Consider the following 115,809-nt stretch of genomic DNA (forward strand, 5'->3'; position numbering starts at 1 on the left):
AACTTAACCAATCTGTAAAGTATTTTGGGGTGAGCCTAAACTCAGTAAATGAAAAGCTTTAGGTCTAAAGTAAGAGATTTACTTACCACTTGACTCTGGAGCACAACATCATAGTAACAATTAATAGATAATATCACATATCATTTTGGGTCACTATAAATTTAAAAACTACCAATCACTCATTTATTTGCGGTATTTCTTAGTTATTTATATATTCATAATAAAATAGTTCAATCACTCGAGGAACACATCATATATTCTACATGATTTGTAATCTAATCCCAATTTTCCGACTAAAAAAAATCTAATCCCAATTTAACATGTTAACTAATTCATCTATTGAAAGCACGCATCATGACATAGATTTACAAGCATATAAAAAATCCACATACTCATAAAGACAGTCATAAACACTACCAACCATGTCAATTTTCCTTCAACGCTTGCCCACTACAATAGTAAGGAGATCAATATATTCAAAACAACGAGTGTTTGCATACACTTGCAAAACATATTATTTAAGTTTGTTCGAGATAATGTAATACATACGTTATGACAATAATCATGTGTGCAATGAATAAAATAGATCCTATGAGCTAACCTTTAGTTCAACACTCAAATGCACACAGATGAACGTATCAATCTCATGATGCGCAAATACCACATAGTAACTTATCGATATACGCGAGTGAGTAACTATTTCCAACTCGTTATTGATCAAGACTCATCTCGACTCACGAGACATCCCAAATACTACCAGGGTATCTTCACACACGAGCACCGTCACCACCAATTCATGAGGGACGAAATCATAAATACCTTTTGGCCACGCCACACAGCTCATTCATCACAAGCATTTTCTACATTAATGAGGATAAATATGCCACTATGCAACCGCATGATGATGGTCAACTTAAGCTACACAAGTCAATTCATATTTCATAGTCTTTCACGCATACTCATACAAATGAATACGCTCTCTAGCGAATAGGCCGTTGCAAAAGTCTTCATCACATGGCATCATTCACATACAATTCATTGAAACATAACAATTGCTATGTATATCTAGATATCAATGTTCATAAACGATATCATACTAGCATCATGATATTTTTCCGTATCAACAATGGTATTAACATCGATTTATTATTATTTGCACACCCACTCACAAAACAATTGCATTTGGTACATAACATTATCTTAGACTATTCATCACTACAATACAACTGCCACTCACTTATCAATAATCACATTCACATCAATTATATAATATTTTAGCTTAACAAAATTACAATATTAACCAACACTAATTTCTCATTTCATGTTTTATCGCAATTTTCTCTTAATCTAGCTCTACTAGTCAAATCATTTGGCTAAGGCCATTCATTTTCTTATTGAGCCAAATTGTGGAGTGGATCATGAAAGCCCATCGGAAAGGGACCTTTCCTCCAAATTGGCTTTCGAACCCCCAAACCCTTTGGGATTTGTCACATTTAGAAACTGTCAGTTATGTAGTGTTGCTTTCTAATGAGAAGTGATTTTTTTCGACTAGAAAAAATGCACAACTCCCAGATTTTGTATTATTACCAAAACAACCACATTTTCAAAATATTTATTCAATAAGTCAAAATTTTGACTAGTTGGATAAATTGTCTAGATTAGACAATTAATTGTAAAGCTAATTAAAAACCTACCATCATAACCATCCTTAACATGCAATTAGCCCAAAATTTTTTCCAATGTTATAAAATGAGACCTCTAGCTTTTTGAAATTACAATTTAGCCCAAATTCCACACTACTTAGATTTTTTACCCGATTTCATTTCCTTTAATTAATCTATCAAAATCACTAAATAATACTCATTTTAACTAATAAAAACCACAATACACAGAAGATATACATGCTGTGAATTTATATTTTTGCCCTTGTAATATTATTCATACCTTAAGCTAAACTCAAACAAGGATCAAGAGTACTAAGAGCATTAGATCAATTTAGCCCATAGAGTTTCACTTGGCTAAGGTCCAAGAACATGATTATTGAAAAATCCCAGCTATTAATCCCTTAATCCAAGCTATCTTAAAGAAGATATCTTCATTTTTTTTTTTGCTTCCTCTTAGACTGAGCCTATGACAACCCCCTCCCCCCCCTTCCTCGCTCTGTCTCTTTCTCATCTGTCGTCCCCTTCCTTAGAGCCCCCTTCCTTGTTTTGCAAGGCTTTTATTTTATTAGCCAATTAAGTGCACGATTGAGGATTCAAGCTTATCAAAAGCATTAATGAACTAAAGTTAAAAGAGATGATGCAATGCATGATGTCATTCGTTAGACTAAGTTCAATGCCACTGACTGAGAGCATGTGGGTTATTTATATGGTGACAAGTGGCTTAATTTAGATAACTAAATGAAGATAATGACCGGAAAGAGCATAAAATCACCTAATTAGATGCATGAATAAAAATCATTATATGATTGGTGCTTATCGAGAGATGTCAAAAACGATGTCATATTAGGGGTAGATTCAATGGCACAAATAAGAGTACGTGGGTTAAAATACCTGGTGGAAAATGAAGAGAGGTGTTTAAGTAGAAAAGCTACAAGTGGCTAATAAAATATAGTTATGAGAGAGGGACAGAATCATGTGATTATTAAAGCCATATGGATAAATATGACTCTTATCTCTATATAACAAAATATTACTAACATATTAGATAGAATGGAAAATTTAGAATGTCACACTAAGTATTGCACTCACCAGAGCAAGTGACGTCCATCGCTTGCATGGACGCAATGGTGCTTGCTAAGCGACGTCGCTAAAAGTCAAGGTCGAATCGGGTAGATTGTTAGGGTCAGGATTTGATCGAATGGAGAAGGGAGCTCGTACCTAGACATGTGGAAGAAGGCCGTGGAATGCGAGCAGACGGTGATCAAGTTCCACAAGATCGTGGAGAGGCGCGATGATGGTAGTGTGTAGGCCCTTGCCAAGTGGCCAGCAAGGGTCACTGGCCATTGTCGAGGCGGGCGGTGCGGGCCTTCCGAGAAGATGAATGGTGGAAAAGAAAAGAAAAGAAAAGAAGGTTTAGAAAAGAAAAATAACAAAATAATAAAAATTTAGAAATTTAAGAATAAAATTGTAAAAATCATCAACGTTAGTATCGATTGTGTCATGTAGGACGACTGACAGTCATGTTCGCCATTTGCTGATAAAATTGATCAAATGGACTACATTAGATAATCGTCAAAAGGTTTAGGATTGAATTGGCCAAATTAAAAAGTTTATATTTGAATTGATCATCGTGAATATGTTAAAGACTTTTAAGACGATTTTTCCAAAAATTTTACCATGCTTCCTCATAGCTCCCACAACCCGTTCAATGATAAGGTCTATTTGGCAACAATTCAACCTAGTCATTCTTCGATTTCTTGTTTGGGCTGCTGAGTTTGATTGTAAACAACACTACAACAGTTCGTCTAGTGGCGCAAGACTCGTAAGGCTTACTCCCAACATCTTTGGGATCCCTAACTCGGGTTTGAAACTTAATTAGTCATTCTACCTATTTCAATGATTTTATCATGAAATTTAAAATGATAGTTAATTAGATATAGGCTTAGGTTCCGTTTGTTTCATAAAAAATGAATAATTTTAAATAATATTTTTTAAAAAGTGATCATTTATATCATTTATAAAAATTGAATGAACGAAAAATGTTTTAATGGCCTTACCAAAAAAAAAATGTTTTAATGGAGTGAAAGAGAAAGGGTATAGCGAAAAGCGAGGGAAATTAATGAGGTGGTTGAGAGAGTAATGGAAAAAGTGGAGGTAGTTGAGCATGAGTATTTTACCATAATAACATTTTCCTAGATTTTAGAGCTCTTTTGATAAAATTGAAAATAATTAGAAAAAATTTAAACATTAAATTTTAAGTGTTGAAAACAGAAACAGAGTTGTTTAATAATAACTGAAAATTGATTACTGATGACTATTAATCTTTTACCGCACAGAGAATTGTGATAATTATTGGTATGTGTAGAAATATAATTGTTAATATCCTAATTGTCATCAATTGCTTTTTCTATTTAATGAATTGAGTAATCTCTTCTTTACCTAATTCACTAAATGAAACTTTTAAGATATTATTAGTGATGGCTTTCAAATAAACATAATCTCGTTAAGTGCTATTTTAAAAAAAAAAATTCATAAAAATAAGTAACAAAGCTTTCAAGACAGATTCGATAAGCGGAATTCGCCATTTGTATTTTACTACGGAATAAAGATAAGCCAACAATCAAAACATAAAGGAGTACCAATTATCGATACCCGACTTTATATAAACATAAAACATAAAGCGGTTACCGATAATGGCCCGATTAAAATGAGCTTCATGAGATGGAGGCAAAGAAATGTAATATTCCATAAAAAATGAATGATTTTAAATAATATTTTTTAAAAAGTGATCATTTATAAAAATTGAATGAACGAAAAATGTTTTAATGGCCTTACCAAAAAAAAAATGTTTTAATGGAGTGAAAGAGAAAGGGTATAGCGAAAAGCGAGGGAAATTAATGAGGTGGTTGAGAGAGTAATGGAAAAAGTGGAGGTAGTTGAGCATGAGTATTTTACCATAATAACATTTTCCTAGATTTTAGAGCTCTTTTGATAAAATTGAAAATAATTAGAAAAAATTTAAACATTACATTTTAAGTGTTGAAAACAGAAACAGAGTTGTTTAATAATAACTGAAAATTGATTACTGATGACTATTAATCTTTTACCGCACAGAGAATTGTGATAATTATTGGTATGTGTAGAAATATAATTGTTAATATCCTAATTGTCATCGATTCCTTTTTCTATTTAATGAATTGAGTAATCTCTTCTTTACCTAATTCACTAAATGAAACTTTTAAGATATTATTAATGATGGCTTTCAAATAAACATAATCTCGTTAAGTGCTATTTTTTAAAAAAAAATTTCATAAAAATAAGTAACAAAGCTTTCAAGACAGATTCGATAACCGGAATTCGCCATTTGTATTTTACTACAGAATAAAGATAAGCCAACAATCAAAACATAAAGGAGTACCAATAATTATCCCGACTTTATATAAACATAAAACATAAAGCGGTTACCAATAATGGCCCGATAATTAAAATGAGCTTCATGAGATGGAGGCAAAGAAATGTAATAATCCAATCGGAAGAAACAAAATATTTGTTGTTATTAATACAAAACTCCAAATTGTTTATATTTTATTTTAACTTTTACCCTAAACTAATTTTTTGATTACCAAAAACTCCAAATTTTTGTTATTAATAATATTTACCAAATTGTTTATTTTTTTTTTTTCTCACAAAACCTTCAACTAGTATATTTGTGACAAATTTACCCTTCATTAGTTCTCGCTAAAGTAGATTAATGATGACGCCCGTACGACCTGGGTTGTGGTCTGCGTCGCCGGCCGCCGGTCGCCGGCGGACCGGCCACAACCCAAGAAGAGCAACATAAAAAGAAAAGAAAGAAAAAAAAGAAAAAGAAAGAAAAAATTGATTCTCAAAATTCTTGCGAAATAAAAAAGCTTTTTAAGATATTTTTTGTGATTAAAAATTAATTTTTGATAAATTTATTATGTGCGATCGGTTTGGTGTTTTTCGTTGTACGAGCCTTATTTGTTATACAAAGTGCAAATAAATTCAAAATTAACACACCACCGCCTCCAGGGAAAAAAAATTCCAGAATATGCTTAAAATGAAATAAAAAGCCCACGAAAACTCAATTTCCCAAATAAATAAAAGCTGCGAAAAATTTCAATTCAAACCCCCAAAAAAGCCGTACCGAAAAGAAGTTACCCCCAAAACCGCAAGAACATCCAGAGATTTCGCGATACAAAACTCCCCCGTTCGAATGCGCTCTCCACTTCACAATCGCATGCGCTCGCAATTCGAGTGATGATCGGAGCGGCGACGAGTCAGATCGCTCAGCAGCTCCCGCCCCCGCCGTCGCCGCCCTTTCCGCCGCCGCCCTCGCCGCCGCCGCCGCCGCCGCCGCCGCAGCAGCAGGCCGCGCCCGCCGCCTCGAGCCGGTTCTCCCCCTCCGTCGTCAACGCGTTCAGGGTGGCCGCCGTCGCCCAGCGGCTGTCTCTCTACCTCAGCAGCGGCGCCGACAAGGGCTCTTGCTCGTCGTCGCCCCGCGATACTGCCATGGAGTTCCTGAACTCGTGCCTTTCCCTCGCCAGGTACGTCCCTCGCGTGTCGAAGCGGTTCTTCTGCGAAAGCCTGGGTGGAGGATTCAGCTCTAGCAATCCTTTGTTAGCGTCGAACATCGCGAGTGTCTCTCCTGAAAGTTGTGTCTGTCGTGTAGGATCTAGAGCTTCCGAATTTGTTTGAGCTGTGGGCTTTCTGTTGAAACTTCTTTATCGATGGCTGTTCAGCAACGATCATGTGTAGTTCTGACCCTTTTTAGCGTATCTCTCATAAATGTCAGAAAGAATGGTGTCGTGGTTGTGGTGGATGTTAGTACCAACGTCTTGTGGATTGTTTGTTTCTGACACATTCCTCTGTCGTCCTCCCCCTTTTCGTCCCCCTTCGTCTTTGGGTATTTTCGTTTTGACTCACTGGCTTCATTGTTTTCGAGAATCAGAGGCATTGACTATGCTGTTGCGAACAACGAGGTTCTGCCGAAAGCTCACGAGTTACCCGCATTGTTGAAAAGGGTAAGTTTGGTCGCAAACTGTGGCTGCGAGGACTTTCGTTTTCCACCTTCTTCTTGCAATCTTTCTTTGCTCGCTGTGCTTCGGATAGCGATATCTATTGATTGATTGCTCCATCAAAATAGCATGTGAAGAGGTTGCTTTTGCTAAAGTATATGGGCTTGATTAACATTTTGAATATGTACCTGCTAGTGAGGCGGAACTTAAGCTTAGTTCTTTTGCACACACTCACACACCCGCGCGCCTGCCTTCACATGCTTTGTGCAATTTGTGTTGTTTTGTGGTCGTGTCTATTTAGGTCTTCGATTCAAGAGTATCGCGTTAGGACAATGATTGAATAGGTTGAGGGAGTTGACTGCATGTCTTTGTAGGTCCTTGATCATGCTTTGTGCAATTTGTGTTGAATTCATGCCATGATCATCAATTCTTAGTTTTGTTGCTACGCATTCTGTCAGCAAGATTACACCCTCATGTTGCAGATTGTATCGCTAGCAAAAGTCAAAACATTTTTCTTCTCTGGATGAGATTTGTAGAACCTCTCGAGATGGAGTGCAAATGTGTGCTATTGCTTTTACTTAAGTCCCAGATTACCATAACTATCAAAAGGGTTCACCTCATGCAAGAGGAGAAGGTGTTTTGTATATCGGATACTATCACGTGGCAATGACATGTGTTGAAGCAAGTAAATCAGAGACTAGATGATCTGATTCTAAAATGTTAAACTGGTTGGAATTCCTGTCACAGGACATTGTAATTGGCTTGTTTAGGCTCGTCAGCGAACAATAAGTGAAATATTTTCTCTATGCAAGAGAGAGTTTTATCCATTTTGGATACTGCTCCCCTCCCTCCTTCCCTCCCTCCCCCCCTCCCTCCCTCCCTCCCTCCCTCTCTCTCTATCTCTCTCAAGTGCAATGTTGTGAAATGTACTTAATGTAATGTCTTATCAATTGATACCTGATTTTTTATGATTAAATGTCTGTTCATGCGATCTGCTGATGATTATTCATGCCTCCACCAACAAGACCAATTTTGGTATGAAACAATAATTCTACATAGTATGTGGACATTATAAAGACCTAGATTGATCATTAAAGGGGAATTGATAAGGGGAGGATGACTTGAACATTTTCTGTTGACATTCTTGATTGACTAAGCTGTCTGCATTCACATTTTTATGTGCTCATCCTTTTAGAGTATTACCCTCATGCTCTTTCATTTCCCAACAACAGGGCTGGCTGTTTGCCTGTTTACCGAAGAGCAATTTGTGGCTCCTATATCATATTTCATCCATGGATTGTGGTTATTAAGATGGTTTTCTCATTAAAGTCGACGTATATGCAGCTTACTTTTCTTTGTGGAAATTTCATTTTTCTAGCGGCTTTGATATGAGTATACTGCAGCCTGTTTGGATGGCTTCTTTTTTAACTTGTGGCATATTGGCTTTCATTTGCTTAAAAATGTTGGATAGAACTAGCAACAGTATTACGGGAATATTATATCCTCTTAAGAATGAGAATGTTGAAAGTAGTTCATTTTGACTACATTTATGGTAAACCACGGCTTCTTTAGGAGGAAAACAAGAAAAAAATTTAAGCCCAACCGAGAAAGAAGTCACAAATACCATTCTCTTGATTTTGGCTTTTGGCTTTTGAGTTTTAAACTGTTTGCTTTTTAGTTCTGTGGCTGTGACTATCTGTTAGTGTCTGATGCTATGTCATCTTATCAAAGACTAATCCTATCTTCTTCTGTGTTATCTAGCTCTGCCTTCTTAAAGATGATGGTTTCTATCTTGCAATTATTATGGTTCTGATGATCTCTGTAAAGGTACTTAATTTGATTTGACTCGGAGTATCCTTAAATTTATGTTTCGCAGCCAAACAAGTGGCATTCATGAGTTATTTTCTTAATCTAACTAGAGTCTATTTCTATTTATCTAACGTTGTAGAATGCTTGCAAATTTAAATGGTTCTCAGAGGAGGATTGTCAAGAGCTCCTTGCACTTGTTGATGAAGTAGGCTTTTTTCTGTTCTTAAACCACTTGCTGTTATAATTGTATTACTGGGCTGTTGATTTTGCTAGCAACCGCTTCTATTGCATATAGATTGGGAAAAGCTTTCAAAGTCCAAGAGACACTACTGTTGGAAGTACTGCCTCTTTTTCTCTAGTTTCAACTATTATGGCAAGGTAAAGTCTCTCATGGTTAGTCAGCAATAAGTGCAATTTTTATTTCAAAACCTGAATGATGTCTCAAGTTATATATATTAGATGTTCAGTTGAAGAAACAGTATGAATACATTTGCTTTTCTACTGTACATTTATTGAAAAAGGTTCTTTGTCAGGATTGGGATAAATTATACATTTATTGTAACTATCAGTCGCCACTGAGACATTTAGGTTGATCTTAATTTCTTTACCACTGCTCATGCAAGGCATTGCTTCCTTATCTTTCTCTCTTTATTATATTGTCACAGATTCTATCCACGGCTGAAAATGGGCCAAATTCTTACTTCGTTGGAAGTAGAGGTAGCACTTTTAGCATTTTCTCCTATGATAACTATTGAGGGTCACCATCAGTATAAATTTGCTTTTCGGGTTGGTTTGCAGCCTGGATATGGAGCATTGGTCAGTGATTTTCACATATCTAAGACCGTGGTGCACTCTCCAGAAGAGAAAATAGTAAGTGACCTCTGAATCTACCATTATAGTTATGTAAACTTAACATAGCATATTCAGACAACATGACAATGATTTTTGCTACGCATTGAGGAGCAACTTAAACATGCTGGCATGAGTTATTTGCTAAAAGCGAGATGAATGACTGAGCATTGGTTGCTGCACTGGAGTGTCTAAATATAAGAAATATCATGATTATCTGTTGCATGCAGGAATCTTAACTCTTCACGAAGGGGGAAAAGATGTTTCTGATGATTCTATTTGAAACTTTTCTTAGAAAATGGGAGCGAGCAAATATTTTTCTGTTCAGAAAGACTGAAATGAGAGAATAAAATAGGAAAAAGAATGTAGAGGTAAGGTTAGGATTCAAGTTTTTACTTTGTCCTGATAGGAATTTTCTTTTTGGTGTCTGACTATTTGATGTCGACGTCTTTTCCATTATTTGAGCCAATGAGATTTTTACTCTTCTTTTTGCTAGAAGCTATGAGATTTATAGTCTTCATCCACGGGTAGTCCTGATCTTTTCATTTCCTTTTCTTATCTTGACATAGCAATTGTTTATGATTCAGATATTTGGACTCTATCCAGAGTCATTGGAACTCCAATGGTATAAAGATCTTTTCATCTGCTTCCTTCCATGTGCATGTATAATTTATTGACAGATTTAAATTTTTCATTTGGTTTTGATGTATACATCCATAATTGCCTATATATGTGTTTCCACCCGTGTGGATGATCTTTGTGCTGTGGGCTTGTAATGTTTAAATAATACGACCTGCTTTCTCTTCCTTTTTTTTTTTTGGTAAGGAACTTTCTCTTCCTTCTGTATATTTGAAACTCGACATTAAGTCTTTAAAACAGAGATCTTGGGATAGGAATGACAGAATTTTTGCTGCCAAACTGTCTTTCTTGCAGAGGTTCTTTGTAGCTCAGACAGATAACATAGAGACATCTGCATGTATTATAACTCCTCCACAAGTAAGGTGTGACTTTTCCTGATTCAGTTAACTTCCTAAACGCGATTTGTTTGGAGTTATTTTAATGTCCTGATCTTCTTTGCTTGATTTTGTAGCTTTCTACTAAATGGAAAGGGAGTAGAGAGAAGGACTAATGCTTTTGTGGTTCGTGTCTATCAATGTATTATTGAGGCTGTAAAATTCAGATAAAGAATTCTTTGGTTTCTCTTTTCCTTTAAACTGGAAATGTTATATTTTATTCCCTTGGATGCTGTTAGGATACTGGACCTCAGATGCCTACATATGTCACTCAAATGCTTAAGTATGGCACAAACCTTCTGCAAGCTGTTGGCCAGTTCAATGGTATGCTTGAGTAAATATTTTCGTCCTTCCCCTTTTTGTTTATTTTCTGAAAGAAAGCCTCACTAAGTGACATTTTTAATTTTTGAAAAGGTCATTATGTGATAATCATTGCCTTTATGAGTGTGGCATCGCCACCTGATTCATCAACAATATCAGATTATATTCCAGCAACCATTGCTGCAGCAGATTCAGGTGTGTTGTTCATGAGAAAAGTTTGGTTGATGCAATTTACTTTGCAGTTGCTGTATTTTCTCATTTGATGAGAACAAGATGTTCCACTGCCTAAGAGAATGGTGATTTTTTTGATTTTGTCTCCATATTTCAGACTCCGATATAATAGAGGTGGCATCTCGTATATGTCTCAATTGTCCCATAAGGTATGCATGCTCTATTGTCAACATTGTTACTATGTTATTTTTAGTTCTTTTTTAGTTACCTTTGCTTGGTCTATGCTTGGGCTAGTCATGCACTTAATTTGAAGTACATAGAGAAACATGGGATAGTTTGGTTAAGAATTAGAATTCTGAAAGGATGAGTCACCTTGTGTTTAATTTGAACTAAGTGTTGGACTTTGAGGATGATTTGTATGAAAATAAAAGGTGTAGAACCACGATTCTTTGACAATTTTATTTGGAAGGGGAAATATCCTTTCCTTAGATGCTTTGTAGATGTCGGTGCCACAGGTCATTAGTTGTTGCTTCCTTAGTTATAGCGTGAGATAAAAATTACTCATTTGATTGATATGATCTGGGCTGTTCGTGGGAAAGTGAACTTAGGAGAAAGACATGCCTCTGAAGACTACTGATTATTATGTTTAGAAAGTTAATGTAGAATTCTTCCTGCTTATTAGATATTGATTCTATATTACCTACTGTGAGAGTTACTTGTGGATCGCTAAGTACTTGTCTGTTCCACGATTACTAAACTGTATGATAGTTCATTTGGTTGATTCTGTGAAATTTAGGTTTTTGCTGCCTATGCTGATTTTTTCTTCCTTCTCCTTTGAAATGTGGTTTGATTTATATGCCGACATTGTTCGTCTTAAAGCTTCCTGTGTTGATTCTTTTGAAGCATTTCTATATTTGATAATGCCGTATCCTTTCCATATTAAACAGCCGGACCCGTATCCAAGTACCTGTTAAAGGACATTCCTGCAAACACCATCAGGTGAGTGGTCGTTGCACCATTTGACGATTGTAATGTAAAGCATAGCTTATTGGAAATTTACACTTATATCAATTTTTCTGGAACTTTGGAGAAGTATGATTGGGTGTGTATATGTGCCTCATATTTTTTGGTGTATTTCTAACATCATAAGCTCTTTGAAGGTTTAAATGTTGATTTTTGCTTGCCAAAGCCCTAGTACATTTATGGTACAACTATAAAGCTTTTTGTCATCTCATTGCTTGATTACAAGTTACTGGTTGTTACGAAAAACCTTTCTGTTGTTGTTCATGACCTGAAACTGTTAAAGTTATATGACAATTTCTTGATATGGTAGTTCTGATGAAGTCTGAAAGTTCATGTTGATCTTGGAATTACTTTGGCCTCTTTCCCAGATACTTCAGTAATTTGTGACATGTGCCTTTTTGTAGTGTTTCGATTATAGTAATTTCCTCAGCATAAATTCAAGCAAACCATCTTGGCGCTGCCCTCATTGCAATCGACCTGTCTGCTTTACCGACATCCGTGTTGATCAAAACATTGTGAAGGTAAGTTGGTACTTGTGGTCATCTTCCATATGCTATTTTTGAAGCAATAAGGTGCATCTTTGTGCGCTGTCAATCATGAAGTTCTTATTTTCAGTATTTTCTGTCTGACAGGTCCTGCAAGAAGTGGGCGATGACATTTCTGAGGTAACAATCACTGTTGACGGTTCATGGAAGGCAGTTATGGAGTGCAATGATGATCTATATGAGACTCCCAATGATACCATGAACTGCCTTAAACAAGGGTCCAAGCAGCGAAAATCTACTGTTTCTTTAAATGCCATTCCCAGTGTTTTGGATCTAACAGGGGATGATGATGAAATGGATGGAGTCTTTACTTCTGAACCTGAAGAGAGGAAACCTTTGCAATCTGATTTTTTGATTCGGAGCATTCCCACAAATCCATCTTTGCCATCTACATTAAACAACGGAAGCACTGTAACCCAACTTGCTCCAGGGGGAAATAACTTGCCTGGATTTGTTCAAACTCCTTCAACATCAAATGCTGGGCAGGAGATGCAAATACATGGGGGTCTACCTCAGGCAATCTCTGCGATTGTCACTTCGCCATTGGCTGGTGCCGTCTCTTCAACACCAGCTCAAGATGCTCAATTTCTTGGAAATTTCATAGACTCCATGATGCAAGCTCATTTGTCTGTTCCCAATAATCTACAAATGCAACAGTCACCAGTTGTTAATACAGCTGTTGGACATGAATATGGGAATACGCCCTCCATACCTAGACATGTACCTAGAACTCCCGTAGGAATACAGGCCCTCCCAGCCCGCACCCAGACACCAAGCACATTGCAGCGATCACGGAGTATGATGAATCCTATGATTGCCAGTGGTCCTTCCATGGCTCCACAGCCTACAATGTCTACGACTCAGCCTCTAGAAGGTTTTGGAAGTGTAGGAATGCACGTGGAGAGGCAGCAGCAAATTTCTAGACCTCCTGCAAATCCCCTTCAAGTCTCGAACATCCCTCCATCAGCATTGCTCCGGAGCTCACCAATGCAGGTTTGTTTTTCCCTTGTGTTGCTTGTTCCTAGATTGGGAAGACTCTGGCCAATTATTATCATTAATACGTTTAAAAAAAACAAGAACGGATGGGTTACCTTTGCTTGTCTGATACATTTCACTCAAACTTAATTATCAGGATCGATCATTCTCCACGGGACAATCAGTCCCAATGCCTATGATGCGCCCGTCTCCTGGTCAATTCCAAGGTCGTCCTAGAATATCTGGACTATTCCAGGCATTCCAAAACCAGCACTTACAGCAAGCTCTGAACCCGACAACTTCACCATCCACTACCCATTCTCCAAGCATGGGTAGACCACTTCTTCCTCGATCTGCTCCAGTCAGTCAAACACCTGGTTCATCAAGATTGTGGCCTTCTGCTCAACAACCGGCCATGCCAGTGCAAACTCCGGTGCAGTTGCAGAGTCAACCTTCCAGAATAGGGACTTCTCTACCTGATAGTTTCAGGGCATCGGCAGGTGACCAAAGAGCTAACACTGGGGTACCCTCTCCCTCAGGTGGCGATGGTACTGGGGAGTTGTCAGTGGAGCAAAATTGGCGTCCTACACGTCCAATGCGCGGAAGCATTACTGGACGGTCACACTTGGATAATAATCTTACTGTGATCCGGCCAACCCAACAGGCTCAGGCTACTCCATCCCCATCTGCTGTGGGTTCAGCCTCACCTACGGTTCCACCTCACCTTCGGGTTCCTAATCCTATAATCAATAGCAGAAGTCATCTAGGTTATCCCCGGGGTACCCAGTGACCAAGCTAAGATCATCGTACCGCGATGACCACCCGATTTTGGAGTTAATGGTGGCTGGTAGTTTTGCGCAGCGTTTTCACACCATAGGCACTGGGGTTCATCTGCTGTTGGCGTTTTACTCGGTGTTATGATCGATGTAATCAGTTAGCACTGTAGATGTGTGCGCAGTTTTATCTATAGTTAATTTCATCTTTCTTGCTATCGACAACATTTTAATGTGTTTTCAGACAGTTTCTTCTTGGTTTTGCACGTTTGTTGTACGGTACATTTGTAAAAATTAATTATCACAGGAAAAAAATAAAGATAGAGAGGGCAACGGAGCGGGGAGAGAGAGAGAGAGAGGGGTAACGGAGGGCAGAAAAGAATCTGAAAAGTGGGCCTAATTTGAACACGCGGCACATCAAACCCATCTGATATTTTCTCCTCAGTCACACCCGGTTAGATGCAATTAGACTTGTTAAAATGAGTTATATATCTATTTGAGTTGAGTTTTTATATGGAATAGTTATATTTTAATAAATGAGTTATAAATGAGTTTAAACATAATATGAATATTAAATGTGTCATTAATTAGTTTACAATTTACTTAGATTTAACTATTTAATTCTCCTTTTGTTTTCTCTCATCTTTACTCTCGATGATTCCACTCTCATTCACTTCGCATTCTTACCTTTGGATATGGGTTTTCATAGATTTAGTTAAATATGGAAGTGTTTTAGGAATATGGGTCAGGTCGTTGGGTATGGAGAAAATTATCCAAAAAATCCTAAATCTATTGCATTTTTGTCAATTCATTTATCAAAATTTTAATTGTGCCAATTAAGTCCTAAATCTTCACATTTTACCTACTGAGTTCATTTGGCCAATTTTGACCGGAAATCACTAACATAAACGTCAACCATCTTACGTCTCACCATTAGTGTTGATGTGAATAATTTTAATAATATTTTTAATATTTTAATTATTTTTTTCCTTTTCTTCTTGTTTCCTTTTTTCCTTTTTTTATTTTTTTTATTTTTCTCCTTCCCATTTTCCCTTCATTGGCCTTAGGCAAGGGCAAACCCTCACCCAATCTGATGAAGGGTTGCCCTCGTCAGAGCAGGTGCCCTTGCTAGTGCCCTTACCTAAGGCTAGGGAGGTTGTCGGCCAATGATGAGGCCCTGTAATGGTTGGCGAAGGGAAAAAGGGGAAAAAAAAGAAAAGGAGAAAAAAAGTAAAGAAGGAAAAAAGAAGAAAAGAAATTACTAAAAATATTCAAAAAATATAAAAAATATTATTTAAAATTATCTACATCAATGTCGGCCATGTCACGTAAGATAGTCGATATCTATGTTAACGATTTTCTATCAAAATTGGCCGAATGGACTTAATTTGCAAAACGTGAAATTATTTATGACTCAATTGCTATAATCAGAATGTTTATGACTGAATTGACAAAAATGCAATAAGTTTAAGACTTTTGTGTACTGCATTACATGAAAATGGGTCAAAACAAGTTAAATGAATCTATTTGGTTCGAAATATTTTCGATTCATCCTGACTCACCAGTTTAATAGGTTTAGACGTGGTAGAATCGTCTATCACATGATTCACACCGTTCACGGACACGTGTCCTGAAAGTGAAAGTCAATTTCCCAATGAGAGTAAAAAACAGGAGCCGCTTCTTTTTCCACGTGCCACCCACGTGCCACGCCTATCCCATTAAAAAATTTCTCTCCTATTTAAAGGCTGAGCGCGAATCGCGCCAATTTCCGCCACTTTCGTCTCCCCCAAATTTCCCCACGCTCCGCGATACGACGGCGAGAGTAGGAGTAGCAGCAACAGACAAGGGAAGAGCGGAAATGGACGGCCTCTGCGAATCCTCGCTGACGTTCTTCTCCGATCAGCGGCAGTGCCGCGCCGACGTCCTCCCTCCGGCCGAAGCTCGCGCCAGGATCGAAGTCGCCGTGCTCGGTTTCCTCCGGACCCTGACTTCCCGCGACCCTGCGATCTCGCATCTTCCCCTGGTAGTTTCCGGCGTCTTTTCCTCCCATTCGATCGAGTTCTTAAGTTCGGCTGAGCGAGCGAGGTAGAGAGATTCGCACGTCCGTTTTGAGGTTAGAACGGAGATGTAGCAACTTTTCTGCTGCGGTGTCGAGAACGTTTCTGCTTCTGATCTGATCGCGAGAGCTCGGGCTGATGCGAGAGAGCTTGAAATATGCTTCATCGAGCTCGAGATCGAGACGCATGACCGCTGATTCACTGTGTTTTCTCCGTTCCGGAGAGATGTTGCCGTTTCCAGATTGAAATAAGAGATCGTTCTGATGCAGTAGAAAGTTTTTCAAGTTGTGGAATGCGTGTTAGTAGCAAGCGAGTACGGTGGAGATTTACGTGCCTGAAGCTGGGGTCGGAATCTCGATAGTTATCTGCCGGAGCTTCTTTTTTTTCTTTTGTCGATTCTTTTTTTTTATTTTCTGCCTCTGACATGCGACCGATGAGGATGTGAAGGTTGAATTGCCGACACTCGTCTCTCTGTTCAAGTTCAAGAATTGTGTCCATGGATGTGCAGATTAATAGGACGTCGAGTAATAGCGGAGTGAATCATGGGCTACTTACCGATGTTTCATGGATTTTTCTGTCACACTCGTGCTGCACAAGGTCTTTGATGAGAGCTAATGCCACAAAAGCCTTCATTAGAGGTAGATCAAGATCACCTAGCTTCTTTTACAAAGAGGCAAGCGTAAAAGCGTTTGACATAATTAACACGGGGTTTGAATGTTTTGCAGTCTGGAAGGTCATGGAGATGTGTTATCAGATTTTGCTTCAAGAGAAGAGACTCACTCAGAGGGAGCTTTACTACAAATTGCTTTGTACATCATCGGAGTACTTCACTTCCCAATTGCAAGTTAATAAGGCAATCCAAGGTCAGCATTGATGTCCAAATCGTAAGTTAATGGCGCCATTGATTGCATTTGATGAGTACGGGTTGTAAATGAGCAGATATCGTAGCATTGCTTCGGTGTAGCCGATACAGTCTCGGAATCATGGCCTCTAGCAGAGGACTTGTAGCTGGAAGACTGTTGCTGCAGGTACCTGCTCTCAAGACATTTCAGATTCCCCTGCATTTATTTTGTGATTCAGTGATATCCCAAATAGCTTATTAGCAATACTGTGTTTACTCTTGTGTATAAAAGTTGAATTGGATGATTGGTAGACCATAGCTTCATCGCAAGCCATGGAAGAGATTCTTAATTGCAATCAGAGGAGACCGTTAATGCTAATGTATAATATTCTCATCGATTTGAAATGTCGCTGCACCTAAGCTTAAAGTTCCCTGAGTGGTCAGATGACGAGAACACTTGCTTAAGTTGATGTCGCTTTAGAAAAGGAATGGCTTGAATGTCTATGGTTTCCTTGGGAGGGCTTTTTCTCCTTGTGTTAAACCCATTTAGTTGTTGCAGTCATAGGAGACAAGAAAACTGTCTTTTGTATGTGGATGTGCTCTAGTCTACCTCCATTGCATTTTGATGGGGATAGATATTTCTATTGCCTTCTTTGTCTGCTTACGTTGAGACATGCGCTAGGAGCCAAACAAGGAGACTGTTGATTGCTGTTCATGTGGCTCTTCCGGGTATCCTATATCCGGTGACTTGAATTTGCTGGAGAAGTTGATTATGAAGACTGATGCACGCTATATAATCCTCGTAGAGAAGGTAATTGGTTGATCAATTCATAAATCGATACCTGATAGATTCCCCCTTCACAAATTTATGACATCCTTTGAGGTTATCTTCTTGGCTTAGCATGCAATATTCCAGCGACTGGTAGACGATCATGTGTTCAATCAGATCCCAAGCATACTAATCACAGCCAAAGGTTATCCAGATATTGCAACGAGGTAGCACATTAAGCAGGTCTTTCACTCTTTAGCAAGCCAATCTGAAGCAACTACTTGACCAAAATATATATATATATATATCTGAAGCAACTAGTAGAACTAAGCTGAAATCTAGAAAGGACCGTGCTGCTCGAGTTATGACAATACTCTGCTTTACTAAGTGATACAGGTTTTTTCTCCACCGAATGAGCCAGAATTTTCCAAATTTACCAATTCTGGCATTGGTAGACTGGTAAGGGAAATCTTTTCTCCTTTTTACTGCGTGATGTGATGTATATTCTGGGGTTAATATACCCCTTTTAAATTTCTGCATTCTGACTATGCAAGGAATCCAGCTGGATTGGCAATACTGTGCACTTTTAAATTTGGGAGCATTGGAATGGGTCTTGAAGCTTTTCGATATGGTGCACTCATGAAAGTTTCATTTGGAAATGCATGTTTATGAGCACATCTGTATCCTTTTAAGTAGAATGCAGTTCTTACTACCTCCTCTCTCTCTTTTTTGATATGGCACTATCAGCTTGCAATGTGAAGTGGTTGGGATTGCGAGGGAGTGATCTGGAACTGATACCGGAAGAATCTTTTATTCCCTTCAAGCCAAAAGATATAGGAATAGCAAAAAGCTTGATGTCCTCAAAGCTCTTGCAGGTAAATTCCATGTCACTGCAATGGTGCCTTAGATGATACACGACACGAGGTAAGCCATTGGAACTGCTTTGCTTAATTTAATGGCATGCTGCAGGAAAATTACCAGGGGGAATTGGCATTGATGACTGAGACAGGTCAGAGAGCCGAGATCGAAGCTCTGTACTTCCACGGATATGATTATTTGGGGAAGTACATTGCCAAGAAGATTGTGCAGGTCGATTACATTTGATTAAACAATCATGACTTGAACAGTATAGTGCATGACGAGTATAGCGGGGTGCAAAGGCTCTAGAAATTGCGCAGTGTTATTTACTCACCAAAAAACCCAAAGACGATAGCAAGTAAAGACGCGATTTCGACCGAAGTTGAGTTTCTATTCAAAAGTGGGGAGGTATAGACGGTGCTCCAGTTTCTCCACCATAATGTAATCGAAATAACCTCTCTGAACTAATGCTAGTATGAATGGTCCTCCGTCTATCCTCGAGTAAGTTGTATGAAAAGAGCAACCTCAAATCTCTGTAGGGCAGAATCTCTCTTCTCTTAACCTTCCCATGAGCCTATTATCTTCTTAACCATTCACAATGACTTTGCCTAATCATAGAGGTCTGCGAGAGTAGGATTCACTTTTCAGCAGCCCGTTGTCTTTGTGTGCACCATGCTTAAATTTCTCAGATATAGGGTCTAACTTGTAAATGAGGTTAGGAAGGAGTGCATAGTGACCTCTCATCTGCAATTTTAGAGACTGTAAATTTCTTCGTCAAGAGCAACCGATTATTTTCAATCACCCAAAAAAGTATAAATCATTTGGAATCCATTAGAATTCATATGAACCTTTAAATCTTTTGTATCTCATCAGGTTAAATGGTCTATGTAACTCATATAGCTCCTCCTCAAAACTAAATTCTAATATGATTTTATCCTCGTACACAGTATTTTTCCCGCTCTTTAGCCAAAGATTGTTCATCTCGATTGAATCCGCCAAATCATTTTCAATCCTAACCTAGTAAAGCAATACGACCACAAATGAGGCTTGGTGGTTAGTGAACCAAAACCGATAAATTTTAATTTTTTCTCTCTCCTGATTTCGTGAAATTGGGGGTAACCGTGTTTAGCATGTTATAGCATCTTCACATGGAGCAAAAGACAAAATCCGCCCTGAGCATCTAGCACGAAAGATTCATGGGGGGGTTAAATAGTGGCGCACATTCAAAGCGTGCTTCTCGTCTCCCTCTCCTCCATTACCAGACACTTCGGTACCGACCTGAGCCACAACAGCAGCGAGACCAAACTCAAAGCTCAACCACCACAGACAACCCCCAATTGCCTTGTTCTTCTTCGTCACCTTCCATGGCCGCTCACCTCCACCTCCACGCCGCTTCACTTCCCGCGGGAATCGTCACTGCCCGCAACCGGAAGCCGCTCTCCTTTAACTTTTCTAATAAGAACCCGGGTTTTTTCTTGGCACGACCCGCTTCGGCTCCCGCCCTCAAGGCGACGGTCTTGCCGCCGGTGGTGGTCGCGGTCGTGAGCACGGCCGTGGGTGGAGCCCCGCCGGTGGCCGCCGCGCCTCCCAAGACGTTGCCGTTCAGGGTGGGCCACGGCTTCGATCTCCACAGGCTGGAGCCTGGGTACCCTTTGATCATCGGTGGCATCGATATACCTCACGACAGAGGCTGCGAGGCTCACTCTGATGGTAATCATTTCGTTCTTGTCTCGAGTGAAATACTTTTCTGTTAATGGGTGTTTGACTGATTACCTTGGTTGTTGTTTCATTGGGTTGTTCCTTTGAGGGTGTTCTTTGCGGTTGCTGTTGTTGTTCTTTGGAGTGAAATTAGATTCGTGGGTGTTTGAGTGATTGCTGTTAACCGTTGTTTCACTGGGGCTTTCTTTGTGGTTGCAGGGGATGTGTTGCTTCATTGTGTGGTGGATGCGATTTTGGGAGCTCTGGGGCTTCCGGATATAGGGCAGATATTCCCTGATTCTGATCCCAAGTGGAAGGGTGCACCTTCATCTGTTTTCATCAAGGAAGCTGTGAGTTGACCCGACTGACCCTTCTTTTTCCCAACTCTTGTGTAACGGGGGTTGCTTTATTTGCTGATAATAATTCCGAACGTCGGATGTTTCAGTGCATAAGCATGGTTCTCACTGGAAGGTGATCTGACAAGATAATGGCAGTTGACACTGTGTAATTCATCTACTGAGCATTTCACTGGGGTTTCTTGTTTGCAAATTCCTCCCCTTGCCATCTTGATTGGCCGTGGTTAATTTTATCCCGCTGTTTGCTTGAGGATAAGATATACCAACTGCTGCCTCAGTGTTATGTGTTGTGTATGAATGAGTGAAGCTGAGGAAGATTTATGATGATGCACTTGAGATGAGGTCTGAATTTTGTTGGGCTCTTTGATGGGGGGTTGACCTGAATTCTAATTAAGATTATGTACTTAGGTAATATTAGAGGCATGAATCAGAGGTCAAGATAGTCAAGATAGTTCCACTAGCAAAATCCTCTCCTTTACTGCAAGTAGGAGTGTTTTAGAAGGTCAAACTTATTCTTCGCGTAGGATGATCTTGCTTTTCTTAGTTGGAATTATTCCCAGAATCCTTGTATGAGGACATAAAGGGGCTCTGTGCTGTTTCGTTGTTGCGCCTATATGTAATTGCTGACCTTTGAGTTTGTTAAATACGTCTTCTCCTTATCAAGCGTACGGGGGCTCTCAAGACATTTTTATTGTAGGGATAAGAATTAAGGAAACAGAGACTTTCTAGATGATGATCTTAGAAGTTTGTAGTTTGCCCTGTGGAGGGCTTTATAATGTTGCAGGAACGGCACTAGTCAGTGATGGCAGTTTTTGGGTATTTAGTGCATGCAGCTTTAAGTGTACTGCACAAGTCATGGGTTGAAGATGAAAATTATCATAGTAATCTGCTTGAAGTGAATGTTTCATTCATTACTCATAGTCAACTGGATGTTTTATTCATTGGTACTTGAAGGCTCATCTCTGCAGCTATTATATAGCCAGTGTACTCTATATCCTTGCTTTCAGTCTGTAAATATAAGCAATTTAACCTTGTTGATTTGTGTGATGGTACCTTCAGGTTCGGCTCATGCATGAGGTAGGTTATGAGATTGGAAACTTGGATGCCACCTTGATTCTCCAGAGACCAAAAGTCAGCCCACACAAGGAAGCTATCAGGAAAAACCTATGTGAGTTGCTTGGAGCAGATCCGACCGTTGTTAACCTTAAAGCAAAAACTCACGAGAAGGTCGATAGCCTTGGAGAAAACCGGAGTATAGCAGCTCATACTGTGGTTCTCCTTATGCGGAAGTGAAGGGTATGCGGATATCACATGCCATTAAGCATCTGCAGCTCTTCATTTATGTAGCATCAAAGGGTAAGTGGAGTCTGAGAGAATAGAATGTTAATTACACTTTCCCCAAGTGAGCAATAAAGTCCAATCTTTCCTGAACATGTGCGGTTCACTGATAGTAAGCAATACACGTCTCATCATATCTGCAGCTCATGTCCAAATGTTGTAACTGATGGATAGCAAGTCTTGTGGATTCAGCATATTGTGTTGAACCAGTTACGTACACGATTTGCTGACCATCCCTGTCATAGTGAGCTTGTAGCCATTCTTTCACGCACCCTCTTCATGAACGAATATGTAACTAGGATCTAGATCATCAACCAAAGAAGTATATGTGCATCCACCAAAATTCATCACAGTTGCCTGGTAGATAAGATTATGGTCTTACTGGCTGCTTAGTTATGAACCGGGTGAAGATTGCTAGAAAGAAAGACTTGGAAGATCCACCATTAAGCCTAAGGCTTTTGATTATCGTGGACGCAATACGCAATACGTATACTTCTCTGCCTCTTTCCAATATCTTGGCAGGTACGACTCTCATTAATGACATCCATTGCTGCTAGTTTGGAGAAGATTGAGTGAGGATGATCCACCATTATAAGTTTGTTAACCAGGATGGCATATGCAAGTATACACAATGTCTGAAAAGATGAACAAAAGAGCATCCCGTGATTCATCTTTGGTTCCCTATTTTTCTTCTACTTATAGGGGAATATATGCAGTCAAAGATGAAAGTTATAGCGATGCCGTCAAATACTTCCAAACAACGAAATGAAATGGAAGTTTCATTATTCAGTAAATTAGATAAGAACGGCACCTGGTTAGTTATATGTCCCATCTGTGGTTCGTGCACAACAATCAAACTTAAGCAAATGACATGAAGTTGACCTAGAAAGGCACTGCTATCTTCTCTTGGATTAGTTAAGAAGTTTTCATGAAATTTTAGTGAGTATATCTTGCTTGTTTGCAGCTAGCCTGAAGTCACTTGACCTGACCAGCCACTAGAATTTACCAAACGTCAAAGCAATTACTGATTCAACATGACAAAAGCATGGATCAAATTTAGTATATGAACTTACTCTTTTTTGAGAATCCTATTATTCAACTGAATACCATCTACAAGATTGTGAGGCTAAATTATGACAAGAAGCTTTTAAAGGAATACTAGGTATGTTCAATAGCTAACTGCAATTGCTGCTACGGCCTATGGACATTGGATCACATTGCAATTGCAATGAATAACTTTGATTTTCTTTGCTGATCGATTAATAAATTGAGCAAAAAAATTTAAAACACCCATTGGATTTTCCATTCGCTGGCAACAATCCTTGAGTTGAATTGGAGTACATCATGGCTCTTCCATACCTTGAGTTCCTCAACTGAAAACCAATCTTTTTTAACATTTGGACCCTATGCACGTACAAAAACCGAAAGACACACTAAAAAGCTAATATTCTAAGGAGGGTACTCCACTTGTTCTTATGTTCATAAGGCGTAATCAACCTTCCTTATTCAATCCTCTCCAGTGCACAAACCAAGTCCTGATTTGGTCTGGAAGCACAAAGTATTTTAACATATGACACAATTCGGGGTTTCTTCACGGGGCACATAGTAATATGTATGCGGCGTAGAATGGTATGCTTGATAGGCTTTTATGAGATTGGCGACTTGATCTTCGTCCTTCTTGCCCTCAACTTTCTTGCCCTCGTCTTTCTTGCTGTCGTCTTCCTTGGCTGGTCCAACACTTACAACATCTGCGTGCCAAGATTTCCTCAGTTTGTTCACCACCTTGATCGGGTCGAAATCGCCGGTTACTGTTAGTTTGTTGTCCTTCGTGTCCATACTCAGAGACCCAATCCCTGGAAAGCATATGTGACAAAGGTTAGAGATAAAGCCGAACATTTCAAGCACAAGATGATTACTATTACAGTAACGATTTGAACATTCAGGGGAGAATGAGGGAAAAACAGAGGAGAGAGCCAATACCTCCAAAACCAGAAACCACTTGCATGGCCTTGCTCTTGTCTCTGTCATCATGTAGATCCAATTTCACCACCAACTTCTGCAAAAGTTTGAGAAAATCAAAACCCAGTTAGATTTTGAGTAAATATCAATCTCTTACGACAACTGAACTCTACATCCACAAGTGGTGGGGTAGACTAGCGTTTAAACAAGTTGGCCATATATAATCAACAATGAATAAGAATTCGACGCATCATTTGGTCTTCCTAGCATTATTATTCACATGAACAGATCCACTTATGAAAAACGATTCACAATTACAACAGCAAAGAAAACAAAAGATAACTCATGAAGCTTGAGGCAGAGAGTTACCAAGAAAAATGTCCAAGAAAACCCAGGAGAAAATATCATTAAGAACCCCAACTCCCAGGCATAAGTACACACATGCAGAAAAGAAGACTTGTTGAAGGACAAAAAAGAAATCTCACCTTCATTTCTCTCGGATTTGAAGTACTGAGATTGTGTTTGCTCTGTCTTTTAAACTTGGAAGCTAAAAACACTCGAACGACACTCGGAGCAAGTTAAAACTGAGTGCGTGCACGTATCGTAGACGAAAAGGTTGCTTTATTTATAGGGGCGAGCATGAGAGTGCGTGAGTTGGGAAGTTTCTTGGAGGACACGATGTGTGAACAAAAGGGTAAGTTCATGAACCAGTAGATTCGGGAGACGAAAATCATTCAACATAATATAAGAGTTGACGGAAAGTGCCACACGGTTTCTCAGAAAATGAACGAGCCGAGACGATCAAAAACAACGGCTCGCGACTTTCAAATGAGAGAGAGAGAGAGAGAGAGAGAGAGAGGGACTTTTGAAGTAGTGTTCGCAAGTGACTCAGTCGAGTCGTCCCTCACGACTTGGGAACTTTTGAAGCTGTGAGTCTCGACTGTTTGCAACTGACTCGGCCCATGCAGTTGACTAGTTCAACCTTTTCGTTATAATGTGTCATAAAGATAGCCATAAAATTGTTGGAGCTTCGACAAGAGGTATAAATTATGGGCTAATTAAGATATATCGAGAAGTCCACGTCACATCAATTTCCTAACGTGGGAATTTTTCTAGCCCTTCTGCACTACCTTATCTCTTTTTCTAGCTCAGGCTATCACCGGAACCGTATTGCTACACCACAAATATCATCGCTGCTCGAAAATCGTGTTGGTCACAAGATTCCTTTATTGATATACATATCATACACTGATACATATCGAGAGTGGGCCATCAATCAATCACTGGTTTTGATACCATTTGTTGGGAGCGTAGCAAAAGCCTAAATTGCTATTCGTGGTGGTTAACCTAAATGCTAATTAAGATATATTATCTGCTGCTTGAGTGTCATGTGTTGTGTATCAAGTAATGAAGCCTAGGTAGATTTATGATCATATACTTAGGCTCCGTTTGTTTCATGGAAAACATTTTTCGGAAAAATATTTTCTTCATTTTCCGGGATTTGGCTCGCTTAGGAAAATAAGTCAAAGAAAAACCTATACTTAAATTCAGGAAAATGATTTCCTTCTTGAAAAACCAGAAAACATTTTCCAAAATATTACTAGTATCAACGCTTGGACCCGAAACCCCAGCACGAAAACCCCAACGTTGGTTCTCGGGTCCTTGACATTCAGGATTAGGTCTCTGGCGCCAAGGCCTGGGATCCCAGTGCCTCGACAACCACGCCTAGGTCCATCAAGGTTGGGAGGTTCTCGACGTTTAGGATTAGGTCTCCGGCGCCTAGGCCTGGGTCTGGGTCCATCAAGGCCTAGCCTGGGATCCTGGTGCCCCGGCAACCACGCCTGGGTCCATCAAGATTGGGCCCAAAGCCCTGGTGTCCGTGCCTGAAATCCTGGCGCCTGAGCCCGGGTCCATAAATGTCGTGCTTGGGTCATTGATGCTCAAGCTCTGGTCCCCGACACTTAGGCGCTTGTTTACAAAGGCCGAGCATGGATCCTCGGCACTCGGGCTCGAGGTGCTCGGGCTCGAGTCTTTAGTTAATGAATTACTTGTTCTTATAAAAATATTATTTTAACAAAATCAAAATTTTAATTATTTTTCCCTTTTCTTTTCTTTTTTACTTTTTCTTTTTCCTTCTTCCTCGACTGGTGGTCGGCCATGGCGACAGCCACAAGTGTGGGACGAGCTCGCTAAAGGTCGGCGTGCTCGAGTCTCGCCAGATCGGCGAGTCGCGGCAAGTCGTGGCGAGCTCAACCTCTTTAAGAGTCGCGAGGCCTTGAGCTCGCCAGCCTTGTGTGAGCTCGATTTCATCAGACCTGGTGAGGCTCGGCTTGCCGGCCTTGGCCGAGCTCGTCCTTCGCCTGTGGCAGGTTGTCAGCCTAGGAAAAAGAAAAAGGAAAAAGAAAAAAAATTTAAATTTAAAAATTTGAATTTTTTCGGTGATTTTTCTCAAATAATCAAATCAAATTTTTTATATCAAACGGCGAAAAATATTTTCTAGTTCATTTTCAAATTTCAGCCAAACACCGGAAAATATTATTATTTTCCTAGAAAATGGCTTTCTAGAAAACATTTTCCAGAAATGTCACAGTTTTTGCGGAACAAATAGAGCCTTAGATGAGATCGGAATATATTTTGGGCTCTTTGAGGTGGTTGACCTGAATACTAAGACTATGTACTTAGGTCATTTCAGAGGCATGAATCAGAGGTCAAGATGATCAAGGTAGTTTACCTAATAAAATTCTCTCCTCTACTGCAAGTAAGAGTGTTTTAGAGGGTCAAACTTATACTTGGCATAGTGTGGTCTTGCTCTTCTCAGTTGGTATCCTTTCCAAGTATCCTTGTATGAGGACATAAAGAGGCTCTGTGTTTTTTTCCTTGTTGTGCCAATATGTAACTGCTGACCTTTGAGTTTGTTAAGTACGTCTTCTCCTTATTGAGTGTACTGGAACTTAAGATATTTTTAACATAGAGATAGTAAGAATTAAGAACACGGGGACTTGCTAGATGATGATCTTAAAAGTCTGTTGTCTTGCCCCGCGGAGGGCTTTATAATGTTGTAGAAATGGCACTAGTCAGTGGTGGTAGTTTTTGGTTACTTAGTCGAATTGCAACTTTAAGCTTAATGTACAAGTCCTGGGTTTATGATGAAAATCTTCATAGTTGCCCATAATCTGCTTAAAGCAGATATTTCATTCATTATCCATAATTACCTGTGTCATGTGTATTCGAGCACTCAGCTTTGCAGCTTCTGATAGTATAGTCAGTGTATTCCACCTCCTCGCTTTCAGTTTGTAAAGATTAGCAATTTAACCTCGTCCATTTGTGTGATGATACCGTCAGGTTAAGCTCATGCACGAGGCAGGTTATGAGATTTGAAACTTGGATGCCACATTGATTCTCCAGAGACCATAAGTCAGCCCACACAAGGAAGCTATCAGGAAAAACTTTTGAGTTGCTTGTAGCAGATCCGACCACTGTCAACCTTAAAGCAAAAAACTCACAAGAAGGTCGATAGCCTTGGAGAAAACCGGAGTATAGCAGCTCATACTGTGGTTCTCCTTATGCAGAAGTGAAGGTTATGCGGATATCACTTGCCATTAAACATATGCAGCTCTTCAATTCTGTAGCATCACATGGTAAGTTGAGTCTAAGAGAATATAATGTTAATCACACTTTCCCTAAGTGAGCAATAAAGTACAATCTTTCCTGAACATGTGCGGTTCATTGATAGTAAGTCTGCAATATATGTCTCATCATGTCTGCAGCTCATGTCCAAATGTTGTAACTTACTGATAGCAAGTCATGTGGATTCAGCATCGTGTTGAACCAGTTATGGACACGATTTACTGACCGGCTCTTTGGACAGGCCATAGTGAGCCTGTGGCCATTCTTTCACACACCATCTCCATGAATGAATTTGTAACTAGGATCTAGATCATCAACCAAAGAAGTGAATATGTATCTACCAAAATTCATCAAAGTTACCTGGTATAAGATTATGGTCTTCTTGGCTGTGATCAACGTAAGATTTGCTTGGCTATATAACAGGGTGAAGATTGCTAGTAGGAAAGACTCGAAAGATCCACCATTAAGCTGAAGGCTTTTGATAATCGCGGGCGCAATACGTATACTTATCTGCCTCATCCAATTTCCTGGCAAGTATGACTCATTAATGACATCCATGGCAGTTGGATCCGAGAAGATTGAGTGATAATGATCCACCATTATAAGTTTGTTAACTAGGATGTTATGGTACGCAAGAATATATAACGTCTTCAAAGATAACAAAAGAGCATTCCACGATCCATCCTCAGCCCCTGTGTACGGCACATCAAGTCCGCAATTAATAATCATATAAGCTCCCTTTTTCCCTTCAACTTTAGGGGAATATATATTTGCAATCAATGATGAGGGTGGTAGCGATGTCATCAAATACTTCCAAACAATGGAATGAGACAGAATTTTCTTTTTCTCATTTAATTTCATAAGAACGGTGCTGGTTAGTTTAATAGCTAATTAGTGCTTCACGCAAGTGATCAAATTTAAGAAATCAACACGAGAATGACAATAATTCTTATCTTGGTTTGCTTAAGAAGTTTTCATGAAATTTCAGCGAGTATATCATGCTTGCTTACAGCTTACCTGAAGTCACTTGACTTGACCAGTTACCAGAATTTACCAAAAGCCAAAGCAATTACTAATCCAACATGACGGAAGGATCGATCAAATTTAGTATATTAATTGACTCTTTTTTAAGAATCTTATTTTTCAACAGAATACCCTCCACAAGATTAATAGGCTAAATTATGACAACAAGCTTCTAAAAGAATACCAGGTACGTTCATCAGATAACCGCAATTGCTGCTACAGCCTCTAGACATATTGCATCACATTGCAATTGCAATGAATAAATTTGATTTTCCACGCTAATTATTGAGCAAAAAAGTTTAAAACTCCCATTACATGTTCCAGTCACCGGCAACAATCCTTGATCTGAAATGGAGTACATCATGGCTTTTCCGTACCTTGAGTTCCTCAACTAAAAATCAATCTTTCTACATTCTTATGCACATACAAAAACCGAAAGACACACTAAAAAGCTAATATGCAAAAAAAGGGTACTCCACTTGTTCTTGTGTTCATAAGGCATAATCTGTTGGGATTTTGACATCCAAATTCCATAGAATTGAATGAAAAGTGTGTGGATGAAAGTGTCCCACATTGAATAGAAGAGAGATGAGAGATAGGTTCAAATAGTTGAAATTAGGCGCTCACAAATGGGTTTGGGCCCCAGAGGGTGCCCCACTTATGTGGAAGGGGAGAGGCCTACGCCAAGCTAGGTGGTCACCCCTGACGCGCCTTGGCTGTCTTGGTTTTTATAACTAGACACGTTGTTTAGAAATTATTTATTTATTTATTTTTGGACAAACAAACATGTCTCGTTCGTGAGGTTCGGTTCGCCCGAACGAAAATCGAAGCCCTTCGCGACTGTTCATGAATCGAACCGGCTCAAGTGAACCTTCGCTACTGTTCACGAAAAGCTCGTTAACTCTTCATTTTCGCCACTTCAATATGACCGAATAGTTTAGTTCGGAATAGTGACACTTCGTGACATCGGCATTCCCGTGAGACATTTTCCCGACGCACTCTAGACATTTTTCACTTCATCATTTCGTGCGATTCTTCTGCAAAATTGCGTTCGAAGGGGTCCTCCGAATACGTATCGCTTCGGAGGAACGAGATCCGTTCTATCCCGGGAGACGATTGTCCAATATCCTTGGGTGCGATTGAGAGGCCAAATTCGTCTTAAGGAAACGACGTTACTTCGTTGGGCTCGGATCAACATTCTGTTTATTTATTTGTACTGCTTCCAGGTTAGTTTTCCTAACGTTTGGTTTCAATTTCTGGTATACGAACTTAGTTGAACTACAATCTTAAGACGAATTTTCTTTGGTTCTGTTCGTATATTCTTATGCGTTGTTTTTCCCGTTACAATTTTTCAATTCTGTTTGTGAACAAATTTTTCATTTTTGTTCATATTAAAATTTTCAATTATGTTCGTCAACAAGTTTTTCATTTCTGTTCATATTAAAAATTTTCAATCCTGTTCATGAACAAACGATTCTGTTCGTAGTCATATATTTCCGATTACGTTCGTGAATATGTTCTGTTTTGGAATTTCGAAATGGCTTCGACTTGACTCGGTCAACCCTATTCGAATCACGGAGAAAAGCCAGAAAAGTTCAATGGTATGGATTTCAAGAGATGGCAACAAAAGATGTTGTTCTATCTCACGACCTTGAACTTGGCTAGATTCCTCAATGAGGATGGTCCTAAATTGGACGTTGGAGAGACAAATAAAGAAAAGTTGGCTGCTGTGGATGCATGGAATCATTCTGACTTCCTGTGTCGCAATTATGTCCTCAACGGTATGGACAATACTTTCTATAACGTCTATAGTCCGCTGAAAACGGCTAAGGAGTTATGGGATAGTCTGGACAAGAAATACAAAATCGAAGATGCTGGATTGAAGAAATTCATTGTCGGTAAATTTTTGGACTTCAAGATGGTTGATTCTAAGACCGTCTTAAGTCAGGTTCAAGAGCTTCAAGTGATTATGCATGATATTCATGCTGAAGGAATGACTCTAAGTGAGACATTTCAAGTGGTTGCATTCATTGAAAAACTGCCACCATCCTGGAGAGATTTCAAAAATTATCTCAAACACAAGAGAAAGGAGTTGTCACTTGAAGACTTGATTGTTCGATTGAGGATTGAGGAAGACAATAGGCTGTCTGAGAAGAAAGTTGGGAAGAACCTAGAGGTCTCAAAGGCCAATGTTGTTGAAGAAGGATCGAAACCCAACAAGAAGAGGAAAATGCCTAGCAAGTCCGAGAGGGATTCACCTAAGGCCGAAGAAGTTCGTTGGCAAGTGCTTCAAGCTGTGGCAAGTCCGGACATCGAGCCAAAGACTACGAGCCAAGAAAAGACAAAAAACTCAGGCTAATGTGATAGAAGAGATTTCCAATGGTGTTGATGATATCAATCATTGCTATGATATCCGAGTGTAATATGGTGGGAAACCCCAAGGAGTGGTGGATTGATCTTGGAGCAACTCGTCATATACGTGCAAACAGATCAATGTTCTCGTCTTACACAAGCGTGGGGGTGATGAAAAACTTTATATGGGTAATTCATCAACCTCTAAGGTTGAAGGTGTCGGAAAGATTGCTCTAAAGATGACATCTGGGAAAGTTGTGACACTAAACAATGTGCTACATGTGCCAGACATACGCAAGAATTTAGTGTCAGGATCTCTTCTTAGCAAGAATAGTTTCAAGCTGGTGTTTGTGTCTGATAAGTTTGTACTCTCCAAGAATGAGATGTATGTAGGAAATGGTTACCTTAGTGATGGTCTTTTCAAGTTGAATGTAATGACTATTGTACCCAATGATGTGATGAATAAAGTTGTTTCTGCTTATGTGCTTGAGTCTCCTAATTTATGGCATGCTAGATTAGGACACGTTAACTATAAGTAGATAAAGAAATTAATGAATATGGGACTGTTGCCGAAGTTTGAATGTCCAAGTGAGAAATGCCAAGTGTGTGTTGAATCTAAATTTTCTAAGCCTCCTTTCCATTATGTAGATAATAGAGTTACGGAACCTCTAGATTTAATACACAGAGATATATGCGATATGAAATCAATACCGTCAAGAGGTGGTAATAAGTATTTTATCACATTTATAGATGACTGCTCGAGGTATTGTTATGTTTATTGCTTGGTAGCAAAGATGAGGCTGTGAATGCTTTTAGAACTTATAAGTCCGAAGTTGAAACTCGGTTGAATAAGAAAATTAAAATGATAAGGAGTGACAGAGGAGGTGAATATGAATTTCCTTTTGAGGAAATTTGTACCGAATTTGGTATCGTTCACCAAATGGCTCCTTATACACCACAATCAAATGGTGTGGCGGAAAGAAAAAATCGATCCCTAAAGGAAACAATGAATGCATTGTTGAATAGTTTTGGTTTACCGCAGAATTTGTGGGGGGAAGCTATCTTAACAGCAAATTTTATTTTAAATAGAGTATCCCACAAAAAGACACAACAAACTCCCTATGAGAAATGGAAAGGCAGAATGCCTAACTTGAATTATCTCAAAGTGTGGGGATGTTTGGCTAAGGTTGCGGTTCCTAAGCCTAAAAAGGTTAAGATAGGACCAAAACTGTTGGTTGTGTTTTTATTGGATATGCTCGAATAGCAATGCATATCGTTTTCTTGTTCGCAAGTCGAGAGATCCCGAGATATACATGTTAATACGATTATTGAATCAAGGGACGCTTCGTTCTTTGAAAATATATTTCCGTATAACATAGTATATGAGCCAATTGATAATAATAAGAGGCCTCGAGATACTATATCTAGAAGTGATCCAATGGAGGATGAAACTAGACGTAGTAAAAGACAAAGGACTTCCACGTCTTTTGATTTCTTAACGTATCTGTTAGAGAATGAGCCTCGGACATTCAAAGAAGCTGTGACTTCGCCAAAAGCCCCGTTCTAGAAAGAAGCTATCAATAGTGAAGTTGAATCCATCTTGTCAAACCATACATGGGAATTGGTTGACCTTCCTCCTGGTAATAAACCACTACAATGTAAGTGGATTTTCAAGAGGAAAATGAAAGCGGATGGTGCTATTGATAAATATAAGGCTAGGCTTGTAGTAAAAGGATACAAGCAACGAGAAGGTCTTGATTATTTTGATACTTATTCACTGTTACTAGAATTACATCTATAAGGATGCTAATTGCCAGCTAGCGGTGTATAAGCTTGAAATCCATCAAATGGATGTGAAAACGGCCTTCTTAAACGCGGATTTGGAAGAAGAAATATATTTGGAACAACCCGAAAGGTTCATTGTTCCAGGACAAAAGAAGAAAGTATGTCGGCTTATCAAGTCACTCTATGGATTGAAACAAGCACCAAAACAATGGCATGCTAAATTCGACCAAGTCATGTTGTCGAATGGTTTTAAAATCAATGAGTGTGATAAATGTGTATATGTTAAGAACACTCATAATGGTTTTGCCATTTTGTGCTTATATGTAGACGACATGCTTATAATGGGCAGCGATAGTTGCAGATGTTATTTTAGGAGTTAAAATCCATAAGACATCTGGAGGATTAGCTCTATCACAATCCCATTATATTGAGACGATTCTTGGAAAGTGCAAGAATCTAGATATTGTACTAGTAAAGACTCCGACAGATGTTAATTTACATCTTTCAAAGAATACTGGTGAAAGTAAGGCTCAAAATGAGTATGCTAGTATACTAGGCGAGTTTAATGTATGTCATGAACTATACTAGGCCGGACATAGCTTGTGCGGTTAGCAAGCTAAGTCGATTTGATTAGTCCAAATGAAAATCATTGGAAAGCTATGAAACGTTTATTGGGCTACTTAAAGCATACTCAAGATTATGCCTTGCATTACACGGAATATCAGTGGTACTTGAAGGATACTATGATGCAAATTGGATAACCGGCACTAAAGACACAAAATCGACAAGTGGATATGTATTCACACTTGGTGGGGCGGCAGTGTCTTGGAAATCATCCAAACAAACTTGTATTACTAGATCCACTATGGAATCAGAATTTATTGCTTTGGATAAAGCCGGTGAAGAAGCGAGTGGCTTCGAAATTTCTTGGAAGATATTCCTAATTGGCTAAACCGAGTGCCGCATTGTTTGTATACATTGTGATAGTCAAGCGGCAATAGGAAGGGCAAGGAATGTCATGTACAACGGTAAGTCTCGACACATACGTCGAAGACATGACACAATAAGACAATTTCTTTCTAGTGGAATTATCACCATTGACTATGTGAAGTCAAAAGATAATGTTGCGGATCCATTGACAAAAGGCCTAACTAGAGAAATGGTTGCGAAAACATCAAGGGGAATGGGTTTAAGGCCTATAAACAAGTCATCATAGCGGAAACCCTACCTAGTTGACTGGAGATCCCAAGATCTAGGTTCAAAAGGACAACTAAGTTATGAAGACAATGTAAAGTACTGTCAAATTGTTTACTCATTCCCGGATGAAGACAGTACTAATATGAGAAGGTTAAGCAAAAGCTTTTAATGATTCTGAATTGAGTATGTGATATACTATATGTTCAGAAATCATCTATGTGAGTGTGAAGTGAGGGCCGCTTCGTGAGAATTGAAAAGGCCGAATTCTCTAAAACACTCATGAGACCAGGCGTTGTTCATGGCTAAACGAACACAACGGTGAGAACCAATTTTGTTCGAGAAACAGGTTGTGTGATTTCTATTGTCTAGGCTTACACCAAAGGTCGACAGGTTCAAAGACATCAAGTCTCGATTGACGAGAAAGTCCGATAGGTTTCATTAAGGAAAGTTCAAAGTCTCGGACTACTTATCCCGATGCAACGTTTTCTCATGGAATAATCGCACTTTGCATCTCATGCATACACGAAGAGTCATGATATCGAACTTTTCATTCATGTGGGGATTGTTGGGATTTTGGCATCCAAATTCCATAGAATTGAATGAAAAGTGTGTGGATGAAAGTGTCCTACATTGAATAGAAGAGAGATGGGAGATAGGTTCAAATGGTTGAGCCTCACAAATAGGTTTGGCCCCAAGGGGTACCCCACTTTTGTGGAAGGGAGAGGACCTACGCCAAGCTAGGTCGGTCACCCCCCGTGCGCGCCGCCGCCGCCGCCCTCCGGTCTTCGGTTTTTATAACAGACACGTTGTTTAGAAATTATTTATTTATTTATTTTTGGACAAACAAACATGTCTGTTCGTGGGAAGAAAATCAAAGCCCTTCGCGACTGTTCACGAACCGAACCGGTTCAAGTGAACTTTCGCTACTGTTCATGAAAAGCTCATAACTCTTCATTTTCGCCACTTCAATATGACCGAACAGTTTAGTTCGGAATAGTGACACTTCGTGACATCGGCATTCCCGCGAGACATTTTCCTGACGCACTCTAGACATTTTTCACTTCATCATTTCGTGCGATTCTTCTGCAAAATTGCGTTCGAAGGGGTCCTCCGAATACGTACCGCTTCGGAGGAACGAGATCCGTTCTATCCTGGGAGACGATTGTCCAATATCCTCGGGTACTGATTGAGGGGCCAAATTTGTCTTAAGGAAACGACGTTACTTCGTTAGGCTCGGATCAACATTTTGTTTATTTATTTGTACTTCTTCCAGGTTAGTTTTCCTAACGTTTGGTTTCAATTTCTGGTATACGAACTTAGCCGAACTACATAATCAACCTTACTTATTCAATCCTATGCAGTGCACAAACCAAGTCCTGATTTGGTCTGGAAGCACAAAGTGTTTTAACATATGACACAATTTGGGGTTTCCTCGTAGGGCACATAGTGATATGTAAGCGGCCTAGAATAGTATGCTTGATAGGCTTTTGCGAGATTGGCGATTTGATCTTCGTCTTTCTTGCCCTCGTCTTTCTTGCCTTCATCTTTCTTGCCATCTTCTTCCTTGGTTGGTCCAACACTCACGATATCTGTGTGCCAAGATTTCCTCAGTTTATTCACCACCTTGACCGGGTCGAAATCGCCGGAAACTGTTAGTTTGTTGTCCTTCGTGTCCATATTCAGAGACCCAATCCCTGGAAAGCATTAGGTGACAAAGGTTAGTGGTAAAGCCGAACATTTCAAGCACAAGATGATTACTATTACAGTGACGATTTGGCCATTCGGTGGGAGAATGAAGGAAAAAAACAGAGAGAGAGCCCATACCTCCAAAACCAGAAACTACTTGCATGGCCTTGCTCGTCTCTGTCATCATGGAGATCCAATTTCACCACCAACTTCTGCAATAGTTTGAGAAAATCAAAACCCAGTTAGATTTTGAATAAATATCAATCTCTTACGATGACCGAATTCAAAATTCACTAGTGTTGTGATAGACTAGCGTTTAAGCAAGTTGGTCATATATAATCAACAATGAACAAGAATTCGACACATCATTTGGTCTTCCTTGCGTTCTTATTCACATGAACAGTTCCACTTCATGAAAAACGATTCACAATTACAACAGCAAAGAAAAACAAAAGATAACTCATGAAGCTTGAGGCAGAGAGTTACCAAGAGAAATGTTCAAGAAAACCCAGGAGAAAATACCATCAAGAACCCCATCTCGCAGAAATGCATAGGTACAAACATGCAGAAAAGAAAACTATGCTGAAGGACAAAAGGAAATCTCACCTTCATTTTGTTGGAGTTGAAGAATATTTCAAGGACCCTTGTTTCTCAAACCAAGCATGCCCATGTGAGTTTAGAGAAACTAAAGTATGAACCGACGACATATGACCCCTACGCACGGAATGTCGAGGGTCCCGCTGCATGGACAACGGATGGGGGTTCCGCTCCCCGGTGAGCGGACGGGGGCTCGGGGGCAGCGCTTCCGAAACAACATCAGGTTTCTTGGCCGTTTGTTGTGGGATCAAAGGGATTTAGATAGGCTTGAGGCTTTGGGCCCATTTAAGTCTTATATATATTATACTCATATGAGAGATAATTGTAACGAATAACTGTGATTAAAACCATAAATATCATAGTGGAATCCCTTTGCAGAGCGTAGCCCTATTTTATAATGAACCTGGGTAAACTTGTGTGTCAAATTTTTTATTATTTGTATGATTGTTCTGATTCTATTCCGGATATAACTCATCACATTTCTCGAGGATTTGAAGTACTGAGATTGTGTCTGCTCTGACTTTTAATTTGGAAGCTAAAAACACTCGAATGACACTCAGAGCAAGCAAAAACTGAGTGTGTGCACGCATCGTAGACGAAAAGGGTTGCTTCATATATTGTGGCGAGCATGGAGTGCGTGAATTGGGAAGTTTCTTGGAGGACACCGTGCGTGAACAAAAGGGATAAGCTCTTGAACCAGCAGATTCGGGAGACGAAAATCAAAGTCAATAAAATGACGAGCTGAGGGAAAGAGCCACACGGTTTCTCAGAAACTTAACGAGTCGAGACGATCGAAAACAGTGGCTTGCGACTTTAAAATGAGAGGGAGAGAGACTTTTGATGTACTGTTTGCAGCTTTGGACTTTATAATGACGATCGAAAACAGTCGAGTCGTACCTCACGACGCGACTGAGAATTGGGGACTTTTGAAGCTTTTGCAACTGACTCAACCCTCAGTTGACTGGTTCAATCTTTTCTTTATAATGTGCCATGAAGATAGCCATAAAATTGTTGGGCAGGACACTAGAAACGGGCCTAAAACCCTAAAAAATCTCCAATTTTTGCTCGTCTCAATTTTATTTTTCATCTTATAATAAACCTCCTACTTTAGGTCCCGTCTAAATTCTACCCTAAACTTTTTTTTGTCCCATAAAAAACTCCCTAATTTAGGTACAATCCAATTATACCCTAAATTTTTTTTGTCTCATAAAAAACCCTCAACTTTAGGTTCGGTACCAATTCTACCATATACTTTTTTTTATCTCATAAAAAAATCCCAGCTTAGGTCCAATTTCAATTTCACTTTAATTATTTTGTCTCATAAAAGATCACCAACTTTTAATTAGTCCTAAATTTGCTCTTTATTAACCCTCCATCACAATCGCCCTTAGTGATTTTGCGCTTGTCGATCTCTCGTGCTTGGGAATGTTCCATATTTCGTAGTCGGAGAGCTCGCGTTCGGGATATTCGATCAGCTCATGCTCGAGAGTTTTTTATCTCTCGGTTATTAACAAGAAATTTTGGACGAAGGGTTTATGGGGGCAGATTTGTTATTCAAGTAAAAGTTTGTGATTTTTTATGGAATTGTAAAAATTTTAGGGTAAAATTAAAACTGTATGGTAAAATTGAGACAAAATCTAAAGTTGGTTGTTTTTCATAGGATAAAAAAAAATTTAGAGTAGAATTGAGACATGACCTAAAGTTAAAGTTTTTTTTATAGGACTGTTGACACCTGAAATTAATTAGAGATTTCGTCGTGAGGATATACGAATAAAACGACAAGAGATGACATCACCTGTACTAAAATGATAGCTGGTAGGTACGGACAGTCATAAGCGGAAAATTTGAAATTCAGATAGAGGGGGATAAAAAATGCTGAAGGTATTTTCGTCGAAGATATCGACAAGGAGAAGACGGAGAAAAGCTATAAAAGATTCGATGAAAGCCTTTGCTCTAGAAAAGACAGATGTCCAAGTGCTAAAAGTGCTTCTCATCGATGAAATCGATGAAAAGATGATGGATGTTAAGTTAGAAAAGCTCGATGAAGGTCCTTATCTCTGTTGAACAAGTGCCGGACGGAGAAAAGCTATAAAAGATTCGATGAAAGCCTTTGCTCCAGAAAAGACAGATATCCAAGTGCTAAAGGTGCTTTTCATCGATGAAATCGATGAAAAGGAAGAACGACTTTTAAAGTCAGAAAGGCTCGACGAAGGTCCTCATTTCCAGTGGACAGGTGTCAAACGGAGGAAAGTTTAATGATGGTTACTGTCTTAAGAGGCAGGTGTCAAACAGAGAAAAGGTTCGATGACGGTTATCATCCCAAGAGACATGTGTCAAACGAAAGAGAGGTTCGATGACGGTTATCATCCCGAGAGACAGGTGTCAAACGGAGAAAATGTTCGATGATGGTTATCATCCCAAGAGACAGATATCAAACGGAAGAGAGGTTCGATGACGGTTATCATCCCAAGAAACAGGTGTCAAACGGAGGAAAGGCTCGATGACAGTTATCATCCCGAAAGACAGGTGTCAAACGGAGAAAAGGCTCGATGACGGTTGTCATCCCGAAAGACAGGTGTTAAACGGAGAAAAGTTCGATGACGGTTGTTGCCTTAGAGAACCAATGGGCTCGATGATGGTTGTCGTTTCAGAGACTAAATGGGCTCAAAAGCGATTATCATTTCATACAGAAGATAAGATCAATAACAGTTGATAAACAGGTGTCATTACATGAACGGTAAAGATGAAATCAACGGTAGAGACCGGATACAACACCAAGAACGGTTACCAAGTCTGTGCTATAAATAGCGTCCGATTATCAATAAAGGACCCCCCGACACATGAACAAAACAAATGTTGTCTTTTATCTTTACTTCCAAGTTTCGCACTTTCAGCTTCCATAGTTATAGTCTTTACTCTCCAGTTCGCACTTTCAGTTTCCTTAGCTGTAGTTGCTCAGGTCTGTGTAAACTTCGGACGCCACCAGCAATTGGATGGATTGGTCTGGATTTTCTATACAAATCAAGTTCCTTATTCACGCCTGGATTGCTCCTGTCCGGAATTAGATCTAGAACTCAGTCTCCTCTCATTAAGAGCCGAAGAATGACTTTTGGTGAATTATATTTCGTCATGAGGACATTTCCGACGAAACAAGGACAAAAAAAGTTGATTGCTTCGTAGAGGAAGGCGAGTGAGACCAAGACCGAGAGATGCCGCTGAGTGCTGGCTTTTTACGCTTGCGAGAAGGATTGAGAATGCTGTGGTTCTTCGTCATTCAATGCGATGAAATTGAATAATAAAAAGGAATAAATGAAGAAAAAAATCCATGCTGTTAAGTGGGAATTAAAAAAAATGCGACCTAGGACTTTTTTTTTAATAAAAAAGCCACATGTGAATTATCATTTAATTAAAAAAGCTATATCAGAATTTTGGTCAGAATTTTTCGCCGAAAGCATTCAAGTAATCGTTTTTTTTTCCGATTTGGTACTTAAATGAGTTAACAAAAACTTTTGGCACTTCTAATTTGCTTCTCCTAAAATTGTTGGGAGCATCGACAAGTGGAACAAATTATGAGACAATTAAAATATATTAGCAAGTCTATATCACACCAAGTTTTCAATGTGGGACATTTTCTACCCCTTCCTCACTAACATGTCTCAATTTGAATCTTTAACGCCCACCTTCATTCCTATCTCTCTTTCTAGACCAGGCTGCCAGTAGAACTGCATAGTTATGCCACAACCACCACTGCTGCTTGGAAATCGCATTAATAAAAAACCCTTCCTTGATATACATGCCAAACATCGAAACACATTGAGAGTAGGCCACCAATCAACCATCGGTTCTGACACCAATTGTTATGAGTGCGCAGCAGAAGCCCAAATTGCTCTTTGTGGTGGTTGACCTGAATAATAATAAAGATATATTGTCTGTTGCTTGAGTGTCATGTGTTGTGTACGAAGCAATGAAGCTTAGGTAGATTTATGATCATGCGCTTTAGATGAGGTCCGAATATATTTTGGGCTCTTTGAGGTGGTTGACCTGAATACTAGCTAAGATTATGTACTTAGGTCATTTCAGAGGCATGAATCAGAGGTCAAGATGATCAAGATAGTTTCACTGATAACATTCTCTCCTCCCCCCCACGTATGAGTATTTTAGAAGGTCATACTTATTGTTGGCATGGTGTGGTCTTGCTCTTCTCAGTTGGTATCCTTTCCAAGTATCCTTGTATGATGACATAAAGAGGCTCTATGTTGTTTCCATGTTGTGCCAAAATGTAACTGCTGACCTTTGAGTTTCTTAAATACGTCTTCTCCTTATCAAGCGAACTGTCGTAGGGATAGTAAGATTTAAGAACACAGGGACTTGCCAGATGATGATCCTAAAAGTATGTGTTCTTGCACTGCTAATGGCTTTATAATGTTATAGGAATGGCACTGGTCAGTGGTGGCAGTTTTTGGTTACTTAGTCGCATTGCAACTTTAAGCGTGATGCACAGTCCTGGGTTGATGATGTAAATCTTCATAGTTGCCCCTAATCTGCTAAAAGCAGATATTTCATTTATTATCCATAATTACCTGTGTCATGTGTATTCGAGCACTCAGCTCTACAGCTTCTGCTAGTATAGTCGGTGTATTCCACCTCCTTGCTTTCAGTTTGTAAAGGTTAGCAATTTAGCCTTGTCCATTTGTGTGACGGTACCCTCAGATTTGGCTCATGCACGAGGAAGGTTATGAGATTCGAAACTTGGATGCCACATTGATTCTCCAGCGACCAAAAGTCAGCCCATACAAGGAAGCTATCAGGAAAAACTTATGTGAGTTATGTGAGTTGCTCGTAGCAGATCCAACCGCTATTAACCTTAAAGCAAAAAAATCACAAGAAGGTCGATTACTTTAGAGAAAACCAGAGTATTGCAGCTCATACTGTGGTTCTCCTTATGCAGAAGTGAAGGGTGTGATGTCACATGCCATTAAACATCTGCAGCTCTTCATTTCTGTAGCATCAAATGGTAAAGTTGAGCCTAAGAGAATAGAATGTTAATTACACTTTCCCTAAGTGGGCAATAAAGTCCAATCTTTTCTGAACATGCACGGTTCACTGATAGTAAGTCTGCAATATACGTCTCATCATGTCCGCAGCTCATGTCCAAATATTGTTACTTACTGATATCAAATCATGTGGATTCAGCATCTTGTGTTGAACCAGTTCAGTACACGATTTGCTAACCGGCTCTCTGGACAGGCCATAGTGAGCTTGGAGCCATTCTTTCACACAGCCTCTTCATGAATGAATTTGTAACTAGGATCTAGATCATCAACCGAAGAAGTGGATATGTATCTACCAAAATTCATTAAAGTTACCTGTATTAAGATTATGGTCTTCCTGGCTGTGATCAACGTAAGCTTTGCTTAGCTATAAACAGGGTGAAGATTGCTAGCAGGAAAGACTTATTCAACATGACAGAAGCATCGATCAATTTTAGTATGTGAACTGACTCTTTTTTGAGAATCTTATTATTCAACAAAATACCCTCCACAAGATTGTGAGGCTAAATTATGACAAGAAGCCTCTAAAGGAATTCCAGGTACGTTCATCAGCTAACCGCGACTTCTGCTATGGCCTACAGACATACTGGTTGTTCAATATATCAAGCAAAAAAATTTAGGACACCCATTGCATATTCCAATCACTGGCAACAATCCTTGATCTGAAATGGAGTACATCATGGCTCTTCCATACCTGGAGTTCCTCAACTGAAAACCAATCTTTCTACAATTGGACCCTATCCACATACAAAAACCGAAAGACACTAAAAAGCTAATATGCGAAAAAGGGTACTCCACTTGTTCTTGTGTTCATAAGGCATAATCAACAATCCTCTGCAGTGCACAAACCAAGCCCTGATTTGGTCTGGCAGCACAAAGAATTTTAACATATGACACAATTTGGGGTTTCTTCGTAAGGCACGTAGTGATGTGTAAGTGGCCTAGAATAGTATGCTTGATAGGCTTTTACGAGATTGGCGACTTGATCTTCGTCTTTCTTGCCCTCATCTTTCTTGCCTTCGTCTTTCTTGCCGCCTTCTTCCTTGGCCGGTCCGACACTCACAATATCTGTGTGCCAAGATTTCCTCAGTTTGTTCACCACCTTGACCGGGTCGAATTCGCCGGATACAGTTAGTTTGTTGTCCTTCGTGTCCATATTCAGAGACCCAATCCCTGGAAAGATTTAGTTGACAAAGGTTAGTGATAAAGCCGAACATTTCAAGCCCAAGATGATTACTATTACAGTGACGATTTGAACATTCGGTGGGAGAATGGAGCGAAAAAACAGAGAGAGAGCCAATACCTCCAAAACCAGAAACTACTCGCATGGCCTTGCTCCTGTCTCTGTCATCATGTAGATCCAATTTCACCACCAACTTCTGCAATAGTTTGAGAAAATCAAAACCCAGTTAGATTTTGAATAAATATCAATCTCTTACGATGACCGAATTCAAAATTCACGAGTGTTGTGATAGACTAGCGTTTAAGCAAGTTGGCCATATATAATCACCAATGAATAAGAATTCGACGCATCATTTGGTCTTCCTTGCATTCTTATTCACATGAACAGTTCCACTTCATGAAAAACGATTCACAATTACAACGGCAAAGTAAAACAAAAGATAACTCATGAAGCTTGAGGCAGAGAGTTACCAAGAGAAATGTTCAAGAAAACCCAGGAGAAAATACCATCAAGAACCCCATCTCGCAGAAATGCATAAATACACATATATATGCCAAAAAAAAAAAGAGAGAACTTGTCGAAGGACAAGAAGAAATCTCACCATCATGTCTCTTGGGCTTCAAGTACTGAGATTGCGTCTGCTCTAACTTTGGATTTGGAAGCTAATAACACTCGGATGACACTCAGAGCAAGTAAAAACTGAGTGTCTGCGCGCATCGTAGTTTGACGGAAGGGCTGCTTTATATAGTCTCTCGCATATGAGGGAGTGCGGGAAAGGAGAAGTTTCTTGGAGGACACGGTGTGTAGAACAAAGGGACAAATTATTGACCGGTCGATTTGGGGAACGAAAGTGAAGACAATATAAAAAAGAGCTGAGGGAAAGAGCCACGCGGTTTCTCAGAAAATTAACAGAGTCTAGACGATCGAAACCAGTGGCGCAGTCGAGTCGGCCCTCGCGACTCGGGGACCATTGAAGCAGAGGGAGTCTTCAATGTTGGCAACTGCTGACTCGGTTCACGCAGTTGACTCGACGGGTTCAAGCTTTTCGTCATTACATGTCGTGAAGATACTTGCCAAATGCTCCTTCCTTAGGCTTTGCTGTTGCCAAGGGTTAACAAGATGAATTGCACTGCGTGACCCGGTGATCCGGTGTTCTTTATCTAGCATTGCCTGCAGAAAGTGTGACGGCTCAAGCCAAGCGGTGGAACGTGGGGAGGAGGGATGACAGTGCATCCGCGCCACTACCCCGGACATGCGCATGGAAGTGGGGTACCTCTCTTGTTCTGCATCGCCTAGGGGGAAGTTCCGGACTAGTTGATAACGCTTGGGTGACCTATACTGTGTAATGCGTTTTAAAGTCGTGAGGGTCAATGAATCCAAAGCGGATAGTATTACACAGTATAGACCCGAGGTGTTACAGAAAGTATCACGATTTTGCATGCATGTATCTCTTCCATCTAATATAATGACATATCTGGATTGAAAACCGTTAACCGTGGGGATGATCCCCGAATCCTTCCTCAACTTTTCAACGCGATAAGTCGTTGCCGGCCGATTGTCCTATGTGGCATGTCGACATGGACAATTCACTTAGAACGATGTCCTACCGGGCAATTCCCGGGCGGCAACTGATTGGAAAGACCGCATTGGAATCCCGCACAAGGCTTTGTGAATTCATTGGCACAAATTCGAAAGGTTAACAACATCCACACAATAGATTTCAGACCAACTTGATAATTTTCCCTCTAAAAAGGAGCTGAAATTGAGCATTTCACGTTGCGTCTCGCGTGTCGAAATGTCGTGTCCCGTTTAATCATCCCCTCCTGCGCGATTCTTTTTAGCACGAAGACAATCGAAGAATCAACGGGAGAGAGAGAGAGAGAGAGAGAGAGAGAGAGAGAGAGAGAGAGGGTCGGTGGGTGGGTGGGGACTAAAAGACGGACGACCGAACAGGAACCAAAGCGGACATCACTTTCTTTCTGCACCGTCTCCGAAAACGCCACCACTGGCTGCTATCTGTTCTTCGACATTTTTGCTCGCGCAAAGGAGCTTTTCTCTTCAAAATCGCGAAAATGCGAAAGGTCCAGAAAAGCGCCTGAAGGGGCGAGGAACATGAGATCTCTCCAGGAAAGTACGCGTTTTCACACATGGAGATGGTGACGACGTCGTCATCTCCGTCCTCCTTGATAGGAACCTGCCTCTCTCTCTCTCTCTCTTTTATTTTTTGTTTTTTGGATTTTTACGTTCCTGGACGTTGACGTTGAAGTCAAGGTCTAAGTCAATGAATTATTATTATTAATCTAGTTCGGTGACATCAGTGAGAATTGCTGGCTGGCAGCGATGGAACATTATAGCTTATGTTAAAAAATTAAGGGCCATCGTCGTTAACCATGTTTTAGCAGATCGAACGATCTTTTAAGTGATGTAGCTAGCAAGGATCACCTAGAGGGGGGTGAATAGGTGATCTAAAACAATTTTAATAATTTATGCGGAAATAAAATAAATCACAGAAGAGTCTGAATAAAATTGATTCAAGACAGATTATATAGACGGTCTGCTCTTGATGTGCGAGAATGTAAAGTAAGAGATAATGGATAGAGAATCTGCACACAAGTTTATAGTGGTTCGACATAGCAAGCCTACGTCCACTTTCCCACGCTTTCTGCCTACTAGGATTTTCACTATGTAATCAAGAGGAATTACAACTTACGAGTATTAACACTCTTGTGTATGATAGGACTCTCTATCTCACACAATCACTCTTACAAAGTGTCCCTCAAGATCTTAATGTTTTGCTCGAACGACAAGAGAAATGATTGGAGTATGCTCGGACTTTGGACTTGTTGATTCTTGATTACGTACTACCTTCTTGCTCGTTGATCTCCTTAAATACTCCTCTACTTCCAAACTAGCCGTTGGACGGCTTTGAGAGGATCATCTTCCAATCTTCACATTGGACAGATTTGTATAGAAAGGATTGAGTAGCCGTTGGATAACGGATTCGAATCCCGCTGATTACGGTCGCCCATACAATCAGAATCTTGGTTTCCATAAGTAGAGTTTTGTCCGCTGTAGTGCATTCCTATCGTGATGTTTGATTGTCAATCAATTTGATTAGGATTGAGACAATCGAACATTCCTTCGTGAAATCCATGCCGGATCACTATTGTTGTGTTACGTTCGAATGCTGCGTGCGAAGAAATTTTGCGTCGCATCCGAAGAACTTGCGTCTGCCGTCGAAGAATTTCTGCATCTCGAATAATTTCTTCGTCTCGCATTTGCATCCGAATAACTTCCTTCGCATTTGCATCCGAATAACCACGAGTCGAATTTGAACTTCGATTATGTGGGTCTTCATAACCATACTTGACAGATTGTAAAGTCTGAATAATTTTCTTCTGAGCTTCCAGAATATACAGACCTGGAATAAAATTGTTCAGAATAAGTATCAGATTTACAATAACATAGATGGTTTTGTCATCTTCAAAATCAATAGGAGTTTTCCTCAACAATCTTCCCCTTTTTGATGGTGACAAAACTTTCTTGCAGTTTGAATTATTTTGAAAATGAATAAACATATTAAGCTCATGAAACACAGATTATTAAGCTCATGAAACACAGATTGAAAGAGCAAACTCTGTTGATATCTGTGTCTTTCTTCCTTTGAATATAACCTGCAAATCTGCACATAATTTCTCCCCCTTTTTGTCATCAACAAAAAGTATAATAATAGATAGAATAATGCACTGAGATTAAGTAATCAACCAGTCGAACAAAAATAAGAGATATATTACAGACCAATTGAAAGAAAAAGGTGGAGAGAAATGTTGAAAAACATGCTATTTTTTAGGAGTACGAATCAGTTGAAAATTTTCCAATATTGAGACAGCCTCCTCAATTTTCGAACTGCATTGACTTATGGCCTTATCCATGTTGGATGAGCACATATTAATGGCTTCCTCTAATGCTGCTTTGTCTACTGCGGCCTGAAGTTGTTGAGCCTTGGTGTTTTCCTCAACAATGTTCTGTAGATTCTGCATATGTTGTTCTAGAGCAGCTTGCTTGTCTTTAATCTCAAGCATAATAGACAAGATGTTCTGATTTTCGGATGGCTGACCTTGGACATTATCTTCCTCAGACTGATTGTACCCTGTTGCTGATTCTAGCGGAATCTCCCCCTGAACAGGTGATGGATCTTCATAAACATGTTCTGCATGAATGGATTCTGAAACGTTGGGATCTGGTTCAGGAACATGTTCTGAGCCTCCTGTTTCAAAGTGTTCAGCTTCTGCTTCATCATTTTCATCTTGCAGAAGACTTTTACGCTTTTTGCTGTACACTTTTATTGGGGGTAGGAGAATCAGGCTGCTTGCTATCTGAACTTGTTCTTTTCCTTTGCTCCTTTTCTTTCTGAACTTTCTTGCCAACAGATTTTGCCTCTGACTTTTCAGCCTCTTTTCCTTTTACTTTTTCCCTTATATCTTCAAATTTCTTCATTTTGGAGAGCATTCGTTCTCCAACAAACATACGAGGAAGCATAGTTTCTTGCAACTCACCAGGAATAGATAGATTGAGAAACATGAAGATTCGAGAGATTAAAGCTCCATATGGCAGATGACCCTTATCCTTCTGTAATGCTCTGTACATATGGAATATGATGAGGTGAGGAAGAGAAAAGGATTGACCTGTCAAGATAGCCCAAATGAGCTTGATCTCTGATTTTGATAGGTCAGTTTTTGAGGCATCCTTTGGCTTCAAACAGTTTATTATGATCTTATACAAGATCACAGATCGTTTGGATAAGTCAGAATAGGAGAGATGTCGCTTTGATCCTTGAGCAAAATTCGGATTTTCAGAAGCTACCTGAGAAGCCTCTTCAAGATTTACTGCCAATGGAGTAAAAGTGGAGTGTGTGGCTCCAATTATCCTTGCTAACTCATGTGCCTTTAAATCAACCTTCTTGTCACCAACAGTAAACTGTATCCAATTTGGTGACAGAATTGAAAGATTGGAGTAGAAATAGGCAGTTAATTCAGCATAAGTATGGGCAGATTGAAGACAAAATTCATAAATCCCTAAGCTGCTCAAACAGTCTTTGTCTGAAATGCCACCTTCTCAGGGTATTCGAAATCCACAGTTCTATTGTTCATTACTCCCCAGCAAGTAACAACTTGTAGTACATATGATGCGCAGTGCTTCTGAACAAGCCTCCTGATTCAGGCAAACCAGATGCTATTCCCACTTTTATCTCAAAAGTCTCAAAAAATCGTGCATCATCATCAGGAATAGCAAATTTTGAAGCACTAGTGGATTTAGGGCTTACATGGACCGATTTCTTTTCAGAAGGAGTTGAAGCTTCTCCAACCTTTTCTTTGCCCTTTCTGGAGGAAGTCTCTTGTGGGGTAGAACGGGTTGAAACTTGTCCAGATTTAGTGCAGTAATCAGAATAGGTTTTCACAAGATGAGTTTCAGAGCGAAGATCGTTGTCTTTCAGACAAGCACGAAGAGCCGACTCAGAGGCATTGAACCTTTTCAACCTTTGATAATGTTCCTACACATGTTTAATGCTTCTGAACCAAAAATCAATTTTACCAGACGATTTTGGAGGAGACGATCGCTGAGGTGTTGACGCTTCAGAAGGGTCTGCAGGATGATTAGATTCTGAGTCTGAAACTTCCAAATATTCCGGCAGTGCGGTGGATTTTGAGTCTTGATTAAGAATACGAGAAGATCTTCTATGGACCACCATCTTGACCGGCATTATGATCACCTTTGGAGACGAAAGTTTCGATCTTTGGATGAAGAAGAGGAGAGTCTCTGAATATCGGAAGGGTTTTGAGAGAGAAAGATCGTACTGATAGGGTTTTGAAAAGAGAAGGACGGGTTTAAAAAGGAGGTGGATAACTTTTGGAAGGAAAAAATTACTTTTAGAAGTAAAAAAATATCCCAAACAAATAGAAAGAAAATATACTCTTTGAAGCTTAACCGAGCATGAAGATATCATTCCAATATATTAAGCACATATTATTAGATAAAATTAGAATACATACCTGATTTGCTTCCAAAAGTAACGATTGTAAAAAATATCCTGCCAAAAATGCCAAAAAATATACCCGCCAAAATTTGAATAAGGAACGTACCTTTCTTTGTGAGTCTGAAAAATGTTCAGACTTAGAATACTTGAGTCTGAAAAATTCCTGTCTATCAAACACTTCAAGAAAATGGATAAGTGATGCACAGTTTCTCTCTTATGAATTCAAATGAAGATTTATCAAGAGGTTTTGTAAATATATCAGCTAATTGATTCTTAGAATCAATGAATTGAATATTTACATCACCATTTTGAACATGATCTCGAATAAAGTGATGCTTGATTTCAATATGCTTAGCTCGAGAATGAAGAATTGGGTTCTTTGTCAAATTGATTGCACTTGTGTTGTCACATTTGATTGCAACACTTGATTCTTCAATATCAAAGTCTTGTAATTGCTGCTTCATCCACGAGAATCGTGCACAAACAACTTCCCAATGCTACATATTCGCCTGTTGTAGAAAGTGCAACCGTATTCCGCTTCTTTGAGTACCGGGATACCAACATATTCCCAAGCAGTTGACATGTACCTGAAGTACTTTTCTTGTCCACTTTACATCCAGCTAAATCAGCATCAGAATATCCAGTAAGAGTAAAATCTGAATCTTTGGAATACCAAAGACCTAACATTGGATATGTTCCAATGTATTTGATTATTCTCTTTACTGCAGAAAAATGAGATTTCCTTGGATCTGATTGAAATCTCGCACACATACAGACACTAAAAAGAATGTCAGGTCGAGATGCAGTTAGATACAATAGTGAACCTATCATGCTTCTATATACCTTCGATCAACCTTTTTACCATTTTCATCTTTGTCCGGTTTGGATGAATGAGACATGGGAATGTCCTGTCTTCTTGCAATTACGTAATCCAAACTTCTTGATAATCTCCTTTGCATACTTCTCTTGGCAAATGAATGTACCATCTTTGGTTTGTTTCACTTGAAGGCCAAGAAAGAATGATAATTCTCCCATCATACTCATCTCGAATTCGTTCTGCATATTCTTTGAGAATTCCTTGCAAAGCAATTCGTTAGGGGATCCAAAGATTATATCATCAACATAAATTTGAACAAGTAGGAAATCCTTACCCTTTTTCTTAACAAATAAAGTTGTATCAACCTTACCTTTGGTAAAACCATTTTGCAGAAGGAAGTTACTTAACCTTTCGTACCAAGCTCTGGGTGCTTGTTTCAGACCGTAAAAAGCCTTCTTGAGTCTGTAGACATAATCAGTCTTTCTAGGTTCTTCGAAACCTGGTGGTTGTTCTACATATACTTCTTCTTTGATATATCCATTCAGAAAAGCACTTTTCACGTCCATCTGAAACAATTTAAAGTTATGGAAACAAGCATAAGCTAATAGTAGCCGAATGGCTTCTAATCTTGCAACCGGTGTATATGTTTCATCATAATCTATGCCTTCTTCTTGAGAATAGCCTTTTGCAACCAGTCTTGCTTTGTTTCTTGTAACTTTCCCTTTGTCATCCAGTTTATTCTGAATACCCATTTTGTTCCAATAACTGGATAATTTTTGGGTCTTGGCACAAGCTCCCAAACTTTATTGAATCTGAACTACTGAAGTTCCTCCTGCATAGCATCGATCCAGCTTTCATCTGATAAGGCTTCATCAACTTCTTTTGGTTCTATCTCTGATATCAACGCCAAGTTGCTGATGTTCTCTTTGTGTTTGGATCTTGTCTTGATGCCATTTTCTATTTCTCCAATGATGAGGTTCTTCGGATGACTGGATTTATGTTTCCAGTTTTTGTCAAATCTTTCCTTCTGAAAATCTGCAGACTCTGAACTTTCTGGTTGAGTCTGTATTGTATCTTCTTTTCCTTCTTTTCCTTCTGATACTGATTGTTGATGATCTTCTGATAGTTCTTGAATGTTGGGAGATGGTTCAGATTCATCTCTGTGAGTCTTAATGTTTTCTTCAAATCTTACATTCATTGATTCTTCAACAGTCTGAGAGTTCTTGTTGAAGACTCTGTATGCTTTACTTGAAGTAGAATATCCAAGGAAAAATCCTTCATCTGCTTTCTCATCAAACTTACCAGTACGGTCATTTGGATTTTTCAGAATATAGCATTTACAACCAAATACACGAAAATATGAAATGTTGGGCTTTCTACCTTTGTAAAGCTCATAGGGGGTTTTCTCAAGAATGGGTCTAAGAAAAGCTCTATTAATGATATAACATGCTGTAAAAACTGCATCTGCCCAGAAATGAAAAGGAATTTTGCTTTCAATCAACAGAGTTCTTGCCATTTCTTGAAAATAACGATTTTTCCTCTCCACAACACCATTTTGTTCTGGTGTATAAGGAGTAGAAAAATTGTGTTGAAAGCCATTTTCCTCACAAAAATCTGAAAAACTTTGATTTACAAATTCTCCCCCATGATCAGTTTTAATGCAGGAAATGGAATAGCCCTTTTCATTCTGAACTCTTTTTGCAAATTTTGAAAAATATGAAAATGCTTCATTTTTATGAGCAAGGAAGAACACCCAAGAAAATCTTGTGAAGTCATCAACAATAACTAAACAATATTTCTTACCACCAATACTTTGTGTTCTGGTTGGTCCAAATAGATCCATATGAAGAAGCTGCAAAGCACGATTAGTGGAAACATGATGTATAGACTTGAAAGAACTTCTTACTTGTTTTCCTAGAGTGCAGGCATTGCATAACTCTGTTTTCTTGTATTTCAAATCTGGTAGACCTCGAACCAGTTTCTTGTTTGAGATCTTTGAGATTTGTTTCATGCTGATATGCCCCAATCTTCTATGCCATAAATCTTCATCCTCTTTGATTGAGATCAAGCAATGAGTGGAGATTGGATTGACATCTAGAAGATAGATATTGCCATGTCTTCTTCCTGTAAATGTTTGAGAAGAATCTTTGCTTGTCCCTGAGCATGTATCTTCTTGAAAGTTGATTCTGAAACCTGTATCACATAGTTGGCTTATGCTTATCAAGTTGTAGTTGAGTCCTTTCACCAAAGAGACATCATTGATTGTAAGTCCTCCAATTTCAACTGTTCCTTTGCCAACAATTTTTCCTTTGGTATTTCCTCCAAAAGAAACTTTTCCACCATTCAAGCTGTGTAGATCAGCGAATATGCTTGGATCTCCTGTCATATGTCTAGAACATCCACTGTCTAGGTACCACTTCCTTTTTCTCTTTGTGGTAACCTGCAAAAATCACAACATCTCAAGCTTTCTTTGGTACCCAAATTTGTTTGGGTCCTTGAGTATTAGTATACGCTATCTTAACAAAATCTCTTCTAACATTTCTCCAGACCTTAGGACATTCATTCTCAAAATGTTGTGGATCTCCACATTTTGAGCACCCGAGTGCACTTCGGCCAACAGGTTTTACAAAATTCCTTTTGAAATGATTTTTATAAGCTTGTCGAGGAGGTCTTTGTTTTAATCTCTCCTTGACCTTTGGAAAATCAATCAAGCTATCACTTTCCTTCACAAATCCGAGACCAGATTTGTTGTAGTAAGGAATTTGGATGGAAAGGATATGCTTCAAGGTTTCTGAACCCTTTGAAAACTTGGAAGTAATTTCTGAAACTTGCTTTTTCAAAACCGCATTTTCTTTGGAAAGAAAATCTCGACTTTCCTTGACTTGATGAAATTCTTTTTGAAGGAAATCGATTTTCTCTTTTTGTGAAACATCCTGTTGTCTTAGTGATGAATTTTCCTTCTTCAAAGAAGAGATGCATTTAAGAGCAGTCTTGAATTCAAAGCATAATTCATCAATGTAATTTGATACTTCAATAGGCATGTCAGAATGTTTTACCTCAATCTCCACTTTGGGATCAGAATCTGAATCTGAGTCTGAGTCTGACTTAGCCATGAGACAGAAATTTGAGATATCTTCATCACTGTCTTCACATTCTGTGTCACTCCAGGTTTCTGCTTTTAAGACCTTCTTTGCTTTCTCAAACTTAGTCTTCTTTTTCAGAAGTGGACAATTTGGCTTGATATGTCCACTTTTCTTACAGTGAAAGCATATAACATCCTTCGATCTCTCGGTTTCATCGAAAGACTTCTTCTTCTCAAAAGGCTTCTTACCTCTGAGGTTTCTTCCTTTGACCTTCATTTTCTTATACTTTTTTATAAAGAGAGCTAGTTCTTCATCATCAACGTCTTCATCTTCAGAATCTGCATCAGAATCAATGTTAGTCTTCAAAGCAATTGATTTATTACCTTTGGATTCAATCTCCTCATTCCGTTTCTCAGTCTCATATGATTGAAGAGTTCCAATTAACTCATTCACTGATAGAGGCTTGATCCTTTGTGTCTCTCGAAGAGATGTTTTGATGTTATCCCACTGATTTGTCAGTCCTCTCAGAAGTTTGTTGACTTTCATTGCATCCGGAACTGGTTGTCCTTGATAAGCAAGACCGTTTACTATATCAGTAAACCTGTCATACAAATCAGCAATTGATTCTCCAGGCTTCATTTTGAAGGATTCATATTGACCAAGCAAAAGATTGATTTGAGTTTCCTTGGCTCGATCTGTTCTTTCATAAGTGACAAGGAGAGTATCCCAGATTTCCTTAGCTGATTCACAAGTAGCAATTTTTTTATATTCAATAGGAGATAAAGCACAATAAAGAGAATAAATTGCTTTGGAATCTAAGGTTTCTCTTTTGGATATCTCAGTTTGAGATAATGGAGGATCTGTTGCTATGCTTGCTTCTGCCTTTTCTTTTGAATCAGAAGATCTTGGATTGACTCATCTGATAATGACATCCCATTGCATGTGATCAATTGACTTTATGAATGCCTTCATCTTATTCTTCCAGACACTATATTCCTTGCCATCGAAATATGGTGGTCTGTTGTTGCTCTGTCCTTCAATGAGCCCTGGAGCACCATAGCTAGCCATATAGATCGTTAGCTCAGAAGTAAGACACTTCAATAAATGAGCAACCAAGCTCTGATACTAATTGATGTAGCTAGCAAGGATCACCTAGAGGGGGTGAATAGGTGATCTAAAACAATTTTAATAATTTATGCGGAAATAAAATAAATCACAGAAGATTCTGAATAAAATTCAGATTCAAGACAGATTATATAGACGGTGCTCTTGATGTGCAGAATGTAAAGTAAGAGATAAGGGATAGAGAATCTGCACACAAGTTTACAGTGGTTCGGCTTATAGCAAGCCTACGTCCACTCTCCCACGCTTACAGCCTACCAGCTGGATTTCACTATGTAATCAAGAGGAATTACAACTTCTGAGTGTTAACACTCTTGTGTATGATAGGACTCTCTATCTCACACAATCACTCTTACAAAGTGTCCCTCAAGATCTTAATGTTTTGCTCAGAACGACAAGAGAAATGATTGGAGTATGCTCAGACTTTGGACTTGTTGATTCTTGATTCTGTACTACCTTCTGCTGCTCGTTGATCTCCTTAAATACTCCTCTACTTCCAAACTAGCCGTTGGACAGCTTTCAGAGGATCATCTTCCAATCTTCACATTAGACAGATTTGTATAGAAAGGATTGAGTAGCCGTTGGATAACATATTCTGAACCCCGCTGATTCTGGTCGCCCATACAATCAGAATCTTGGTTTCCATAAGTAGAGTTTTGTCCGCTGTAGTGCATTCCTATCGTGATGTTTGATTGTCAATCAATTTGATTAGGATTGAGACAATCAGAACATTCCTTCTGTGAAATCCATGCCAGATCACTAGCTGTTGTGTTACGTTCTGAATTCTGCGTTTGAAGAAATTCTGCGTCTGCATCTGAAGAACTTCTGCGTCTGCGTCTGAAGAATTTCTGCATCTGAATAATTTCTTCGTCTGCATTTGCATCTGAATAACTTCTGCTTCTGCATTTGCATCTGAATAACTTCTGAGTCTGAATTTCAGAACTTCGATTATGTGGGTCTTCATAACCATACTTGACAGATTGTAAAGTCTGAATAACTTTCTTCTGAGCTTCCAGAATATACAGACCTGGAATAAAATTGTTCAGAATAAGTATCAGATTTATAATAACATAGATGGTTTTGTCATCTTCAAAATCAATAGGAGTTTTCCTCAACATTAAGCTCCGAGCTGATCCGAGGAGGGTGATATCTTGTAGACGCGGTCCACTCTCGTCTATATCTTGTACTGTGGTTCTCCTTATGTAGAAGTGAAGGGTATGCGGATATCACCTGCCATTAAACATCTGCAGCTCTTCGTTTCTATAGCATAAAATGGTAAGTTGAGTCTAAGAGAATAGAATGTTAATTACACCTTCCCTAAGTGAGCAATAAAGTCCAATCTTTCCTGAACATGTGCGGTTCACTAATAGTAAGTCTGCAATATACGTCTCATCATGTCCGCAGCTCATGTCCAAATGTTGTAACTTACTGATAGCAAGTCATGTGGATTCAGTATCTTGTGTTGAACCAGCTACGTACGCGATTGGCTGACCGGCTCTCTGGACAGGCCATAGTGAGCTTGTAGCCATTCTTTAACACATCCTCTTCATGAATGAATTTGCAACTAGGATCTAGATCATCAACAGAAGAAGTGGATATGTACTACCAAAATTCATCGAAGTTTCCTGGTATAAGATTATGGTCTTCTTGGCTGTGATCATCGTAAGATTTGCTTAGCCATAAACAGGGTGAAGATTGCTAGCAGGAAAGACTAGAAAGATCCACATTAAGCCAAAGGCTTTTGATAATCGCGGGCGCAATACGCATACTTATCTGCCTCTTCCAATTTCCTGGCAAGTATTACTCTCATTAATGACATCTATTGCAACTGATTCGAAGAAGATTTGAGTGATAATGATCCACCATTATAAGTTTGTGAACTAGGATGGTATGGTATAAAAGAACATATAATGTCTTCAAAGATGAACAAAAGAGCATCCCACGATCCATCCTCGGCCACTCTGGCTGGCACATCAAGTCCGCAAATAATCATCATATAAGCTCCCTTTTCCCTTCAACTTTAGGGGAATATATTTGCAATCAATGATGAGTGTGGTAGCGATGTCATCATATACTTCCAAACAATGCAACGAAAGAGATTTTTTTTTCTCATTTAATTAGATAATAACAGCTCCGAATAGTCAAATAGGTTATTAGTGGTTCACGCACGTGATCAAATTTAAGAAACAACACAAGAAAATGACGATAATTTTCGGCATGCAAGGTCTAAGGCCACAGTTTCTTATCTTGGTTTGGTTAAGAAGTTTTCGTGAAATTTCAGTGAGTATATCTTGCTTGCTTGCAGCTTACCTGAAGTCACTGGAATTTAACAAAAGCCAAAGAAATTAATATATAATTCAACATGACAGCAAACAAATCACTAATTCAACATGACAGAAGCGTCGATCAAATTTAGTATATGAACTAACTCTTTTTTAAGAATCATATTATTCAACAGAATACCCTCCACAATATTGTAAGGCTAAATTATGACAACAAGCTTCTAAAGGAATACCAGTTACGTTCATCGGCTAACCACAATTGTTGCTGCGGCCAACAGACGTATCGGATCACATGGCAAATGCAATGAATAACTTTGATTTTCCTTGCTGATTGTTCAATATATCGAGAAAAAAAAATTAACACCCTTTGCCTATTCCAGTCACCGGCAACAATCCTTGAGCTGAAATGGAGTACATCATGGCTCTTCCAGACCTTGAGTTCCTCAACTGAAAACCAATCTTTCTACAATTGAACCCTATGCACATACAAAAACCGAAAGACAAACCGAAAAGCTAATATGCGAAAAAGGGTACTCCACTTGTTCTTGTGTTCGTAAGGCATAATCAACCTTACTTATTCAATCCTCTGCAGTGCACAAACCAAGCCTTGATTTGGTCTGGAAGCACAAAGTATTTTAACATATGACACAATTTGGGGTTTCTTCGTAAGGCATATAGTGATATATAAGCGGTCTAGAATTGTATGCTTGATAGGCTTTTACGAGATTGGCGACTGGATCTTCTTCTTTCTTGCCCTCTTCTTTCTTGCCTTCGTCTTTCTTGCCATCTTCTTCCTTGGCTGGTCCAACACTCACAATATCTGTGTGCCAAGATTTCCTCAGTTTGTTCACCACCTTGATCGGGTCAAAATCGCCGGAAACTGTTAGTTTGTTGTCCTTCGTGTCCATACTCAGAGACCCAATCCCTGGAAAGCATTATTTGACAAAGGTTAGTGATAAAGCCGAACATTTCGAGCACAAAATGATTACTATTACAGTGACGATTTAAACATTCAGTGGGAGAATGAAGGGAAAAACAGAGAGAGAGCCAATACCTCCAAAACCAGAAACTAATTGCATGGCCTTGCTCCTGTCTCTGTCATCATGCAGATCCAATTTCACCACCAACTTCTGCAAAGTTTGAGAAAAGCAAAAACCCAGTTAGATTTTGAATAAATATCAATCTCATACGACGACTGAACTTGAAAGTCACGAGTGGTGTGATAGACTAGCGTTTAAGCAAGTTGGCCATATATAATCAACGATGAATAAGAATTTGAAGCATCATTTGATATTCCTAGCATTATTATTCACAAATAACAGATACAATCATGCTATACGATTAACAATTACAACACCAAAGAAACAAACTATAACTCATGAAGCTTGAGACAGAGAGATACCAAGAGAAGTGTTCAAGAAAACACAGGAAAGAATACCATCAAGAACCCCATCTCACAGAAGTGCATAAATACACATATATGCCAAAAAGAGAGAGAACTTGTCGAAGGACAAAAAGAAATCTCACCCTCATGTCTCTTGGGTTTCAAGTACTGAGATTGCGTCTGCTCTTACTTTCGATTTGGAAGGTAATAACACTCGAATGACACTCAGAGCAAGTAAAAACAGAGTGTGTGCACGTATCGTAGTTAGACGGAAGGGCTGGTTTATATAGTGTCGAGCATATGAGAGAGAGTGCGTGAAAGGAGAAGTTTCTTGGAGGACACGATGTGTAGAACAAAGGGACAATTATTGACCAGTCGATTTGGGGGGAAGAAAGTCTAGGTCAATATAATAAAGAGCCGAGGAAAAGAGCCACGCGGCTTCTCAAAAAATTAACAGAGTCTAGACGATCGAAACCAGCGACTCGGTCGAGTCGCCCCTCGCGACTCGGAGACCATACAAGTCGGAAAATTACTAAAACGGTCTTAAATCTATTGTAATTGTGCTAATTCAGTCATAAACTTTTTTTTTATGTCAATTCGATCCTAAACATTTTACATTTGTATCAATTCAGTCCATCCGGTTACTTTTGGCCAATCGGCGCTGATGTGGACACAGGCCGACGTTGACATGGTAATTTTTAAATTTTTTTTCGATTTTATTTTTATTTTCTCTCTCTCTCTCTCTCTTTTTTCTATCTTCTTTCCTGGCTGGTCCGGCGACCGGCCAGAGGTTGAGCCCAGCGAGGCCTTGCCTTCACCGGCACTGGCGAGGGCGAGCCTCGCTGTCGCCGGGTGAGGCCTCGCCAGATCTGGGCGGCCTCACCGTTGCTGGGCGAGGTCGAGCTCGCCTGTTGCTGGGCGAGGCCATGGCGAGGCTCGACCTCGCCCGGCGACGGCGAGGCTCACCCTCGCTAGTGCCGGCGATGGCAAGCCTCGCCCATGGTTGGCGAGGTTGAACTCACTGGCCTTAGCCTTTGGCTGGCTGGACGATCGAGGAAGAAGATAGAAAAAAAAAGAGAGAAAAAAATATTTAAAAATTACCACGTCAGTGTTGGCTGGCATTGGCCGACGTCCTCGTCAACGCCGGCCGGGCAAAAGTAGCCGGATGGACTGAATTAGCACAAAAAAAAAGGTTTATGATTGAATTAGCACAATTACAATAGGTTTATAACTGTTTTGGTAATTTTCCCGAAGCAGAGGAAGTCTTGAATGTTGGCATCTGCTGGCTCGATCCACGCAGTTGACTTGACGGGTTCAAGCTTTTCGTCATTACATGTCATGAAGATACTCGCCAAATGCTCCTTCCTTAGGCTTTGCTGCTGCCATGGGTTAATAAGGTGAATTGCACTGCGTGATCCGGTGATCTGGTGTTCTTTAACTAGCATCGTCTGCAGAAAGCATCACGATTTTGCACGCATGTATCTCTTCCATCTAATATAATGAAATATCTGGATTGAAAACCTTTAACCATAGGGATGATCATGATAAGTTATTGCCGATCGATCATCCTACGTGGCACGAGGCCAATCGAAGAATTAACGGGGTGAGAGAGAGAGAGAGAGAGAGGGTGGGGACAAAAAGATGACGACCGAACAGGAACCAAAGCGGGACATCACTTTCTGCATCATCTGTGAAAATGCCACCACTGGCTGCTATCTGTTCCTTCACATTTTTGATCTCGCAAAGGAGCTTTTCCTTCAAAATCGCAAAATGTGATAGGTCGAGAAAAGAGCCGGAAGGGCATGAAACATGATCTCCTTCCACGAAAGTACGCGTTTTCACACATGAAGATGGCGACGTCGTCACCTCCGTCATCTCTTTTTATTTTTTTTATGGATTTTCGCGTTCCAGGACGTTGACGTTGAAGTCAAGGTGACAAGGTCTAAGTCAATGAATTATTATTATTAATCTAGTTCGGCAACATCAGTGAGAATTGCAGGCTGGCAGCGATGGAACGTTTTAGCTTGTGTTAAAAATTAAGGGCCATCATCGTTAACCACGTTTTAGCAGATCGGAACGATATTTTAAGCTCCGAGCTAATCTGAGGAGGAGGGCGGCGTCTCGTAGACGCGGCTCACTCTCGTCCACATCTATCTTGAGCCGAACCTAAAGGTGCCTTCGTTTTGCCAAGAATGAATGGTTAGGAATTAATGTTTTGGAAAGCATCTTCTTAAAAAATAATTGCCAACGAAAACTAATGAATGTAAAATATTTGCATTCTCCATGAAAATAGTTAGAAATGAATGCAAGTGATCGTTTTCGGGAAAATACTTTCCAAATCATTCATTCTTAGGAAACAAACGGAACCTGAAATTCCCGATCCTTCCTTTTCTTCCTTTGGTTAGCCCTTATATATCGAAATCATGGTATGCCAGCGGCTGGGAAACACTGTTGCCACATATGCAACTGAAATTTATGACAAAATGATTCGATTTCGATGCATACATCTTAAAACTATGCATAATTTTTTTTTTCCACTGGTCTTAGTTGCTCTATCTCACATCATGCGACATACTAGATTATGAGATGAACGATTAATGCAATGCGCATTCCATTTAGAATGGATAACCACCAGCGCATCATGTATTATGCTACCTACGTTGGGCCAACCTCTGAAGCAATTGCGGGAGGCAATTTCTGTCCTTTTGATTTTCTCTTTATTGATATGCGATGCTGTGTCACAAATTATTTAAGACAATCAACGGACCGGATATTTCATAAGCTCGTTGAACAGACCTGTGATACGGTACAAGTCGAAATCAAACCACCACAATTGTTTCATATCATTCAAGCGCCGAATGTCGGGACACATTTTCTACAGATTGCCAGAGAAAGAGGCATCGTCTTTCTCAAATTATTCGTCAGTTTCATCTGGACAAGAGAAGGGACACATCATTTTTCGCTGGTATTATTCAAGGGAACGGTAAAGAATGAATTGAATTATGGCGATGTCCACGATCACACTGCAGCTTCGACCATAAGAGACTTCTGAGCGATTTCTAGAGCTTCTTCCATTAAAATAGCATTCCGGAGTTTGGTTATATAAACAGGGTGAAGATTGCTAGAAGGAAAGACTTGAAAGATCCACCATTAAGCCAAAGGCTTTTGATAATCGTGGGCGCACTACTTTTACTTATCTGCCTCTCTCCAATTTCCTAGCAGGTATGACTCTCATTCATGACTTCCATTGCAGCTGGTTCCGAGAAGATTGAGTGATAACGATCCACCATTATAAGTTTGTTAACTAGGATGGTATGGTACGCAAGAATTTATACTGTCTTCAAAGATGAACAGAAGAGCATCCCACGATCCATCCTCGGCCCCTGTGGCTGGCACATCAAGTCCGAAAATAAAAATCATATAAGCTCCCCTTTTCCCTTGAACGTTGGGGAATGTATTTGCAATCAATGATGAGCGTGGTAGCGATGTCATCAAATACTTCCAAACAATGCAATGAAACAGAAGTTTCTTTTCCTCGTTTAATTAGATAAGAACGGTGCTAGTTAGTCAAATTGCTTATCAGTAGTTCCATGCACGTGATCAAATTTAAGAAAACAACACAAGAAAATGACAATAATTTTCGGATGCAAGGTGTAAGGCCACACTTGTTAAGAAGTTTTCGTGAAATTTCAGTGAGTATAACCTACTTGCTTGTAGCTTTCCTGAAGTCGCTTGACCTAACAATCATCAGAATTTGCCAAAAGCTAAAGCATTTACTTATTCAACAAGACAGAAGCATCGATCAAATTTAGTATATGAACTGACTCTTTTTTGAGAATCTTTTTATTCAACAGATTACCCATCGCAAGATTGTGAGGCAAAATTATGACAATAAGCTTCAAAAGGAATATCGGGTACGTTCATCAGCTGACCACAACTGCTGCTACGGCCTACAGACATATTGGATGACTTTACAATTGCAATGAATAACTTTGATTTTCCCTGTTGATTGTTCAATACATCAAGCAAAAATATTTAAAACACCCATTGCATATTCCTGTCACTAGCTACAATGCTTGAGCTAAAATGGAGTACATCATGGCTCTTCCATACCTTGAGTTCCTCAACTGAAAACCAGTCTTTTTACTATTGGACCTTATGCACATACCAAAACTGAAAGACGGACTAAAAAGCTAATATTCGGAAAAGGGTACTCCACTTGTTCTTGTGTTCATAAGGCCTAATCAACCTTACTTATTCAATCCTCTGCAGAGCACAAACCAAGTCCTGATTTGGTCTGCAAGCACAAAGAATTTTAACATATGACACAATTTGGGGTTTCTTCGTAAGGCACGTAGTGATATGTAAGCGGCCTAGAATAGTATGCTTGATAGGCTTTTACGAGATTGGCGACTTGATCTTCTTCTTTCTTGCCCTCGTCTTTCTTGCCTTCGTCTTCCTTGGCTAGTCCAACACTCACAATATCAGTGTGCCAAGATTTCCTCAGTTTATTCACCACCTTGACCGGGTCGAATTCGCCGGATACTGTTAGTTTGTTGTCCTTCATGTCCATATTCAGAGACCCAATCCCTGGAAAGCATTATGTGACAAAGGTTAGTGATAAAGCTGAACATTTCGAGCACAAGACGATTACTATTACAGTGACGATCTGAATGTTAAGTGGGAGAATGAAGGGAAAAAACAGAGAGAGAGAGCCAATACCTCCAAAACCAGAAACTACTTGCATGGCCTTGCTCCTGTCTCTGTCATCATGTAGATCCAATTTCACCACCAACTTCTGCAAAAGTTTGAGAAAAGCAAAACCCAGTTAGATTTCGAATAAATATCAATCTCTTACGACGACTGAACTCAAAATTCACATGTGGTGTGATAGACTAGCGTTTAAGCAAGTTGGCCACATATAATCAACGATGAATAAGAATGTGAAGCGTCATTTGATATTCCTAGCAGTATTATTCACAAATAACGGATACAATCATGGTATACGATTCACAATTACAACGGCAAAGTAAAACAAAAGATAACTCATGAAGCTTGAGGCAGAGAGTTACCAAGAGAAATGTTCAAGAAAACCCATGAGAAAATACCATCAGGAACCCCATCTCGCAGAAATGCATAAATACACACATATATGCCAAAAAAAGAGAGAACTTGTCGATGGACAAAAAGAAATCTCACCCTCATGTCTCTTGGGTTTCAAGTACTGAGATTGCGTCTGCTTTTACTTTCGATTTGGAAGCTAATAACACTCGAATGACACTAAGAGCAAGTAAAAACTGAGGTGTGTGCAAGTATCGTAGTTAGACGGCAGGGCTGCTTTATATAGCGGCGAGCATACGAGGGAGTGCGTGAAAGGAGAAGTTTCTGGGAGGGCACGATGTGCAGAACAAAGGGACAAGTTATTGACCAGTCGATTTGGGGAACGAAAGTGAAGACAATATAATAAAGAGCTGAGGGAAAGAGCCACGCGGTTTCTCAGAAAATTAACAGATTCTAGACGATCGAAAACGGTGACGGAGTCGAGTCGCCCCTCGCTACTCGGGGACCTTTGAAGCAGAGCGAGTCTTGAATGTGGCAACTGCTGGCTCGGTCCACGCAGTTTACTGCGTGACCCGGTGATACGGTGACTGACACGATAAGACGAAAGGTTGTTCTTTATCTTAGCATTGTCTGTAGAAATCATCACAATTTTGCACGCATTTATCTCTTCCATCTAATCTAATGACATATGTCAATTGAAAATCTTTTAATCACGGGAATAATCACTATATTTGTCCTTAACTTACTGTACGGATATTAATTCAATCCTAAATTTTTCAACTTTGTTAGCGTAACTCTAAATCTCCACGCGAAATCCCGATGTAGTCCTTCCTGTCAATTGCTGCCGGAAACCGCCAATGCGAACAACCTCACTCAGAACGACATCCTACCGGGCGATTTGCATACGGCCGGAAGGACCGCATTGGAATTCCACTCGAAGCATGTAAAATTTTAAATGTCTACTCCTGAATTGGTATATGTACAATAGGTTTAGGATCGACTCGATAATTTTCGCCTTCAAGCACTTCACATTCCATTTCACGTGTCGAAATGTCGTGCCCCATTTAATCATCCCCTTCTACGCAATTCGTTAAGACTTTATGATGGAAAATCTTTTTTAGCACGAGGACAATCAAAGAATTAACGGGAGAGAGAGGGGGAGGGTGGGGACTAAAAGACAGGACGACCGAACAGGAGCCAAAGCGTACATCACTTTCTTTCTGCACCGTCTCCGAAAACGCCACCACTGGCTGCTATCTGTTCTTCGACATTTTTGCTCGCGCAAAGGAGCTTTTCTTCAAAATCGCAAAAATGCGAAAGGTCCAGAAAAGCGCCGGAAGGGGCGAGGAACGTGAGATTTCTCCAGGAAAGTACGCGTTTTCACACATGGAGATGGTGACGACGTCGTCATCTCCGTCCTCCTTGATAGGAACCTGCCTCTCTCTCTCTCTCTCTCTTTTATTTTTGTTTTTTTGGATTTTTACGTTCCTGGACGTTGACGTTGAAGTCAAGGTCTAAGTCAATGAATTATTATTATTATTATTATTATTATTATTATTATTAATCTAGTTCGGTAACATCAGTGAGAATTGCTGGCTGGCAGCGATGGAACATTATAGCTTATGTTAAAAAATTAAGGGCCATCTTCGTTAACCACGTTTTAGCAAATCGAACGATCTTTTAAGCTCCGAGCTGATCCGAGGAGGGTGATATCTTGTAGACGCGGCCCACTCTCGTCTATATCTTGTACTATGGTTCTCCTTATGCAGAAGTGAAGGGTATGCGGATATCTCCTGCCATTAAACATCTGCAGCTCTTCGTTTCTATAGCATAAAATGGTAAGTTGAGTCTAAGAGAATAGTATGTTAATTACACTTTCCCTAAGTGAGCAATAAAGTCCAATCTTTTCTGAACATGCACGGTTCACTGATACTAAGTCCGCAATATACGTCTCATCATGTCCGCAGCTCATGTCCAAATGTTGTAACTTACTGATAGCAAGTCATGTGGATTCAGCATCTTGTGTTGAACCAGTTCCGTACACGATTTGCTGACCAGCTCTCTGGACAGGCCATAGTGAGCTTGGAGCCATTCTTTCACACACCCTCTGTATAATGAATTTGTAACTAGGATCTAGATCATCAACCGAAGAAGTGGATATGTATCTACCAAAATTCATCAAAGTTACCTGTATTAAGATTATGGTCTTCCTGGCTGTGATCAACGTAAGCTTTGCTTAGCTATAAACAGGGTGAAGATTGCTAGCAGGAAAGACTTATTCAACATGACAGAAGCATCGATCAATTTTAGTATGTGAACTACTTCTTTTTTGAGAATCTTATTATTCAACAAAATACCCTCCACAAGATTGTGAGGCTAAATTATGACAAGAAGCCTCTAAAGGAATTCCAGGTACGTTCATCAGCTAACCGTGACTTCTGCTATGGCCTACAGACATACTGGTTGTTCAATATATCGAGCAAAAAAATTTAGAACACCCATTGCATATTCCAGTCACTGGCAACAATCCTTGATCTGAAATGGAGTACATCATGGCTCTTCCATACCTTGAGTTCCTCAACTGAAAACCAATCTTTCTACAATTGGACCCTATCCACGTACAGAAACCGAAAGACACTAAAAAGCTAATATGCAAAAAAAGGTATTCCACTTGTTCTTGTGTTCATAAGGCATAATCAACAATCCTTTGCAGTGCACAAACCAAGCCCTGATTTGGTCTGGAAGCACAAGGAATTTTAACATATGACACAATTTGGGGTTTCTTCGTAAGGCACGTAGTGATATGTAAGCGGCCTAGAATAGTATGCTTGATAGGCTTTTACGAGATTGGCGACTTGATCTTCATCTTTCTTGCCCTCGTCTTTCTTGCCTTCGTCTTTCTTGCCGCCGTCTTCCTTGGCCGGTCCGACACTCACAATATCTGTGTGCCAAGATTTCCTCAGTTTGTTCACCACCTTGACCGGGTCGAATTCGCCGGATACAGTTAGTTTGTTGTCCTTCGTGTCCATATTCAGAGACCCAATCCCTGGAAAGCATTATTTGACAAAGGTTAGTGATAAAGCCGAACATTTCAAGCACAAGATGATTACTATTACAGTGACGATTTGAACATTCGGTGGGAGAACGAAGGGAAAAAACAGAGAGAGCGCTAATACCTCCAAAACCAGAAACTACTCGCATGGCCTTGCTCCTGTCTCTGTCATCATGTAGATCCAATTTCACCACCAACTTCTGCAAAAGTTTGAGAAAAGCAAAAACCCAGTTAGATTTTGAATAAATATCAATCTCTTACGATGACCGAATTCAAAATTCACAAGTGTTGTGATAGACTAGCGTTTAAGCAAGTTGGCCATATATAATCAACAATGAACAAGAATTCGACGCATCATTTGGTCTTCCTTGCATTCTTATTCCCATGAACAGTTCCACTTCATGAAAAACGATTCACAATGACAACGGCAAATAAAAACAAAAGATAACTCATGAAGCTTGAGGCAGAGAGTTACCAAGAGAAATGTTCAAGAAAACCCATGAGAAAATACCATCAAGAACCCCATCTCGCAGAAATGCATAAATACACATATATATGCCAAAAAAAAAAGAGAGAACTTGTCGAAGGACAAGAAGAAATCTCACCATCATGTCTCTTGGGTTTCAAGTACTGAGATTGCGTCTGCTCTAACTTTGGATTTGGAAGCTAATAACACTCGGATGACACTCAGAGCAAGTAAAAACTGAGTGTGTGCGCGTATCGTAGTTTGACGGAAGGGCTGCTTTATATAGTGGCGAGCATATGAGAGGGAGTGAGTGAAAGGAGAAGTTTCTTGGAGGACACGATGTGTAGAACAAAGGGACAAATTATTGACCAGTCGATTTGGGGAACGAAAGTGAAGACAATATAAAAAAGAGCTGAGGGAAAGAGCCACGCGGTTTCTCAGAAAATTAACAGAGTCTAGACGATCGAAACCAGTGGCGCAGTCGAGTCGGCCCTCGCGACTCGGGGACCATTGAAGCAGAGGGAGTCTTCAATGTTGGCAACTGCTGGCTCGGTCCACGCAGTTGACTTGACGGGTTCAAGCTTTTCGTCATTACATGTCGTGAAGATACTCGCCAAGTGCTCCTTCCTTAGGCTTTGCTGCTGCCATGGGTTAACAAGATGAATTGCACTGCGTGACCCGGCGATCCGGTGTTCTTTAACTAGCGTTGTCTGCAGAAAGTATCACGATTTTGCACGCATATATCTCTTCCATCTAATATAATGAAATATCTGGATTGAAAACCTTTAATCATAGGGATGATCATGATAAGTCATTGCCGATCGATCATCTTACGTGGCACGAGGCCAATCGAAGAATTAATGGGGTGAGAGAGAGAGAGGGTGGGGACAAAAAGATGACGACCGAACAGGAACCAAAGCGGGACATCACTTTCTGCATCATCTGTGAAAATGCCACCACTGGCTGCTATCTGTTCCTTCACATTTTTGCTCTCGCAAAGGAGCTTTTCCTTCAAAATCGCAAAATGTGAGGTCGAGAAAAGAGCCGGAATGGCATGAAACATGATCTCCTTCCACGAAAGTACGCGTTTTCACACATGAAGATGGCGACGTCGTCACCTCCGTCATCTCTTTTTTAATTTTTTTGGATTTTTGTACTCCAGGACGTTGACGTTGAAGTCAAGGCCTAAGTCAATGAATTATTATTATTAATCTCGTTCGATAACATCAGTGAGAATTTTAGGCTGGCAGCGATGGAACATTTTAGCTTGTGTTAAAAATTAAGGGCCATCATCGTTAACCACGTTTTGGCAGATCGAACGATCTTTCAAGCTCCAAGCTAATCTGAGGAGGAGGGCGACGTCTCGTAGACGCGGCTCACTCTCGTCCACATCTATCTTGAGCCGAACCTAAAGGTGCATTCGTTTTGCGAGGAATAAATGATTTAGAAAGCATATTCTTAAAAAATCATGACCTATGAAAGCGAATAAATGAAAAAATATTTTCGTTGTCCACAAAAGCATTTAAAAATGTTTTTCGTCGACAATGAAATTAATTTTTTATCAACTAGTTATTTCAAGCGATCGTTTTCAGGAAAATACTTTCCAAATCATTCATTCTCAGGAAATAAATGAGCCTTAAATTCCGGTCCTTCCTTTTCTTCCTTTGGTTAGCCATTATATATCGAAATCATGGTATGCCAGCGGCTGGGAAACACTGTTGCCACATATGCAACTGAAATTTATGACAAAATGATTCGATTTCGATGCATACATCTTAAAACTATGCGTAACTTTTTTTTTCCTCTGGTCTTCGTTGCTCTATCTCATATCATGCGACATACTAGATTATGAGATGAACGATTAATGCAATGCGAATTCCATTTAGAATGGATAACCACCAGCGCATCATGTATTATGCTACCTAACGTTGGGCCAACCTCTGAAGCAATTGCGGGAGGCAATTTCTGTCCTTTTGATTTTTCTTTATTGATATGCGATGCTGTGTCACAAATTATTTAAGACAATCAATGGACTAGATATTTCATAAGCTCGTTGAACAGACCTGTGATACAGTACAAGTCGAAATCAAACCACCACAACTGTTTCATATCATTCAAGTGCCGAATGTCGGAACACATTTTCTACAGATTGCCAGAGAAAGAGGCATCGTCTTTCTCAAATTATTCGTCAGTTTCATCTGGACAAGAGAAGGGACCCATCATTTTTCGCTGGTATTATTCAAGGGAACGGTAAAGAATGAATTGAATTATGGCGATGTCCACGATCACGCTGCAGCTTCGACCATAAGAGACTTCTGAGCGATTTCTAGAGCTTCTTCCATTAAAATAGCATTCCGGAGTTTGGTTATATGGAGTTTGGTTATATAAACAGGGTGAAGATTGCTAGAAGGAAAGACTTGAAAGATCCACCATTAAGCCAAAGGCTTTTGATAATCGTGGGCGCACTACTTTTACTTATCTGCCTCTCTCCAATTTCCTAGCAGGTATGACTCTCATTGATGACATCCATTGCAGCTGGTTCCGAGAAGATTGAGTGATAACGATCCACCATTATAAGTTTGTTAACTAGGATGGTATGGTACGCAAGAATTTATACTGTCTTCAAAGATGAACAGAAGAGCATCCCACGATCCATCCTCGGCCCCTGTGGCTGGCACATCAAGTCCGAAAATAAAAATCATATAAGCTCCCCTTTTCCCTTGAACATTGGGGAATATATTTGCAATCAATGATGAGCGTGGTAGCGATGTCATCAAATACTTCCAAACAAAAGCATTTAGAAAGCATATTCTTAAAAAATCATGGCCTATGAAAACGAATAAATGAAAAATATTTTCGTTGTCCACAAAAGCATTTAGAAATGTTTTTTCGTCGACAATGAAATTAATTTTTTATCAACTAGTTATTTCAAGCGATCGTTTTCAGGAAAATACTTTCCAAATCATTCATTCTCAGGAAATAAACGGAGCCTTAAATTCCCGATCCTTCCTTTTCTTCCTTTGGTTAGCCATTATATATCGAAATCATGGTATGCCAGCGGCCGGGAAACACTGTTGCCACATATGCAACTGAAATCTTTGACAAAATGATTCGATTTATATGCGTACATCTTAAAACAATGCATAATTCCCCCCCCCCCCGTCTTCGTCGCTCTATCTCACATCATGCGACATACTAGATTATGAGATGGACGATTAATGTAATGCGCATTCCATTTAGAATGGACAACCACCGAGCGCATCACGTATTATGCTGCCTACGTTGGGCCAACCTCCGAAGCATATGCGCAAGGCCTTTCGATTTTCTCCTTACTGATATGCGATGCTGTGTTGCAAATTATTCGAGACAATCAACAGACCAAATATTTCATAAGCTCATCGAACAGATCTGTGATACAATACAAGTCAAAATCAAACCATCACAACAGTTTCAAATCATTCAAGCGCCGTCTGTCGGGATGCATATTCTACATAATGCCAGAGAAAGTGGCATCAGTCCTTCTCAAATTATTCGTCAGTTTCATTTGTACCAGAGAAGGGAGCCATCATTTTTCACTGGTTTTATTCAAGGGAACGGTAAAGAATGAATTGAATTATGGCAACGTCCGCGATCACGCTGCAGCTTCGACCATATGAGACTTCTGAGCGATTTCTAGAGCTTCTTCCATTGAAATAGCATTCCAGAGTTTGGTTATATAAACAGGGTGAAGATTGCTAGAAGGAAAGACTTGAAAGATCCACCATTAAGCCAGAGGCTTTTGATAATCATACATTAGCAGGTATGACTCTCATTAATGACATCCAACGCAATTGACTCAGCCCACGCAGTTGACTGGTTCAACCTTTTCATCGTGATGTGTCATGAATGTAGCCATAAAATTGTTGGGAGCATCCGCAAGAGGAATTAAGTATGAGCTAATTAAGATATATTAATAAGTTCACATCACATCAGTTTTTTGATGTGAGGCTTTTTCTAACCCTTCTATACTACCATATTCTGCCACCAGGATCGCGTTGCTACACTACAACCACTACTGCTGCTCGAAAACCGTGTTGCTCATGAGATTACTTATTGAAGTATTTACCAAACAATGATACACATTGAGAGTGGGTCATCAATCAACCATCGAATCAGATACCATTTGTTGGGAGTACATACCAAAAGCCCAAATTGCTCTGTGGTGGTTGACTTGAATGCTAATTAAGATACATTATTGCTGCTTGAGTGTCATGTGCTGTGTATGAAGGATTGAAGCTTAGGTAGAATTATGATCATGCACTCTAGATGAGGTCCGAATATCTATTGGGCTCTTTGAGGTGGTTGACCTGCATACTAAGATTATGTAGTTAGGTCATTTCAGAGGCACGAAGCAGAGGGCAAGATGATCAAGATAGTTTCACCAATAAAATTCTCTCCGTTACTGCAAGTATGAGTGTTTAGAAGGTCAAACTTATTCTTGGCATAGTAAGGTCTTGTTCTTCTCAGTTGGTATCCTTCCAAGTATCCTTGTATGAGGACATAAAGATGCTCGGTGTTGTTTCGAAGATGAACAGAAAGAGCAATCCCCTGTTCCATCCTTGGCCCCTGTGGCTGGCACATCAAGTCCGACAAATGATTATAGTATAAGCTCCGTTTTTTCCTTCAACTTGAAGAGATTATATATGCAATCAAAGATGAGGGTGGTAGCGCTGTCATCATATACTTCCAAACAATGCAGTGATAGGAAGCTGATATAGGAATACCAGGTATGTTTATCAGCTAACTTTAGCCGCTGCCACAGCCTATGGACATCGGACCATACGGCGATTGAAATGAACGATATCTGTTGGTGCTTGCAAATTGTTTAATTTGAAACATCCACCGCATATTCCAGTCATTGAAAACAATCGTTGGTTGAAATGGAGTACAAAATGGATCTTCCATGCCTTGAGTTCGTCAACTGAAAACCAATCTCTCTACATATACACCCTACGCACATACAAGTACTGAACGACGCAACAAAAACGTGATATTCTAGAAAAGGTACACACTCGTTCTTGTGTTTATAAGGCATAATCAACCTTACTGATTCAATCCTCCGCAGTGCACAAGCCAAGTCCTGATTTGGTCTGGAAGCACAGAGAATTTCAACATATGACACAACTTTGGGTTTCTTCGTAGTAGGGCATGTAGTAATATGTGTGTGGTGTAGGATAGTATCCTTGATTGGCTTTTATGACTTGATCTTCGTTCTTCTTGCCATCGTCTTCCTTGGCTGGTCCAACACTCACAATATCTGTGTGCCAAGATTTCCTCAGTTTGTTTACCACCTTGATCGGGTCGAAATCGCCGGATACTGTTAGTTTGTTGTCCTTCGTGTCCATATTCAGAGACCCAATCCCTGGAAAGCATTATGTGACAAAGGTTAGTGACAAAGCCGAACATTTCAAGCACCGGACGATTAATATTACAGTGATGATCTGAACATTCAGTGGGAGAATGAGGGAAAAAAACAGAGAGAGAGCCAATACCTCCAAATCCAGAAACTACTTGCATGGCCTTGCTCCTGCCTCTGTCATCATGTAGATCCAATTTCACTACCAACTTCTGCAAAAGATTGAGAAAAGCAAAACCCAGTTAGATTTCGAATAATCTCTTATGATGACTGAACTCGAAATTCACAAGTGATGTGATAGACTAGCGGTTAAGCAAGTTGGCCATATATAATCAAGAATGAATAAGAATTTGAAGCATCTTTTGATTGTCCTAGCATTATTATTCACATGAACAGATGCAATCATGCTATACGATTAACAATTACAACAGCAAAGAAACAGACGATAATTCATGAAGCTTGAAGCAGAGAGATACCAAGAAAAGTGTTCAAGAAAACCCAGGAGAAAAAAACCATCAAGAATCCAATCTCACAGAAGTGCATAAATCCACTAACACGCAAAAAAAGATGACTTGTTGAAGGACAAAAAGAAATCTCACCTTCATTTCTCCTGGGTTTCAAGTACTGAGATTGTGTCTGCACTAACTTACGATTTGGAATCTAAAAACACTCGAATGACACTCAGCAAGTAAAAACTGAGTGTGTGCACGTATCGTGGCCGAAAGAGTTGCTTTATATATAATGGCGAGCATGAGAGTGCGTGTGAAAAGGAGAAGTTTCTTCGAGGACGCGATGTGTAGAACAAAGCGACAAGTTCTTGACCAGTAGACGAAAGTCAAGTCAACATAATAAAGAGCTGGGGGAAAGAGCCACACGGTTTCTCAGAAAATGAACGAGTCGAGACGATCCAAAACAGTGGCTCGCGATTTTAAAATGAGAGAGAGAGAGCGGGACTTTTGAAGAAGCGTTTGGCAAGTGACTCAGTCGAGTCGTCCCTCACGACTTGGCGATTTTTGAAGCTGTGAGTCTCGACCGTTTGCAACTGACTCAGCCAACGCAGTTGACTGGTTCAACCTTTTCGTTGCGATGTGTCATGAAGGTAGCCATAGAATTGTTGGGAGCAATCGCAAGAGGAACAAAGTATGCGCTAATTGGGATCTATTAACAAGCCCACATCACATCAATTTTTTAATGTGGAGCTTTTTCTAACTCTTCTGCACTACGATCATCCGCCACCGGGATCGAGTTGCTACATCGCAACCACCACCGCTGCTCGAAAACCGTGTTGCTCATAAGATTACTTGATGAGGTATTTACCAAACAATGATGCACATTGGGAATGGGCCATCAATCAACCATCGAATCCGATACCATTTGTTGGGAGTACACAACAACAGAAGCCCAAATTGCTCTTCGTGGTGGTTGACTTGAATGCTAGTTAAGATACATTATTGCTGCTTGAGTGTTATGTGTTGTGTATGAAGGATTGAAGCTTAGGTAGATTTATGATCATGCACTCTAGATGAGGTCCGAATATCTTGTGGGCTCTTTCAGGTGGTTGACCTGAATACTAAGATAGATTATGTAGTTAGGTCATTTCAGAGGCACGAAGCAGAGGGCAAGATGATCAAGATAGTTTCACCAATAAAATTCTCTCCGTTACTGCAAGTATGAGTGTTTAGAAGGTCAAACTTATTCTTGGCATTGTAAGGTCATGTTCTTCTCAGTTGGTATCCTTACAAGTATCCTTGTATGAGGACATAAAGATACTCTGTGTTGTTTCGAAGATGAACAGAAAGAGCAATCCCCTGACCCATCCTCGGCCCCTGTGGCTGGCATATCTAGTCCAACAAATGATGATCGTATAAGCCCCCTTTTTTCCTTCAACTTTAAGAGAATATACATGCAATCAAAGATGAAGGTGGTAGCGCTGTCATCATATACTTCCAAACAATGCAATGAAAGACAAGTTTTTTTTTCTCATTTAATTAGATAAGAACGGCAATGGTTAGTTAAATGGCTAGTCAGTAGTTCACACACGCGATCAAATTTGAAAAATAACACAAGAAAATGACAATAACTTCCGGCATGCAAGGTCTAAGGCCCCACTTTCGTATCTGGGTTTGGTGAAGAAGTTTTCGCGAAATTCGGCGAGTATATCTTGCTTGCTTGCAGCTTGCTTGAAGTCACTTGACTTGACCAGTCACCAGAATTTACCATAAGCCAAAGAAATTATTGAGTCAACAACTTAGACGCATGGATCACATTTAGTATCTGACCTTACTCTTTCTAAGAATTTTATAATCCAGCAAAATACATTTCAAAAGGATCGTGAGGCTAAATTATGACAGGAAGCTGATATAGGAATACCAGGTATGTTTATCAGCTAACTATAGCCGCTGCCACAGCCTATGGACCTCGGGCCATAGGGCGATTGAAATGAACGATATCTGTTGGTGCTTGCAAATTGTTTAATTTGAAATATCCACCGCATATTCCAGTCATTGAAAACAATCGTTGGTTGAAATGGAGTACAAAATGGATCTTCCATATCTTGAATTCCTCAACTGAAAACCAATCTCTCTACATATACACCCTACGCACATACAAGTACTGAACGACGCAACAAAAACGTGATATTCTAGAAAAGGTACACACTCGTTCTTGTGTTTATAAGGCATAATCAACCTTACTGATTCAATCCTCCGCAGTGCACAAACCAAGTCCTTTATTGGTCTGGAAGCACAGAGAATTTCAACATATGACACAATTTGGGGTTTCTTCGTAGTAAGGCATGTAGGGCATGTAGGGCATGTAGTAATTTGTGTGCGGTGTAGGATAGTATCCTGGATAGGCTTTTACGACTTGATCTTCGTTCTTCTTGCCATCGTCTTCCTTAGCTGGTCCAACACTCACGATTTCTGTGTGCCAAGATTTCCTCAGTTTGTTCACCACCTTAACCGGGTCAAAATCGCCGGATACTGTTAGTTTCTTGTCCTTCATGTCCATATTCAGAGACCCAATCCCTGGAAAGCATTATGCGACAGAGGTTAGTGATAAAGTTGAACATTTCAAGCACAAGATGATTAGTTATTACAGTGACAATTCGAACATTCAGTGGGAGAATGAAGGAAAAAAACAGAGCAGAGAGAGAGAGAGCCAATACCATGAAAACGAGAAACTGCTTGCATGGCCTTGCTCTTTTCTTTGGCGTCACGTACATTTACTGTCAGCACCAACTTCTGCAAAAGATTCAGAAAAGCAAAACCCAGTTAGATTTCAAGTAAATATCAATCTTTTTACGACAACTGAACTCGACGTTCACAAGTGGTGCGACAGACTAGCTTTTCAACAAGTTGGCCACATATTAGTCAACAACGAACAAGAATTCGACGCATCATCTGATATTACTAGCATTATCATTCGCATAAACTGTCGCAATCATGCTATACGATTAACAATTACAACAGCAAAGAAACAAACAATAACTCATGAAGCTTGAGACAGAGAGATACCAAGAGAAGTGCTCAAGAAAACACAGGAGAGAATACCATCAAGAACCCCATCTCACAGAAGTGCATGAACACACACACACGTGCCAAAAAAAGAGAGACCTTGTCGAAGGACAAAAAGTAATCTCACCTTCATGTCTATTGGGTTTCAAGTAATGAGATTGCGTCTGCTCTAACTTTCGATTTGGAAGCTAATAACACTCGAATGACACTCAGAGCATGTAAAAACTGAGTGTGTGCACGTATCGGAGGAGACGGGAAGGGCTGCTTTATATAGTGGCGAGCATAAGTGGGAGTGCGTGAAAGGAGAAGTTTCTTGGAAGACGCGATGTGTAGAACGAAGGGGACAAATGAATGACCAGTAAAAATTTGGGGGGAACAAAGTCAATAAAATAAAATAAAGAGCTGAGGGAAGGAGCCACACGGTTTCTCAGAAAATGAACAGATCCTAGACGATCGAAAACAAAGGCTCGCGACTTCTCTAGAGAGAGAGAGAGAGAGAGAGAGAGAGAGAGAGAGAGAGGACATTTGAAGCAGTGAATCTTGAATGTTGGCAACTAATGACTGGGTCCCACGAAGTTGACTCGACGGGTTCAAGCTTTTCGTTCATAACGTGTCGGGAAGATTCTTCCCAAATGCTCCCTCCTCCTATGGCTTTGCTGCTGCCAAGGTTAACAAGACGAACTGCACCGCGCGGCCCGGTGATACGGGGACACGATAAAGACCAAACGGCTTTCTTGTCTAGCATCATTTGCAGATTCTCCAACACTCGCATGTAGATGCAATTGCAGCCCCCGAAAATGAGTCAAAATAAAGTTGTCACGCGGCCGTTTGAATTTGGTGAAGGGACTTTAGAATTCCAAATGCCGAACCAAACTCACCCGCCATGCCTAAAGCTCAGTTTAATGAAAATTTCAAAACTTCCCATTTTACTCTTATTTATAAAGTATACTTCCATTTTTACCCATTTTAAAACAAACCCGAAAGATATTTGCTCTTCTCTCGACATATCTTCGCTCTCGATCCCGCTCGCCTCTCTTCCCTCATGCCCGCTCTCGACACCGCCTGACTCTTCACTGCCCTCCTCTCTTCCCTAAAGGTATGCTGGTTCTTATGATTTTTTGGATAACTTTATGCTGAGCATAACTTGAAAGGACATAACTTGTAAGAGCTTGATTCCTCTGCCTACCGTTTGTCGTTATTCTTGATGAAGTTCTCGAGCGACGAATTGAAAGTGTGTTGTTATCGGATGTATTATTGCTAATTCGCTTTGCTCAAATCGGTTCTATCTGTCCGTTTGCTTCTGTGCTTTGCTTGGTATTTTCTATATTGGTATTAGTATTGTGGAGCACAGCGAATGAGAGAACTTTTTGCCGAACTTTTGGTGCTCGCTAATTGTGGATTTACAATGATCCCGCTCCGTTGCTTCTTAGGAGATATCTAGAAGTAGTTTGGTCATCATAGTTCAATGCTCGATTGTTCTTCAATGTATATATCTGAGGTCGGCCATTGAATTAGGCATTATCATTTTGCACGCATGTAGATATTAAAATCTTCAATCACGAGGATAGTGACCAGATCCGTCCTCAATTACTTGTACATCGCCAACGCGGTCCTAAATCTCCGAGCGAAATTTCAGTACAGTCATGCCCGCCAATCGCCGCACGAAATCGCCGGCACGGCGTCCAGTCGTCGGTACATTTTGAATATTTTTCCGACCGAATTAGCATCCATATACGGGGGTTTAGAAAACCGACTCGGTAAATTTTCCCATTTCCCCTTTTAAAAGAACGCGCTGTGATCGAGCATTTTCACGTACCGTCTGCCGTGTCCGAAGCGTGTCCCGTTTAATCGTTCCCCCTCCTGCGTAATTCTCTAGGACTTCATGGTAGAAAATCTTGTGCAGCACGAGGGCAATCAAATAATCAACGGGACAAAAAAGACGGACGACCGAACAGGAACCAAAAGCGGGCATCACTTTCTTTCTGCGGGCCCTGTTCGTCGACATTTCTGCTCGCTCAAGGGAGCTTCTTCTCTTCGAACTCGCGAAAATGCGAAAGGTCGAGGAACGTGGAATCTCTCCCAGGAAAGTACGCGTTTTCACACACGGTGATGGTGGCGACGTCGTCATCTCCGACGTCGTCATCTCCGTTGACGTTGGAGTCAGGGTCTAAGTCAATGAATTATTATTATTATTATTATTATTACTAATCTAGTTCGATGACATCAGTGAGAATTGCAGGCTGGCAGCGATGGAACATTTTGGCTTTATTTTTAAAAAAATAAGGACCAGCGTTAACCACGTTTTAGCGGATCGAACGATTTTTCTTAAGCTCCGAGCTGATCTAAGGAAGGCGATATCTAAAAGACGCGGCCCACTCTCGTCCACATCTATCTTGAGCCGAACTTAAAAGGTGCCTTCGTTTCGCTGAAAATGAATGATTTAAAACGAATGAAAAATATTTTCACTCTCTAGAAAACGTTTAGAAATGAATTGTCGTCGACATTGAAAATAATTTTTCATCGATTAGTTATTTCGAGCGACGCAAGGTATCGTCTCGAGGAAAATACTTTTGAAGTAATTCATTCTCAAGAAATAAATGGAGCCTTAAATTCCCGATCCTTCCTCTTTCTTCCTCTGGTTTGACATTAAAAATCGACATCATACTATGCCAGCGGCCAAGAAACACTGTTGCCACATATGCAACTGAAATCTATGACAACATGATTCGATTTCGATTCATAGATCTTAAAACTACGCATACTCTTTTTTTTACTCCGGTCTTCGTTGCTCTATCTCACACCGCGCGACGCACTAGATTATGAGACGAACGATTAATGCAATGCAGATTGCACTCAGAATGGATAACCACCGAGCGCATCACGTATAATGCTGCCTACATTGGGCCAACCTCTGAAGCATTTGCACGAGGCAATTTCCGTGCTTTGGATTTTCTCCTCACCATTATGCGATGGTGGGTCGCAAATTATTTAAGACAATCAACAGACTGAATATATCAAAAGCTCGTCGAACAGACCCGTGATACAGTACAAGTCGAAATCAAACCACCACAACTGTTTCAAATCATTCAAGCGCCGAATGTAGGGACGCATTTTCCACAGATTGCCAGAGAAAGAGGCATCGTCTTTCTCAAATTATTACTCAGTTTCATTTGGACATGAGAAGGGAGCCATCAATTTTTCGCTGGTATTATTCCAGGGAACGGCGAAGAATGAATTGAATTATGGCGATGTCCGCGATCACGCTGCAGGTTCGACCGTAAGAGACTTCTGAGCGATTTCTAGAGCTTCCTCCACTGAAGATGCATTCCAGAGTTTGGTTGTGTCGACAGTAGGCTGGCTCCTTGCTAGCTTAGGGAGAAGCTGAAATTCCTGAATAACACAGTATGAGGAGATAGCTTCATGAGTTAGCAAATCGTGAAAGAGAAAATGTCGAGGTAATCTATTTTCTTTCGCATCCTTTCTCTAGAGTCCTCTTTTCCGAGTGTTGATGTTCATTCACTGCACCTTCAGACCTTTTAATTGGAAAAAGGAAACAGCACGGTAGTTTATGCTTCTTGAAGAATGTGACGAAAATATATACGGTAATCAAGAAGTTCTTCCCAGCTAATTTAGACATTGAAAATACATCACGCATTTGAATGTGGTATGTGATGCAGTCTTTCAAAAACTGGTTCGAATATCGAGATCATTGATGAGCAAGTTCCTCTAATATTCCAGATCAAGCACCTCTATTCAAGCCAAAAGGAAAGTTTCCAAAGGCTTCCATACTGAGCATAGCCAAGTCAATTATTAGAGAACTTACTAACTCAATTTTAAGCAATCATTATGATATTGGATACATGCTACGATATTTTAAGTTCACCATGCTTCAATATATGTGGTGCTTTCATATGAAACCGTTGATTGCTTGCATGCAAAAGGCAAGTCAAGTTTTGTACCTAAAAGCCTGATTCAGTTGAGTGAGTTAGTCAATAGAACATACCTCTGGGTTCCCACTTTCTAGAAGAACTCCTTTCAATTTACCTGCGATACAACAAGAGTGAAATTCATACTTTGTGGATGCCGCTAAACCAAAAGCAAAATGTACAATTGGACCACTTTACCAGAATCTACCCAGAATGTTGCAATCTTTGGATCAAAGCTTCCGACTTCAACGGCCTCCCCAACTACATAGAGAATAATACCCTAGGGTTAACTATCAAAACAAAAAATAAAAATCATGATGAGAGATGCATAATATATGCTGCATAGATAGCATATTATACCATTGTCTCCAAAAAACTGCCACCAAAGTTTTCTGGGGCTCCCTTCATACTCAAACACCCTCGAGTAAAAATAGGGCAGATAGTCATATCTGCATGTATGTCAGTGGGAGCATCATTGAACTAGAATGCTATAACCAGCACCTAAATGCTCAGTCTAACAACAAAGAATCAAACGTACGTATCGGTCTGAGCACTCAATATGGATTTTGCACAATGTTGTGCAGATCTTCGAGCGTGATCAACGTGTTCAACTCGTGCGATGCGGTCATACATCTGCCAACATGAACGACAACAATAGTCAGCTTAGAAAAGAAATATGGCCTACTCAGAAAAGCATACCTTCAATGGGAATGCTGCTACATCTCCAATTGCAAAGATTCCAGGGATCTTTGTTCTAAACTGACCGTCAACCTGACAAATTCAAATTTAATGCAATATCACTCGATCATGCACCTTGCCAATGTTAAGCTAAAAGTGCACAGATTCCAGCCAATAAGACAATATAATTTATTATGGAAATTAGCTGGACATTGCGCTTACCTGTATTCCTCCAACAGATGTATTTAAACCGACCCTCTCAAATGGACCGACAGCAGGTTTAGCTCCAATACCAATGACTACCTGCCCAGAGAGAGAAGAGGGGAACAAATTTTATTGAGGTTCCTAGCTATAAATTTGAAGGTAGAATTGATAACCCGAAAGAAGGGCTTTTTATCGAAGGAAGTAAGGTCCAGCAGGTTTTAAAACTGTACTGTGTCTGCTTCAATTGTTGATCCATCTTCGAGTTTAACAGAGCATACACGTCCATCAGAACCAGCTTCCAAGTGTTTAATAGAGGCACCCTGTTTATGCTCAGCAAGTTAAGAACGCTTGTGATAACATGCAGAAGTACACAATCAAAGTGGCATGCCAAGAAAAGGTGATGATCTATAAGACGTGTGCTTGAAGAAATAGCCGCTCACGATCCACCAATTTGGGCAGTACAGAAAGAGAGGAAGAACCTTTTTGAACTTCACACCGTTATCCTGGTAAAATTGTTCATATCTCTGGGCAAGGGAAGGAGTAAACAGCCTCTGCAAAAGATGATTCTCTGGAAAGATGATCTGTTTAGAGAGAGAAGGGATTATGAGTTAGACTTCCCCTTCAATAAAAATTTTTAGGAGAAAAAATGAAATAATTCAGGATAAAAGAAGAGTTCGCAACATTTGCCAGCAACTCAATTAGCACCAATTCATTAGACCATACTAGAAGCATTTTTCCTGCCTATCGACGATGATTGGAAAGGGTCCTGTGTTTCTGTATCACAGTATCATTCATCTTGTTTCAAATAGTGAAGATTTGCTAATATTAAACTTGCAAGTTAAGATAAATGGATACTGGGCAAAGAAGCCAGGATACTCATGCAATAAATTTAGGTGCAGAATTTTATAATAAAAGATGCCTACGCAGTAAAATGTGTCCTCAGAAGATGATAAATTCAACAACGAAATGACATAAGCAACACCCTAGGCTTGATAAGACCTAAGCAACGTCACTGCAGATTTGGTAACACAGATGACACTCGTACACATAGGCAAGCTAAACCTTTTGATTCTCACCTATCAAGGCTTTCTGAACAGATTCAACAATCATATTGATAGCAAAATATGATTCCACTTACAGTTGTGTCGAGCTTCCAAGCAACAGCTGCTGCGGCAACCTCCATACCAATATACCCCCCTCCTACAACAACCAATTTCTTTGCCTTTTCCTAGAAAGTAAGAAAGAACGTCTATGAATCTTTAAAACAAGCCATGTTATCTAAGGACAGCAGAAAATTCAGAGAAGATGAAAATGAAGCTCATGCTCTCTCTTTCTTTTTTGGCCAGTGCTTATGGTACCTCTTAGATTTTTAAATTTTTTTACGAACTCCAAGAAAGCTTTATGTTCAGATCTGATCACCAAGTCAAATTGTTCTTGGAAAAGGAGAAAATCCGAGGCACCAAGTATTAGACACATCCGAGCTATTATCCCAGTTGATTTGGCTTAGAGACAAAAAGCTTAATCACAGGACTAGACTGCAAAAAAGTTCACAGGAGGTTTTACCCAGTGCTCCAGGTAGCATGATGTGCCTCTCTGGCATAATGTGACCAGAATTTTAGGACTTACAGAATCTAGGAATGGGCACGAGATGCGGGGAATTTGTGCCCCGAGGGGAACCGTCGCAAGAGGCAGGGCAAGGGGGCAGGGCCGGTATTAGCGGCGTCCGGCCTCAATCCACCCCGTGCATATATTATAGCAAAAGTATTTTATTTATGTATTTTTATTAAAAATACGAAAAAAAAAATAAAAAAAATTGATTCTTATAGAGAATATGTGCAAGTACAAGTCTTACTTTTATAAGATATGCAAGCTTGAAAAGGTTTCTAGATAAACAATGTGGAACAATTGTTTTCCATGTTTCTCATCTTCACATTGTCCAACATCAACTACTTACACCGTTGCCCCACAGAGGCAAAACAGCCCCATCCCCCACCTCTCACGGGGCAGGTTTTACTTCGCAGGGCGAGGAAGGGAAACATGATCTCCATGCCCATTCCTAACAGAATCACACAACCACGAGAAAAGAAGCTGCTAAGTCATACAAGTACACCTGGTGTACAATTATTTGCCAACAATAAATGAATAGCAAAAATAGCCAGAGATTTTCCAGGGAACAGCTAGAGCGATTCATTCAAGAGTTTCTTTTCTTTAAAAATAAGGTTCTTTTAAACGGTTCGAACAATTTTTTTTGTCGAAATAATTAACCATAATTTTGCTTTGATACATTGTTCATGCTCTCTCATTATGATGGAAAATCACAATGGTATTAACAGTCAGGTTCCTAGAATACAAATTCTTTAGAACAGAAGCAGTGAAGCAAGAAATACCGAAAAGAAGCTATAAGCAAGTAGAGCGAGATGATGCATGAATATGGTGTTGGTCCATACCCAGGATGATATAAGTGAGTTAGCATCCACAACATCTCTGATATAGTGTACGCCCGTAAGGTTTCCTCCAATTTTCTCTGGGAATCTAAAATTTAATTGATCAAGAACAGTTCATCATGCCCACGTGTTTACAGATGATGGCAGGGTTAAAAGCACTCTTCAAACTAGAAAACATGCTGCAACTACAGATACCTTGAAGCTGTGCAACCAGTTGCAATTATAAGTGACCCATATTTAAGAAGCTTTCCGGAATCAGTAGTCAAAGTTTGTTTATCGATGTCGATACTTGTCACTGGATCTTCATAAAGCATCTGAACAAGGCAGAAAACAGTTCAAAATATTAGGAGCCAATCAAATAGAGAGAGAGAGAGAGAGAGAGGGAGAGAGAAGGAGCCCCATGATCTCAAAAGGAGTACCTCGATCCCTTTCTCTTTGTACCATTCTGGATTTTGCCTCTCTCCCCCAGAACCAACACAAGTGTGAAAACCCTACACCAACCAAAACCCATAGTTTCAACTCTAGATTAAATGAGCAATTTGCAGTACCAATGTATCGCAAACAAAGCTCATCATCTCATGACATATAACATTCCATAACAGGAGCCATAGTGTTCCATAATTCACAAAAGGACTGGAATCTCTTAATGCACCAGCTAGATATGCCTACATCAACAGCAAACATTGAGTCTACTAACCAAGTCATCTAAATAGCCTATTGAATTCAAATGTCAATATGCAATATATCAGAAAGCCATCATCCGAGGCAATGTGAAGCACTAGCCAAGGCGAAACGGGAAATAACAAAGCGCATCGATCGTACAGGTAAGCGAGCAGGCTTCTTATCCAGAGGAAACAGGTAGCCTTTCGTCAAAGCAGGACGCTCGTATGGTGCATGAGCCTGCAAGAACGAGGGAGCACAATGTCCATCTGAGACTCGCTGCATAATTCCTCGACCAACATTAACAACATCATCATACAAGACAGGACGAAACAGCGAAATCACCTCTTTCGAAACGATGCAGAGCCTTCCATCGGCCATGCCATGCTCGACGAAAGTCCGAGCCGCGTAACCAGCAGCATTCCCACCGCCGACGATCACAAACCTTGAACAGAAACAAGTCCAGAAGCTCAAAAACTTCGAAGCCAAACTCGAACCGCATCGGGAGCCGAAACTCAAGGACGCAAGAGCAGCCTCACTCACTCTCTGTTCTCGTTGGCAAAAGCGGCCGCCACGTAGCTCCTCCGGAAGCTCCCGAGCCCGATCGAAGAACGCCGCGGCGCCCGGCCGAGAGCGGGAGCCTCGGGACACCGCGGGGACAGCCCGCGCCCCAGCGACGCTCCGCTCGACAGGCTCGCCATCGCCCTGAGCGACGAGAATCTGGCAGCTGAGGAAAAGGGAGAGAGCAAGCCGGCCGTTAGGGATTCGAACGGAAGAGAAACCAAAACGCGATCGCGGAAGCGGAAGCGGCAGCAGCTAGCTCGCTCGTGGTGGGAGGAGGAGACCTGGAGACATCGGAGGAGAGGATGTGGTTCGGCTCCGATGAGTGTTATGCTGCGTTCGAAGAGGGTGAATAAACAATTCGGGGGGAGTCAAAATGGCCGTAGGCGAGCGGCAAGGGTCGCGCGACCGCGGCTATTGACGGCGCGGAAGGGTCGCCATTGCGGTTACGGCGAGCGCGAGGGACGGCGGAAGCGAAGTCGAAGGGGCGGCGGCGGCGGCGACGACCGTGAGGGCGCAGCTGTTACCGTCTTCCATGAACGACTCAGTGAGTCGCGGACGACGCGGACTGTGAAGCTGTCGCTTGATTTATTCGAAGGCGTCCGCCATCTCTTCAGGGGATAATTTCACGGGAGGTCCAGAACTTTGGGTCAAATGTATAACGCGCTCTCTGAATTTATTTAATTTGTTTGATATAGTCCCCAAGCTTATACCAATATATAATATGATTCCTGAATTTTTAGTCTATAAATCATATGAAAATATTTAATATTATCATTCCATTATTTTAAATTTATGAATAAGATTGAATATTTTCATATAGTTTAGGGATTAAATTGAAAATATATAAAAAGTTCATGAATCACGTTTAAAATATTAAAAGTTGAGGACCGCATTGCATAGTGGGCAAAAGTTTATGGATCATATTGAACAAATTAAAATAGCAGAGACCACATTACATATTTAACCAAAATTCAATAATCATTTGTGTAATTATCCCTTTCTTTGAGGTGTTGGTGATGGCCCGCGAGAAATTATTAATTGCACAAAAATATCATAAATCATGTGATTGAATAATATCTTTTTATTGGAAATTTTAACTCTTTTAAAAATTTACCAACACTCGGTCGTGGAACCTTGCGCTGACAGATCATGGACCGTCTGCTGAGTGAGCCCGTGGTTGCAGCGCCACCTAGGTGCATGCACGAAAGCACAAAGTCAACGGTACACCGGATCCAAATCCATTCTTTTTGTAAATTAATCAAGGTTTTTAGAGATTGAAGATTGACAAAGGAACTGAACTTGTTACATTTGACTTGCAAATCAAGTCTCGGAGCAACCGCTCCCTAGGTGCGTTTTGTTTCACATGATATGACAACCGCCTCTCCATTCTCATTAGTCTTTGACAATAGTTACTTCCCCTCACATCATGGAGTGCGTTTTGATTACGAAAATATTTGTTATTCATGACTTATGCCGTTTCTTTTTGTTCTTGAGTACAATTTGCGTTTTGGGCGAATGCTATAACAAAGTAAGTCCAACTTTCTACCCTTTTTCTTTAATTTTGATATCTCAATAATAGCAATATGTATCGAATAAAGCAATAATTTCCAATATTCATTAAGTTTTACGAAAAAAAATTTCCCTGTCATTCACAATTCGATAACATAGTAATTAACAAAAAGACATACGTGCGCGTGTGAAAAAAGATGAAAATAAAAATAAAATGTGCATTGAGAAAGAGAATATTTGGAGATATGAATTCGAATTATTGAAAACATTATGGTCAAATAACAATGGACCAAGGTCCAAATTCTGAAGATTTTTTTGGGCCGTGGAGTAGTATCATTCCGATAATAGCAGATCGAAATAAATGGGCCGAGCCCAGCTTTCGGCCCAATATCCACGGCCTCCGCAGCGCTGCTATAAAATACCGCCAACGGCCGATTCTAGGGTTTACTGCAACAAGCGATTCGGGAGTTTTGCAAGGAGCCGAGCATTTCTGCTTGCCGCCGCCGCCGCCGCCTCCGCCTCCGGATCGCCGTCGCCTCCTCTTCATCGCAGCCATGGTAACCCCCCCTCTCTCTCTCTCGCTCCGTCCCCGCGCGTGTGTGTGTGGAGTCGATGCTCTCAGCTGGTTAGGTTTGTAGCTGATGAACTGAATGGAGGACGCAAGAAGAAGATTAAAGTCTTTTGAGTTTTCATAGCATGCGCATCAATGGGAGAAAGTAGTTCTTTCTGTCCTCGTCCGAGGTTGAATTGCGCTGATGAGTTCATTTGTTTGCCCCGCTTCGGCTCAGATTATTCCGGAGAAGAACCGCCGCGAGATCTCCAAGTACCTCTTCCAAGGTCGCTCCTTTCTCCATTATCTCGACCCTTTTTCCAATCCATTTCGACTATGCGGCGTGTTTCTGTACATGATTTGTGTTCTGGTAATAATGCTTTCGGTTTCAAAATACTTTTGAGACTTGCATTCGTGAGGGGTGTTTCTAATCATGCTTTGCTCGTGCCACGAATTTGTAGACACCTTTACTTGTGCTCAGAAGTTTTTGTCAGTACCACAAAGAATTAAGGTCTAGATAAAGCCCATTGAATCTGGGTTGTTGTTGTCTTTAGTTGGTTTTGTTGAATGTTTTTTTGTTGTTCCTATAGAGGGAGTGTGCTATGCCAAGAAGGACTACAATCTCGCGAAACACCCGGAAATCGATGTCCCAAACTTGCAGGTGATTAAGCTGATGCAGAGTTTTAAGTCGAAGGAGTACGTGACGGAGACCTTTGCTTGGATGCACTATTATTGGTACCTCACGAACGATGGGATCGAGTTCCTCAGGACTTACTTGAATCTCCCTTCGGAAATTGTCCCTGCCACTTTGAAGAAACAAGCCAAGCCGGCTGGTAGGCCCATGGGTGGCCCACCTGGTGATCGCCCGCGGTAATTGTTATTTTAGGTGTATCTTTAGTGTTTTTCATGTTCAGTTTCAATATCGATCATGTCAATACACTATTCAGTATATATAGGAGGGATTATGTTCCTGCTGTTCATAGCCTCTTTCTTATCCTACTTTTTGTAATGTTGTACAGTGGCCCACCTCGCTTTGATGGAGAACGGAGGTTTGGTGACCGTGAGGGCTACCGTGGTGGTCCCCGTGGACCTGGGGGTGACTTCGGTGACAAAGGTGGAGCTCCTGCTGACTACCGGCCTTCCTTTGGGGTAATATACCAATCTCTTACTAGTCATACTGTCATTACTTTTACGTGATATGTGATTGTTGTAATTTGCACGAAGTCACAATGTCTTTATTGGTGAGTTCCTTACTTTTTGGATGGTATAGAATCTCGCCATTGCATGAAAATGATTTCTAGGACAAGCCATCTATTTTGTATACTTTTAGCTCAGGTTGTGTATTCCTTAGAATGAAAAGTTTGACTAAGATGATTAGTGAGTTTATTTACGTGTTATCTTTCATAGCTTATTGTATCGTTCATTGCTTTCGACTTAGGGCTGCCAAGAGATGCATCTCGATTTGATTATTTCCAGTGTTTACAATTATGGTTAGGTTTAACTTGTTACCGTAATACTTATCAGGTAGAAAATGACATCTTAGCTTATCTGACTCCTCTTTTCTAGCTTGAGTCTTGCACCACTAACTTGAGTGGATGAGGGAAAGCTAACTGGAGTACTGCCATAGATTTACAGTGTCAGAATCTTGCCATTAGCAATTGGACCGTCCTTACTGGTTGCAGTAGAGAAATCGTTTATACAAATCAAGATCAATCGTTTTTTGGCCAATATAACATTCAAGTTCTGTCATGCAGGGTCCTGGTGGAAGACCAGGCTTTGGACGGGGAGGTGGTGGCTATGGTGCTGGACCGGCTAGCTCGAATCTTCCTTGAACGGTTCATGGCTAGTAGTTTCAGCTGTCCAGTTGTAAGAAGAGCGTGACGTGGCGGCACCCGCAGTTGGTTGCTGCATGTCAGCTCTAGTCCCCAAGAATCTTGATCTGTTATTAGCGGATTAAGGACTGCTTTTGTTCTGACAAATTGAATTTTTGAGAATGGGGTCTTGCTTTTCTATTGTTATAGTATTTTTAATTAATGCTTGAACCTTTTGGTTGACATTTATCTTTTTATTAATGGCCTCTTGCAGTTTTCGCCATGTCTAGGAAATTGAACGCTTTACCTCCCCTCTTGGCGATTCCTGTAATAGATTTGAGCTCCTCGAATTTAATAAATTCCTTGCATTTTCAATGAGCGTTAGATCCAAGAAATATGATGCAAACCAGTTTTCGTTTACAAGAACAAGAATGGTGAGACTTGTGGTTTGTCTCGTGGTGAGGCAGCTCTTGTACTTGTTTCCTAGTGAACGATACAGAAATCAGCGGCTTAATGAAAACTGACTCGGTCAATGGAGGTAGAGTCCAATTTGCGATGCTGCCTTTCCGACCTAGGGTGATGCAATGATAGAATGAGATGAAGCAACAATCGTCGGAGCTAGTAAGGAATGAAGAACGTGTTCTCTTGGTCAATTAATTAGGATAATTTGACAGATAGAAATGGCTGGAAAGAAATTCATTCAAGAACGTTCTTCTAGTCAATTGATTAGGATAATTTGACAGATGGAAATGGCTGGAAAGAAATTCATTCAAGAACCTGCCTGAGTTCGTACTTGATTTTAGATCCCTTCACCATATCGGGAAATTCCTTCATATGTCTCTCCTTGAGCCTTTTAAGGTTATGCTCAAGACCAATGTCCAACACAGTATATCAAAGAAAAATGTCCACAACACAAAATCAGCACATAGCGTCCATTTAAGTTTTCATTTCGGGCATTGGCATTTACCCTGTAGCATCGCAGGGAACATTACCAGGAGTTTCATCGGGGGCAAGGATACTGCGCATTCATTAACACAGTCCCAGAAAACCATCAAACTCAATTTCTCTAATGAGCGAAACATAGCATCGTAGGAGGTGAATATCAAGGGAAGGGGCATACACCACGGCAGGTTGTGCCTGAAGGAGGATCGAGCGAGTGAATCACCAGCCAATCGAACGGTCTCAGCCATCCGAAGTGGTTGGACAGCAGTAAGGGTTGCTTTCTGGACTAGTTGATTAATTCCATCATCTTCTTCCTTGCGAAAAGAAAGAAACGCGGGTTCTTTGGTAGAGTCCTATACAGTATATATGGCCAACCCCGTTCAGGAGCTGCGCCATCTCATTGATCAGACAACAGTCCTACAATTTGATGTGGTTTGTGAGCGTCGCCAACACTTCATAAATACTCCTACTCTGCGGATGCTTCGTGTCATTAACCATGAACTTCACATCCTCACCTTGGACAGCCACGCTGCTCCATGCTACCTCCTTCCCATCTAATCGCTCCAGCTCAGCTCTCACCTTCCATGAGTCCTCCCATCGACCTGCGCTCGCGTAGACATTCGACAAGCCAACCCTCCAGGCTTTTCCCTTTTGGTCCAAAAGCGAGAGCCATTTTGCCGATTCTTCAGCCACGTCAATGCGGTTGTGAATTGCGCAAGCACCTAAAAGAGCCCCCCAGACTGCGGGTCCTGGCGCTGTGGGCATGGCCCTGATGAAGGTTAGAGCTTCTTCGAGTTTACCTGATCTTGCCAACAGATCGACCACACAAGCAAAGTGTTCCATGCTTGGCTCGATACCATATTCTCTTTTCATGGAGTAGAAAATCCCGAGCCCTTCTTCAACCATTCCTGCATGGGCGCATGCTGAAAGAACGTTGGTGAATGTAACTCCATTTGGTTGGATTGTTTCCAGTTCCTTCAACTTGTCGAATGCCCTAAGAGCAGATAGCCCATCTCCATTGATTCCCAGCGCTGTGATCAGAGAGTTATAGGAAGGTAGATCCTTAATTTGCATGTCCTGGAAGATGCTCTTTGCTAAATCTAATCTACCCGTCCTTCCATACATGTCGATTAGAGAGTTCTGTAAGAAAATATCACAAACCAATCCTGTTTTGGTTATGTATCCATGGAACATTTGACCTAGCTGAGATGATGACATTTCTGAGCAAGCCTGAAGTATTGCCAATGCCGTGACAAAATCAGGACTGCTTGGTTCATTGCCTTCATTGCAGTGGATCTTCTTGAATTGCAATAAGGCATCGCTGTAGTTCCCATATCTTGCAAGACAAGAGATGATGCAATTCCAAGAAACGATGTCTTTGACAGACATCCTTTTAAAGAGTTCGAATGCAGAATGTGCACGTCCGTTTTCTGCATATAAATTGATGAGCGAGTTCTCTACCACTAAGCTTGGAAAGGCTCTCTTCTTTATCAGATAACAGTGCATCTGTTTCCCCAGCTCAAGAAAGCCCACACGGCAGCACCCCTGAAGGATAACAGCCAATGTTTCTGGTTGAAGATACCGGTCCTCGCCTAAGAACATATACTTGCAGAAAATCTGCATTCCTTCGAAGAAATAACCCTTAACCAAGTACATTTCCAACAGAGAATTCAACACAAAATCATCCAAGCACCATCCCACTTTCATAATCAAGCCCTGTACCCATTGGAAGACCAGAAGTTCGTTGATCAAGGAACACGCCCTCAAGACGCTCAAAATCGTTATTTCGTTTGGAGCGATCCCATCTTCTTGCATCCTAAAGAAATAGCTCATGGCCATCTCCGCTTCTCCCTCTTCCACGGCCCTAGAGATAAGCGAAGTCCAAGAGACCACATCCCTGCCCTCGCTGTCTCCAATCAGTTTCTCAGCAACCAACCTATATCCAGATTTCGCGTAAGCACCCACCAAGGCATTACTCAAGAAACCATCCATGACACGTCCTTCCTTAACAACACAGCAATGGACCGATTCAACCAATCTGGGATCAGCTCTCCGTGCACAAGCCTTTAGAAGCACGGACAACGAGAACTCGTTAGGGTCCACTTCTTGCAGCATCTGCCCATACATAGAGACCACCTTGTCACTTTCTCCGACCTCACAGAAGGCGGACATCATCGACGTCCACGACACCACCGTTCTCTCAGGCATACACTCGAACACCTTTGCAGCATCGACCACGCACCCGCATTTCGAGTGGAAATTCAGCAGCGTGTTGCCGACAATGACGTCGGCGTCGAACCCGCGTTTTACAGTGGCCGCGTGAACGCAAGAACCGGACTTTAAGTCCGATAGCGCGGCGCAAGAGCTCAAACTGTCCAGGACGCGATTGAAACTGAAGGGTCGACCTTCTTCGCACGACGAAGAGCGTGAGGGCCGAGAGCTTCCTCTGAGGTCCACTGATTTGGTGGGTGGCGCGACCAGAAAGGACCCGCTCAGGCACAGCGAGATCGAGGGATTCATGGGCGGCGCCACGAGCGACAGAGGAAGGAACGCCTCCGAATTTCACCGGCTAAATCCTCTCCATCCTCTCAAAGACGGTTGAGTTTCGCAGCATGAGGGAAGATGATGCATCTGTCGGGAGCATCTACCCATCTTTAACTTAGGAAGCAGGATCGATGCAGGAGAATGAGATGGCTCCCTGTTCCCGCTCGACAACCTCTGTTGTTGTTAACTTTTCTTGTCCGCAATTTTCTGTTTTCAATGAATGAGATACTCGCATCGCATAGGATAGTGTTGTTCGGACTTGGAGAATTCCATGTTTCGTACAGGTTTCCTTGAACCTGCAATCTATCCGATTTGAAATAGGTTTCTCATTGTTTTAAACATGAAATCTATGCTCGATTTCAGGATCTACCTAGATTCTATGTATTATTAATTGAATAATTATAATGAATCATCACTTTTAATGACCATTATTTGCTGTTATAATTCACTGACCATAACTTATATTTAGACACTTGATGAATATAAAACATTAACAAAGTAAAAGTCTCAATCATAAAATGAAAATTCGGACTAGCAGTTCCAAATTATACACTCATCATTTGAGGCTATGGAATACCATAAGATTGTGGGACAACATAAATCAAGAAAAACACAAAAACTTCCACCTACCTGAATCGTTGAACCTATCTGTCAAAGCAAATTTCCCAATTTTTGAAATCTGAAACATACCATACATACCCAAAACATCCTGATCCGGTACTACCTTGAAACTATGCTTACCTATGATGGCTTATAAAGACACATTTCCACAGTCTTACTTAGGAGTATAGATTCCTAGAACAGCTGGTAAATCGGAATATGTCAATTTTCTTCCCACTGAAACACAAAGTTACATATGCATAAACCAGATAGATTTGATCATGAAACTGTTCTCTCATTACAGACACTACTCAGACAAACACATCATGTATGACATAGTCAACAAGTGAACAAACCCACAAGCCAAGTACCAGAGACCCCAAAGCCAAAGACTCCTGTATACACGACCGAGAAACATGCCCCGTCCTGCGTGCTATAATTACTGTCGTTATGTTGATTTTGTTTTAAGTTGCTTCCCTGTTTAATCAACTTCTTCCATTTTGCTCTCCTCATTCCCTTCCTCCTCCAGTGGAGACATCTCTGCGTCCACGCCGGCATTCTCATCCTCCTCCTCGATGCTCAGGCCGAGCTTCAACATCCTGTGGATCCTCGACGCGAAGGTGTTCGGGTCGTCGAGGCTGAACCCGGAAGTCAGAAGCGCAGTCTCGTACAGCAGCAGCACTAGATCCTTCACCGACTTGTCGTTCTTGTCGACCTCGGCCCTCTTCCTCAGCTCCTCCATGATGCCGTTGTCGGGATTGATCTCCATAGTCTTCTTGCTGGACATGTAGGCCGCCATGCTGCTGTCCCTCAACGCCTGAGCCTTCATGATTCTCTCCATGTTGGCTGTCCATCCGTATTCCCCGGTCACCAAGCAACAGGGCGAGTCCACGATTCTATCCGACACCACCACTTTCTGCACCCTGTCTCCCAGTATCTCCTTGATTGTCTTGCACAAGCTCTCGAACGACTTCTTCTTCTCTTCCCTCCTCTTCTTCTCTTCCTCCGACTCGTCCTCCAATTTCAGCCCCTCCTTGGTTGCAGAAACCAATTTCTTGCCGTCATACTCTTTCAGCTGAGAGACGACGTACTCGTCTATGGCATCCACCATGAAAAGGACTTCATAACCTTTCTTCTTCAGCCGCTCGAGGAATGGAGAGTTCTCCACTGCCTTTTTGCTTTCACCTGTGATGTAGTAGATGTCCTTCTGACCCTCCTTCATTCTAGTCACATAGTCCTTCAAACTTGTCATCTCATCACCGCTCTTGGTCGAATAATACCTCAACAGGTCCGCGAGTTTAGCTCTGTTCTGGCTATCCTCATGAATGCCCAGCTTGATGTTCTTGGAGAAGGCGTCGTAGAACTTGGCATAATCGTCTTTGTTCTCGGCAATCTCGAAGAACATCTCGATGCACTTCTTGACGAGATTCTTCCGAATAACCTTGAGGATTTTGTTTTGCTGCAGCATCTCGCGCGAGATGTTGAGAGGAAGATCGTCAGAGTCCACCACTCCCTTGATAAATCCAAGATACTCAGGAATCAACTCTTCGCAATTGTCCATAATGAAGACCCGCCTAACATAAAGTTTGATGTTGTTCATTTTCTTCCTTGTGTCGAAGAGATCGAACGGGGCTCGCCTGGGAACAAACAGGATAGCCTTGAACTCGAGCTGCCCTTCGACTGAGAAGTGTTTGACGGCCAGGTGATCCTCCCAATCGTTGGTCAAGCTCCTGTAGAAAGCGGCATACTCCTCCTTGGTTACCTCCTCTGGCTTTCGCAGCCAGATAGGCTTCTGTTTGTTGATCACTTGCCATTCATAGGTCACCTCCTTCACGTTCTTCTTTTTAGGCTTCTTCTCTTTGTCTTCATCTACCTCGTCCACATCACCTTCCTCTTCCTTCTTGGTCTCCTCATCCTCATCATCACTGACTTCTTTCTCGACAGTCTTCTCTACCCAGAGATAGATTGGATAGCTAATGAATTCAGAGTGCTTTTTCACAAGGTCTTTCAATCTCCTCTCCTCCAAGTATTCCAACTGCAATAGGAAGCTCACAATCAGTTGCCCCATTAACAATATCCCATATGGACAAGAAACTTGTTCAAAAACTTTCCTCAAACTACTTAATTAGATAAAACATCCATGAAGAATAGAGGTCCGCTTATAATGTACTATCCTGTTACGATACTTTATTAGCATCAGTGATAGAACGGATCAGGAGATACAAGAAAACTAACAGAACACATGTCTAAACAGAAACTAACATTATGGATAGACAAGCATGTTGATTTTTACTTGTAAAAGAGACTTGAACTCTCAAACTCGATGAACTCACCTGATCTTCCTTAAGGAAGAGTGTAACCTTGGTACCTCTACCTAGAGGCTCCCCATAGACATCCCGAGTAATGGTGAAAGACCCGCCAGCCTGAGATTCCCATATGTACTGATCATCGTCATTGTGCTTGGTGGTTACCACAACTTTCTCAGCAACCAAGTAAGCCGAGTAAAACCCAACTCCAAATTGCCCGATCATGCTCACATCAGCTCCAGCTTGCAGTGCCTCCATAAATTCCTTAGTTCCAGATCTCGCAATTGTGCCCAAGTTGTTCACCACCTCTGCAGCAAACCGAAATTCAGTTTCATCTTATTAGAGCTCAAATCCAACCTATGGCAAATGCTAGCTTGGCCATACAGTGTTCTTGTTTGGCCATTCAGTATAGTTGACATCTCGAATAGTTGCAATGGTGATCGAGGCACAAAGTGGACCAAACATGACTGTTTACACTAGCACTGCATAAGAATTTCTCGACATGCACAATTAGAAAGCGATAATACCTGCTTTGGTCATGCCACAGCCACTGTCGATGATGGAGAGAGTCTTGTTGGCCTTGTCAGGGATGATTCTGATAAAAAACTCAGGCTGAGAATCAAGCTTGCTTTTGTCGGTCAAGCTCTCGAAACGAATTTTGTCCAATGCCTTCACATAGAAATCACCGAGAAGCCTTAGCCTCCACAATCAAATTCAAGAATAGAAAACTAGAGAAAAGCTACTAAACTTGAACCGCAGTCAACACAGAGAAGAAGAGGCCATTTGGCGATCGACACATTCATGATTCATCTACTTTGATGTTCCATTTCAATCACTACATACTTTGTCACGTACTATGTAAATTTACAGAACCACAGAACCAACAAAACCTAAAACCAGGGACAGAGTCATGCACCGCAGCGCCAAAGCAAATGTTACTAAAGCACAAACATTTCGCCGATCAGCAACATCACTCCAACACACGACCTCGTCACCTCAAACACTGTTCGACCCAGGAACGTCACGATCCTAAGACGGTTGCACTGAAACCAGCACGAACACTCAACCGACAACGAGACAAGGCGGATAGAGAGATCGAAGAGCTTACGTCGGAGGCATTGCTGATGAGCTCGCGGAGGAAGATCTCCTTGTTGCTGTAGAAGGTGTTGATGATGAGGCTGAGGAGCTGGTTGATCTCGGCCTGGAAGGCAAAGGTCTCGACCTCCCCCATGCCAACGTCCGCCATCAGTGTGTGTCGACGGAGCTCGGACTCGAATACCACGCAGTACCCGATCGATGGAACGAACGAACGAAGAAGCCAAAGGGCAGTGGAGACTCGGTGCAGAGACCAGAGTGTGTGTATCTGAGGAAGCAGCAGGCGAAGTAAAACACTGTATTTATATACGGTGAGAGAGTTGAGAGACTCGAGAGAGAGATAGAGAGAGAATGGTATCTGGTGGCTTCTGCTCTGCTGTTGTTGTTCTCGACTTGACAAGGTGGCATCAAGGTAAGGTCTCGGCTCCTTTGGAAAAGAGAAAGTGAGAGAGAAGGTTTGAGAAGAGGTGAGGTTGGTTTTGGCGGTTCTAGACTTCTCTTCCTCGTTCTTGTGTTTTTGTCTTTCTTTCTTCATCTCTTTTTTTTTGGGGGCTTTTTCTTTTTCAAATTACTGCTTTCAAGCGACAAAATTAGTGTTAACCTTATGTGGGGCCCAGGAAGTATATAACAATAACAAAACAAAAGAAGAGAAAAAGTCAAAAGCAAACAAAAGGAATGGGGCTGCTGCTTTGTGCGGTGAGAGTGCCCAACAGGAGAGAGAAAAAGTGAGTTTTTTTACCGAGAGCTCACCGAGAGAACAGGAAAAAGAAGAAAGAAAAGGGGCGTACCCGATTCATGGGTCAAACATTATCGAAATTGGCTCAAATTTTAGTATGTTGTTTGTGAGACCGAGAATTACGAGTTGATCGATTTCGTTTGTAGAGAATCTTCTCCGAATTCTCCAATCGTGATTAGAGTTTTCTCTTTCATTTATGTAAATTCACCTTTCTGGTGATGAAAATGATATTGTATTGTTGATGTTGTGCCTCTAGTGTGTGACTAGAGACGAACTATATGTATCCTACTATTCTTGGTGATTAGTGAAAGATTTTGGGGCGGTCTGTGTTTTTTTCTCTCATTGAATTTTCACGTTAAATCTTGGTGTCATTGTTGCATTTGTCTTCTTATTACTGCAAGGTTGAATTGCTGGAATATTGTTGGTTGTTGTTAGGATTAAGTTGATTTCGGTCGGTTTAATTGTGTGGGAGATATTGATCTTGGATTAGGCTTGGTTCTTAGTGAATTGTTGCCCCAATCCTCCCCAATAAAGTGGTATCAGAGCTAGCATTGAGATTCTAATATTGAATGGAGGAAACTAGTGGCACCATGTTTAAGTTAAATGCCTCGAATTACAACATTTGGAAACCGCGGATGGAAGACATGTTATATTGGAAAGATTTGTTTAATCCCATTGAGGGTGATGAGGCTAAATGAGATAAGGAAGATAAATAATGGGAACGAATGAATCGAAAAACGGTTGGGTTTATTCAATAATGGATTGATGATAGTATGTTTCATCATGTTGCTCAAGAAACGAAAGCGGACACTTTGTAGAAGAAATTGCAAGATCTCTATGAGAGGAAAACCTCACAAAATAAAGCTTTTCTACTTAAAAGACTTGTGAATTTGAGATACAAAGAGGGAATGTTGACACCTAAATTTCGGCGCATCATTTAGTGGTTAATTGCATAGAAAATTAGGGATTAAATTTTAACCCATGAACAAAAATATTACAAATCGCATAGCATAAAGTTTAGGTTCATATAGATTAACTGCATTTTCGGATCGGCGGTGGTAAGCGAGCTTAAAATTCATCACGAATCGAGCTCGGGCACCGAACGAGACTTGGCTCACTCGGAAAGCATGGGCCTAAAATCACACGCAAAAGGGCTTGGTTGTCTTAATTTGAGCTTAAATTAGTCCATTATGCTTAATTAAAGAAAAGCCCAAATTAATTCAGCCCACTTATAATTAAATTAAAGCCTAAACCTAAGCCCATTAGGACTAGAAAGCCCTAATTGACCTAGGTTTACACTATAAATATATGTTTATGTCTCATAATGTCGAGGGGCTCTCATAATTCACAGAAGACGATTCACAGAGAGAGCGAGAGCAGCGCGTGAGCGAAGAACAAGAGTAAGAGAGAGAGTCGCTCGTGCACGTGCTCGCCCCACCATCGCGCCGCGTCGCGACCGCACGGTCTTCACCGCTCCTCATCGTCGCCAATCCCGCGAGCCACCACCGCGACGATCACCGCAAAAATAGAGAGGGAGGCTAGTGTTGCTTCCTCGGCAACACCCACGGTACACGAGGAAGAAGACGTTCGTGACGGAGTGCACTGGTCATCCACACTTCACTTAGCTTCTTCACGGGGCCAATATAAGTTGTTGAGTAGAAGAAGACAAAAAAAGGGGAGGCTGATTCTTCATCAATATCCAATATTTGCATCCCATTATTATTCTTTTCCTCTTTCTTCTTGCACCCCACTGAATTCCACGTGCAGAAAGCGCCAAAAGGGGAAGAAGAGACACTATAAATAGAAAGACGGAGCACATCGTCTGAGCTTTGAAGATCGAGACTTCTCTTCGAGAGCTGTGAGCCTCGCTACGAGTCCCCTCACGACGAGCAGCTGCACACCGAGAGTACCAGTCCAGTCTCCTAGAGCTCGTTTGAGGTCGCTCCGCGAGCTCTCCAATCAGTCGTGAGTCCTGTGGCCTCACCCGCCGTCAGCCACCCGCCGGCCGTTTGCTCCCGACGCACCGCCGATCCGCAATCCCGATCCGCTACAGATTCAAATTAGGAAAGAAATCTGCAAATCAGGTAATTATCATATCCCGATTTGATTCGAATATTTGGTTGCCTAATTTGTGCTTATTGATATCTAATTTTGCATATTTGAATAATAAGCATTGTTTCAATTAGGATTTTATTTCCTTTTTTGAAATCTTGGATATCTATTACTTTTCAAGTTTGGATAGAATTTAGAATTTTCAAAATCTTTTGAATATATCCAAGATATTTAAGATATCTAATTTTTTCAAGATGTGATCGATTAGGAAAATTTCCTAATCCGCAACCACACACGTGGAAATAAATCTATCTATCGGGCTTTAGATAGAGTTATTTCCATATTTGATATTTCGAATTTTAGGATCGATCTGTCGGGTTTCGGATCGAAACTTAAGTCGAAAGATTTAACGGTTATATTTTTTTTTGGATTTTAATTTCGAATTTCGATAAAAAAAAATACCAAAAATATTACTCTAGAATAGGTTAATTTCTTTAGTTTAAAATTACATGTTTAGATAATTGGCATTTTTTTAATTCCGAATTTCATTAAATAAAAAATACAAAAAAATAATATGCCCGTCATTAGAAATAGGTCACGTCATCGCATGACATATAGTTTGCATGTTAGGTTGCATTAATCGCATGTCAATTTTTTGCACGCCATTACATATAGGTTAGCTTTCATTTAAATAAATAAATAAAAAAAAAAAAAAAACTTCTGTACCTTTGAACTCTAAGTCAGGATTTATCAAAATTGTCAAATTAAGTATTTTTCTTGAAATTGGTACCGAAAGGGCGTTAGGGAATCTAGCGTAACCAAGTCCCCGAATCCATAATTTTGGTTCGCAGGAAATAAAATAGTACTCGCTATTTTATTTAGGTTTTAATCAACCTATCTTAAATAATTAGTGGCGACTCCCATTGAAAATATTTGCATGCTCATAATTGGACCTAAGTTGCGAATTGGTAGAATTTGGGAGAACTCGAGCTAGGTTAGTTAATTTAATTGATCTAGTAATCCATTAGCCTAAGATCGGAAAACTCGATTATTTTAGGTCGCGACAACTTGGCGACTCCACTGGGGATAAACTTGAATTTTTTTTTAAAAAAAAAATTTAAGGAGGACTTAGGCCAAAAAAAGTTTATGGAAAAATCACTCGATTTGACAAAATTTGATTGAATTCTCATTCTTAGGTGTTAAATGGTTTTGCAGGATGGGAGTTATAAGGTGAGTAGTGATTGGCTAACCCTTTATTTTGCAGGCTTGGTGGAGTGGAATTATGATTTAATTTTTGTACTATTGAAGTGGTGTTTGCATATAATTGTTGTGCATGATTTACAGTATTTGCACTACACCACACACAACCTGTGGACCGGACTGGGTCACACCCATAGTTTTAAGATGGTATTTAGGTAGTTCTTTAACCTTGGCGGTAAGGCTTCGCTAAAGGTTATCCCATTTGGATCCCGAAAATTTTTTCAAAAAAATGGCTTAAGGGTTGTCCTCATGCACGTGAGGCTACAATGCATGGAGGTTACCCTTGTAGACCGAACCAAGCCGAAGTGATTGGACCCGACTAGTCATGACTATGGTATGTGAGGCCGCGACTAGTCATGATGATTGTACGCGAGGCTGCGACATGTCGTTCCGTTCATCATTTCACTTTGCAAAAGCCATTAGGATAGATAGATTAAGATTTAAACTCACCATTCACGTGCGTGTCTCTGTGATTGACATTTTCTCCCCAAAGACGGTAATTTCTTGAGCTTTATCTTTGGTTTTCTTCATCTTATTTTGAGTCGATCATTGACTTAGGTTGAGTCATTTGGCACATGGTCTATATAAGAATGGGTCGCCTCGATATCCGTTTCGTGCCTACTCCGAAGCTAGAGCTCAAGAAGTTATGGGGCCAGTTGAAGCCAGATGGTCAGCAGTACGTTCTCAAGCGCATTGGATTCATGCTGCCAATCCTAGACATAGATGTTCAGAGTGGGATCATGCAGGCACTTGCTCATTTTTGGTGCCTCGAGACGACCACTTTTGTGTTGGGAGGTAAGTTTGAGCTCACACCGACTCTGGAAGAATACAGTATTGCTATTGGGAAATCGATTGAGTTGGATATAGTTGAACCACCCATTAAGGTAGATCCTGTGGTAGTGCTTGCTGAATTTTTGAATTTGACTAAAAAGGAAATTGAAAAAGTGCTAAAGAGTAATTGTCAAGCATGCCCATTATCTTTTCTTATTGAATGTTTCGAAAATAACTCCGTCCTCATGAGATCTAAAATTTTTATCTTAGTTTTTTTTTGACTCATCGTTTTTCCATTCCGTCAAAATGCTATTGATTCGGTGATAGCTAGGACGGTAAAACAAATATGTGGTGGAGTTAGTTTTATAAACACAATTCTAGCAGAAACTTTCATGTCTCGACACGATTCAAGAAAGGAAAAGATAGAGCTTTTCGAGCCCCGATTGAGCTTTTACAAATCTGGCTTTTCTCACACCTTTCTCAATTTGGGGAAAATATGTTGTATTTGAAATGGACATGAGTGATAACCCTATTTTAAGGTTCAAACAAATACAAGATCAAACTAAGAGCTTGCACTATACACAATGGGTCCATCTGTTCAAGGATCCAAGCTCTAAGATTTTCCTTTGGCAAGCTGTGTGGTTTTGGGAGGTTGAGGCTCGACTATACCATGGCGATCATAAGCCCGTACCTTTGATGGGCATTTATGGGGCAACCTGCTATCGGCCCCCGGGTTACACGTCATTCGGAGTTACGGGATGTCCCACCTCCACTCGGGCCCAATGAATTTCAAGTCCAATTCGAGAAAGGCGAGTCCTGAGTCGAGCTTAGGTGTCATCTAGCTTGGCAGAATTGTTCCTCAAAAGCTGATTTGGCCCGCGAGATGAGCCCACCGGAAGGATGAAGCGTCACTTTGCCACGGCCCGATATATTTAGCATCATACCATCCCTTTGAGATACTCCAGAAGATCCCGGTCGTGACAATACGGCATACCCTTCGAGACTCAAATCAAAATCAGCAAAGAAAAGGCAACGAAGGCTCGGGATAAGGCGGATGCTCGGTGAAGAGAATGCACGATTACGACGCGCCTTGAAGGCCCATTCGTCTATAGATCACGTAGCCTCTAAAAAGAGGAAGACTATCTGATTTCTAGTTTGGCTTAGGGAGTTTGTCTTTCTTTTAGGATGGAATGTTAGCTTACATTTGTACTTCATGCTATTGATGTTTTTGGTAATAAATGTTGCTGAACGATTTTTATAAGAATTCTTTTGAGACATTATCCATGAAAAACTTTGAGCTATAATTTGTAAATTTTGGAATCAGTCAAGGTTTTTATTGAATAAAGCAATTTGGAATTTCAGGATTTACTGGACGAATCGGTCGTTCGAAAGAAATTTCATCTTGAGGGTCTAGAGGATGTCATGGACCGACTCGTTATTCTTACTTGTCGTATTTATTCCACCGTTGCTTTTTGCGGGTAATTTGCCATGGATCCCCTTATCCTCATAATACTCGATCGGTGACCAAAGAAGGATGGCCAATCAAGCGAGATTGCGGCCATGATTGACGAAAAGTGAAAGAACACATGAATACAATCAATGAGCGGATCACATTTGCCATGTCCAAAATGATGAGTGATCTCATGGCCAAGCGACGCAGATCAATGTTGCCTCCCAATCGAAGATTCCACCTCCAACCCGTCAAGGCCTCAGCCTTGACAAATCTCTGCAATAAACACTAATCCAACCCTTTATTGGATGATGCCATTTTGATCGACACTAGTGCTTCTCAGTGGTCCTTGTTCCTCATTCACCCCCACGATGAGAATGCCAAGTTGTTGGCCAAGCTCGATCGAGGTTACGTGAAGTGGAGGGAACTCAAAGTGTTCCGCTGTTGATTTGTCCATTTTTACCGGGTCCAAGTGCACGATAAATTCAAGATGCCGGCCTTTGAGAAGTGCGACGGCACCTCGAACCCAATTCGGCACATCGATATGTACCAGGGCTCATGAATAGATATGTGTCTAACGGACCCTAATGATCCAAACCTTCCAAGCAAGCTTGAAGGATCTTTGCAATGAGGTGGTATACCAACCACCGGATCAACCGAAAAGACTCGTGGGAAGAGGTGGCAAACCTTTTCGTCAAGCACTTCAAGTTCAATCTCGCGTCACTATTACAAGGGAAGACCTAGAGAGAGCTGAGCAGAAAAAGGGCGAGACTCTGAAGGAGTATGCCACTCGTTAGAGGAACATGGCAGGGCAGATCATGCCTGAACCCTCATAACGTGACTTAATGAAGTTGTTCATGTCCACTCTCTAGCACGGCTGTTCGTTCACGAATGTTAGTGAAGCAGCCGCCCAATCTTTGGCCGGTGATAGCCATGGGTGAGGAGATTGAGACCGGGCTCAAGAAAGGATGGTAGAGTGAGTCAGGTTCATCAAACAAGAGATTTACTAGTAAGAAGGACAAAAAGCATGTCCCCGAAGTCAACATGACCTATGTGCAGAAGACGCCAGCTCAGGCCCCTGAGCTACAATTTAGCAACCAGCAGACGACCTCTTATGGACGGTAAGGCCAGCAAGACCCACGCCAACAGCGCAAATCCCGCCAGTTTACTCCACTTCTCGAGACGTTATCTCGAGTGCGCGGTGCTAAGGAAGAAGAACTTGCTGAATTCGAGCCACAAAGATCTAGCATGCCGGCTATGCAAAGTATGATCCGTCGAAGAAATGCGATTACCATAGAGGTGAGGTTGGGCATTCGACAGATGATTGCCAAGTGCTCAAACATCGAGTGCAGGATCTACTCGAGACTGGAGCGTTTGCACTACAACCAGCCGGTAAGCCCAATGTGCAGAACAATCCACTCCCTGATCATTCGAGCAGTACAAATGTTGTCCTTGGCCGGAGTCAAGCGGGTTCGAGCTTCGGGGTCCCTCTCGAAAATATGTTCGATGCTTTAGTCCAGTGGTTATGTTTCGCCGGTGAAGTGGTGTCACTCGGTGACATAAGAAAGAAAGTGGATGAGTTGGTGAGAGGGGATGATTGGGACAGCATATGATTTCGGGGTAGTGGCCGCTATATCCCAAGTCATCATTGATTGGAATGAAGAACTTCGCAAGGATGACCGATGAACAAGTGAAGTTGGATCTGACATGCCCGCTCTCGAGGACCCCTTTGACGATGACCTCGGGATCATTATACCCGACACTCCGGAAGTATTGATCTGGCATCACCTCGGCCCCTACGCATGAGAGTGACAAGATGGTCCTATGGTCGTACGACGTTGATCTGATAACGAGGTCAGGGCGAACTTATCCTGATAAGCAACCGGCCAAGCCAGTGGCTGAGAAAGAAGCGAAGGAATTCCTAGCTGTGATTAAGGCTAGTGAATATAACATGGTTGATCAGCTGAGAAAGTTACATGCACAAGTCTCGTTGTTGGAACTTCTCCAAACATCAGATAAGCATCGGAGTGCTCTAATGAAGGTGTTGAGTGAGATTCATGTGCCCGAGACTATTAAAGAAGATAAGCTAGAAGGGTTTGTCGGGACGATCCTCCTCAAAGATCAAGTAGCATTTTCTGATGAGGAAATCCCAGTTGAAGGACGTGGTCATAATAAGGCGTTTCACATATCCGTGAAGTACAAGGAGACTCGCATGGCTAGGGTGCTTGTTGATAACGGGTCGGCTCGAATTTATGCCCGTTGGCTACTTTGAAAAGGTGGGCATTCCTCCATCTACCATGCAAGCGGCCAAGACACATGTACGAGCCTTTGATGGAGTAAAGAAAGATGTCATAGGCGGATTAACTTAAAGCTGCGGTCGAACCTTCGGTGTTTGATATTCTTTTCAAGTCTTGGATATCCCTACGCTTTCGGTTTCTTCTTTGGGACGGCCATGGATTCACAATGCAGGCGCAGTACCCTCCAGTTTGCATCAGAAGATCAAGTTTGTAGCTGAAGCAAAGTTAGTTACAATTTATGGAGAGGAAGATCACCGAATCTTCAATGCAACATCGATCCCATACATAGAACCTGATCATGTTGAGGAGGATAGCTATCATTTATTTGAGATAGTTCAAGTTGTTCAAGCTTCCTCGATATCGTTGCCCGTTCTGAAGTTTCTAAAGCGGCTCTCATGGTGGCTAAGGTCATGGTCGGTAATGGTTTTAAGCCAGGTCAGGGTCTTGGGAAAAAAGGCCAAGGCATTCATGCCCCGATCGAGACAAATGGACAATCCCACAAAGCTGGTTTGGGATATCATAGGCAAGGAAGCCGCGAACAAAGCAACGATTGTTGCAAAAGCCGAACAGGAGCAGGTCAAAGTCCCTTACCATCTTCCATCAACGACACCTTTCACTCGACTGGAGTTGTGGGAGGATATGAACATTTAAATCTGAGCCGCGAGGATGATCTTGGGCTTATCTTTCCTGAGTCGTCACAAGCCCTAACTGACTCACCTAAGAAGCACGGTAAAGCCATTCTGGTCAGTTTGTCTGACGATTCTGAGGATGACCGGCCACCCTGTATTTTCAAGAAGCCGGAGTCGAGGGTGTTGTACTTTGATGATGGTATACCTTACCTCACCGGTTGGTTTGCTGAGACCTCCATTTGTGCAATCACTGAAGGACCACTTGAAGGGATGGGCGATAGCCCTCAAGAGTAATCATTTCTAGTTTTCGTATCTCCCCTACGTGGGAATCTTTATTGTTTTTTTCGATTGTCATTCCTATTCATGTTGCACTTAGGTTTTTCAATCCAATAAGATGTAATTCATTGGTTCAATATCAATAAAATTACAGCGTTTTTAGCATTTTGAATCTTGTTGAAGTGTCCCAAACCAACGTGTGATAACCAACGATTGAAAAATTTGTCATCTACGGTAAGAACTAAGGGTTGGGCTTCTCAAGAATTCTCGTTTCGAGGTCTTGAAAGCAAAATGAATTTCAAAAAAAGCAAAGAACAATTTTCAAAATTGCATGTAGTTAAGCCTGTCTTGTCTTTTTGATCCCTTTCTTTCATGTTTCAGGACTAATCTCGAGGCATGCGAAGGAACGGGAATCGTGGACCCTCATATATGTGATGCAAGCCAATCCAATGACTCAGATGATTCTAATCCGAATGATGAAGAGATACGACGGAACTTGGAAATCCATGAAATCTAAGCCTCGACCGCCGAAGAAACCGTGGTGATCAACCTTGGCGACACGGAGAATCCTAGAGAGGTGAAGATTGGGGCATGTCTTCTGAAGATGTGTGCCAAACGCTTGACCCAGATTGTTGAAGGATTATCAAGACATCTTTGCCTGGTCTTATGCTTTGATATGCCGGGTCTTGATCGATCGATCGTCGAACATTGTCTACCGATCGATCCTTCGTTGAGCTTGTGAAACAAAGGCCGCGAAGAGCTAAGCCGGAAGCGCGAAGAAAATCAAGGAAGAGGTCATGAAGCTTCTTGGCGTGGGATTTATTGAGACTACCCAATACTCGGAATGGGTCGCTAATATAGTCCCGATAATGAAGAAAGACGGTCGGGTTCGAGTATGTGTTGACTACCGAGATCGAACAAAGCTAGTCCTAAAGATTATTTTCCACTCCCGCACATTGATGTGCTTGTGGGCTGATATTGGATTCGAACTATTCTCCTTCATGGATGGTTTTTCAGGTTATAATCAAATCTTGATGAATAAGGATGATAAGTTGAAAACAGCATTTACTACTCTTTGGGGGACATTTCATTACAAGGTGATGCCCTTCGGTCTCAAAAATGCTGGGGCAACTTACCAGGGGGCAATGGTCACGTTGTTCCATGACATGATGCATAATGAGATCGAGGTCTATGTTGACGATATGATTGCAAAAACTCGACGTGGAGAAGATCACATAGAAACCTTGACAAAATTATTCGACAAGCTTCGTAAGTTCAAATTGCGCCTCAATCCGACAAAATGCGTGTTCGGGGCAGCCTTTGGTAAACTACTTGGCTTCATTGTTAGTAACAAAGGGATTGAGATTGACCCGTCAAAAGTGAAAGCCATTTGTGAAATAAAATCTCCTCTTCGGTGAAGGAAGTTCGTAGCAATGGGCGGACTAAACTATATTGCCAGATTTATTTCTCAACTATCTCGAGGCAATGAGCCTTTCTTTAAACTCCTCAAGAAGAATGCGCTGGTTAGATGGGATGAAGAGTGTGAACTGGCATTTGACAAGATTAAACACTACTTGATGAATCCGCCAGTGCTTGTTCCACCAACGCCGGGGCAACCTCTGATCATGTACCTTACAATCCACAGTGAATCCTTAGGTGCCATGCTTGCTCAGAAAAGTGAAGAGGATGAAAAGGAGCGTGCGATTTATTATTTGAGTAAGAAATTCACCGCCTACGAGATGAATTATTCCGGCGAAAGAACGTGCGCAGCATTGGTTTGGGTACTACACGAGATTGAGGCAATACACTTTGCACTATCGAGATATTGCTTGTGACAAAATGTGATCCCATCAAATACTTGCTCAATCAACCCGCTTTGATTGGAAAACTGACAAAATGGTAGATTCTCATCTCAGAATTTAATGTTCGATTCATGTCCCAGAAATCAGTCAAAGGACGAGTAATTGCTGATATCTTGGCTGAAAATCTGAGAAAAATGAGGATCCGGATCCGTTAGAGGATAGAGTCATGCCAATTGATGAGTATGTATGGACCATGTATTTTGATGGAGTAGTAAACTTGTCGGGATCGGGTATCGGGGCGTTTTAATATCTCCGGGCGGGACAACATTATCCGGTCGCAGCGAAACTGATATTTCCTTGTACGAATAATATCGCCGAATATGAAGCATGCATCCTCGGGTTACAAGCTGCAATTGAAATAGGAGTAGCTCGACTTAAGGTGTTCGAGGATTCAACCCTCATTATTCTTCAGACCGTTGGTAAATGGCAAACTAGAGATGCTAAGTTGCACCCTATCACGTCTATCTGGAGGAGTTGGTGGAAGAGTTTGAAGACATTTCGTTTGAATACTTGTCAAGGACTCAAAACAGTTTTGCCGATGCTCTGGCTACGTTATCGGCAATGCTACGAGTGACAAGTGGTTTAGAAGTTGAACCTTTGAAGATAGAGGTCTTACAGAAACCGGCTTATTGCATGGCCACGACAGAAGAGCTTGACGGCAAACCGTGGTATCATGATATCAAGGCATATCTTCAAACACAGGAATTTCCTGAGAAAAGTACCACATCGACCAAAAGTATATCGGGAAAATGGCGTCGAAGTTCTTCTTGAGCGGGAATGCCTATACAAGCGGTCCTATGATTCGATTTTATTAAGGTGTGTTGATTCAACCGAATTGTTCATTTGATGCTAGAAGTACACGAGGAGTATGTAGTCCGCACATGAATGTTCATATGCTAGCAAGGAAGATAATGATGATGGGTTATTATGGCTCACTTTAGAAAGCGATTGCATTCAAAGCATGTCCGAAGTTGTCACAAATGTCGATCCATGGTGACAAGATTAAAACTCCTCCGAATGAATTGCATCAAATGTCCGAACCATGGCCATTTTCTATGTGGGGCATTGATATGATTGGCCCAATTAATCCTAAAGCGTCAAATGGGCATCGGTTTATCCTGGTCACTATCGATTACTTTTCGAAGTGGATCGAAGTTATGTCTATACTGCGGTGACGACCGGATTGTGGTGAAGTTCATTCGTCGAGACATCATTGCTCGATATGGTACACTGAGACTATAATTACTAACAATGGGTCGAATCTAAATAATGAATTGGTGGATGATCTGTTCAAGGAGTTCAAGATCAAGCATTTGAATTCCTCTCCATATCGTCCGCAGATGAACGGAGCGGTCGAAGCAGCCAATAAGAATATCAAGAAAATTTTGGCTAAAACAGCTGAGAACTACCGTGATTAGCATGAGAGATTACCTTTTGCACTTATGGCATATCGGACTTCTATCCGGACATCTACAGGGGCAACTCCATATTTTCTTGTGTACGGTATGGGAGCTTCTACGTTGAGGTTGAAATTCCTTCGTTGCGTATTCTTTCACAGGTACAATTGTCAGAAGCAGATTGGATCCAGCAGAGATTGGACAAGTTGAACATGATTGATGAGATAAGGCTTAGAGCTCTATGTCATGGCCAGTGCTACCAACGACGAGTTGCTAAATCTTTCAACAAGAAAGTCAAGCCTCGACATTTTCAGGTAAGTGACCTTGTCCTGCGAAAGTTATTGCCGATAGTTCCTCTTGCGGAAGGAAAATTCGCCCCAAATTATGGCGGCCCGTACATTGTGAAGAAAGTCCTTCCAGGAGGTGCTTTAATTTTGGCGAGATGGATGGTCGTGTTTTTTGGTCGTTAATTCTGATTCGTGAAGAAGTATTACACTTGATTTGTACTCATTCGACTTTGTTTCTATCAAGTATCAAGTTGAATTTCATGAATCAATTTATGTTACTAAGCTTTGTTTGAGGAAGGCTTTTGATTTGGCAATCATGTTTACTGTCCTAATGAAGCGATCATATTGCATGAGAGACTTCAAGATGACGAAAGGTAAGACATTTCCATACATGTTCTGAATAATAATCCCTAGTGCGAGTTGAGTGAAAATTCCGTGCTGACAAGGTAAAGGATTATCTCACGAAAAGTATGACGACCAAAATGATGAGAGGCATTCATTTCCTCTATCTAAACACTAAAGGTTATCATTTGCTTAACCCTTTTGAACGAGGTTTCATTTTTTACCTGTCGGGAACAACCCCATACCGAGGCAATTTCTTAGAAAGTTCAAAATGGTTAGAATTTTCTTCTTTCACTTGCATCAATCTTCAAGTATATTTATTGCATGCAAGTTACGTGTTAGCTCGAGTGCCTTAGATATGGATGAAGAGCATTTCTTTCTATATTCCTACACATTACCCTTTGCATACCCAATTTGAACGGTGAATTCATTTCAACCCGATTGGTGATCATTCTGGTGATAAACAAATGAAATCATCTCAAAGCAAGTTCAATGTGACTTGAGGCAAATGGGAGTTAGAAAGAAAATTCATCAGAAAAGACGCAAAAGGACTCCATTAAATTGAAGTTCTCTCTCTCGGAAAAATCTCTCGAAAAGAAAATCTCTCTAAAAAAAAGAGAGAGAGAGAGAAAAAGGAGGAAAGAAAAGCTTCAGCAAGAACTCGGTCGACATACAACATCGGTCTTCAAGGAAAAGACCGTTTGAAGGTTCATTTGTGGAGCAATTGCTAGAGATAGGTCAATGGTACCGAGTGGCGTAATTGGATGATCACCAATCTCCATGTTCATAATACCCCCTTTGATGAAATAAGCCATTCATTTCAAGCCTCCCCGAACCTACGTTACAACCCTTACCGAAGTCTCTTGAGAATAGGGCACTTGAGTTAACGTAGAGTTTCAAATGCTTATAAATGTTGCTCGAAGAAGTGCAAGCAAGATTTTCTATCTCATTTTGCAGCATTCGACACTTGTAAACCGGAGCGCTGGTGATATCAATTCTTTCAATAGCCTCGACTCGAAGAGTCTTTTTTGCTAAGCCATTGACCAAATTCGCGTTTTACTCTTTATAAAGACCTCTCAGATTGGTCAAGTCATGCTGATTTTGAGAATATCCAAACCCTTGTCAAGCACGATGAAGAGAGTTTGAGTGATTCTTATACCCGCATCAAGGTCGGGTCAAAAGCCTTTCATTGAGAGTGAGTAGAAAGTCCTTTCTGATTAAAGGTCTCTCATTTAATGTGATCAAATTGTCAAAAGGACGAAATGGTTGTTCTTATTGATAAATTCCCGATAAAGCTTGGTAATGCAAGAGATTCATGAATTATGTTTTCTCCCCTGCGCATATGTTGTTTTAACCTTTTCTCAGGTAAAAATAGGTGCAATGCAATTGGCTTTGCCATTTTTATAACACAAGAAGAAATCGGGTACATCTACTAATTATTCTTCATTGTTTCTCTTTTCCCAGAATGTGAGACATTATCTCTTTCATATGTTCGCCAAGTGGAACAGGGTGACATATCATTTGGTGTTGCCAAGTGGAGTGCGGCACACCCCATTTCATGTTCGCCCAAAGTAGGACGGGTAGCATAATATCTCATTTGGTGTTGCTAAGTGGAGTACGCGGCACACCCCTTTTCATATTTGCCCGTAGTACGGGCGGCATAATTTCTCATTTGGTGTTGCTAAGTGGAGTACGCGGCACACCCCATTTCATGTTCATCCAATGGAAGAGGTTACATGATCCTTTTCGTGATTGCCCAGTGGTATGGGCAACACATCCCATTCTTTCTTTATATCATGCACTATTTCGCGCGTAGGAAACTACAGGGTAACGGATAGGCAATCATTACCTCGAAAATCTTACTTCCAGTGGACCCGAAGTTTGGAGATCGAGGGAAGTCAAAGCATTATAAAGCTTTCCCTCACTTGGACGCTTTTGTGCGATCCGTATGTAAGGCTCTTTCACCGCTCTACACGAAGTGAGAAGCCTTAGCATACGTTCTTTCTGTTTGCATATCATGCATCATTGCATTAAAAAAATTATCATTCATCATTTTGCATAGTTTAAATTTAGGTCTTAGTCTTTGAGCGAAACCTCTGCGAGCCTCCATTCAAAGAGGGGCAGCTGTTGACACCTAAATTTCGGCGCATCATTTAGTGGTTAATTGCATAGAAAATTAGGAATTAAATTTTAACCCCTAAATAAAAATATTACAAATCTCATAGCATAAAGTTTAGGTTCATATAGATTAACTGCATTTCGCATCGGATCGGCGGTGGTAAGCGAGCTTAAAATTCATCACGTAAATTGAGCTCGGGCACTGAACGAGACTCGGCTCACTCGGAAAGCATAGGCCGAAAATCACACGCAAAAGGGCTTGGTTGTCTTAATTTGAGCTTAAATTAGCCCATTATGCTTAATTAAAGAAAAGCCCAAATTAATTTAGCCCACGTATAATTAAATTAAAGCCTAAAGCCTAAGCCCATTAGGACTGGAAAGCCCGGCTAATTGACCTAGGCTTTTACTATAAATATATATTTATGTCTCATAATCTGGAGGCTCTCATAATTTCAGGAAGACAATTCCTTGAGTAGCAAAGAGCGAGCCGCGTGAGCTGAGCGAAGAGTAAGAGAGAGTCGCTCGTGCACGTGCTCGCCCCATCGTCGCGCTGCCTCGCGACCGCACCGTCTTCACCGCTCCTCATCATCGACAATCCCGCGAGCCACCACTGCGACGATCACCGCAAAAATAGAGAGGGAGGCTAGTGTTGCTTCCTCGGCAACACCCACGGTACACGAGGAAGAAGACGTTCGTGACGGAGTGCACTGGTCATCCACACTTCACTTAGCTTCTTCACGGGGCCAATATAAGTTGTTGAGTAGAAGAAGACAAAAAAAGGGGAGGCTGATTCTTCATCAATATCCAATATTTGCATCCCATTATTATTCTTTTCCTCTTTCTTCTTGCACCCCACTGAATTCCACGTGCAGAAAGCGCCAAACGGGGAAGAAGAGACACTATAAATAGAAAGACGGAGCACATCGTCTGAGCTTTGAAGATCGAGACTTCTCTTCGAGAGCTGTGAGCCTCGCTACGAGTCCCCTCACGACGAGCAGCTGCACACCGAGAGTACCAGTCCAGTCTCCTAGAGCTCGTTTGAGGTCGCTCCGCGAGCTCTCCAATCAGTCGTGAGTCCTGTGGCCTCACCCGCCATCGCCACCCGCCAAGCCGTTTGCTTTCGACGCACCGCCGATCCGCAATCCCGATCCTTCTGATTAATTAGGAAAGAAATCAGAATCGGGTAATTATCGTATCCGATTTGATTCGAATATTTGGTTCTTAATTTGTCTTTATTGATATCTAATTTTGCATATTTGAATAATAAGTATTGTTTCAATTAGGATTTTATTTCTTTTTGAAATCTTGGATATCTATTACTTTTCAAGTTTGGATAGAATTTAGAATTTTCAAAATCTTTGAATATATCCAAGATATTTAAGATATCTAATTTTTTTCAAGATGTGATCGATTAGGAAAATTTCTAATCCGCAACCACACACGTGGAAATAAATCTATCTATCGAGCTTTAGATAGAGTTATTTCCATAGTCGTATTTCGAATTTTAGGATCGATCTGTCGGGTTTGGATCGAACTTAATTCGAAAGATTTAAGCGGTTATATTTTTTTTTACTGGATTTTAATTTCGAATTTCGATAAAAAAATACCAAAAATATTACTCTAGAATAGGTTAATTTCTTTAGTTTAAAATTGCATGTTTAGATAATTGGCATTTTTAATTCCGAATTTCATTAAAGAAAAAATACAACAAAATAATATGCTCAAATTAGAAATAGTCGCGTCGTCGCATTTATAGTTTGCGTGTTAGGTTGTATTAATCGCATGTCAATTTTTTGCACGCCATTACATATAGGTTAGCTTTCATTTAAATAAATAAAAAAATCAAAAAAAGAAAACTTCTGCACCTTTGAACTCTAAGTCGGGATTTATCAAAATTGTCAAATTAAGTATTTTTCTTGAAATTGGTACCGAAAGGGCCGTTAGGGAATCTAAGCGTAACCAAGTCCCGAATCCATAATTTCTGGTTCGCAAAATAAAATAGTACTCCCGCTATTTTATTTAGGTTTCTAATCAACCTATCTTAAATGATTAGTGGCGACTCAAAGTATTGAAAATATTTGCATGCTCATATAATTGGTAGAGTTTGGGAGAACTCGAGCTAGGTTAGTTAATTTAATTGATCTAGTAATCCATTAGCCTAAGATCGGAAAATCCGATTTTTTTAGGTCGCGACAGGGAAGTAGCATGTCGAAACACTTGAGTGAATTTCAAGATGTTGTAAATCAATTGAAAAATCTTGAGATTGACTTAGGTGATGAATTGCAATCATGTCTATTGCTTGGCACTCTTCCTGATAGTTGGAACACTTTAGTTGTGGCATTAAACAATTCGGCTCCTTTCAATGTGCTTTCTATGAGCATTAGGGGTGAGCATGGTCCGGACGAGCGATTCTCGCCCTAGAACCGGGAACAGCCCGCTAAAGGTTGGTTCCACAAAATGGGAACCGGAAACTGCCCACTAGTTCCTAGATGGTCCGGTCCAGTTCCTAGATGGATCCATGGAACCGGCCGAGAAGGCAGAGAAGGGTAGGGAGTGGCGGTGGAAGGGCAGGCACGGGTCGTTGAGTGGGGTGGAGCAAAGGTGGGAGAGGGCGAGACGAGATGTGAGATGAGTACGACAACGGGAGTGGAGGGTGAGGAGAGAGGGGGAGTGAGAGTCGGGTTTTAGAAAAGGGCAATGGTTCAAGATGATTCGCTCCAACGAGGCTGTGAAAGATAATGGACGCAAATGGTGAGATATATTCAGAAATCAAGAACAGAGAAATTGTTTTCTTTGAAGGTTCTTGGAACCCAACTCAGTGAGAATGAAGAAATCACCATGAACGTAGCTTTGTTTAGAGAGAAAGAGGAGAGATCTTGCAAGAGAGAGGTGCTATCAATTGAAGAGAGAGAGGGATGCAGGAGTTTGAAAAGAGAGATAGAAAAGTGGAGAGAGAGATGGAAGTAGAAGAGAGAGGAGAGAGAGTGCCGCATTACATGAAGAGAGAGGAAAGTGGAGACAGATGATGGTTGATCGTGCAAGACAGAGAGGAGAAAGAGAGAGTCTAGTCCTTGAAATTTTAAATTTAAATATACATATACACGTGTACCGGTCCAGTCCGGGTGGGTGAGCAGTCGGTTCCACATCTAGAATCGGGAACCGGATCGGTATCTACCGGTTCCAAGAAATTAGAATCGGGAACCGGACCGATCCCTATGGGAACCGCGGGTTCGGTCCGGTTCTGGGCGGTCCGAGCAGTTCCCGATTCTTTTGCACACCCTTAATGAGCATGGTCAAGAAAAGCCTATTCAATGAAGAAACAAGGAGAAAATGCTTGAATTATGCTTCTAAATCGGAGGCTCTTGTCATAAAAAACAGGACGAGAACTCAATCAAGAAAGTTTCATAGTAATGATAACAGGGGCAAGTCAAGAGGAAGATCAAAGTCAAGGCCGAGGAGGAGTATGAAGTGCTACAATTGTAGCAAGATGGGACATTATGCCAAAGAGTGTTGATTGCCAAAGAGAGATAAATCTCATGACAAAAATGGTGATCAAAAGAAAGAAGAGAAACAGGTTACAACGGCAGTTGCATCCGATGGCGATATTATGTTTATATGTGACGATGGTTGTGTGAACCTTACATGCCAAGACTCTAGCTGGGTTGTTGATTCCGGAGCTCCATTTCATGTTACCTCACGACGTGACTATTTTACTTCCTATCGTAGCAGTGATTTTAGTTGTGTTAGGATGGGAAACAGCGGTGTTTCCAAGGTTATCGACATGAGAGACGTTCATTTGGAGACTAACGTCGGATGTAGTTTGCTTCTGAAAAATGTGAGACGTGTTTCGAATATTCGACTTCACTTGATCTCCACAGGTGCCTTAGATGATAATGATTATTGCAATACCTTCAGCGACGGCAAATGGAAATTGACTAAGGGTTCCATGATAGTGGCTAAGGGTAAGAAAACATGCACTCTCTACACCGTGCAATCTAAGTTGGTCAAGGAAGATGTGAATGTAGTGGAGGACTCCTAAGTTGACCTATGGCATATGAAACTTGGTCATCTCAGCGAGAAGGGGCTTGAAACTCGTGCGATAAAGAATCTCCTACCATTGAAGGAGAGAAATCTGAAGGAATGTACTCATTGCCTTACAGGTAAGCAACATAGATTATCATTTTATAGTTCCTCTCCACGTACAAAATCAAATGTACTTGATTTAGTTCACACTGATGTTTGTTGCATGGATGCTAGAACACTTGGTGGTGCATTGTACTTTGTGACATTTATTGATGATTGCTCTAGAAAAGTGTGGGTTGTTGCTTTGAAATCTAAAGACCATGTACTTGCGGCTTTCAAACAATTTCATGTCAACGTAGAAAGAGAAACCGGGAAGAAGTTGAAATGTGTTCGAGCTGACAATGGTGATGAATATAGAGGCCGGTTTGAACATTATTGCAGGGATTATGGTATCACGCTTGAGAAGACTGTTCCAAAAACACCACAACAAAATAGAGTGGCGGAGAGAATGAATCGGACAATTAATGATCGGATTTGGTATATGCTCTCTCATGCAAAGTTACCTAAGTCATTTTGGGGTAAAGCAATAAGAACAACAGTGCACTTGATAAATCTTTCTCCATCAGTTCCTCTTAAGTGGGATGTTCCGCAAAAAATTTAGAGTGGGAAAGATGTTTTGTATAATTATCTGAAAGTATTCGGTTGCCTGGCATTCGTGCATGTTCCAAGAGATGAAAGGTCGAAACTTGATGACAAGTCTAAACAATGTATCTTCTTGGATTATGGACATGAAGAGTTTGGCTACAAGTCATGGGATCTAGTTGCAAAGAAAGTCATTAGAAGCCGAGATGTGGTATTCTTTGAGCATCAAACCATTGAAGACATTGACAAACCAAGGAGGCCAAAGAATGTAGCTCAACATTATGTTAGTTTCAGTCCAAGTCCTCCTATCGTATTGGGTGGAAATCACGGGGGAGAAGTACATGGAAATCATGAAGATGGTGAATCCTCACAAAATGTTGATTCTTCAGTGAGCAAGAACAGCCAGTTGAGCCAATGGAGACAGTTGAGCTAGTTGAGTAAGAACAACCGGTCCTACCTCATGTTAGAAGATCTGAAAGAGAACTTAGAGCTTCACAGAAAAATCAGCCACATGAGTATGTGTTACTCACTAATGCAGAAGAGCTAGAAACTTATGAAGAGGTTATGTCATGTGATCAAAAGAATGAGTGGTATGAAGTCATGCAAGAGGAGCTCAAATCATTACATGAGAATCATACATTTGAATTGGTGAAGTTGCCTAAGGGCAAGAGAACACTCACAAATAAGTGGGTATACAAGTTGAAGACGGAAGAAAGTAGTTTGCACCCACGATACAAGACTAGGCTTATTGTGAAGGGCTTTCGTAAAAAAAAAGGAATTGACTTTGAAAATATATTTTCACCGGTTGTAAAAATGCCTTCTATTCGAGTTATTCTTGGATTGCCCGCCATCTTGAATTTAGAAATTGAACAACTTGATGTAAAGGTAGCTTTTCCTCATGGAGACTTGGAGGAAGAAATATATGTGGAGCAACCGGAGAGTTTTATAATCGAAGGCAAGAAGCATCTTGTATGTAGGTTGAGAAAAAGTTTATACAGTCTCAAACAAGGGCCGAAGCAATGGTACATGAAGTTTGAATCATTCATGGAAGATCACGGGTATGG

General features: G+C 40.7%; 13 protein-coding genes across 19 annotated transcripts; 4 read left to right on the top strand and 9 right to left on the bottom strand.

Annotated features, from left to right (window-relative positions):
- The first annotated feature begins 5,814 nt into the window (after positions 1 to 5,814).
- LOC115692306 (E4 SUMO-protein ligase PIAL2) lies at positions 5,815 to 14,444 on the top strand. Of its 3 annotated transcripts, XM_030619110.2 has the most exons (16): positions 5,815 to 6,232; positions 6,637 to 6,709; positions 8,465 to 8,530; positions 8,652 to 8,717; positions 8,808 to 8,890; positions 9,178 to 9,229; positions 9,311 to 9,382; positions 10,295 to 10,362; positions 10,452 to 10,500; positions 10,614 to 10,698; positions 10,789 to 10,890; positions 11,024 to 11,075; positions 11,814 to 11,865; positions 12,294 to 12,410; positions 12,522 to 13,427; positions 13,567 to 14,444. In XM_030619110.2, exons 1-16 carry the CDS (start codon positions 5,946 to 5,948, stop codon positions 14,197 to 14,199), a joined length of 2,763 nt encoding a protein of 920 aa, XP_030474970.2. In that variant the 5' UTR covers positions 5,815 to 5,945; the 3' UTR covers positions 14,200 to 14,444. The 3 variants fall into 3 exon arrangements, with proteins under 3 accessions (XP_030474970.2, XP_056173742.1, XP_056173743.1); XM_056317767.1 differs by lacking the exon at positions 10,452 to 10,500 and having other exon boundaries at positions 10,295 to 10,357; XM_056317768.1 differs by lacking the exons at positions 8,465 to 8,530; positions 8,652 to 8,717.
- A 1,527-nt stretch (positions 14,445 to 15,971) lies between these two features.
- LOC115692300 (meiotic recombination protein SPO11-2) lies at positions 15,972 to 19,183 on the top strand. The gene is made up of 10 exons (XM_030619106.2): positions 15,972 to 16,205; positions 16,748 to 16,877; positions 16,965 to 17,102; positions 17,179 to 17,267; positions 17,763 to 17,891; positions 17,982 to 18,076; positions 18,246 to 18,308; positions 18,404 to 18,480; positions 18,597 to 18,724; positions 18,819 to 19,183. The coding sequence occupies exons 1-10, from the start codon at positions 16,041 to 16,043 to the stop codon at positions 18,951 to 18,953; spliced, it is 1,149 nt and encodes a 382-aa protein (XP_030474966.2). The 5' UTR covers positions 15,972 to 16,040; the 3' UTR covers positions 18,954 to 19,183.
- Positions 19,184 to 19,898: 715 nt separating this feature from the next.
- LOC115692277 (2-C-methyl-D-erythritol 2,4-cyclodiphosphate synthase, chloroplastic) lies at positions 19,899 to 22,366 on the top strand. The gene is made up of 3 exons (XM_030619080.2): positions 19,899 to 20,417; positions 20,625 to 20,755; positions 21,821 to 22,366. The coding sequence occupies exons 1-3, from the start codon at positions 19,904 to 19,906 to the stop codon at positions 22,052 to 22,054; spliced, it is 879 nt and encodes a 292-aa protein (XP_030474940.2). The 5' UTR covers positions 19,899 to 19,903; the 3' UTR covers positions 22,055 to 22,366.
- Positions 22,367 to 23,379: 1,013 nt separating this feature from the next.
- Positions 23,380 to 24,678, bottom strand: LOC115692279 (heavy metal-associated isoprenylated plant protein 39-like). 2 transcript variants are annotated; one of them, XM_056317859.1, is made up of 3 exons: positions 24,544 to 24,678; positions 24,080 to 24,155; positions 23,380 to 23,952 (listed from the first exon to the last, which is right to left on the bottom strand). In XM_056317859.1, exons 1-3 carry the CDS (start codon positions 24,547 to 24,549, stop codon positions 23,663 to 23,665), a joined length of 372 nt encoding a protein of 123 aa, XP_056173834.1. In that variant the 5' UTR covers positions 24,550 to 24,678; the 3' UTR covers positions 23,380 to 23,662. The 2 variants fall into 2 exon arrangements, with proteins under 2 accessions (XP_056173834.1, XP_056173833.1); XM_056317858.1 differs by lacking the exon at positions 24,544 to 24,678 and adding an exon at positions 24,428 to 24,481.
- A 4,426-nt stretch (positions 24,679 to 29,104) lies between these two features.
- LOC115668214 (heavy metal-associated isoprenylated plant protein 39-like) lies at positions 29,105 to 57,617 on the bottom strand. 4 transcript variants are annotated; one of them, XR_008817959.1, is made up of 4 exons: positions 43,161 to 43,300; positions 42,680 to 42,755; positions 35,381 to 35,736; positions 29,105 to 29,213 (listed from the first exon to the last, which is right to left on the bottom strand). XR_008817959.1 is itself a non-coding variant. In XM_056317861.1 (3 exons), exons 1-3 carry the CDS (start codon positions 57,428 to 57,430, stop codon positions 42,260 to 42,262), a joined length of 372 nt encoding a protein of 123 aa, XP_056173836.1. In that variant the 5' UTR covers positions 57,431 to 57,575; the 3' UTR covers positions 41,808 to 42,259. The 4 variants fall into 4 exon arrangements, 2 of the variants coding, with proteins under 2 accessions (XP_056173836.1, XP_056173837.1); XR_008817958.1 differs by lacking the exon at positions 43,161 to 43,300 and adding an exon at positions 57,425 to 57,617 and having other exon boundaries at positions 29,113 to 29,213; XM_056317861.1 differs by lacking the exons at positions 29,105 to 29,213; positions 35,381 to 35,736; positions 43,161 to 43,300 and adding exons at positions 41,808 to 42,549; positions 57,425 to 57,575.
- A 3,647-nt stretch (positions 57,618 to 61,264) lies between these two features.
- On the bottom strand, positions 61,265 to 62,641 carry LOC130139897 (heavy metal-associated isoprenylated plant protein 39-like). Its single transcript, XM_056317863.1, has 3 exons — positions 62,481 to 62,641; positions 62,004 to 62,079; positions 61,265 to 61,871 (listed from the first exon to the last, which is right to left on the bottom strand). The coding sequence occupies exons 1-3, from the start codon at positions 62,484 to 62,486 to the stop codon at positions 61,597 to 61,599; spliced, it is 357 nt and encodes a 118-aa protein (XP_056173838.1). The 5' UTR covers positions 62,487 to 62,641; the 3' UTR covers positions 61,265 to 61,596.
- Positions 62,642 to 64,993: 2,352 nt separating this feature from the next.
- Positions 64,994 to 66,157, bottom strand: LOC130139896 (heavy metal-associated isoprenylated plant protein 39-like). Its single transcript, XM_056317860.1, has 3 exons — positions 66,000 to 66,157; positions 65,519 to 65,594; positions 64,994 to 65,388 (listed from the first exon to the last, which is right to left on the bottom strand). The coding sequence occupies exons 1-3, from the start codon at positions 66,003 to 66,005 to the stop codon at positions 65,099 to 65,101; spliced, it is 372 nt and encodes a 123-aa protein (XP_056173835.1). The 5' UTR covers positions 66,006 to 66,157; the 3' UTR covers positions 64,994 to 65,098.
- A 4,530-nt stretch (positions 66,158 to 70,687) lies between these two features.
- On the bottom strand, positions 70,688 to 71,998 carry LOC115668780 (heavy metal-associated isoprenylated plant protein 39-like). The gene is made up of 3 exons (XM_056317865.1): positions 71,855 to 71,998; positions 71,392 to 71,467; positions 70,688 to 71,261 (listed from the first exon to the last, which is right to left on the bottom strand). The coding sequence occupies exons 1-3, from the start codon at positions 71,858 to 71,860 to the stop codon at positions 71,008 to 71,010; spliced, it is 336 nt and encodes a 111-aa protein (XP_056173840.1). The 5' UTR covers positions 71,861 to 71,998; the 3' UTR covers positions 70,688 to 71,007.
- Positions 71,999 to 73,758: 1,760 nt separating this feature from the next.
- LOC130134620 (heavy metal-associated isoprenylated plant protein 39-like) lies at positions 73,759 to 75,120 on the bottom strand. Its single transcript, XM_056317864.1, has 3 exons — positions 74,898 to 75,120; positions 74,422 to 74,497; positions 73,759 to 74,281 (listed from the first exon to the last, which is right to left on the bottom strand). The coding sequence occupies exons 1-3, from the start codon at positions 74,901 to 74,903 to the stop codon at positions 74,010 to 74,012; spliced, it is 354 nt and encodes a 117-aa protein (XP_056173839.1). The 5' UTR covers positions 74,904 to 75,120; the 3' UTR covers positions 73,759 to 74,009.
- A 2,660-nt stretch (positions 75,121 to 77,780) lies between these two features.
- On the bottom strand, positions 77,781 to 83,867 carry LOC115692275 (monodehydroascorbate reductase, chloroplastic/mitochondrial). Its single transcript, XM_030619079.2, has 17 exons — positions 83,528 to 83,867; positions 83,226 to 83,409; positions 83,028 to 83,127; positions 82,845 to 82,922; positions 82,442 to 82,513; positions 82,218 to 82,336; positions 82,026 to 82,110; positions 80,717 to 80,806; positions 80,058 to 80,159; positions 79,809 to 79,898; positions 79,597 to 79,677; positions 79,396 to 79,467; positions 79,235 to 79,329; positions 79,057 to 79,145; positions 78,895 to 78,957; positions 78,774 to 78,814; positions 77,781 to 78,160 (listed from the first exon to the last, which is right to left on the bottom strand). Exons 1-17 carry the CDS (start codon positions 83,535 to 83,537, stop codon positions 78,029 to 78,031), a joined length of 1,503 nt encoding a protein of 500 aa, XP_030474939.2. The 5' UTR covers positions 83,538 to 83,867; the 3' UTR covers positions 77,781 to 78,028.
- A 1,340-nt stretch (positions 83,868 to 85,207) lies between these two features.
- Positions 85,208 to 87,342, top strand: LOC115692301 (40S ribosomal protein S10-1-like). Its single transcript, XM_030619107.2, has 5 exons — positions 85,208 to 85,312; positions 85,544 to 85,592; positions 85,896 to 86,175; positions 86,325 to 86,454; positions 87,060 to 87,342. The coding sequence occupies exons 1-5, from the start codon at positions 85,310 to 85,312 to the stop codon at positions 87,135 to 87,137; spliced, it is 540 nt and encodes a 179-aa protein (XP_030474967.1). The 5' UTR covers positions 85,208 to 85,309; the 3' UTR covers positions 87,138 to 87,342.
- Positions 87,343 to 88,475: 1,133 nt separating this feature from the next.
- LOC115692307 (pentatricopeptide repeat-containing protein At1g15510, chloroplastic-like) lies at positions 88,476 to 90,578 on the bottom strand. Its single transcript, XM_030619111.2, has one exon. It carries the CDS (start codon positions 90,576 to 90,578, stop codon positions 88,476 to 88,478), a length of 2,103 nt encoding a protein of 700 aa, XP_030474971.2.
- Positions 90,579 to 91,410: 832 nt separating this feature from the next.
- On the bottom strand, positions 91,411 to 95,079 carry LOC115692298 (heat shock protein 83-like). Its single transcript, XM_030619102.2, has 4 exons — positions 94,617 to 95,079; positions 94,036 to 94,177; positions 93,536 to 93,816; positions 91,411 to 93,237 (listed from the first exon to the last, which is right to left on the bottom strand). The coding sequence occupies exons 1-4, from the start codon at positions 94,752 to 94,754 to the stop codon at positions 91,684 to 91,686; spliced, it is 2,115 nt and encodes a 704-aa protein (XP_030474962.2). The 5' UTR covers positions 94,755 to 95,079; the 3' UTR covers positions 91,411 to 91,683.
- Positions 95,080 to 115,809: the final 20,730 nt, after the last annotated feature.

Source organism: Syzygium oleosum, unplaced genomic scaffold (assembly GCF_021117445.2).
Source record: "Syzygium oleosum isolate NSW1041296 unplaced genomic scaffold, Sole_v2.1 Sole_v2.14, whole genome shotgun sequence".
Classification (NCBI taxonomy): domain Eukaryota; kingdom Viridiplantae; phylum Streptophyta; class Magnoliopsida; order Myrtales; family Myrtaceae; genus Syzygium; species Syzygium oleosum.

Bases quoted from the DNA above. Each gene is read 5' to 3' on its own strand.
- LOC130139897 (XM_056317863.1), bottom strand. The intron at 61,872-62,003 runs GTATTGGCTCTC...AATGCTTTCCAG, and splicing joins AGTAGTTTCTGGTTTTGGAG to GGATTGGGTCTCTGAATATG.
- LOC115692298 (XM_030619102.2), bottom strand. From the start codon at position 94,754: ATGGCGGACGTTGGCATGGGGGAGGTCGAGACCTTTGCCTTCCAGGCC. The intron at 93,817-94,035 runs GTATTATCGCTT...GGTTTGCTGCAG, and splicing joins CTGTGGCATGACCAAAGCAG to AGGTGGTGAACAACTTGGGC. The intron at 93,238-93,535 runs GTGAGTTCATCG...TTCCTATTGCAG, and splicing joins TCTTCCTTAAGGAAGATCAG to TTGGAATACTTGGAGGAGAG.
- LOC115668214 (XM_056317861.1), bottom strand. The intron at 42,550-42,679 runs GTATTGGCTCTC...AAATCTTTCCAG, and splicing joins AGTAGTTTCTGGTTTTGGAG to GGATTGGGTCTCTGAATATG.
- LOC115668780 (XM_056317865.1), bottom strand. The intron at 71,262-71,391 runs GTATTGGCTCTC...AATGCTTTCCAG, and splicing joins AGTAGTTTCTGGATTTGGAG to GGATTGGGTCTCTGAATATG.
- LOC115692300 (XM_030619106.2), top strand. From the start codon at position 16,041: ATGGACGGCCTCTGCGAATCCTCGCTGACGTTCTTCTCCGATCAGCGG. The intron at 17,103-17,178 runs GTCAGCATTGAT...GTAAATGAGCAG, and splicing joins AGTTAATAAGGCAATCCAAG to ATATCGTAGCATTGCTTCGG. The intron at 18,309-18,403 runs GTAAGGGAAATC...TGACTATGCAAG, and splicing joins ATTCTGGCATTGGTAGACTG to GAATCCAGCTGGATTGGCAA.
- LOC130139896 (XM_056317860.1), bottom strand. The intron at 65,389-65,518 runs GTATTAGCGCTC...AATGCTTTCCAG, and splicing joins AGTAGTTTCTGGTTTTGGAG to GGATTGGGTCTCTGAATATG.
- LOC115692277 (XM_030619080.2), top strand. From the start codon at position 19,904: ATGGGGGGGTTAAATAGTGGCGCACATTCAAAGCGTGCTTCTCGTCTC. The intron at 20,418-20,624 runs GTAATCATTTCG...TTGTGGTTGCAG, and splicing joins CTGCGAGGCTCACTCTGATG to GGGATGTGTTGCTTCATTGT. The intron at 20,756-21,820 runs GTGAGTTGACCC...TGGTACCTTCAG, and splicing joins CTGTTTTCATCAAGGAAGCT to GTTCGGCTCATGCATGAGGT.
- LOC115692307 (XM_030619111.2), bottom strand. From the start codon at position 90,578: ATGAATCCCTCGATCTCGCTGTGCCTGAGCGGGTCCTTTCTGGTCGCG.
- LOC115692301 (XM_030619107.2), top strand. The intron at 85,593-85,895 runs GTCGCTCCTTTC...TTGTTCCTATAG, and splicing joins CTCCAAGTACCTCTTCCAAG to AGGGAGTGTGCTATGCCAAG. The intron at 86,455-87,059 runs GTAATATACCAA...TCTGTCATGCAG, and splicing joins ACTACCGGCCTTCCTTTGGG to GGTCCTGGTGGAAGACCAGG.
- LOC130134620 (XM_056317864.1), bottom strand. The intron at 74,282-74,421 runs GTATTGGCTCTC...AATGCTTTCCAG, and splicing joins AGCAGTTTCTCGTTTTCATG to GGATTGGGTCTCTGAATATG.
- LOC115692279 (XM_056317858.1), bottom strand. From the start codon at position 24,466: ATGATATTTTCTCCTGGGTTTTCTTGGACATTTTTCTTG. The intron at 24,156-24,427 runs GTAACTCTCTGC...AAACTTTTGCAG, and splicing joins TTTCTTGGACATTTTTCTTG to AAGTTGGTGGTGAAATTGGA. The intron at 23,953-24,079 runs GTATTGGCTCTC...TATGCTTTCCAG, and splicing joins AGTGGTTTCTGGTTTTGGAG to GGATTGGGTCTCTGAGTATG.
- LOC115692275 (XM_030619079.2), bottom strand. The intron at 83,128-83,225 runs GTGAGTGAGGCT...TTTCTGTTCAAG, and splicing joins TTTGCCAACGAGAACAGAGA to GTTTGTGATCGTCGGCGGTG. The intron at 79,678-79,808 runs GTACAGTTTTAA...CTCTCTGGGCAG, and splicing joins CAACAATTGAAGCAGACACA to GTAGTCATTGGTATTGGAGC.
- LOC115692306 (XM_030619110.2), top strand. From the start codon at position 5,946: ATGATCGGAGCGGCGACGAGTCAGATCGCTCAGCAGCTCCCGCCCCCG. The intron at 10,501-10,613 runs GTTCGTGTCTAT...GGATGCTGTTAG, and splicing joins GAAGGACTAATGCTTTTGTG to GATACTGGACCTCAGATGCC. The intron at 11,866-12,293 runs GTGAGTGGTCGT...GCCTTTTTGTAG, and splicing joins ATTCCTGCAAACACCATCAG to TGTTTCGATTATAGTAATTT.